At 42.4% G+C, this 144,179-nt stretch overlaps 4 protein-coding genes across 15 annotated transcripts; 2 read left to right on the plus strand and 2 right to left on the minus strand.

Moving 5' to 3' along the window:
• The first annotated feature begins 22,877 nt into the window (after positions 1-22,877).
• Positions 22,878-41,875, plus strand: nt5e (5'-nucleotidase, ecto (CD73)). Its single transcript, XM_055884568.1, has 9 exons — positions 22,878-23,458; positions 31,130-31,352; positions 31,857-32,045; positions 33,040-33,237; positions 36,760-36,914; positions 37,007-37,115; positions 37,249-37,398; positions 37,583-37,783; positions 38,192-41,875. Exons 1-9 carry the CDS (start codon positions 23,126-23,128, stop codon positions 38,356-38,358), a joined length of 1,725 nt encoding a protein of 574 aa, XP_055740543.1. The 5' UTR covers positions 22,878-23,125; the 3' UTR covers positions 38,359-41,875.
• On the minus strand, positions 39,669-67,665 carry LOC129824961 (sorting nexin-14-like). 8 transcript variants are annotated; one of them, XM_055884555.1, is made up of 29 exons: positions 67,585-67,665; positions 63,998-64,147; positions 63,643-63,763; positions 63,397-63,473; positions 61,776-61,854; positions 61,647-61,690; positions 61,458-61,545; positions 61,176-61,260; positions 60,885-61,041; positions 60,560-60,635; positions 60,364-60,408; positions 60,195-60,275; positions 59,102-59,216; positions 53,204-53,359; positions 52,905-53,029; positions 52,673-52,731; positions 52,236-52,262; positions 51,175-51,304; positions 50,699-50,873; positions 46,765-46,860; positions 46,503-46,603; positions 46,170-46,281; positions 45,843-45,883; positions 45,516-45,635; positions 43,965-44,088; positions 41,378-41,542; positions 41,006-41,101; positions 39,964-40,211; positions 39,669-39,820 (listed from the first exon to the last, which is right to left on the minus strand). In XM_055884555.1, the coding sequence occupies exons 2-29, from the start codon at positions 64,132-64,134 to the stop codon at positions 39,779-39,781; spliced, it is 2,922 nt and encodes a 973-aa protein (XP_055740530.1). In that variant the 5' UTR covers positions 64,135-64,147; positions 67,585-67,665; the 3' UTR covers positions 39,669-39,778. The 8 variants fall into 8 exon arrangements, with proteins under 8 accessions (XP_055740530.1, XP_055740529.1, XP_055740536.1 ...); XM_055884554.1 differs by lacking the exon at positions 67,585-67,665 and adding an exon at positions 64,343-64,510; XM_055884561.1 differs by lacking the exon at positions 67,585-67,665 and having other exon boundaries at positions 39,964-40,020; positions 40,120-40,211; positions 46,765-46,848; positions 63,998-64,510.
• LOC129824962 (heterogeneous nuclear ribonucleoprotein Q-like) lies at positions 66,959-77,826 on the minus strand. Of its 5 annotated transcripts, none has more exons than XM_055884567.1 (12): positions 77,262-77,415; positions 74,363-74,540; positions 73,550-73,668; positions 73,359-73,466; positions 72,963-73,076; positions 72,511-72,687; positions 72,231-72,366; positions 71,891-72,096; positions 70,968-71,117; positions 70,741-70,862; positions 69,236-69,584; positions 66,959-67,674 (listed from the first exon to the last, which is right to left on the minus strand). In XM_055884567.1, the coding sequence occupies exons 1-12, from the start codon at positions 77,376-77,378 to the stop codon at positions 67,636-67,638; spliced, it is 1,815 nt and encodes a 604-aa protein (XP_055740542.1). In that variant the 5' UTR covers positions 77,379-77,415; the 3' UTR covers positions 66,959-67,635. The 5 variants fall into 5 exon arrangements, with proteins under 5 accessions (XP_055740542.1, XP_055740541.1, XP_055740539.1 ...); XM_055884566.1 differs by having other exon boundaries at positions 66,959-67,677; XM_055884564.1 differs by lacking the exon at positions 77,262-77,415 and adding an exon at positions 77,519-77,826 and having other exon boundaries at positions 66,959-69,584.
• A 10,644-nt stretch (positions 77,827-88,470) lies between these two features.
• bub1 (BUB1 mitotic checkpoint serine/threonine kinase) lies at positions 88,471-99,483 on the plus strand. Its single transcript, XM_055884553.1, has 23 exons — positions 88,471-88,729; positions 89,047-89,106; positions 89,316-89,654; positions 89,755-89,798; positions 89,879-89,958; positions 90,073-90,119; positions 90,231-90,415; positions 90,646-90,779; positions 90,887-91,455; positions 91,653-91,699; positions 91,799-91,918; positions 95,020-95,130; positions 95,346-95,430; positions 95,538-95,613; positions 95,746-95,914; positions 96,147-96,216; positions 96,384-97,255; positions 97,350-97,450; positions 97,561-97,722; positions 98,016-98,173; positions 98,318-98,495; positions 98,598-98,704; positions 98,899-99,483. Exons 1-23 carry the CDS (start codon positions 88,707-88,709, stop codon positions 99,092-99,094), a joined length of 3,933 nt encoding a protein of 1,310 aa, XP_055740528.1. The 5' UTR covers positions 88,471-88,706; the 3' UTR covers positions 99,095-99,483.
• Positions 99,484-144,179: the final 44,696 nt, after the last annotated feature.

Here is a 144,179-nt window from a genome sequence, read left to right on the forward strand (position 1 = left end):
ACCAACACTATCATCATAGGTATCATCATATTAAGCCTGGTGTATGAGAAGGTTGGCCAATGGCCACCAGACATGAAGTAGAAGAGAGTTGCTTCTAATGGAAGGCCTCCCTCTCCACATGTAGTGCCTCCACTCTCTCTCTTTCAGCCTAACATGAAACTCACTCATGCAGGTCTACGATATGTTGCGGACGTTTGTCATTTTGTGTTGAACGTGAAGTGGAAAGGTGAGAGAGATTGTCAGTGTGCTTTCCCCAGTTCAAGCCCACATAAAACACAGAGATCCTCATTCATTTTGTGAGCAGCTGTCATTTAGAAACAGAGGACTTCTCTTGAGAAGCTCTCAGACGTTCTGCGAAAGGTTTCCTCTATTTCATTTTTCATTCAACCTCAGGCCTGGCTTTTATTTCAAATAATCAGTGAAGTAGTAGTTCCTATTATTTCAACTGTTACCATGTCTTGTGGTTGGAGAGGTGCTGATGATACAACAGACGTATTACTAGAACTGACTATTATATTACTACAAAATACTGCCACATGCAGCTTGCCTACCTCCTCTCTAGGTATGGCTACATATCGTCATTATTTAATGTATACTGCCACCTTGTGCATCTAAGGTGTCCCTGCAGCATGTCTAACTAATGAGAACTTATCACTCCGATTTTTTTAAGCATTGAAACATACCAAATAAAGGCTTAGTAAATGTGTTATGAACAACCAAAGAAGAGGTGTAAATACATGTATCACTGCTCAGAGTTCATGGGAATTCAGTGGACTTTGTGGAAGGATAAAAAATAATATTTAAACACAGGATTGTTATGGGAGCAATAATGTGAATTGACAGTTAATTAATGGGAAATTCTCCTTCATATTGCATGGTTATGAGTACAATGTTTAATTTGTTCAGCATTTCATAACCACACACTTTGATGGACCCTAGGGGCCGGATCCTCGGACAGAGATTAAGCTTAGTCCTAGTCTAATAAGAATGTCCAATGGAGAATCTCCATTGAAATTGTCAAGGAAACTGGCCATAAATGTCTACCACATCGGGCCCTGAGGACAAATCTTCCTTGAAAAAAAGAGCTTTTCCACGGAAACTACTAAATGTCTTGCTGTTCTCAGTTGTTCTGGAAAACTTGTACGGTACATAGAAAAGAATGGATGACAACACCCACTACATAGAGCTTTTAATGTGAAGCTAGAAATACTCAGGGTCCTGTATGTCCCAAATGGTCACAGACATATACTGGGCAAGTATTCTGTAGACAGCTATGCTGTTATCGCCTCTAGCCCATTAGCCAGCAGACATGAGAGTGAAATTATGTTTGTGAGGCATAACTGTAGTCTTTATCTCTATATATAAATATAAATATACAGTGCATTCGGAAAGTATTCAGACCCCTTCCCTTTTTCCACATTTTGTTACGTTACAGCCTTGTTCTATAATTGTCACGCCCTGACCTTAGAGATCCTTTTTATGTCTCTATTTTGGTTTGGTCAGGGGGTGAGTTGGGGTGGGCATTCTATGTCTTGGTTCTATGTGGTTTATTTCTATGTGTTTGGCCGGGTGTGGTTCTCAATCAGAGGCAGGTGTCTATCGTTGTCTCTGATTGAGAACCATACTTAGGCTGCCCTATTTCCCTCTTTCTGTGTGGGATCTTGTTCTTTGTTTGTGTGCCGCTAGGTTGCATGACGTAGCTGTTCGGTCGTCGTATTCTTTATTGTTTTGTTGTGTCGTAGTTTCACTTCGTGATTAAAATTATGTGGAACTCAAAGAACGCTGTGCCTTGGTCTCATTCTTCCCAGGACGATTGTTACAATAATTGATTAAATTCACCTTTTCCTCATCAATCTACACATAATACCCCATAATTAAGAAGCGAAAAAACAGTTTTTTAAAACATTTTTGCAAATGTATTAAAAATGAAAAACAGGAACACCACACCTTATTTACATAAGTATACAGACCCTTTGCTATGAGACTCGAAATTGAGCTCAGGTGCATCCTGTTTCCATTGATCATCCTTGAAATGTTTCTACAACTTGATTGGAGTGCACCTGTGGTAAATTCAATTGATTGGACATGATTTGGAAAGGTGCACACACCTGGCTTTATAAGGTCCCACAGTTGACAGTGCATGTCGGAGCAAAAACCAAGCTATGAGGTCGAAGGGATTGTCTGTAGAGCTCCGACACAGGATTGTGTCGAGGCACAGATCTGGGGAAGGGCACCAAAAATATTCTGCAGCATTGAAGGTCCCCAAGAACACAGTGGCCTTCATCATTCTTAAATGCAAAAAGTTTGGAACCACAAAGAGCTGGCCAAAATGAGCAAGCAGGGGAGAAGGGCCTTGTCCACGATGGTCATTCTGACAGAGCTCCAGAGTTCCTCTGTGGAGATTGGAGAACCTTCCAGAAGGACAACATCTCTGTAGCACTCCACCAATCTGGCCTTTATGGTATAGTGGCCAGATGGATGCCACTCCTCAATAAAAGGCACACAACAGCCCGCTTGGAGTTTGCCAAAAAGGCAGCTAGAGGAATCTCAGACCATGAGAAACAAGATTCTCTGGTCTGATGAAAGCAATATTTAACTCTTTGTCCTGAATGCCAAGCGTCACATCTGGAGGAAACGTTCTGTGGGGATGTTTTTCAGTGGCAGGGACTGGGAGACTAGTTAGGATCGAGGGAAAGATGAACAAGCTTGAGAGAATGAAAGAGCTTGAAAGGTTCTGCAGAGAAGAATGAGAGAAACTCCCCAAATACAGGTGTGCCAAGCTTGTAGCGTAATACGCAAGAAGACCCAGGGCTGTAATCGCTGCCAAAGGTGCTTCAGAGTAAATGCTCAGAATACTTACGTAAATTGAGATACTTCAGTTGTGCAAAAAAAACTTTAAAAAATGTTTTTGCTTTGTCATTATGGAGAGTTGTATGTAGATTGGGGAGGGGGGGTTAAACGATTTAATACATTTTAGAATAAGGCTGTAATGTAACAAAATGTGGAAAAAGTCAAAATGGTCTGAATACTTTTCCAATGCACTGTGAGCAGTGATTATAGCCTCCTCCCTTTGTGGTGATGACTTGGCAGACTTTGTAGTTTTCTTCCCACTTAGTGTAAGTCAGGGGGAAAACCTCCCCTTTCCTTCAAATTATTGTCAAACTATCTTTTGGTTCAAAACGGATGTCAAAATTGTCAGACAATTTTAACACAGCAGACATGGCACAGCGTATCTGGTATTTTGTGTTTGTGTGAAACATAAATATTTATGGGAGATGTAAATAAATAAATAAAACAAAGTGAAAAGCTCTCTTATTCTACCTGTACAGCGTGTTCCAAACGGTCATTTATCATTCAAAATGAGGATACCAGTAGCAGCCCACACAGATACAGATGGGTTAGGGGAGGGAGAGAGTGGATTGACAAATTCCCCTCGGTGTACTTTGCTATAATCCAGTGGGTGGTGACAGCAATAGGGAGAAATGTTCTAGATCTTTATGAAGTATAATCATCTCTCTCTGTCTCTCTCTCAGCTAGCACATTATATGTTTCTTAGAGCTTGGTGGGAGCGTGGTTGTCCTGTGGTTATTTTGCAGACAACTTTCTAAAAATGGTGCAGGATAGTTGCTTGGCTTTGGAACATTCTCTGCACATTTAAGGAACTTGACAACAACAAAAAACATTTTCTTTGTATTTCATTACTTTAACAAAACATTTCCTAGAAGTTCAAACAATTTTGGTAACGTTCTTGAACGTTCTCCAACTGGTTTGACATTGGGAATGTTCTAAAATAGTTCAGAGAATATTAAGACACATCTTTCGTCTGTGGGAATTTCAGTACTTCAGCATAACATTTCCTACAGGTTTCCTCATGGTTCCATTTAAAATAATGTTCTGAAATTGTTCCTAGAATGTAAAGAAAACTTCACATAAAAAACACAACAAAACGCACAAGAAAACATAAAAAAAACACAAGAAATCTAAGAATGTTATTTAAAAACATATACATTCCGTTCTCAGCATCAACAAAAAACTCTATCCTCTATCTTAAGTGCGTTGGCCGTGTTCTCTAATTGGCCACACCTGATCTTAATGAGTGCTTGTTTCCTTTGAAATGGGGTCTGTTTGAATAGACTAAAATGAACGACGTCAAAAAACATGCCATGCTAGCTCGCTCCTGGTGTCGCAAAGGACTAATTCCATGGATAGAAAGCAAAAGATCATACATTTGAATCTCACTAATGCTGTGTCATAATAAAAAAATAAAGGTGTTTGCGTGATTAAAGAGTAAAACATTTTTGTTTTCTTTTTATGAAAACCAGATGTTTTAAGCTTAGTTATAGTGAAACAAGTCAATTCTGGTCTTCATTTTGACAGTTCGTTGCAAAAGTGATATATTTTGGTATTTTATTAGTAAATTTAGCTCTTTTTGCCCGTAGCGGTTCAACTCTACCATTTGAAATTGTGATGCAGCCTCTACGCCATTTCAAGGGAGGAGTTCGGTATGAAATACACTCCCTTCTAGATGTGCTGTGTGGTAACACCTCAAGGCTTACTATAAAAGCAGGTGACAGTGCACCTTATTTGGCAATGGTCTTGGTAAGTGGTGTGCGCCAATATATTTTGCATGATGCTTCCTTGACTAGACTACACAAAATTCAAAAGGCAGTAAGGCACATTTCCGCATATGACCAAATTCAACGTTTTTGCTTATCGTTTCATACACATCTATGTGCTTTTACGAATCATTTTGTTTTCCACACATGGGGATTTCTTTTTAGCTGGGTGTGGAATTTGTTTGGCTTTCGATAAACACATTTCATGCATTCTACGTCATTTATGTTGTTTTAATTATAAGGATGATTAGTTTGATCCTCATCATTATTGGATATCATTGTTATTATTGTAGGCCTATTTATTAATCAAGGGGTCTGCATATTTTCCCGAATGCACTGTAAATATATTTGACCGATCATGCTTATCAGTCTATGGGTTCATTTGCATAATTTTGTGGAATTAAATTGGTGTGTGTGTATATTTGCTATGCATCTTATCACACACGCACAGCATACAGATAAAGTACAAACCTTTTGAGCTGAAAATCTGCCAGACAGCTCTTTTATAAGTCCAATCAGTGTTCAACAATTCCAAATGCAATAGGCCACAATTAATTTTGAGTCTCAGAGCAAAGGGTTTGAATACTTATGTAAAGGTATTTCTTTTTTTTTTGTTATACATTTGCAAAATCTTTTTTTTATTTTTTTCGCTTTGTCATTATGGGGTATTGTGTGTAGATTGATGAGTAAAAGTGTGTATTTAATACATTTTAGAATACGGCTGCAACGTAACAAAATGTGGAAAAAGTGAAGGGGTCTGAATACTTGCATTGCGCCTAGTTTATTAGGTACACCACCCCGTTCACAAAAATGGATCTCTCCTAAAGACAGTGAGTCACGTGGCTTACTACAAAAAGAAGGCAGACAGGCATGGAAACCTTCAGTTTCTGTTCGATTGAATGTTAGAATGAGCAAAACGAGTGACTTAAGTCAATTTTAGCATTGTATGATCATCAGTGCCAGGTGTGCCTGATCCAGTATCTCAGAAACGGCTGCCCTCCTGGGTTTTTCACGCTCGGCAGTGTCTATGGTTTACCGAGAATGGTGCAACACAAAAAACATCCAGTCAGCAGCAGTCCTGGGCGAAAACAGCTTGTTGATGAGAGAGGTCAAAGGAGAATGGCAAGAATCGTGCAAGCTAACAGGCGGGGAACAAACAGACAAATAACCGTGCAGTACAACAGTGGTGTGCAGAAAGGCACGTCAGAACGCACAACTCGTCAGTCCTTGTCACGGATGGGCTATTACACCACTCCTATCAGCTAAAAACAAGAAGAAGTGGCTTCAGTGGGCACACGATCACCAACCCTGTACAATTGAGGAGTGGAAAAACATCCAACAAATCTCGGTTCCTGTTTCGTCATGTGGATTGCAGAGTCAGGATTTGGCGTAAGAAGCATGAGACCATAGGCCCATCCTGCCTAGTACAGGCTGGTGGCGATGGTGTACTGGTGTGGGGAATGTTTTCCTGGCACACGTTATGTCCCTTAGTACCAATTGAGCAATAAACGTTTCCGACACCTTGTAGAATAGCTGCCCCTAATAATTCAGGCTGTTCTGGAGGCAAAAGGGGGCCAACCAGGTACTATACAGGTGTACCTAAAAAACTGGCTGTTGAGTGTATATGATGCCAGACGAGGGTTTCCGTTGTGAAAATGTGGCACTGGACATTTGACAACAGCATTTCAATTTACAAGACATTTAAGAAATGTGACATTTACATAAGTATTCAGACCCTATACTCAGTACTTTGTTGAAGCAACTTAGGCAGTGTTTACAGCCTCGAGTCTTCTTGGGTTTGATGCTACAAGCTTGGCACACCTGTATTTGGGGAGTTTCTCCCATTCTTTTCTGCAGATCCTCTCAAGCTCTGTCAGGTTGGATGGGGAGCTTCGTTGCACAGATATTTTCATTTCTCTCTAGAGATGTTCGATCGGGTTCAAGTCCAGGATCTGGCTGGGCCACTCAAGGACATTCAGAGACTTGTCCGGAAGCCACTACTGTGTTGTTTTGGCTGTGTGCTTAGGGTCGTTGTACTGATGGAAGGTAAACCTTCACCCCAGTCTGAGGTCCTGAGTGCTCTGGAGAAGGTTTTCATCAAGGATCACTCTATACTTTGCTCCATTCATCTTTCCCTCTATCCTGACTAGTCTCCCAGTCCCTGCTGCTGAAAAACATCCCTGCCACCACCATGCTTCACCGTGGGGATGGTTTCCAACAGACGTGGCGCTTGGCATTCAGGTCAAACAGTTCGATCTTGGTTTCATCAGACCAGACACCAGTTTCTCATGGTCTGAGAGTCCTTCAGGTGCCTTTTGGCAAACTCCAAGCGGGCTGTCGTGCCTTTTACTGAGGAGTGGCTTCCGTATGGCCACTCTACCATAAAGGCCTGATTGGTGGAGTGCTGCAGAGATGGATGTCCTTCTGGTTCTCCCATCTCCACAGAGGAACTCTGGAGCTCTGTCAGAGTGACCATTGTGTTCTTGGTCACCTCCCGGACCAGGGCCCTTCTTCCCCGATTGCTCAGTTTGGCCGGGTGGCCAGCTCTAGGAAGAGTCTTCGTGGTTCCAAACATCATCCATTTAACAAAAATGGAGGCCACTGTGTTCTTAGGGAACATTGATGCTGCAGAATTTCTTTGGTACCCTTCTCCAGATCTGTGCCTCGACACAATCGTGTCTCGGAGCTCTACGGGCAATACCTTCAACCTCATGGCTTGGGTTTTGCTCTGACATGCACTGTCAACTGTGGGTCCTTATATAGACAGGTGTGCACCTTTCCAAATCATGTTCAAATCGATTGAATTTACAAGTTGTAGAAACATCTCAAGGACGATCAATGTAAACAGGATGCACCCGAGCTCAATTTCGAGTCTCATAGCAAAAGGTCTGAGTCATCCCGAGTGGCACAGCGGTCTAAGGGAATGCATTGCAGTGCTTGAGGCATCACTACAGACCCGGGTTTGATCCCAGATTGTGTTGCAACCGGCTGCGACTGGGAGACCCATGAGGCGGTGGACAATTGGCCCAGCGTCGTCCGGGTTAAGGGAGGATTTGGCCAGCCAAGATGTCCCATCGCGCTCTAGCGACTCCTTGTGGTGGGCCGGGCGCATGCACGCTGACTTCGGTCGCCAGATGTACGGTGTTGTGCGGACCACACTACCCTCGAGAGCCTTGCGGTTGAGGGTGGTGCAGTTGCCGTACCAGGCTGTGATACAGCCCGACAGGATGCTCTCGATTGTGCATCTGTAAAAGTTTGTCATGGTTTTGGGTGACAAGCCGAATTTCTTCAGCCTCCTGAGGTTGAAGAGGCGCTGTTCTGCCTTCTTCACCACACTGTCTGTGTGGGTGGACCATTTCAGTTTGTCTATGATGTGTACGCCCAGGAACTTAAAACTTTCCACCTTCTCCACTGATGTCCCTTCGATGTGGATAAGGGGGTGCTCTCTCTGCTGTTTTCTGAAGTCCACGATCATCTCCTTTGTTTAGTTGACATTGAGTGAAAGGTTGTTTTCCAGACACCACACTCCGAGTGCCCTCATCTCCTCCCTGTAGGCTGTCTCGTCGTTGTTGGTGATCAGGACCACTACTGTTGTGTCGTCTGCAAACTTCATGATTGAGTTGGAGGCGTGCATGGCCATGCAGTCGTGGGTGAACAGGGAGTACAGGAGAGGGCTGAGCACAAACCCTTGTGGGGCCCCAGTGTTGAGAATCAGCGAAGTGGAGATCTTGTTTCCTACCTTCACCACCTGGGAACGTCCAGGACCCAATTGCACAGGGCGGGGTTGAGACCCAGGGCCTCCAGCTTGATGATGAGCTTGGAAGGTACTATGGTGTTGAATGCTGAGCTGTAGTCAATGAACAGCATTCTTACATAGGTATTATTTTTGTCCAGATGGGATAGGGCAGTGTGCAGTGTGATGGCGATTGCATCATCTGTGGACCTGTTGGGGCGGTATGCAAACTGAAGTGGGTCTAGGGTGTCCGGTAAGGTGGTGGTGATATGATCCTTGACTAGCCTCTCAAATTCACTTCATGATGACAGAAGTAAGTACTACGGGGCAGTAGTCATTTCAGTTCAGTTATCTTTACCTTCTTGGGTACAGGAACAATGGTAGCCATCTTGAAGCATGTGGGGACAACAGACTGGGATAGGGAGTGATTAAAAATGTCCGTAAACACACCAGCTTCCGATTGGTCCGACCAGCGTTGAATGTTTCTCGTCACTGGTAAATCCTGTTTGAGTTTCTGCCTATAAGACGGAATGAGCAAGATGGCGTCGTGGTCGGATTTGCCGAAGGGAGCGCGGGGGAGGGCTTTGTATGCATCACGGAAGTTAGAGTAGCAGTAATTAGTAGAGAGTATTAGCCCTGCGAGTCGTGCAATCAATACGCTGATAGAATTTAGGTAGCCTTGTTCTCAAATGTGCTTTGTTAAAATCCCCAGCTACAATAAATGCAGCCTCCGGGTTATATGGTTTCCAGTTTACATAGAGTCCAGTGAAGTTCCTTGAGGGCCATCTTGGTGTTCGCTTGAGGGGGAATGTACACAGCTGTGACTATAACTGACGAGAATTCTCCTGGTAGGTAAAATGGCCGGCATTTGATTGTAAGGAATTCTAAGTCAGGTGAGCAGAAGGACTTTAGTTCCTGTGTATTGTTACACCATGAGTCGTTAATCATAAAGCATTCACCCCTGCCCTTCCTCTTCCCAGAGAGGTGTTTAGATCTGTTGGAGCGATGCATGGAGAAGCCCAGTGGCTGGAGTGATGCATGGAGAAGCCCAGTGGCTGAACCGATTCCGACAATATAACCCAAGAGAGCCATGTTTCCGTGAAATAGAGAAAGTTTCAACCTCTGACGCCTCTCTGGAAGGCAACCCTTGCTCGAATTTTGTCTACCTTGTTGTCAAGAGACTGGACATTGGCGAGTAGTATACTCGGGAGCGGGGAGCGATGTGCACGTCTACGGAGCCTGACCAGAAGGCCGCTCCGTCTACCCCTTCTGCGGCGCCGTTGATTTGTTTCGCCTACTGGGATCAGATCCATTGTCCTGGGTAGTGGTCCGAACAGAGGACCCCCTTCGGGAAAGTCATATTCCTGGTCGTAATGTTGGTAAGTTGCCGTGGCTCTTATATCCAATAGTTCTTCCCGGCTGTATGTAATAAGACTTAAGATTTCCCGCGGTAACAATGTAAGAAATAATACTTTTTTTTTTTTAATACTGCATAGCTTCCTAAGAACGTGAAACGAGGCAACCATCTCTGAAGCATTGCTTGATGTGAACTATGCCTCGAACTAAAAAGATCTCAAAAGACCTAACATTCCAACTGTAAACTATAGTGGAGGGAGTATCATGGTGTGGGGCTGCTTTGCTGCCTCAGGGCCTGGACAGCTCACTATCATCGACTGAAAACTGAATTCCCAGGTTTATCAAGACATTTTGCAAGAGAATGTAAGGCTATCTTTCCACCAATTAAAGCTCAACAGAAGTTAGGTGATGCAACAAGACAACAACCCAAAACACAGAAGGAAACCAACAACAGAATGGCTTGAAAATAAGAAAAAACGCCTTCTGGAGTGGCCCATTCAGTCCTGACCGCAACCCGATTGAGATGCTGTGGCATGACCTCAAGCGAGCGGTTCACACCAGACATCCCGTGAATATTGTGGAACTGAAACAGTTTTGTAAAGAGGAATGGTCCAAAATTCCTCCTGACCGTTGTGCAGGTCTGATCCACAACTACAGAAAACGTTTGGATGAGGTTATTGCTGCCAAAGGAGGGTCAACCAGTTATTAAAGTTCACATACTTTTCCCACCCTGCACTGTGAATGTTTACAGGGTGTGTTCAATAAAGACATGAAAAATGATAATTGTTTGTGTGTTATTAGTTTAAGCAGACTGTGTTTGTCTATTGTTGTGACTTAGATGAAGATCAGATAAAATTTTATGACCAATTTATGCATAAAGCCAGGTAATTCTAAAGGGTTCATTTACGTTTTCTTCCCACTGTATCTACAACTTGATTGGAGTCCACCTGAGGTAAATTCAATTGATTGGACATGATTTGGAAAGGCAGTCACCTGTCTATACTGTATGTGGATTGTTTAGAGAGAGGAGTTTACATGAGGTGCAGGCATAAGAGATTTCTGGGAAGGTTTTGCTCTCACACACACGCACGTGCGTGCTAGCTAGCACATTTCGATTAAGTTGTGGGAACGTATGTTTTTCATTTCATATTGGTTGTGGGAGCGAAGCCATAGTATCCTGACCTGTAAAATATATGTTTTTTTTTAAATGATTTGAGAATAGATATGAAAAATGTGCCTGTTCTGGGAACGTTTCTTTTTAGGTTGCAGGGAGGTTTTGAAAATGTTTTACTTTGGTTCCTTGAAAGTTTTTCTCTGAGGTTTTATTAATGTTTTCAGAAAATAAATTATAAGTTATTTGGAGGTTTTTGAATAACTTCCTTAACTTTCACTGAATGTTTCAATGAGACTTTTAATAACACTACTAGCTTATTTGAGTAAATAAGGCATTTAAGGGTCTCTCTCAACCCCAATTTCAGCCTTTGCCCAACCCCTTCAAATAAGAAAATTCAAATGCATTCAGGTGAGAAATTGTGGGTGGGGGAATTGCTCATAAATATTCATTTTGGGGGTGGGTAAACGTACTGTAGTTGTACCTGATCGCAACACTTTCTCACTAAAGCATACTTACCAGAAGTCCACTGGCACGCTCTGATAATAAAATTACGTGCATGGCTCCAGATAGTTAGCTCACAGTAGTAAGTCCCTGAGTTCCTGACATCTATTGCCCGTTGCAGTGCGGGCAAAATTTGAATCCTGCATAGGGCACCAAAAAATATTTGAAATGTGGACTCACGGGGCCTCCCGGGTGGCGCAGTGGTCTAGGGCACTGCATCGCAGTGCTAACTGCGCCACCAGAGTCTCTGGGTTCGCCCCCAGGCTCTGTCGCAGCCGGCCGCGACCGGGAGGTCCGTGGGGCGACGCACAATTGGGCTAGCGTCGTCCGAGATAGGGAGGGTTTGGCCGGTAGGGATTTCCTTGTCTCATCGCGCTCCAGCGACTCCTGTGGCGGGCTGGGCGCAGTGCGCGCTAGCCAAGGGGGCCAGGTGCACGGTGTTTCCTCCGACACATTGGTGTGGCTGGCTTCCGGGTTGGAGGCGCGCTGTGTTAAAGAAGCAGTGCGGCTTGGTTGGGTTGTGTCTCGGAGGACGCAGGGCTTTCGACCTTCGTCTCTCCCGAGCCCGTACGGGAGTTGTAGCGATGAGACAAGATAGTAATTACTAGCGATTGGATACCACGAAAAGGGGATAAAATTTATTTTAAAAAAAAATAAAAAATAAAAGAAAGAAATGTGGACTCACATTTATTGTAGTATTGTGTTGGGAAGAAAACTGTAATCATCACCTTGAAAATGAATATTAGGGGATCAATTCAGTATTTACGCAGTAGCCACTGGATGAAAAGGCACATTTACGGGTCGAAACACTCCAGTGCACAAGTCTGAAAACGTACAGTTTCTAGGAAATTTGCAGGCACGTGTCCAGCAGGGTTCGGCCCTGTGCACGGATGTGTATATGTCCAGAAACATTTCAGTTAATCCCCAGAAACGACCACACGCGTACACCCACTAACCAGGACACATCTTGAAATTCCAGTGCACTCCTTTTACGTCTGCCCACGTCTCTCCAATAAATGTCAGTAAATGGCCGTGCATTTGCTCAATGTTGCGCATGCTTATTCGCACCACTGAATGCTAATGCTAGTCATTGCTAGCTTGCCTTAGTGGCTGTAACTAGTATATTAAAATCACAATTAATTATTAAATGAATGAATACATTTGAGTAAATTAGAAAGGAATTAATAAATAACTTTTAATTATTATCACACATCAGGGTTCCTACACTTTTTCAGAAATAAAACTCAAGCAGCAGTATCAAGGTTTTTCCAGCACCCCATGACATCGCTATACTAAAACAACTCTCAGAGCCTCCTGAGTGGCGCAGTGGTCTAAGGTACTGTTGCGGCTTCACTACAGCCTGGGGTTCGATCCCAGGCTGTGTCACAACCAACCGTGACCGGGAGTCCCATAGGGCGGCGCACAATTGGCCCAGCGTCGTCCGGATTAGAGGAGGGTTTGGCCGGGGGGGCTTTACTTGGCTGATCGCGCTCTAGAAACTCCTTGTGGTGGACCGGGCGCCTGCAGGCTGACTTCGGTAGTCAGTTGAACAGTGTTTCCTCCGACTCATTGGTGCAGCTGGCTTCCAGGTTAAGCAAGTGGGTGTTAAGAAGCATGGCTTGGCAGGTCATGTTTCGGAGGATGCGTGACTTGACCTTTGCCTCTCCCGAACCCGTTGGGGAGTTGCAGTGATGAGACAAGATCGTAATCACGAAATTGGGGAGAAAAAGGGGGTAAAACACAGATAGAGTGCCTTCGACTTCGACCCCTTGACTTTTTCTACATTTTGTTACGTTAGAGCCTTATTCGAAAATAGACTAAATAAAAACAAATCCTCAGCAATCTACACACAATAACCCAGACATTTTTGAAAATGTATTTAAAATAAAAAACAGAAATACCTTATTTACATAAGTATTCAGCCCCTTTGCTATGAAATTCGAAATTGAGCTCAGGTGCATCCTGTTTCCATTGATCATCCTTGAGATGGTTCTACAACTTAATTGGAGTTGACCTGTTGTAAATGCATTTGATTGGACATGATTTGGAAGGCACATCTGTCTATATAAATGTCCCACAGTTGACAGTGTATGTCAGAGCAAAAACCAAGCCATGAGGTTGAAGGAATTGTCCGTAGAGCTCCGAGACAGGAACCTTCTGCAGCACTCCACCAATCAGGCCTTTATCGTAGAGTGGCCAGAAGCCACTCCTCAATGAAAGGCACATGACAGCCCACTTTGATAAAACAGTTCGCCAAAAGGCACATAAAGACTCTGAGAAACAAGATGAGAAACAAGATTCTCTGGTCTGATGAAACCAAGATTGAACTCTTTAGCCGGAATGCCAAGCTTCACATCTGTGCCAAGCTTGTAGCATCATACCCAAGAAGAATCGATACTGTAATCGCTGCCAAAGATGCTTCAACAAAGTAGTGAGTAAATGGCCTGAATCCTAATGTAAATGTGATATTTCCATTTTTTTTTAGCAAACATTTCTAAAAACCTGTTTTTAATTTGTCATTATGGGATATTGTGTGTAGATTGATGAGGGGGAAAAAATATTTAATATATTTTAGAATAAGGCTGTAATGTAACAAAATGTGAAGAAGAAAAAAGTCAAGAGGTCTGAATACTTTCCGAAGGCACTGTACACCTCCTGAAGGATGGCAATTAATTTAAGTAGAGCAGGAGAAAGCGGGTAATAACATCTGCATTTAGGCTAAGCAGGGCCTGAAACTAAAGTAACCCCATGGAGGCTAGCTCTGGGCCAAGCTGGATGATTCCTGACAGTATTTTGTGCAAGTCTTTTGAACACTCATTAATCTTTGAATTTCGAATATGGTGCTTACCTGCCTACATGGATTAAAGGGGCTGAGGGGTATAACTCACATGGAGGAATATGAACTAGCCTATTCAAAGATCAACAAAAGTGTTTTCAAAAGAATCAAGCACAGTACTGACAGAAGTCATTCAGCTTGGGACAGGGCGAACCTCCATTTGGGGTGCGATAGTGTTGAGAGATGAGGGGTCCGTGGGATATAGGTTGCCTTGATAAACTCACCATGTGTAGTTCTTGACTAAGGGCAGAGAGCACATCATTCCGGAAGTAAGGAGGCTTAACGAACCATACTGGTTTGCCGTTTTGCAGTCCATCCTCTTCATAGGTCATCAGGTCCACATGAACTCCTCTCCAAAGGTCTCACTCATTCTCCGCACATTTAAAACCAATAGAACACAGTAAACAAATGCATCAGTCTCAAATCATGCATATTAATATAATTCATATAAAATCTCAACTTCACAACACCAACCCCACCAACCCCAGACTGAGCGATAGTGAAGGGGAATTACAACCTTTATCACTTAACTTTATTGTAGTTGCCCCAAAGTTTTTAATTTCTTCTGAAATTACTGAGATGATTAGTATTATTGGACTATTGTGAAAACCATAGTTAAATTCCATCCACCTGATTGAAAGGGGCTCAACATGGCTTTGGCTACATGCACTCAATGTACCACCCACAAACACCTACCCAAAGGTCATTATAATCAAGCAGTGATGGGAAAAAGTACTCAATTGTCATACTTGAGTAAAAGTATAGATACCTTAATAGAAAGTTACTCAAGTAAAAGTGAAAGTCAGCCAGTAAAATACTACTTGAGTAAAAGTCTGAAAGTATTTGGTTTTAAATGTACTTAAGTATCAAAAGTAAATGTAATTGCTAAAATATACTTTAGTATCAAAAGTAAATTCCTTGTATTAAGCAAAGCAGACAGCACCATTTGTTATTTATTTTTTATGTATGGATAGCCAGGGTCACACTCCAACACTCAGACATTATTTACAAAAGATGCATTTGTGTTTAGTGAGTCCACCAGGCCAGAGTCAGTAAGGATAACCACGTGTTCTCTTGATAAGTGCTTGAATTTGACAATTTTCCTGTCCTGCTAAGCATTCAAAATGTAACGAGTACTTTTGGTTGTCAAGGAAAATGTATGGAATAAAAAGTACAATGTTTTCTTTAGGAATGTAGTGAAGTAAAAGTTGTCAAAAATATAAATAGTAACGTACAGATATCCCAAAAAACAACTTACGTTGTACTTTAAAGTATTTTACTTAAGTAATTTACACCACTGCAAGCAAACTTCAAGTTTTGCATTTGATACTATCAGTGCACAGAGCTACAGGCATGTGAATTCAAGTAGGAAACGGAATTTTGGATAAAACCTGTATCAAACTCATGAATAGTGTTATTTTCAGTTAAACTGCCAATGCAGTTCTGATGAGGCCATTAGTATTACAACAAATTACTGGAGGCTATTGTAACGGCTTGCGTTTGTAGAAGGAAGAGTGGACCAAGGCGCAGCGTGGTAGGCGTACATCATCTGTTTGACACAGTGCGCATCACCGCATAACACGGTGCCTGACCGGTCACTCACTCCCCAAGGTAAACTGGCTCAGGTCTAAACCCTGACTCCGCCAATCTCCCCGTGTGCCCCCCCCCCCCAAAATAAATAAATTGGGGGGCTGCCTCTTGTGCTTGCTTCTAGGTCGCGAACCCCGGTGTCGGCGTTGTTCCTCCCTCGCTGCCTCCGTCTGCTCCCATGGAAGGCGATCCATTCCGACCTGGATTCAATGTCTGTTTTCATTTTCTAACTTGAAACATGTAATATATAACTTGGAACATGTAATGCATGCACTTTGTATTCCAAGGACAGGGAGTAATAAAGGAGTAATAATCCTAATGTTACACAGAAACTACTTTTACCTGTTCTCTACTCTGGCGATCCTTCTTTGCATGGTTCTCCAAGATTGTGACCCGTGTTCTCTTGTATACCTGTTAGATACGCTCGCCTCACATTCTCACAATAGGTGGCACAAGAACCTGCATACTAGCATAAGGTTCATTTTATAGTGTTTTGGTGGCCAGGCCACCGGTGCAGAGCCTTGCTATCATATGTAAAAAAGAGCATTAAGCATACCTTGAGAGAATCACTCTTTTCCTAGTGTTTGAATGAGAAAATTAAGTACAACATTAACATCCAACATTAACATCCGGTGACGTGTTCGTGCTCTTTGATAATGCACAGACACATTGTGCTGGCATGTAAATCGTTGTCAGAGGGAATGCAAAAGTGTTACATTTGTGTAAATGCTATAACTCAATTCAACAATCTCTAGAAGAAACTACTTGTCGAGATAATTGCCTTTACATAATGTATGTCTTACTAGGTGTGTATATATGACACAATAGGGTTTGAACCGGTGTTGATGCCAGATCTGACTGCTAACATCTGACTGACAGTCGCACCAATCTGCGTCTCAAAAAAACTTTGAGATGTTGATTTGCTGCTTCTCTCCCACTGTCACGCCCTGGCCTTTATATCTTTGTTTTCATTATTATTTTAGTTAGGTCAGGGTGTGACATGGGGAAGTTTGTGTGTTTTTTGTATTGTCTAGGGTGTTGTATGGTTTAGAGGGTTAAGGTGTATAGATGGTTTAATGTTGTGTGTAGTTGTCTAGGAAAGTCTATGGTTGCCTGAATGGGTTCCCAATTAGAGACAGCTGGTTTCTGTTGTCTCTGATTGGGAGCCATATTTAAGGTAGCCATAGGCTTTAGCTGTTTGTGGGTAATTGTCTATGTTATACGTTTGTAGCCTGTGTGTGCACTACGTTCATAGCTTCACGGTCGTTTGTTTGTTTTGTTAGTTTTTTGTAAGAGTGTTTCTTTTCGTGTTACGTCTTCATCTATATTAAAAGGAAGATGTATTTCTCACACGCTGCGCCTTGGTCATCTCTCTCTCCTATTGACGATCGTGACAGAATTACCCACCAATCTACGACCAAGCGGCGTGTAAAGCGGAAACAGGATCCACCTTCACAGGATTCATGGACATGGGAGGAAATACTGGATGGTAAGGGGCCTTGGGCACAACCGGGAGAATATCGCCTCCCTCGTGAAGAGCTGGAGGCAGCTAAAGCCGAGAGGAGGCGATATGAGGAGGCAGCACGGAAGCAAGGCTGGAAGCCAGTGAGTACAACCCAAAAATTTCTTGGGGGGGGCCTTAAAGGGAGTGTGGCGAAGTCAGGTAGGAGACCTGCGCCTACTCCCTGTACTTACCGTGGAGAGCGAGAGTACGGGCAGACACCTTGTTACGCAGTAGAGCGCATGGTGTCTCCTGTACGCGTGCATAGCCCGGTTAGGTACATTCCAGCTCCACGTATCGGCCGGGCTAGATTGAGCGTTGAGCCGGATGTCATGATGCCGGCCCATCGCATCTGGTCACCAGTGCGTCTCCTCGGGCCGGCTTACATGGCACCAGCCTTACGCATGGTGTCCCCGGTTCGCCTACATAGGCCGGTGCGGGTTATTCCACCTCCCCGCACTGGTCGGGCGACGGGGAGCATACAACCAGGTAAGGTTGGGCAGGCTCAGTGCTCAAGGGAGCCAGTACGCCTGCACGGTCCGGTATTTCCGGCGCCACCTTCCCGCCCCAACCCAGTACCACCAGTGCCTCCTCCACGCACTAGCCCTATGGTGCGTGTCTCCAGCCCTTTACCACCAGTGCCTAAACCACGCACCAAGCCTCCTGTGTGTTCCCAGAGTCCTGTGCGTCCTGTTGCTGCTCCCCGCACTAGCCCTGAGATGCGTGTCCCCAGCCCGGTACCACCAGTTCCGGCACCACGCACTAGGCCTAATGTGCGTCCCCAGGGTCCAGTATGCCCTGTTCCTTCTCCCCGCACTAGCCCTGAGATGCGTGTCCCCAGCATGGTAACACCAGTTCCGGCACCACGCACCAGGCCTACAGTGCGCCTCAGCTGGCCAGAGTCTGCCGTCTGCACAGCGATGCCTGAACTGCCCGTCTGCCAAGCGCCATCTGAGCCATCCGTCTACCCAGCGCCATCTGAGCCATCCGTCTACCCAGCGCCATCTGAGCCATCCGTCTACCCAGCGCCATCTGAGCCATCCGTCTACCCAGCGCCATCTGAGCCATCCGTCTACCCAGCGCCATCTGAGCCATCCGTCTACCCAGCGCCATCTGAGCCATCCGTCTACCCAGCGCCATCTGAGCCATCCATCTGCCCCGAGCCATTAGAGCCGCCCGTCTGTCCCGAGCCGTCAGAGCCGTTCGTCAGTCAGGAGCCGCTAGAGCCATTCGTCAGACAGGATCTGCCAGAGCCGCCAACCAGACAGGATCTGCCAGAGCCGCCAACCAGACAGGATCTGCCAGAGCCGCCAACCAGACTGGATCTTCCAGAGCCGCCAACCAGACTGGATCTGCCAGATCCGCCAGCCAGCCATGTGCAGCCAGATCCGCCAGCCAGCCATGTGCAGCCAGATCCGTCAGCCAGCCATGAGCAGCCAGATACGTCAGCCAGCCATGAGCAGCCAGATCCGTCAGCCAGCCATGAGCAGCCAGATCCGTCAGCCAGCCATGAGCAGCCAGATCCGTCAGCCAGCCATGAGCAGCCAGATCCGTCAGCCAGCCATGAGCAGCCAGATCCGTCAGCCAGCCATGAGCAGCCAGATCCGTCAGCCAGCCATGAGCAGCCAGATCCGTCAGCCAGCCCTGAGCAGCCAGATCCGTCAGCCAGCCATGAGCAGCCAGATCCGTCAGCCAGCCATGAGCAGCCAGACCCGTCAGCCAGCCATGAGCAGCCAGATCCGTCAGCCAGCCATGAGCAGCCAGATCCGTCAGCCAGCCATGAGCCGTCCAGCCAGGTTCCGCCAGAGCCGTCATCCAGCCAGGATCCGTTCCTCAGTCCGGAGCTGTCGTCCCTCAGTCCGGAGCTGCCCTTTATCCTGGTGCTACCCCTTATCCTGGTGCTACCCCTTAGTCCGGAGCTGCCCCTTAGTCCGGAGCTGCCCCTTAGTCCGGAGCTGCCCCTTAGTCCGGAGCTGCCCCTTAGTCCGGAGCTGCCCCTTAGTCCGGAGCTGCCCCTTAGTCCGGAGCTGCCCCTTAGTCCGGAGCTGCCCCTTAGTCCGGAGCTGCCCCTTAATCCAGTGGGGTTAATGTGGAGGGTAGCCATTTGGAGGAAGCTACGGAGGGGGGTAGTGACTGTGGTGGGGTGGGGACCACGACCAGTGCCGGAGCCGCCACCATGGACGGAAGCCCACCCAGACCCTCCCCTAGACTGTGTGCTGGTGCGCCCGGAGTTCGCACCTTAAGGGGGGGGTTATGTCACGCCCTGGCCTTTATATCTTTGTTTTCATTATTATTTTAGTTAGGTCAGGGTGTGACATGGGGAAGTTTGTGTGTTTTTTGTATTGTCTAGGGTGTTGTATGGTTTAGAGGGTTAAGGTGTATAGATGGTTTAATGTTGTGTGTAGTTGTCTAGGAAAGTCTATGGTTGCCTGAATGGGTTCCCAATTAGAGACAGCTGGTTTCTGTTGTCTCTGATTGGGAGCCATATTTAAGGTAGCCATAGGCTTTAGCTGTTTGTGGGTAATTGTCTATGTTATACGTTTGTAGCCTGTGTGTGCACTACGTTCATAGCTTCACGGTCGTTTGTTTGTTTTGTTAGTTTTTTGTAAGAGTGTTTCTTTTCGTGTTACGTCTTCATCTATATTAAAAGGAAGATGTATTTCTCACACGCTGCGCCTTGGTCATCTCTCTCTCCTATTGACGATCGTGACACCCACATAGTTACTGTTGTTAAAACTAGCAGACGTGTGCGAGCAGTTCTCTGTAAAAGGGGAGACAGATCGGGCAAGCAAGGTGCTGAAACAAAAGCTAGCAACATGACGGCTAATATGTAGCTAGCTAGCCATCTTAGATAGCTGGCTATGGTAAGAGGCAACAGTTCATTCTTGTTATAGTGTGGTTGAGTGGGCTGTGTTTGTACTGTTTGTTCATGGCTGTACACCTTTTATTTATTCTGTTGAAAGTAAAGGAAAGTAATCAAAAAGATAGGAGGACCAAGGTACTCTTCATATAATTAATTAAAATGCCTTTATTAGTACGGCATGTTCAATAGAAACAAAAACCGACGTGTTTCGGCTGCATGGGCTTCGTCAGGGAGTACAAAAAAAAAGGAATACAATGTCCTCTTTTGAACAGCTTTTCCAATTAGCCCTAATTGGGAGAGGGAGTGGTTACAAAATTGATTGGACACACCCAGTAAGCAATACTATAGACATTAAAAGGTGAAATACTGTAGCTATGTTATCATAAAAATACAACTCCAAGCTAGAAGTATCAGAACACTTAAAGGTAGTTCTAACCTTAAATATGACTGGGAGAAGTGTCAAGAATAAGAAAGCAATGTATTCCATAGTACACTAGAACACAGCAAAACATGAACAACAGTCTAAACATAGCTGAGGGCAATTGAGCAAAATGTCCACTAGATGACAGCAAATGGACCCATCACGACCCTACAGGAAGGGTGAGAAATCCATATCTTCATTTAAACCAGGGTACTTAGTGGCCTGTAGTTTGTAAATCCATATCTTCATTTAAACCAGGGTACTTAGTGGCCTGTAGTTTGTAAATCCATATCTTCATTTAAACCAGGGTATTTAGTGGCCTGTAGTTTGTAAATCCATATCTTCATTTAAACCAGGGTATTTAGTGGCCTGTAGTTTGTAAATCCATACCTTCATTTAAACCAGGGTATTTAGTGGCCTGTAGTTTGTAAATCCAAAAACTTTCCCTTTGGTTTAACTGTTTAAGACGGTCCCCTTTTCTAATAGAGGCCGGAATATGATCAATACCCATAGTTTGTAGGGAGGCAGGGTTGCCATGGTGTAGGGACTTGTAGTGCCTTGCAATGGGGTAGTCTTCATTGCCTACCCGTATGGCGTACTTGTGTTCCGCTAAGCGGTCTTGAAGGCGTCTCTTTGTCCGTCCAATGTAGAACATCTTGCACTGTGGACATTCCAATCTATAGATGATATGAGTGGTTTTGCAGTTAATGAAATGCTTGACGTAATATTCCGTTTTGGAAGCTGTGTCAACAAAATACTTCTTCTGTGCAATATTTCTGCAATGGTTGCAATGGTTGCAAGAGCCCTTGGGTTTGTGGTCAAACCAAACCAAGATAACTGTGGACTAATTTGTCATTTAGGGTAGGACATCTCTTAAAGCTTATGACTGGTGGCTCAGGAAAGACTTGGCGTAGTAGCGTATCACTTTGGATGATTCCCCAATTATTTTTAATGATTCTTTTAATGTTCTCTGCTTCAGTGCTGTATTTTGTAACAAAATACACTCTCTCTGATGTATCACGAGGCACTCCCCTTCGCAACAAGTTCTCTCTGTCAAGTAATCCAGCCCTTATACCTGCATCTTTCAGGACCTGAACGCTGTAGCCCTGATTCAAGAAGCAATTCTCCAATTCAGCAGATTTGACACTGTAGTCTGTTTCCTGATCGCAAATTCTGCGGACTCTTTGGAATTGGCCATATGGAATATTCTCTTTTAGCCTTTTGGGGTGAAAGCTGTCTGCCCTCAGAATGGTATTCCCATCTGTAGGCTTCCTAAAGATTGATGTGTGCAAACAACCTTTGTCATTTTTACTAATGTCGAGGTCCAAAAAATGTATGTTATCCTTGCTGTACTCCATAGTTAGTTTGATGTTAGGGTTAATGCTGTTAAGGTATTGGTGGAAGGAAATAACTTCATCTTCTGAGCCAGACCAAAACAGGCAAACATATAGCGTCCTCATCAATATAGCGTCCCCACCATATAATCCGGTCAAAGAAATGGTTATTAGAAGGATCCCAAATGTTGGATTCTGAGGGCAGACAGCTTTCACCCCAAAAGGCTAAAAGAGAATATTCCACATGGCCAATTCTAAAGAGTCAAGTACCATTCTGGGTCAGTGGCCCAGTCTCCTTTGTGGTCAAACTAAATGATGGTCGATTCATGCACAGACACCAGGACCACATTCGCCTGCGTTATGACAAAGAAAATGGCCTGTTTTCAGACGGAACAGCTGCGGGTGGTAGTATACAAGTGAAAACCCCACAGGAAACAGTTCATGAGGAACAGGGGCATTCAGTGATTCTTGCAGAGGCTGATGGACTTCCTCTAGCAAACACCCAACAAGCTCCTGTGCCCTCAGAGCCAGCTCCACTGGGACCCGACTTACCTGTGTCTTGTGGCACACCAGGAGTAGTGAGCAGATCACAGCGTAGTCACGAGCGTCCTGAAAGACTAACTCTGTAGTTGAGACGACGAGGCTTGTGGTGTTAGTGTTTGTTTGGAACAGCAGACTGGGTTGAAAATAAATAAGGACTGTCAATTTTTGTTTATTTCCATTTACAGTAACACTAGCAGAAGTTCTAAAATGTTGAAAAGAAAACACTGATGTGGTTCACTTGTTAATCATATGTTCTTTTCTCACAGGGGGATTGAAATTAAGAGGGGAGAAGTGTTATAGTGTGGACATTATATAAATAATTACATTGAATATGTTATTGTACTTACCTGCAATATAGTATGATTACTATTCATGTGTTCATGGTTATTATTGGCATTGGCCTTGACCTTTCCCATTTGATGATGTCATCACCCAGAGTTGTACCTGTTCAATGCGATGGTTGAGTGGGCTGTATCACTTTGCTGTGTTTGTGCATGGCTGTACGCCTTTTATTTATTAGGTTGAACGTAATATTGAATTGCGTGTGGGCATTCCTTGTCAAGTTACTGGACACTGTAAACACATAAACCAACCCAAGCCATGTAATTTATATCCTACGATTGGAGAAGAACACCCCTTCTTGTGTCCACGCCTTCTGGTGCAGTCAATGTACGGGTGAACTTCTGTGTTCTAATACAGTGCGCTGTCAACGACAGGATGGGAGTGTGTGAGTCTATGAAGGGTCTTCTATTCTACCTCTGCATCTGTAGTCATGTTTCTACTGTGGAAGCGTGGGAACTCACCCTGCTTCATACCAACGACGTCCACGCAAGGGTTGAGGAAACGAGCAACAGTTACGGCAAATGCACCAAGCCTCCGTGTTTTGCTGGTGTGGCAAGGAGGTTTACGAAAATACAGGAGATCCGGAGCCGGGAGAAGAACGTGATGCTGCTGGATGCAGGCGACCAATTTCAGGGAACCGTTTGGTTTAATGTATATAAGGGAGCCGAGGCTGCTTATTTTATGAATAAACTTGGCTACGATGCGATGGTAAGCAGTTTACATCATTCCAGTAGAATATTAATGTGGGCGACTGTATCATTTCATAACGGAGGGTGCTCTCTGGGTGACCACATTTAAAATACCCAAATGCGTGACAACAGGATGATTTGGCATGACATTCTCCGGACACTATCACTATTTCAAAATAGGCCATCATCACTGTCAATCGTGAATGATAATTCTAAACGTTTTACACTCATGGGAATATCTGAATTTAGAATTTGTGAGCAAATTAGAGCAGATGGTTTTAAACGTCCAGTATTTTGTTTAAATAAAAGCACATTCTGCTTAGTGACGCGCGCTGTTATGGTTTGGCCATATATATTATTATATAAATATATTTTTTACTATTCAGCTATCTAGCTAACCATCCTAAAATCTCATAACAAATGAGGTGGTGTTTTTGGTGTAACAGTAACGTTATACTACGCTGTGATGTTTGTATCCGATATGTAGAATACCAATGAATCATTATGATCTTACAAGACATTGATTCAGCTTTGATCAAACTTTACTAAAGGACCTCTGTTGTGAGAGGTGGCGGTGCGACGCTACCCCTGCTCGTATTGAACGAGCTAATTGAAGCGCACCAAGAACTTAAATACGTCGGGCAAAATTTGGCGACGCAGAATCTTGACCACATGTGTAGCTGGTTTATGAAAATCTGGAAATATGTATCCAAGGAAACATTTTCTGGTTGGTGTAAGGGAATGTAAAACAGTTAGGAAATTATCCTTTTTAAAACGGGATTGAGTGAAGTAGCGGAGAATATGCTACCCTCACAAGTTTGAAGAAATTACCTTATACACTATCTTTCAGTTACTTACTTGGTAGCTCTTCGTCACAAGCACGCGTTTTGTAAGTATTATTGTTAGGCCTAACTGTCCTCTCCAAGCGTTGCCTGAATTTAGCCGAAAGGATTTGAGAAATGTGATATGATAGACCAATGATATTGTCTGGCCTACTTCTCCTCTTGCACTATGCAGAATATCCGATCTCAACAACGATTGGAAAAATCTCCAACACAGCCTTTCTTAAAAGTATGGGTCGCGACGTGTCAGAGTAAATGTATAATTATTTAGTGAATTGATTTGGCCAAGTGCAACTGCGGTCTCTGTTCAGTGCGCTCACTGCTTAGCAGCGGTCTCTGCTCAGTTTGGCAGCTGCCGGTGTGCTTCGCGGTTTACCAGATCTTTTTCTTGAGTTTTCTTGGCGCTCACTCGGTGACACAAGCCGCATCGCTGTCGTTTAACAGCAGGTGATGCGCTGTCAGCCACTGACTTGTCATTCCCACTCGCCAAATGGACTCATGCTAGCAACAAGTTCTGACTGAGCTCAATCGTCACGAAAAGCCAATAAACCGATGAGTTCCTCTCTTTCATACAAACTTTGACAATTAACGAGGAGCTCCCTCAATGTGATTTGTGCGGGGAAGTCTTTAGTAACTTAATTTTATAAAAGGTGATGATAAGCATAAATAAGGGAGTACTATCTCAGTGGTACTTGTGAGTTTCTCTTTCAAACAATCCCCTGGCCTTGTACACAGCTAATAGCTAACGTTATGGAAAGCAAGTTAGCTAGCTACTGATAGTTTAACCCTAAGTAACAGTACAGATATAAAATGATCAGGCCTACTGTACATCTTACTGTAGAAATTATTGTTGGAAACAAGTCTAGGTTGGAACCGTTGCTGTCAAAATACAAGTCATTTTTATTCTGAACTGGAATAAACTGATTGAAGCAAGATACTTTTTGAGGCAAACACACAGTTCTGGGTTGTTCATCTACAGCAGGAAGCTGTCTCCTGCCTAACGTTAGATGTTCTGGTCCTGTTTGGCTCCATATACCTATGTCAGTCAAGGTTCTCAACATTACCAGTACCACATCCTTATGATATAATTAAGCAATATATGGCCAATATGTGGTATATGGCCCATATACAATATGTAGTATATGGCCAATTTGCTATGGCTAAGTGTAACGGATGTGAAATGGCTAGCTAGTAGCGGTGGTGCGCGCTAATAGCGTTTCAATCGGTTAGGTCACTTGCTTTGAGACCTTGAAGTAGTGGTTCCCCTTGCTCTGCAAGGGCCGCAGACTTTGTGGAGCGATGGGTAACGATGCTTCGTGGGTGACTGTTGTTGATATGTGCAGAGGGTCCCTGGTTCGCGCCCGGGTCGGGGCGAGGGGACGGACTAAAGTTAAACTGTTACATAAGGGCTGTTCTCAAACACGACAGTGTCTGGATACAGCCCGTAGTCATTTATTGGCCATATACCACAAACCCCGGAGGTGCCGTATTGCTATTATAAACTGGTTACCAACGTAATTAGAGCAGTAAAAGTACATGTTTTGTCATACCCGTGGTATATGGTCTGATATACCACAGCTGTTAGCCAATCAGCATTCGAACCACCCAGTATATAAATATTTTTATAAGCACAATGTGACTGCAAGAGACAGGTTGGAATGTTGAATGAAATACGTGACAAATTGACCTCTTTATTGTTTTTTCTTGCTGAACAAACTTGCATTAGTAGTAATTTAAGGAAACACTTGTTTTAAAAAACTGAGTTGATTTTATCATTCTTTTTGTGAGGGTACATTTCTCAGTAGCTAATTATACAGCCCTCTGTATTTATCTGCTGTTGGCCTACTCGGTCCAAGTTTCATGTTTGTACTGAGGAAAATACAATTTGACAGGACTGTGTTAAATGACGGCTGCCATTTTGGTCTCAGAACGTTGATAAATTGTTCAGGAATCGCTTGGGAAATGATTTACGATTCACATGCTGTAATATGTTTTTATATTTTGTATTCATTATTTTTTGTGGAATTCAATTTGTTGATAAAATGTTTGATTGTGGGATGCGGGACAAAGGGCCAAAATGAGGGAATGTCTTACACAAGTCGAGAGAAGTGGTCACCCGTGGTACTGGTCTTTGAGCTTTACACGCTTTTTATAATATTAGACCTTTAAAATATTGTAAACATATTTTCACCATACAATATTGCATGATGGTTAGGCTAGGATATATTTCATGTTTTTTTCCAATCATACTGTATCTAAGACAGTTAACTAGTGGAGATCAATTAGCACTTTTAACCAACTAAACTCTTAGACCCAGTGCAGTCAACTGCGATGTGTTTTATACATATTTCCACACTATGAGGTTGGAATAATATTGTGAAAATGATGGTAATTCCCTTTCAGTGTAAGAGCTGTTTGAAAAGGCTGCCTGAAATTTCTGGCAGTTTTGGTGGGATGGAGTTTTGGCCATCCATGGTGACATCACCATGCGGTAAATCAGTTAATAGACCAATAAAAAAGAGTTATAAACCCCTACCAATAAAAGCTCATTTTCAGTTTTTCCCTCCCCACTCAGACCACCGCCAGACAGTCCGAGCAAAATTCTTTGCCCTTTGCTAAGAAGCTATTTTTGTATATTTTAGACAATTTTAAGTGAAAACAATCACTGTAAGGTACTTCATTTTTACCCAGAAATGATTTAATAATGACATAAAAACAGCTGCATTGGACCTTTTTGTCATGATTTTAAATTTGAGCATCATTATTTCTAAACTCAGCAAATAAAGAAACGTCACTTTTTCAGGACCGTGTCTTAAAGATAATTCTTAAAAATCCAAATAACTTCACAGATCTTCATTGTAAAGGGATTAAACACTGTTTCCCATGCTTGTTCAACGAACCATAAACAATTAATGAACATGCACCTGTGGAACGGTCATTAAGACATTAACAGCTTACAGACGGTAAGCAATTAAGGTCACAGTTATGAAAACTTAGGACACTAAAGAGGCCTTTCTACTAACTCTGAAAAACACCAAAAGAAAGATGCCCAGGTTCCCTGCTCATCTGCGTGAACGTGCCTTAGGCATGCTGCAAGGAGGCATGAGGACTGCAGATGTGGCCAGGGCAATAAATTTCAATGTCCGTACTGTGAGACGCCTAAGACAGCGCTACAGGGAGACAGGACGGACATCGTCCTCGCAGTGGCAGACCACGTGTAACAACACCTGCACAGGATTGGTACATCCAAATGTCACACCTGCGGGATAGGTACAGAATGGCAACAACAACTGCCCGAGTTACACCAGGAACGCACAATCCCTCCATCAGTTATCAGACTTTCCGCAATATGCTGAGAGAGGCTGGACTCAGGGATTGATAATGTGTCCCCCTGTTCAGGGACACATTATTCCATTTCTGTTAGTCACATGTCTGTGGAACTTGTTCAGTTTATGTCTCAGTTGTTGAATCTTGTTATGTTCATACAAATATTTACACATGTTAAGTTTGCTGAAAATAAACACAGTTGACAGTGAGAGGACGTTTCTTTTTTTGCTGAGTTTATATAGTCAGGGATTTCCAACCCAGAGCTTCCTTCCTGTAGGTTTTTTGCTCCAACCCCAGTTTATCAACCAGCTAATTATTAGAATCAGGTGTGCTTAATTAGGGTTGGAGTAAAAACCTAGGTTGCGTTCCAAACATTTAAAAGACACCCCCTATCCCCTCAGCCCTCAAATTAAGTGGACACTTACTTCTGATGACGTTTCATGACGTTTGACGAGTATACACCGCTCGCAAGGGGTGTGGGAGGAAGGAAGGAATTATTTTTAAATGGAACACTCTTGGCTGGAAATTCGTCACTCATTCATCCCTCTGATTGTGTTTTCAGCCACTGGTAACTTTATTTTTTATTGCCTTTATTTAACTAGGTAGGCAAGTGGAGAACAAGTTCTCATTTACAATTGCAACCTGGCCAAGATAAATCAAAGCAGTTCGACACATACAACAGTTACACATGGAGTAAAACAAACATACAGTCAATAATACAGTAGAAAAATAAGTCTATATACAATGTGAGCAAATGAGGTGAGATAAGGGAGGTAAAGGCAAAAAAAGACCATGGTGGCTCAGTAAATACAATATAGCAAGTAAAACACTGGAATGGTAGATTTGCAGTGGAAGAATGTGCAAAGTAGAAATAATGGGGTGCAAAGGAGCTACATAAATAAATACAGTAGGGGAAGAGGTAGTTGTTTGGGCTAAATTATAGATGTGCTATGTACAGGTGCAGTAATCTGTGAGCTGCTCTGACAGCTGGTACTTAAAGCTGGTGAGGGAGATAAGTGTTTCCAGTTTCAGAGATTTTTGTAGTTCGTTCCAGTCATTGGCAGCAGAGAACTGGAAGGAGAGCCAAAGGAGGAATTGGCTTTGGTGGTGACCAGAGAGATATTCCTGCTGGAGCGCGTTCTGCACGTGGGTGCTGCTATGGTGACCAGCGAGCTGAGATAAGGGGGGACTCTACCTAGCAGGGTCTTGTAGATGACCTGGAGCCAGTGGGTTTGGCGACGAGTATGAAGCGAGGGCCAGCCAACGAGAGCAAAGAGGTCGCAGTGGTGGGTAGTATATGTGGCTTTGGTGACAAAACGGATGGCACTGTGATAGACTGCATCCAATTTGTTGAGTAGGGTGTTGGAGGCTATTTTGTAAATGACATCGCCGAAGTCGAGGGTCGGTAGGATGGTCAGTTTTACGAGGGTATGTTTGGCAGCATGAGTGAAGGTTTGTTGCGAAATAGGAAGACAATTCTAGATTGAATTTTGGATTGGAGATGTTTGATGTGAGTCTGGAAGGAGAGTTTACAGTCTAACCAGACACCTAGGTATTTGTAGTTGTCCACATATTCTAAGTCAGAACCGTCCAGAGTAGTGATGCTGGACGGGCGGGCAGGTGCAGGCAGCGATCGGTTGAAGAGCATGCATTTAGTTTTACTTGTATTTAAGAGCAGTTGGAGGCCACGGAAGGAGAGTTGTATAGCATTGAAGCTCGTCTGGAGGGTTGTTAACAGTGTCCAAAGAAGGGCCAGAAGTATACAGAATGGTGTCGTCTGCGTAGAGGTAGATCAGAGACTCACCAGCAGCAAGAGCGACATCATTGATGTATACAGAGAAGAGAGTCAGACCAAGAATTGAACCCTGTGGCACCCCCATAGAGACTGCCAGAGGCCCGGACAACAGGCCCTCCAATTTGACACACTGAACTCTATCAGAGAAGTAGTTGGTGAACCAGGCAAGGCAATCATTTGAGAAACCAAGGCTGTTGAGTCTGCCGACGAGGATGTGGTGATTGACAGAGTCGAAAGCCTTGGCCAGGTCAATGAATACGGCTGCACAGTATTGTTTCTTATCGATGGCGGTTAAGATATCGTTTAGGACCTTGAGCATGGCTGAGGTGCACCCATGACCAGCACTGAAACCAGATTGCATAGCGGAGAAGGTGCGGTGGGATTGGAAATGGTCGGTGATCTGTTTGTTGACTTAGCTTTCGAAGACCTTAGAAAGGCAGGGTAGGATAGATATTGGTCTGTAGACAGCTGCACCATCGAGAGCATCCTGACCGGTTGCATCACCGCCTGGAATGACAACTGCTCGGCATCTGACCGTAAGGCGCTACAGAGGGTAGTGCGTACGGCCCAGTACATCACTAGGGCCAAGCTTCCTGCCACCCAAGACCTATATAATAGGTGGTGTCAGAGGAAAGCCCATAAAATGATCAGAAACTCCAGTCACCCACGTCATAGACTGTTTTCTCTGATACTGCACGTCAAGTGGTACCGGAGCGCCAAGTCTAGGACCAAAAGGCTCATTAACAGCTTCTAACCCCAAGCCATAAGACTGCTGAACAATTAATCAAATGGCCACCAGACTATGTACATTGACACCCCCCCCCCCCCCCAATTTGTTTTGTACACTGCTGCTACTCAAATTTTATTATCTATGCAGTCATTTCACCCCTATGTACAAATTACCTCAACTAACCTGTACCCCAGCACACTGACTTGGTTACAGTACCCCCTATATAGCCTTGTTATTTTATTGTTACATTTATTATTTTTTACTTTAGTTTATTTGGTAAATATTTTCTTAACTCTTCTTGAACTGCACTGTTGATTAAGGGCTTGTAAGTAAGCATTTCACGGTAAGGTCTACACTTGTTGTATTCGGCACATGTGACACAGTTTGATTTGATTTAATTATCAGGTAGAACAGAAAACCAGCAGGCTCTGGACCTCCATAGGGTAAGAGTTGAGTACCCTGCCCTATAGAGTGCACTACGTTTGACCAGGGCTCTTTTTGTTAAAAGTAGTACACTGTAAAGAGAATAAGAACAGGGTGCCATTTGGGATGCACCTTGGTGTATAGAGACATATTTTCCGTAGGGTCTTTAGGGATAGGGTACTCCGCGGTGTATTAATCTGTGACGTACAAGGGACAAGTAGCCTGGAGCAAGGTGTCAATGTAGTGGACAAGACTAGTCCAGACAAAGGTCTTCAATTCTCAGTGTGACACTGGCTGGGAATAATTGAAGCCATATTCATAATATGGTCAGGAAGCCTTCCCCAGGAGGATGCTAATTAGTCATGTATAAAACAAATAACAGATTTTTTTTTCTTTCCATCAGTTGTTGGTGGACATGCACTAACGTAGCAATTAGATGAAGAAAAACATTAGATAAACTCATCTAAAATGGACTTGGCAGCACAACAACACCAGAACAGTATGGTTGGTTGAACATTGTTGTTAATCGGGAAATGTTGTGGTTGACCTTTGCCTTTGTTTGTAACTTTATAGGCTCTGGGGAATCATGAGTTTGACAATAACGTGGAGGGACTTATCAAGCCATTTCTCCAGGAGGTGAAGTGCACAGTCCTCAGTGCTAACATCAAAGCAGATGACACACTTTCGCCACACATCAGCGGTCTTTATTTCCCATATAAGATATTTGATGTCGGCTCTCAGAAAGTGGGCGTGGTTGGATACACTTCAAAGGAAACACCTGCCCTTTCACAAACGGGTACAATTATGTTTTGACTTGATTAAGGTTTTGCTTGAAGTTTTAGCTTCTCTACATCCTCCCCCCCCCCCCCCTCTCTTAATGTATCTTCCTTTTATTCTCCCTCTATTCAGCTTCATATTCATGCATTCGCTCCTCTCCTCCTACTCTCGTCACAATAATCCATATTGATCGCTCTGTCCCGGTTGCTTCGTGTTTGCTCCCAATATTTACACTATGATTTTAATAATGCCTTCCTCTAGATCAGGGTTTCTCAAACTCGGTCGTCGGGACCGCAAGTGGTGCACGTTTAGTTTTTTTGCCCTAGCACTACACAGCTGATTCAAATAATGAACTAATCGCCAAGCTTTGATCATTTGAATCAGCTGTGTAGTGTTAGGGCAAAAAAAACAAAAAACGTGCACCACTTGGGGTCCTGAGGACCGAGTTTGGGAAACGCTGCCCCAGATACATTTGAATAATTTCCCTGATATAAAAATGTATTTTTGTTCCATTCTGCTGCAGGACCTAACTTAGTGTTTGAGGATGAGATTGATGCCCTTCAGCCCCAGGTCGACAAACTCATCACCCTGGGGGTCAACAAGATCATCGCCCTCGGTCACTCTGGCTTCGTTACGGACAAAGAAATAGCCAGAAGGGTGAAGGGTGTGGATGTGGTCATTGGAGGACACAGCAACACATTTCTGTACACAGGTACGGTATGCATTGTTTACCACAGACTACTTTTGTTTAATATTTACAATCATAGTAATTTCATCTGCCAGCCAGGGCTCTCTCTGGGCTTGGGGACAAGGTTACAATCATAGGAGAGATTGTATTTCATCCGAACGAACACCATCTTTTTAACTGTCATAGGTTTTTGTGGAACCTACAGTTGAATCCCGAACTGAACATGTATGTGTCCAACCAAAGCACATAAATTCTGCCTTCAGTCCTGAAGGAAAAAGGCTTACTAATAGCTCAACCAACAACCACACCATGCTGTTTTTGCCACACAGGCAGTATATTACTTTATGCCTCAGCAGCTCTTGGTCTGTGATTTGAGGCCATTCACATCCTTAATTAGTGCAATATCAAAAAGCTGGAACAATGAGTATCTGCCACCTGTCTTACCTGATGCCGATCCTGGCCTTTTGTTTTGTGTGAGTCCCAAATGGCACTCCCTACAAAGAGATTAGGGTGCATTTTGGGATGTAGCCCCAGTTAGCTTGTGCTGAGCTTTTTCCACAACAGCAGCCATGATTCATATTGGTTAGAATCAGTGTACTGGCTGGTTCCCATGCTTGCAAGTTCAGTACCTATGCTATGCTGTTTTTATTTTATTTTAAAGAGAGGACTCTGTGATGGCTATAAGGATTCCCTTTGATGTGAGGCCTACACTTTAGAACAGTTCACTAAAGCACAAACAGTAAGCCCTGTGTTCAGTAATTCCGGCTGTAAATAAGTGTAGTTCAGGCTGATGTGGTGGGAAAGTAAGAACATAAGAATCAAAGAAGTCTATGGCCTGGAGTCATTCCATTATACAGCAGCTGATTGAAACCCAGTCTATATCTTAATGCATTCGTACAGTTATTTAGGCGTTGTTTAATTGCTAGGCTGTTTTCTTAAGCATGATTACAATGCAACTGATGATTGATATATAGAAAACATTCATTAATTCCATTGTTTACATTCACTGTTTCGATAGGAGAGAAACCTTCCTCTGAGGTTCCGGCAGGTCCTTACCCCGTCATGGTGAAATCAGAGGATGGGCGGGACGTCCCTGTGGTGCAGGCCTTTGCTTTTGGGAAATATCTGGGTTACCTCAAGGTGACATTTGATGAGGCTGGCAATGTGGTCCAGTCCACAGGCAACCCCATCCTGCTGGACAGCTCTGTACCAGAGGGTGAGTACAGTACTACTGAGTAACATGAGGTGAAGTTGCCAGTAAGTGTGTCTAAAATGGCACCCTATTCTCTACAGTCCACTACTTTTGAACAGGGCCCTTATCAAAAGTAGTATAGGAAATAGGGTTGCCATTTCAGACCTACACAATGAAATGGACTTCCGATTGCATCAACAGTGCTGCTGTTATTTATATCACTTGTGACGTAAGTGTGAAAATAACAAGTTTGGTTTTCTTGACTCTGTATAGCATGGTGATACTGTCCTATGTTTTGTTTGTAATCATTTGAATGTCTGGTGGAGAACACTACTGAACATTACTGTACACATACCATCGTTGACCTTCTACTTCAGGCTTATATTTACTAATTCAATGAGAATGCGTTTCACTGTGTCTTAAGCAGTGAAACCACTCCTATCTGTCATATCTTTAATCTGAGCCTAGTGGAAAGTCTTTGTCATCAAGCCTGGAGGGAATTCAAAGTAATTCTGCAAACCCAAGAGTGGTAAAACGGCCTTGACTGGTTCTAACAGCAGACCAATAAGCTTGCTGCCAGCTCTTAGAAAACTGTTGGAAAAAATGATGTTTGACCAAATACAATGCTATTTCTCTGTAAACAAATTAACAGACTTTCAGCATGCTTATAGAGAAGAGCACTCCACATGTACTGCACTGACACAAATTACTGATTGAAAGAAATTGTATGAAGATTGGGAGCTGTACTGTTAGATTTCAGTGCAGCCTTTGATATTATTGACCATAATCTGTTGTTGAGAACTCAAGTGCTTTGGCTTTTCAACCTCCGCTCTGAATCCACGATATGGCAATCTTTCTAATAGAACTCAAAGGGTTCTCTTTAATGGAAGCGTCTCTAATGTCAAGCATGTAAAGTGTGGTGTACCGCAGGGCAGCTCTCTAGGCCCTCTACGCTTTTCTATTTTTACCAATGACCTGGCATTAAACAAAGCATGTGTGTCCGTGTATGCTGATGATTCAACCATATACACTGCTCAAAAAAATAAAGGGAACACTTAAACAACACAATGTAACTCCAAGTCAATCACACTTCTGTGAAATCAAACTGTCCACTTTAAGTGTTCCCTTAATTTTTTTGAGCAGTGTATGCATCAGCAACCACAGCTAATGAAGTCACTGAAACCCTTAGGAGTTGCAATCTGTTTTGGAATGGGTGGCCAGGAATAAACTGGTCCTGAACATCTCTAAAACTAAGAGCATTGTATTTGGTACAAATCATTCCTTAAATGATAGACCTCAGCTGAATCTGGTAATGAATGGTGTGGCTGTTGAGAAAGTTGAGGAGACTACAATCCAAGGTAACGCCAAGTAATTTAAACTGTCATGGTCAAAACATATAGATTCAAAGGTTGCATAGATAGGGAGAGGTCTAGCCGTAATAAAAATATGCTCTGCTTTTTTGACACAACACTCCAAAAAGCAAGTTCTGCAGGCTCCAGTTTTGTCTAATCTTGATTGTCCAGTGCTGCAAGGAAAGACATAGTTAAGATGCAGCTGGCCCAGAACCGAGCGGCATGTGTTGCTCTTAATTGTAATCAGAGGGCTAATATTAATAATACGCATGCCAGTCTCTCTCTTGGCTAAGAGTTGAGGAGAGACTGACTGCATCTCTTCTTATAACATGTTGAAAATCCCAAATTGTTTGCATAGTCAATTTACACATAGCTCTGACACACACTTATCCCACCAGACATGCCACAAGGGGTCTTTTCATAGTCCCCAAATCCAGAACAAATTCAAGAAAACGTACAGTATTATATAGAGCCCTTATGCATGGAACTTCCTTCCATCTCATATTGCTCAAATAAACAAACCTGGTTTAAAAAAGAAAAGATAAAGCAACACCTCACGGCCCAATGCCTCTCCCTTATTTGACCTAGATAGTTTGTGTGTATGCATCGATATGTAGGCTACATGTGCCTTTTTTAAATGTAGCTCTGTCCATGAGCTGTTCTTGTCTAATCTGTATTATGTTTTCTGTGGACCCCAGGAAGAGTAGCTGCTGCTTTTGCAACAGCGAATGGGGATCCTAATAAAATACCTTTGACATTAAAGTAGAAATTGTGCACCAATAATGAATTTTAAAAGCCTGTTCTGTTAAATGAAGTGCACTTTAATATAGACACATGGAGAATTCAATAAATATTTTTAATATGAATAAAGGCTTGCTAAAGTGCCAAAATTCAGCATCTGTCAAACCTGTCACTTCTAGGAAGATTTTAATCCACTGTCTCCAAGTTTCACCATCATCGTAAAGCCCTAGTTATTTATTTTCTTCGACAGTCACTTCTGAAGATCATTATTTATTTAATGTGATTAGTGATTCATTTACATCTGTCCCTTATTTTAAGGTGAACTGAACTCTCATTTTAAAAAGGTGAAACTATTCCATTGAACATCGAATAGTCAAATCAGAGTAAAAGCAGGTGAGCAAGTTCTACTCTTTTTAGCCATTTTCTGGTGGAAAACTGAGCGGGTCAAGCATAACACGTCAACCTAGTTACCCAGCTAGCACAGTGGATCTGGGCCGATTCCGGGTGAGAGTCAGACTCGGCCGACGTCATCTGGGCTGCCTTCGGCAGTATTACTTTGTGCAAGGCAATTGATAAGCATTAATTTTGTGGCTGGAGCCTCCCGAGTGGGGGAGCGGTCTAAGACACTGCATCGCAGTGCAAACTGCGTTGCCACAGATGCTAGTTCGATACCCGTGCCAGCCACGACCGGGAGACCCATGAGGCAACGCACAATTGGCCCAGAGTCGTCCGAGTTAGGGGAGGGTTTGGCCGGCCGGGATGTCCTTGTCCCATCGTGCTGTAGCGACTCCTGTGGCGGGTCAGGCGCACGCACGCTGACACGGTCACCAGGTGTACAGTGTTTCTTCCGACATACTTTTTCTTTTGGGTAGACGGGTATAATTTGTATGCATAAAATGTATAATAGTAATTTAGTATACAGTCATTTAAATTTGCATCGGGCCTCTCGGGGGGAATTCTGGTAAGATGCCGGCAAAGTTGACTGAATTCCAGTAGATGGAAATGGCCCGATGTACTTGGGCCGATTCTGGGCAGTCATTCATTTTGATTCCGGGCCAAGTGCAACACCCGATTCTGGGATGACTCAATCAGTGCCAGCCCCCCAGAAGAGGTCTAGTTTTGGGCTGAATTTTTACATTGTAGTTTTTTTCCCATTGCTAGCTGGGTACCCGTAGGCTAGAAATGTTTTAAATCTGTCTGTTTTGTGAAGCTTGCATTCAATTGCCACTCCCTGTTGCACACAAGCTTCCATTCCCCGTGTCACAAGTTTCTTTATCATCAACACTTTATTTGGCACTTACAATAGTCATTTTATTTAACCTCTTGAGATGGGGAAAACATGTCATTTTAAAATGTTCATCATGACCGAATGTTAAATTGAGGTGAAATCAAGTTACACTTCTCAAAAGGCACTGAATCAACCCAGTAACTGCATATGATTTCCTCTTGTCAGACCCCAGTATTCTTGCTGACGTAAACGAGTGGAAAAAGGCCCTGGCAAATTACTCCTCCCAGTATGTGGGGGAGACCCTGGTGTATCTCAATGGAACGTTTGAAGAGTGCAGGTTCCGAGAGTGCAACCTGGGAAACCTAATCTGCGACGCTATGGTGAGTTAATAGTACCCAGGACAGCTACCCAAACCTGGTACCTTTTCGGTCAGTCTGTAGCCTACTGATGAAATCCTGTTATTTTGCTGTAGGTACACCACAACATTAAATATGCAGATGAGCTTCAGTGGAACCATGTCAGCTCCTGCATCGTCCAAGGGGGATCAATACGGTCATCCATAGATGAACGCAGCCGAAATGGTGAGTGTATGCCTTTATGGGGCTGTTTCCCGGACACAGATTAAGCTTAGTCCTGGACAATAACAGAAAATTCAATGGAGACTTCTGGGGTTTTTCCCTCAATGTGGAAACTGAGTGAAATCTATTTTGTTAGGTTCCATCACGATGGAAGACCTGATTGCTGTGTTGCCGTTTGGAGGCACCTATGATCTGGTGCAGCTGAAGGGCTCCACTCTGAGGAAAGCTTTTGAGCACTCTGTCAGGAGATATGGAGGGAGCACAGGGGAATTCCTTCAAGTATCAGGTATCAGTCTGTTTCATTTTCATTGGTAAAGAGGGTCATAATGTGACCTAAACCAGTTGACATCCGGTACTTGTCTCCAGCTATCTAGCCCCAAGAACCTGTGCACCTACATTGAATGTACTATTGTTTTGCTTTGAGGACAAGTGTTTTGGACTGACTTTATTCACTCCTATAATCTCAATAGGATTCCATGTAGAGTATGATATGTCAAGGCCCCCAGGGGAACGTGCCAGGAGTATCAGTGTGATCTGTACGAACTGCCGGGTGCCCGTCTATGAGCCACTGAACGACAGCAGACTATACAAGGTGGTCCTGCCCTCCTACCTGGTGGAAGGAGGAGACGGATTCTCCATGATCAAAGAGGAGAAGCTAAAACACGACAGTGGTGAGCTCACAGAATTGAATAGATTAGAACACTAAGGGTGCCATTGGAGACAACCAATTCCCTGTATAGTGCACCAGGATTGGGGTCAATTCCGAAAGAAAACCAAATTCTACATTTTCCTCAAAGCATTAAGAGAGAATTGAAGTTGGAATTTCAGCGTACTTCCTGAATTGTCTGCAATCTGAAATGTAATTGACCCCAACCCTGTAGTCTACTAAATAAGGAATAGGCCAGGGTGCCTTTTGGGACGCAGATAATGTATCTCTAGGGATGAGCGCCTTTCTGCAAACTCATATGAACAGGAACGCCTTGAGCATTTTCTGTTGCACTGTGGTTGCACAACTATTACTTAACCAACAACTTATCTGGTAACTGGTTCATGGGGGTTGAAAATAGTTTCTCTTACAGGTGACATGGACATTTCGGTGGTGGCCAGCTACATTACTGAGAGGAAGAAGGTGCATCCAGCTGTAGAAGGACGTATCAAGATTTCCAACTCAAATTCAGGAGGATCTGGACACACAACTCTGTTAATCCTGATAGGGCTGGTGATGGCTCTGTCTAGGAGCCTATGAGATCCCTGCCTGCAACGCTAGCTCGCCATTGGATGTGTTCTTCTCAGCATCCAAGGGAAGAGCTCAACTCTAGTTAGACTAACTAGAGTACAAATTTGAAGGACATTGGTGAAATATCCATTAACAAGCCGCTTAGATATTTCTATGGAAATTACACACTGGACTCCTCTAGGCAGGTTTTGCTTTGTCAAGTCTCATGTACAGTAACTGCTGTCACGCTCTTGCTCAGAAATTCTGTTAATATAATAGTACCACATACAGTGTAAACTTCAGCAGAGATGGAAACAGATGACCACTGCCTGTTTTAATGTGTGCACTGGGCAGAGTATGCTTGCTTAACCAGCATTAGTTTATGAGAGAAGATATACAAACAACGAGCTCTGTTTTAAAGCTCTTTGGGACCAGAGAGGTATCTCAAAAGGAGATAAATGAGTTGGTGATCAACCATGTGTAAATATTTATGGTATTCTTTACAGGGCAAATTAGCGACTTTTTTATGGTCATGAACGCTATAAAATCTGATTAGGACTTTACTAAAGTTGGTTAGCTTGTTTCAAATCCCCCTCTGTTAATTCTAGAGAAATACATTGAGAACCAAAGAGGTCATGTAAATAGCCTGTGTGAAATGTAATGTTTTATATTTGGCTTTGTTGTGATATTGAAATAAGCTTGATAGCAGTACATTTAGACAGATATCTCTGATCTTGAACTGGCTCATGAGAAAAAAAAAGTACAATGCCTCATTCCATCTAATGTAGCGTTTCAAAAAGGAAACAATATGAAGTGACTCAATTGTGTGAGGGGTGTGGCTTTGCTGCTCTCACCATTGATCAGAACTGTTTCAAGGCAGAGTAGTATTCTGAGGAAAAGGAACACTCGCTCCCACAGGCTTTATTCTTTACAGGTGCCAGCCATTCATCTCCACCCACCGCTGGCACCAGTGGACTGGGAATGCACGTGGTATTACCATGGAAAGTATTTCCTTTCCACAGTGGGAGAAACAAGATTCCAAGGAAGGGCAGATGGAAATGTATTAGGACACAATCTCAATTTAGAAAACTGAGAAGCTGACTTGGATGTGAGAAACTAAACATGACCCTAACCACAGGTCTAAGCTCAGCTTACTGCTCCAGCCTCCATCTCTGCTGTAAAAATACACAAATTAAACCATAGTTACCATACAAAACACATACAGTCTGGATAACCATCATCTCACGAAGGGAAAACCTCTTACATTGACACATCAAGATGGACCTAGGTGCAGCAGTCAGCAAGGAATTATTTAAGCCAGATAAAATATGACCACCCTGTAAAATCAATAAATATACTTTATTATTGTACATTGGAATGTTGATAAGATCCCAGAGACATTGGAATTTGCACTGCACTTTCATTCCAGGGAAGGGAAGCGTGCTGTTATCTACATCCACTGGTTACTATCGGCCGATGGCTCTCTCTGTCCCTGCAGAATAGACAACATTGTCACGGTATCCGCAGGAAGGTACACAAACTACATCCTGGTACTTTCCTACTTTATAAATAAGCGTGTCTAAATAGTTTGGAAAAGACATGGTTGGCTTGTGTATCCGATTCTTAGGAATTTACCTTGCCGAGCTCTGGAAACAGTTCTTCGACAGCAATATCCATCAGAACGTAAGTCATCTGAGGGGCAGAGGACAGAAACAACAGAGAAAACAGATAATGCACCATGAGACCTTGGCTGCAGAGAAAATGGTCTCCTTGTTTGGCTTTCAGCTTTACCTGCTTGTTAAGAAGTGGCTGCTGAAAACCGTCAAAGAGAAGCCTGATGCCCTCGTATTTGGCCTCCTGTCCGATGCACTTTTCCACAAAGTCTATGAGGTGAAAAGACAAAGATATCAATACAGTACAACTGAGGCCCACTTTATCCATAAAAACTCAACTATACCTTTGGCAGGTGATTCCATCAAATTATTACTATTTCCATGGATGATGCCATTGCACTTGTTCAACATGCAGCGTTTCTGCCAGGACATGCTTTCAAAAGTAGGACCAGGCTTCCAGAGATTAGAATGAAACCGATAAATCAGGGAGTGTTCACCAGACACAGGTTCTGTCCCAAAATGGCATCCAATTCCCTTTATAGTGTACTACTTTTGACCAGGGCCCATAGGGGCATATGCACAGGCAATGGGACTTATTGATATGATGAAATGGAAAATATCTGGGCTTGGAGAAAACTATTCTCTGTGTCTGGATGTCATTTGTCAATACAATGTAATAAAACGGAACTTGCTCGGTGGCTAATGAACTGTGCTTAAGACATGAATCCATCATGCTGAGAGCTAGATATCTTGTGTAGAGAGTGCATACTGGATCTGTGCAACAGTTGGAAGCAGATGGATACAGCAAAATAATACTAGAGAACATATCAGTTGTCAGCCAATGCTTGGTAGCCTGAGTTCCAGTCTGTTTGTATTATAATATATAATAATAACAATTTGGTGGGTGCTTATATTTTCTTATTTCACGCATGTGTGAATTGGAAATGTTTTTTGCATATCCCAACTCCCCCTGAGACACCGTCGGCGAGTGCCAGTCTGTTTCTGCTATCATACCAACTCCTTGTCATATCATGCCATGACCAGGCTAAAAGCTTGGATCGAACCTGGCAAATAATTCATCATCTCTTCGAATGCCTTCTTGGCTCTTCTCTGCTTGTCTCCTGTAGCGAGTTCCTCACTGGTCTCACAGAACACAGCATCTAAGATTGGGCAGAAAACATCATCATGAGTCTGGGAGAAGTGGATCAAGGCAAGGCAATTCCAGAACATAATGGACAGGAATTCACAACAACAACATAGTGAGATTGGCTAAGCACTGAAGTGGAACAGCAACATCTACAGTGATTGTGTGTATTGCCCTAAAACCCTTTGGTGGAGCTTTAGGAAGGAAATAGGAGGGGTCGGGGAAGAAAAACAGTCAAAAGGTTTATAAAGGGGGAAACATTACTGAAGCAAAACGCACACATTCACCATACCTCTGAGCATGGTGACGAGAGAGACGACATGGTGTTCCTGCAGAATTATGTCCCGTTTGTGCTGGATGTAGTTATCCATGTAGGCCTCCAGCGTGTTCTTGAACAAGATCCGTCCCCCTGACAGGATGTGGTGCAACCAGTCTGGCATGTGGAACACCACTCGACCTGTCAGTCAAACAATCATTTCGTTACATGAGCAGTTGTCACAAATACAGCACCAAACACAATGAGAAGAATCATGGCTGGGCAATAGGTGGCTACGACTAGCGCTGTGACGGTCACAATTCTGTTTGTACACTTGCTTGCATGAATATGGTTCTTAATAAAAGCTATTTTAAAAAGCCATTACACTTTTATTATCATCATCATTCCATTTCATTATTATTATTAAGGTTACTTATAAATATGAATCACCAAATTAAGAAATGCCAGGTTGGAGAGTGTCGCATTTTCGTATTGACAACGTTAATGGAGACAAAATAAATGTATGCCTACGTTGTCCTTGTGTTGGCTTTTCTGCATACCATTTATTTTTATATACAGATCCTATTTTGACGCACAAAACGATTCAAATAAAGCCGATGGGTTTCCTCACGCTTTTCCGGAAAAATTCGCATTACGTCACAAACCCTGCTGCTGTCATTAGATGGCATTGGCATATGTTCTTCAGAGAGAGGATGCCGTAATGAGAACAATGAGGTAGCCTAAGCTACAGAAAGTCATATCAATCAAAGCAAATAGGCCTTTTACAAGATTAAATCATGACAGGAGTATTTGATTTTTATTAAAAGAGAGAGTTCAGATGGGCTACTTGAGGAAACTTTCTGAATGGGCATATAGGCCTATAGAGAGAATCAACGAACTCGCACGCACACCCCTGTTAAAGCACCTGCCACCTGTCTTTATATCTTTTAAAAAACAAAAACAATTGCAATAATAAATACACGCAACATAGCCTATTTATCATTGGGGGGAAAAGTACTGGAAAGGTGAAGGTAAAAAAAACATTACTAAGAAGCCCAGCTGGGCACTTCCCTACATTTGACATTTACAAGAAGCAGGCTAGGTACTTCTATGCGTGCTCAGGCGCCCACGCTCCGTCAACATTAATAGGACAGAGAAACCAGACAAATGCTCATTGCTCACATGGTGCACGTAAACGATGGCATGAAATCAACCAAAACTTTATTCAGTAGCAGGTTGTGAACTCTGCAAACAACGTTTCCACTCCGAGAATGAAATTACTGTAATTAATACATGTATTAACAGAAATTAATGTAACCAAATGACAGGGATTAATAGTAAATTGCCGGTTTTACAAACGGTTGGCTACCACATGGGCATTCATAAAAGTGCATTGCGGGCAAAACTGTATAGCTTAGGCTACTATTCTACTCTGCAGGGATAGGATGGCAGCATTTTTTTGTCGTCTCGCTTAGGTTGGCATATCAGCCAGGACCGGGCCTGATCAGCGTTGATTAGTCTATAAATTAAATAAAGATTGTTATTATATCATACCAGGTTGGAGAGGATTGGCGCATTGTCCATTTTTTTGCACAACATTAGCGCATTCTAGGCCTCAGAGCCAGATTAATCTTGGCAACTGCTGTTGAATAACTAATGAATAGTCAAACACAAACCTTTTTTAAAAGACACGATTTATTTACTAGCAAACAACAAATACGTGCAATGTATAACAAGAAACTCCAGAAATCAAGCAATTTTTTTACTGAAGTGCCATAGCCTATAATGCTGTACACTCCTGCTCATCTAGTGATTAGCTGCTGTAGCATCAAAGGACAGATGGAAATAGGAGATGTAAAACGTTTAATAGACATACTAAGTTACAGAAACAATTCCTTATAATCAATAGTAAACAATCCCGCTATTAGGTCAAGTGTATCTACATCTCCTTTGCACCCCAGTATCTCTACTTGCACATTCATCTCCTGCACATCTACCATTCCAGTGTTTAATTAATATATTGTAATTACTTCACCACCATGGCCTATTTATTGCCTTACCTCTTTTATCCTACCTCATTTGCACTCACTGTATACAGACTTTCTGTTTTCTTTTTTTCTACTGTATTATTGACTGTATGTTTTGTTTATTCCATGTGTAACTGTGTTGTTGTATGTGTCAAATTGCTATGCTTTATCTTGGCCAGGTCGCAGTTGCAAATGAGAACTTGTTCTCAACTAGCCTACCTGGTTAAATAAAGGTGAAATAAAAAATAAACATGAAAATAAAGTTAATTAAAAGATTTTAAAAATCCTAAAATGAATGTAGGCCTAAATAAAATGTTTAGACTGTTATTTTACTGTCATGTTGGACTTCATTCATTACCGTCAGTTACACGGTTATTCAATTACAGTCACAAGCCTACCTACAACCTTCATATCATTACATGTACTGTAGTGGCCATCACTGGCAATACTAAAACCCTCCATATTCTTTCACTAGATTCACTTCTAATGACAGCCGTATTATGTTCAAGATGTTTGTGTTATTTGTGTGATTACCATATTTCAAATCATGGTTCAGTCACAAGGGACTACTTCTTCCCTGGTGCCTGGTCACTTACCCATGAACATCATGTAGTCATACATCCCTTCCACTGAGATCACCTCCATAAAGCAGTTCCGGTTGTGTTTCTTCTCCAGGCCCTCGGGCAGGTTAGCGTTGTTTTTGTACAGGTCAGTGAATAGCTAGGGAGATAGGAATCTTTTATATTCACGAGAAATTAAAGACTACAAAACACACAACTCAGTCTTTCAAGGAAGTGAGTCAAACCAGTCAGTTAAAGCAGTTTCTAACTAACAGTCTGACACTTACTTGATCATTTAAATCTGAGATTTTACATGCAACATTTCCATGGAATATGTTCTTTCAAAAGTGCTAAACCCTGGAATGACCGGAACATTCTCTCATTTTGGTTAGTGGAAGGAACATGCAAATATTCATCATTGTGACTGAAATGAGCACATCCTGTCAAAGGGCAGGGCTAAGTATTTGACACTGACAAAAATGTTGTTTTTTAAATTTTTTAAACGGAAGACACTAAAATATTTGGTTCCAGCATTCATCGTGGGGTCATTTGTAAAAACGCCTGAGAGTTAAGAGAAATGGTTTTAATTTATTAGTTGGGGTCAAGGCCAATGCTCCTTCAAATGTTTTTCGTCACTGAGCAAATTTCAGGTCTGCTGAGCGCAAGCTTGTATGTTGTGAAAATGCAGTGCAACTTCCAGTGTTCGTTTACTGTGAACACTGAGGCTGTACCCACTTTAAGTTAGTTTCAGACAGAGGTCAAGTAGGCTACTGTGGCTATTTGATCATAATGTAGGCCTATCAGAAGGGCCTACCATCAAAAACAATGGAGTAAATTCATCCCATAACATTTTAACACAGAAATAGCTGTTCTATCATTCAGCCTACAGTAGCAGGCAATGTTTGGTGTTCAATGTAGGCCCACATTCCAGGACACTTTTGAAAAAAACATGTAGGGCTTGACATTAACCTGTTTATGCAGTTGTCCTTTAGACAAGGAAGGTGACTGAAAATTGAACCACTTTACAAAATAAAATGTATTCTTGTTCCCATACCATTATTATAGAGAATCAAAAATATTATGCTACACTTTGCCTATTGGCTACTTAGCTTATTCAAGCCTGTCTCAAAATACAACACTGCCCCTTTAAGACAAGAAAAAGCTTTTTACCTGACTCACTTTTCAAAGATGCTCTTGTAGGAAGCCATCCCCCCCCCATTGCTGACTACAAATTATCTATAACTAGGCTAATAACTCCCTAACTAGCAAAGGATATGAACAAATGTGCACATGTGGCTACATGCAGCTCTCGCTTTGATCTCAAAACAAGCCTTAGAGGGAACATTGGTCAAGGTTGTCCACTGAAGCAGGACACATCCCTAGATATATCTGAGATTGATGGGATGGATGTATACAATCAGTGTTCACTGTGAAGTGTGTACGTGGTCCCAGGGCAAATGGGGAGTTTTGCACCATTGGCACGCACAGTAATTGTAAAGGTAAAACTTGGGAATTTGGGGAAAATGTGACCCTACTTTAGGAAAAATGTTTTGGTTACTTTGGGGAATTGTGCAACCCTAGCCTCACCTTCTTGTTCTTCTCAGCAGTAGGGCTGAGCATGGTCATCTCTGGTTTGCTAGGTTTGGCTTTGGGAGATTCACAGGAGTTGAAGAAGGACTGGATGAAGGGCTCCAGGTTCTGTCCTTTCTGGCAGGCAGAGATGCAGAGGAAAACAAAGACAGAACATTGTGATTAATATCAGTCGACTGAGCCGGAATATTGTCTGATCATATCTACTTCCTTTTCCAGTTAAATTTAGTCTCAGAGATTAACTATAACATTGATATATTGGTATTGGCCGGAACCCCAAGAGATATTCTACTATTAAAAGCACATTGGAAAAATGCCTCTTACCTCTTTTATAATTTTTCCAGGGACAGACCTGAATATTTTACCTGAGAAGGAATAAAATCAATACAGATCCACGTGGAGCTACATAGCTAATCAATGATGAATTTCTCATGTATTTCACCATGGCATTTTCAGCCCTATAAATTCTGTATGAATGCATGGTCAAAAGTAGTGCACTATATAGAGGATAGGGTGGCATTTGGGACCCAGAACATGTACTTCTCCAGGGCATCTCCAGCCCTCCTCGTGTCATAATGTATGAATGTGTTAGAAAATGCTCCATAGATGTTAATGATGTACTGTGTGAATGTGTTAGAAAATGCTCCATACCGAGGTTGACATCAGGCAACATCTTGTCCATGAACTGAGACTCCATGCTGTGAGGCGATAGGAAGTCTGCCAACAACTGACTGTTAGTTAGCTCTGGGTGCTGCATCAGTTTCTGTTCCCAACACACACACAGATAAAGGCATGGATGCAGGCATGGATGCACGCATAGATGCACACACCACACACAATACAAATACGCATATGCACACACGCACAGGACTCACCAAAAGCGAGAGAGATGAAGATATATTAGAGTCATTTTATTGTTTTTTAAAGCCTTGAATGCACTACTTACTGCACACTATGCAAAGCAACAGGCCTATGAATCATTACCTGCAAATATTCCTCAAATTCTTCCCTTTTGGATGACAAGAACTCATAGTTCTTTGGTCCAATAATTCTTTTGGAGGGAAGCTGTGCATCTGCAAATGAGCCTGTGCAAAAGTGAACAAGGTCAATTTACTAGTGACATTTATAGTGTCAAAAAAGGAAACAAAAGTTCTGTCAGCATCCACCAGCCACAGGACTGAAATAAAGCCAAAAAAGGTACACTTCCTCTGTTGAAATGTGTGAGAAAGTATAAGTGACATCTTACCATGGAACTCTGTGAGTTTATTTTCTAGAACGTAGAATTCCATGTATCTTCTGAAGATGGACCAGTTCTCCGTTTCATGCCCCACTGAGAAAACCACTCAAGAATCAACAGAATTGAAAACCAACATCAATATTGCAGTTTTATATTTCCCATTCCCAACTGTCAATAATCATCAAATGTATGGCTGCTTCCCAAATGGCACTTTATTTCCTGCATAGTAGGTAGGCCGATATCTAGAATTTATTCGATTGATTTGAATTTATGTTTTAGCGCGATGTTCCAAATGCTTGTATCGCAAGAATCAAAAGTACATTTTTTCCCTGTTTTTATGAGCGTTTATGTATTTTTGGTCTCATCTCCTTCGCTCCTTCTGCGCACCTTCTCACTCGCACACAGACATTAAGCCCCCCCCCCCCCCCCCCCATGCCACGCACAACAACGACAAACGATAACTTCTTGCTCTCTGACAACAAGCAGTTAAAACTTGCTATTTGCATTTGAGGTTTGGGCCAACAGAATCGGTCATATGGACACCGAAATACTTAAGACATTATTTTTCTGTAATAGAGGAGAACGATACTCTTTTTATATGTCTCAACTCCCAACATTCATAACAGAGCAGACCCTACTAAAACATGAGTATCAATAAACATGACCATGGAAAATTCATGCTCAGTTTCTGACGCGCTACTGCTAGCAGCATTTTAGCCACAGACTTATATACTAGCTGTCTTGTCTGTTTTTTTTTTATATAAATGTGCAATGTGCATAATATTTAAGGAATTGGCAACTCATTGTCATTCTGAGAAATAAGCACCTTCTTATCCAGGTAAGCCACTTGATTTCAACAACTGAACAAAGTGAACAGGCTATGCTGTTCAAACAGTTGAGACGGACAGGAGGGTGTATTCATAATAGTTAAACTGTTCTACCTTATTAGCAAGCAAATAGAAAGCTTATGGTAGAAGGCTTATATTTTAGCCTAGGTATAATTTTATACGGCCTGAATTCATTCGATTATTACTGACTGTTTGAAATGCAGTGTATTTGACCTTTAATTGTGCAAAAAGCTTATTTAAACGTAAAAAAAAAATAATCAAGATATTTATCGTAGAGGTGGACGATATGAAAAAACAATAATATCACGATATTTTCCACTGTCCGGACGATAACGATATACTGTAAACAAAAAACATTTCATGAGCCCTTCAAAGTTAATAAATTACAAAATATTGCTTTGAACCTTATAAAAACAGAAAGGGGGCATTACACATTTTTGTATATATATTTTTTTACTTCTGTGGTAAACCTGTGCAAACATGAAACATAAAAGGTATACGAGTTAAATAAATATGCAGTAAAATTAAATAAAAATATTTAATGCACTCAGGATTTAAAGAATTTTTGTTTTTTTTTGTTTACTTTTTCCTGCCAAATATAAGAAGTGCAGTGTTTTTTCCGCATTAACACCGGTCATCGCCATCATTTGATTTCAGAACCTCCATCTTGAACAAATGGAGGACCGGCTTCAGATACGACACACTCACGTATGTCTCTCCTGACAGGACATTTGCTCCTGAGTGGCGCAGCGGTCTAAGGCACTGCATCTCAGGGCTAGAGGCGTCACTACAGACCTTGGTTCGATCCCGTGCAGTATCGGGAGTCCAATGGCGGCACACAATTTGCCCAGCGTTGTCCGGGGTAGGGGAGGGTTTGGCCGGGGTTGGCCGTCATTGTAAAATAAGAATTTGTTCTTAACTGACTAAAATCCTGTGAAATCCTGGAGGTGCTGCCGTGATGGATTCAAAGACCTCACTGTCTTGCCAGGAGGGTGCAGGGTGCCGTGTTTTTTTGTCTGTTGCCAGGACTTGTGTGACGGCCTTTTCTTACACCAGGACTCTTTCCATCATCTGCAGTCGAGATACAGATGGGGATTCCGTGATGAGCTTGTGGAGGGGCAGGCTCCGTTTATCCTGTGTACTTGTCAGGGCCTTCTGCTTCTTCCAACTGTAGGAAAAAATGCTGACCACTTTCTTGCACACTCCTGTGTCCTGGCAAACCCAAGGTTCGTTTTGGACTCTCCTCTCTGAAAAATAAAAAGGTGAAAAAGATTTACATATGAGTCACAATTATTCAATAGAAATAACATTGCATCTGCTGTAATTACAACAATTTACAGCATGGACACTGGACATAATTACACATTTAATCCATCTATAGATTTACATACAACTGTTGTGATTGAGAGCTATGTTGCTTTAGAAAATGGGATCATTTATTGAGTAGGCTATTTATTATTGAAAGAGAGAAGAAAAATGTATATATTGAAACCATAGCCTAATGTATCAATATTAAATAAAAGCAATGAAATCCATGAAATGTTTGGATATTGCACACATTTACAAATATTCTAGATTTGCATATTCGGCTTAACATATAATAAGGAACAGGCAGTCTAGTCTAGAATAACTTCAAACAAATAAGGAATACAATAGTTATTTTAAATTGTTGTTTATAAGTTACGTTATTTGTCTACCTAGCATTGTGTGTTTTGGATGTTGAAACTTACCAATAGCAATGTGTAGCCTCTGTCCGAAACACCCTAGTCTTGTCCATTTGTTCAGCTCCAATGCCTTGACCATGTTCGATCCGCTGTCGGTAGTCATTCATTCTTGAAGCGACTCTTTCAAGCCCCAGGTTGAAAGTGCCTCCCCTCAGCCCAGCTGTAATTATTTCTCTGGTGTGGTCGTCTGGGAAATAAGAGGTCTGAAGGCATTTGCTTTGCAGCTTCCAGTTGTTGTCAATGTATGGCTCTTTGGTCGAGCTTGACCATAAATCGGCTGTGGTAGAGAAGAATGCAGCGTCACGGATTTCGTTGTCAACTCTGCCCAGACATTCTGTGTAGAGTTCTGGTAGACGTGTTTTGCTGAATTATTTACGGCTCGGGATCTCGTATCTTGGGCCTAGAGTTCGAATCAACTTTCTGAAACCGTCTTTCTCCACAGTTTGATTTGGTTCCATGTCTTTCGCTGTGTGATACGTAATTGCATTCGTTATTTCATTCCACTTCTTGTCATAGGGATTACCACTAATGATTGATGCGTTGAGTGATAGCTGAGTGCGGGTCTGGCTTGAAGACGTCTTGAGACTTGCTCTGCTGCTCCGGGGGTTTGTTGCACGTATTCTGGTAGATTCTTCATATTCGCGCACATGCAGGGTTTTCAGATGGTGAAAAAGATTGCTGGTGTTTCCACCTTTGGCTAGCACAATGCGTCTACACAACTTACACAATACTGTTTGTTGGTTGAGGTCCGATATCTTAAAGCCAAACCAGTTCCAAACGACAGAGGCCCCCTTTTTTCGAACCAATTCTTCGTCGTTCTGCAAATCAACCTCAATAGCATTATTTTCCTCTTCTTCAGTCATCCTCAATGCTTGCTTACACTTTTGCGCTTGAGTTTCAAACACTTTTGCTAACGAAAGGAGTTTACTTCACTAAATGTTTGCTTGCATGTTTGTTTGTTGACTTTGATTGGCAGGCAGATCGCGTGTAACGTCCATGCTCCTACTTTGCTAAAAAGAAGAAGCTATGTAAAAGATATAACTATTTGAACTAGCCCACTAGGCTGTATCACTGGACTTGAAATTTTTAACAAAACAAAAACGCCTTATTTCATACATTTATTAATTTACCATGATATGGCAAAATCCACATCATGGCACAACGTCATACCGGTATTCACTTTCATACCAGTATACCACACAACCCCTATATATCTTGAATCACCCAAAACTATCTTTAGGCCATATCCCCCAGCCCTACTACATAGTGCCCTACTTTTGACCAGGACTCTCTGATCAAAAGTAGTGCATTATGTAGGTAATAGGGTGCCATTTGGGACTAACTCATAAACATCTTCGGTTGTGCCCTCACCTTCCTTCCTGTCGTTGCGCTCCACTTCGATACAGAACACAGGGACCCTCTCCCTATTGACCTCATCAACGTAGGGGATGGTGATGCTCCAGGCTGACAGGTTCCTCAGGACTCCTGGAGTACTGCAAGCCTCCACTGGGGTGTTATCCTCCACCACCATAGTGGCCTCCTCAATCTGCAACACATGGGAGGTGTGGGACGACAGTTGAACTAAGCTCATGAGGCACTTAGAAGTTATATTCTTCTAGAATCATGTAATTTACATAAGTCAAAAAAGGTATGTACCAATAGCAGAGCGCCCCTTTAATTGTACTTAGCTAAAAAATAAACCCTTTGGTGATAATAAACATGAAAACCACCTATTCATATACAGATAGTGGAGGATGAGGAAGTGATATTGGTTTCTCTTTGGGTGTCAGTTTTAAAGTATTGCACTATATCAGGAATAAAGTGCCATTTGGAGGGGAAGCGCTCACCACTTCATCTTCAGCGTTGACCATGGCGTACGGCAGCATAGTCCCCTCCATGGTAGTGCTTTTGAAGACACCTTTGATCTTGCTGCCGATCCTGCTTATCCCGAAGGACTCCCCCCGTTTTGAGATGTTCCTTCACAGGCACACACAAAAACATATGCGTGAACAACACAAGTGAACACCCCAACTAGGAATTGAGAGTCGGAAAGGGAGCTGTGTGCAACTGCATGTGTTCCTGTCAACAGTTGTTGAGGCCACTTATGCAAATGTCTGATGTTAATGCAGCCTTGCCTCATGTCAAAATGCCATGCTGATTTCCAAATCCGAACAACACACAACGAGAGCACACATTATGAAGCGCTGCACATTCAACTAACAAACCGACGAAAACAGATGAGGTACTTTGAAGTTGTGTATTACAGGAGTCCATGCTTACAGACTGAGGCTCATAGCTAGCCATATGTCAATAGAAGTTAGAAATGTTGGATGGGAAAGTAAGTACAGACCAAATATTGGGGACAACCAATGAGGGTTGAAGAGAGATGGCGTGAAATTGAGGCCCTTCAACACTGCCCCAAAAAGGGGGACTTGGTCGGGCAGCTGTTATGCACAAGAAAACTATGGACACGCACACAAGAAATGGATAGATAGACCAAGAGAAAAACGGCATGAGAAGAGATCAGTAATGGGGCTATGGGCAACGCCATCGTTCTCCTCCTCCATTCAAACACTTACGACTTTGTATATTCAAAGGTGCAACTAAAATAAAGACCAATGCATCTATCCAAAATGGTACATAGGCCTATAACCCCAAATCTTGTTCAGTTTTAGCAATTCAACACGGTAAAGAGTAAGTCAATACAAAAACACATACAAACACTAGATTGCAAAAGCCTACTGAAGACAAGTGCTTATTGCCCCACAATGCTTTTGTTCTCAGGCAAATTTTGGTTCCTTCACATCATTCTGGGCATATTAAGTCGCATTTCTTGCATGCAGCTAAATCAACGGCAGACAGCCGAGGGACATTAGCTTGGCCTGCATCATTCAAAACACATACTCACCTCATATCATCCAAACTCAGACTATCCCTGGAATAATAGGCACAATGAATTACAGGATGCCAGGATAAACAGGACCAGACCACAAATAGTACAAATTAGCCTCAGTGCCCTTTGTGGGGATGTGGTGGGCGTCAACAGGTCTGTTACTGGGGCCAAAAATAATACACCACCCTAATGTAGTGTTGATGTGAACTTGATATAGACTTGGAGGCATTCTGTGTGTTACATGAACAACATAATGAAACTAGTCTTAACACTTCTGTTTGGAAGAATATTAAAGCTCTCCAATTAAGTCTCTATTTAGATGTAAAGGGAACATTTGTGGACTACATTATATGACAACAAAAAAAAATATAAAACTAACTACACTAAACACTTCAGCTTAGAGTAGCATTAGACATCTTTCCAATGTAGTCATTGCCATCAGGAGCACAAACCTGTTCATTCTGGAGTCCATTTTTGGAGACTCCACCCCCCTCAGAAGGTGTCTGAAATACTGCAGAGAGAAAGAGAGCTATAAATGTGGGAAAATATTATCCATTTGTCAACTTGCTTTTGTATACCGAAACTTGCTTTTGTATATCGTTTGACTCTGTCATTGTATGTTTGCCCTATGTGCAATTTAGAACACAGACGATAGTACAGTGTAAGTGCTGTACTTGGGCTCACCTCATCGCTGTGGCAGAACATGGGGGTAAAGACGCTCTCCAGCAGGGACAGCACATGCTCATAGGCCTCAAACAGGCAGTGCATGGTCTGCAGCTTCACCACTCCCTCGTACGGCCCCTGTGCAACTAGCGCCAATTAAGACAGAGTGCATTAAAATAAATAAAAAATTAAAAAGCAAGTCATATATATTTTCAAGGTTTGTGGACTTTGAGAAAATAGCACATATCTGATTGAAAAAGGCGGCGCACGTCACACTATGTTGAACGATGATTGTGTACTGAGAATCTAGCAGCGCTTACTGTTTCGTATTTCCTCGATGATGACGGGGTCAAAGCTGATCTTGTCGATGCTTTCTTCCAGGCAGTAGGTCTCATAGAGGTGCTGCACCTCTCCATGCAGGCGCTGCAGCTCAGAGTCACTCAGCTCCGGACACAGGATCTTATCATTGAACTCTTCTGGAATGACATGAAGGAAAAGTAGATGAATACTGTTAAAGTGTTACTTGATTGATTCATGTTTTATAAAACTTCCAAATTCACAGTAGCGGTGCGTGGGTAAAATCACTGGGGAAGCCAAGCCAGGGGGGAAAAGCCATATTACGACCTGTGTTGTGATACTTGCGTTGTTTGTTCTATAACCTGTTAGTTCATATGCCTTGCGACCCTGATATATAGGCTTAAAGGCCGAGACAATAAGGCACAGAGGCAGAATAAATTCAACCACACCTTTGTTTCAACACAAAACCAGAGAGCAACATCTGTCCGGTGAAGTCCACAAAACATATTGCATGTAACAAACAGTTACATGACCTACAGCATGGTTAAGTAAGTTAATGTTTCCGACATTTTCAGAACACTAAACAACTATTGATTTAGAGCACCGTAGGGTTAACACAAGTCGCAAAGAAAACAGGGAGCTGCCTCCACTATTCCAGCACCATTTCAACATCATCAAATCACCTATGCTTAGTCTAATAAAGTGCCAACTAAAAGATTTCAAAAACAATTTAGTCTAATCAACATAAGCTAGATATGTGGCTGTCCATGGTACTGATGTGTGTGTGCGCGTGTGTAAGTAAGTAAAAAAAAAACATGTTGACTCACGGCATCCCCTTTGTAGAAAAACGCCAATGTCATCCTCCTCTCATGTTGCCAAAACGGTCTATGATTGTCAAACAGTACACACTAAGTTTTTGTTGTCAAAGGCTACCTGGCTAAAATGCTTGCTGGCTAGTCTGACTTCATGGGCAACGATTAGCCAGCTAATTAACATTAGCCTACTACATATTGAACTTCAATCCTCTCAGGCACAATGTTTGAATTTATGGTTAGATCAGAATCACCGTTATAATCACTGGCCAGTACAGAGAAGTAAGTAAAGCCACAAGTCGAAATTCCTACCTCCGTCCATGGCTAATTTAGGAAAGGGACAATTTCAGCTAGCTAGCTAGCCACCGGAGGACAACACAACGAGATGCAACAATTCAAGTTTTTTTCTGCCAATTAAGTTTGGCTTGATGTGATTGGTGTGAAGCCAAATCCAAACTGGCTTCCCTTGATAGGTCTATTCACAGCTGAGCTCACTCAGTTTAGCTCAAAGCTGATTGCCTATTATTGTATAATTGTTTATCAAGGGAGAACAAATGCTAGCTGGCATTCCTTGCATTCAATGCTACGGGCGGCAACAGAGCTGTGGCGGTCACGAAATTCAGTCAGCCTGTGATTGTCAAGCAAATAACTGTCGGGCTCACAGTAATTGACCGTATATTAACATACACATTTAGCATCTCCTGGCTTCCACACATAGCCTTATAAAGTCTAATAAATCCATGTAATATAGGTCTAAAGAAGCATTATATGAAGAACATCTAGTCTATTTCAGAAGAACAGAATAGCATACTCTTGAGTTGTTCTTATGTTAGGTCCTGAACTGGCTATGCCAAATGGCTGTGGGCTACACTAGTTCATTTAGTAAACAAGACTTGCTTATAATTAATTCCATGGCATTATTTTATAGTATGAAGAATACAATTGAACAAAGCTAAACAAAATATAAATATTTTTCCCAAATGATTTGAGGGCGTGCGCACATGCAGCTATTCTGTGTTGAGCGCTTAATATAAATGAGGTACTCCTATATGCTTCATTTAGAGTTATTAATGTAACTTTAGTTGTTCTACAAATGTTGGGCTATATGTTTAGATTTTTAATACATTGTAAGGCTGCATGATGCAACTAATGATTTGAAAAAAGTCGCTTGAAAAGGCATGAGATCTGCTTTGTTTTTTTGCGCAAGCTGTACACACTTCCTTAGTCTCTCATTCACAATTAGACAAGCACTTGATAATGCCTCGAATTTCACGCCGGCATCCCCTTTGTGTCCGTAATGCACCGTAAAAAAGATATGCCTTTTGCGGCCAGTGGCCATTGTGCCCTTGGCCCGGAGTGCTACGTTGTACCCTTCTCCCTGACTGCTGTACGCTCCTAAGCACCGCTCACTCACATGGGTCTCCATCACATGATTGGGTCTTTCTCACAGGCTACAAGTGAAGACCGAAACATCTGCGCACGTCCTTATCCAATTTCGAGGTGCATATTGAAAGAACTGTCCACATTTACTTTTCGTCAGCCAACAAGACGAGTAGGCCTAACGAACAGTAAAAGCACTAGCCTATGTCAATCTACTATCCCCCATAGTACAAAAGTCGACATTCAATTCTGTGCGAGAAATAAATATTCCAAACATAGTCTGGGACAGTTGTGGGATGCAATAGATCACAAATTAATACAACCACTAGCAATGTGGCTGACGCAACAGATCAGAACATTTAGAAATATCCGGCTATTTCTTCACATTATAAGCGCAGCAATGCGCACATGACAGTAGGCTATAAGCGCTTATGTTCCATTAGCGGGAAAACACCATTATCAAAAGTGACGCAAATGTGATTATGTATGTAATGCTTTTATTATAAAGGTGCATTTTTATGGTGAAAATGATCTTCCCCAAACTTGAAACTAACGCGCTACTTATGTATGCTCTAAACCCCTTGTAAAGCAGATTAATGTGCTTCATTTTTAGAAGTTATTTGCCCACTTTAGTTGTGATACAAACCTAATCAAACATATAGGCCTATGGGCTAGGCTACAGGATGTGTGCGACTATGATTAGAAAAGGTCGGAGGGGAAGGCAGTTTCATATGCTGGGCATCATTCAGAAGTGATAATATATAGGCTAATATTGCCACCCATCAGACTATTCTTGACTTAATCTTGTCTTTACATGTACTAAATAATATATGTGTAAAATGTGTTTTGATTTAGAATGGCCCAATATCATGCACCTGTCTCGAAACAGAGGCAGCGGTAAAAAATACATGTCATCTATGCACTTAAGTAGCGAATGGAGGCCGCTTTTCCCATGGTTCATTTTAAAATGCCAGCCAGGTAGGCTATACTCCTGTTGTAAAGATAAACAATGTGCTTAATATTAGGAAAGTTGAGAAATAAATATAGTAGGCCTAGCCTATAGAAAGATGGGATGCTCCTCTTTTTAAAATAGAGGACATCACTGTTTTCTCGTGCAATTGCATAGCCTGTAGAAATGTTGTGCAACAGGAGCTCATGGGCTCTCATGAAATGTTTGATTAGATTTTCAAACACATTTGCGTTGATGTCAGAGTGATTAGAGGGACAATAGAGTGCTGAGTACCAGGCAGTTAGCAAGTTTGATAGGCTACTAATGACCATCAGCATCATTCGAACTTGGAGAAGCCTAATTACCGTGACTAAACGGTCACGTGGAATTTGACTGCCTTTTGACTCGTGACCGCCGATGTGGCGGAAATACAGTCATCGCAACAGCCCCAGCGACAACAATATCACTCTTTTTGACCAGACATCATCAGATAAATGGGCTACACATACAGAGGGGCACATTTTGAATCTCATTCAAACCCATGATTATGTATACACATTTTAAATGGTTATAGTTCAAAAAGTATATAGAGTATCAACAGGTTTTTGACAAGCAATCTAAGTAGGGTCAGTCTGAACATATCAATGTTGGTTTGGAGATTATAGCTTAAACAGTAAAAGGGTTGATAGGTCTAGATTATTATACACTGCTCAAAAAAATAAAGGGAACACTTAAACAACACAATGTAACTCCAAGTCAATCACACTTCTGTGAAATCAAACTGTCCACTTAGGAAGCAACACTGATTGACAATAAATTTCACATGCTGTTGTGCAAATGGAATAGACAAAAGGTGGAAATTATAGGCAATTAGTAAGACACCCCCAAAAAAGGAATGGCTCTGCAGGTGGTGACCACACACCACTTCTCAGTTCCTATGCTTCCTGGCTGATGTTTTGGTCACTTTTGAATGCTGGCGGTGCTTTCACTCTAGTGGTAGCATGAGACGGAGTCTACAACCCACACAAGTGGCTCAGGTAGTGCAGTTCATCCAGGATGGCACATCAATGCGAGCTGTGGCAAAAAGGTTGTTGTGTCTGTCAGCGTAGTGTCCAGAGCATGGAGGCGCTACCAGGAGATAGGCCAGTACATCAGGAGACGTGGAGGAGGCCGTAGGAGGGCAACAACCCAGCAGCAGGACCGCTACCTCCGCCTTTGTGCAAGGAGGTGCACTGCCAGAGCCCTGCAAAATGACCTCCAGCAGGCCACAAATGTGCATGTGTCTGCTCAAACGGTCAGAAACAGACTCCATGAGGGTGGCATGAGGGCCCGACGTCCACAGGTGGGGGTTGTGCTTACAGCCCAACACCGTGCAGGACGTTTGGCATTTGCCAGAGAACACCAAGATTGGCAAATTCGCCACTGGCGCCCTGTGCTCTTCACAGATGAAAGCAGGTTCACACTGAGCACATGAGCACATGTGACAGACGTGACAGAGTCTGGAGACGCCGTGGAGAACGTTCTGCTGCCTGCAACGTCCTCCAGCATGACCGGTTTGGCGGTGGGTCAGTCATGGTGTGGGGTGTCATTTCTTTGTGGGGCCGCACAGCCCTCCATGTGCTCGCCAGAGGTAGCCTGACTGCCATTAGGTACCGAGATGAGATCCTCAGACCCCTTGTGAGACCATATGCTGACACATGCACATTTGTGGCCTGCTGGAGGTCATTTTGCAGGGCTCTGGCAGTGCACCTCCTTGCACAAAGGCGGAGGTAGCGGTCCTGCTGCTGGGTTGTTGCCCTCCTACGGCCTCCTCCACGTCTCCTGATATACTGGCCTGTCTCCTGGTAGCACCTCCATGCTCTGGACACTACGCTGACAGACACAAGAAACCTTTTTGCCACAGCTCGCATTGATGTGCCATCCTGGATGAACTGCACTACCTGAGCCACTTGTGTGGGTTGTAGACTCCGTCTCATGCTACCACTAGAGTGAAAGCACCGCCAGCATTCAAAAGTGACCAAAACATCAGCCAGGAAGCATAGGAACTGAGAAGTGGTGTGTGGTCACCACCTGCAGAGCCATTCCTTTTTTGGGGGTGTCTTACTAATTGCTTATAATTTCCACCTTTTGTCTATTCCAATTGCACAACAGCATGTGAAATTTATTGTCAATCAGTGTTGCTTCCTAAGTGGACAGTTTGATTTCACAGAAGTGTGATTGACTTGGAGTTACATTGTGTTGTTTAAGTGTTCCCTTTATTTTTTTGAGCAGTGTATATATTTTTAAACCATTTTAGTCTATGGGCCGTTTATTTGCGATTGAAATTAATTGGGAGCTCATTCAAATGTTTCAGTAGTAAAAAAAGTATAAATGCTATCAAAAATATTTTCTCAAACAATCTAAACTGGGGCAATCTGGTTTCGTGTTAATAGCTTACATCTTTTAAGCTCTAGAGTGGGCCTGAAGAAGTCGAATAAGAAATATAGTGTCTTGCCTTCAGCAAGCACACTAATAAAGAAAGAGAAGTGGGGTTGAGTGTTGTTACTGTCTAGACATCACTGGCTATGGTTATTCTGTGTCATCATGGACTTATGGTCTTCAATATACATGCCTCTCAATATGGGAGTAGCATGCAGGAAATATGGCAGTACAAATGTATTTTTTTCATGACAAACAACTCAATTCAAAAAATATTTTAAGGGGTGAGAACGTGGTAGGAGGCAAACAAAATGCCTTTTATAGCCTTGTATGAGGATCTCTGAAAGTAGTGCTGTCCTTACCCACAGTGAGGCAGAACTGAAGAACCTGCACGGCCCCCTCCTGCTTCAGGAAGTTCATAAAGCGGAAGAGCAGGTCCTGTTGCTCCCGGATCTCCTTCAGCTCCAGCTTCAGCACCTGGGAATCCACAGGCCGGAGGACACCCACAGAGTTCAGAAACTGTGCTTGTCCATGCAAAACTCTAAACCAATACTTTAACTATTGCCTTCATTTTTATTAATTTTGTCATGTCTTCTGTTTTAGTTCACTGACTACCTTTCTAATTGTGCTTGTTAGAACTAGGAGGGTACAGTAGTACAGGTATTAATTGTCAGTGGAATGGATACATAACTAACAAGGGCTTTCTGTTCCAAATGCCGAAGGTACTAAGTACCGTAATTTCCGAACTATAAGCCGCTACTTTTTCCCACGCTTTGAACCTCGCGGCTTATACAATGACGCGGCTCATTTATGGATTTTTCCCGCTTTCACAAGATTCATACCGCCAAAAAACTGAGCACCGTCACATAATGTGACGTAAATCGAGCGCGCTCAAACTTCCCATCATTCTGATTACGGTAGTCATTTTGTCAACCTCATCATGGCAAAGACACGGAGAAACGCATATTTGCAGCTTTCAAGTTGAAGGCGATCGATCTGGCTGTTGGAAAAGGAACTAGAGCTGCTGCACGGGAGCTTGGCCTTAATGAGTCGATGATAAGACGTTGGAAACAGCAGCGTGAGGAACTGACTCAGTGCAAAAAGACAACAAAAGCTTTCAGAGGGAAAAAAAAACAGATGGCCCGAACTAGAAAATGAGCTTGAAGCCTGGGTCAACACACAACGAGCAGACTTTCTTGGTAGGCTACTGTTTACTGCTATTTTTTTTGTTTTTGTTACAAGGCGTGTTTCGTTTAAAAGCCTATTTATTTTTGTTACAAGCCGTGTTTCGTTTAAAGGCTGTGTAAAGTTCAATTGTTTCAATGTACCGGTAGGCACCTGCGGCTTATAGACATGTGCAGCTTATTTATGTACAAAATACATATATTTTTTTTAATTCAGTGGGTGCGGCTTATATTCAAGTGTGCTTCATAGTCCAGAAATTACGGTACTTACAGATGTCTTCTTGGTACGAGGGTCAGCGTATTTCTGCAGGAATGGAACCAGGGCAGATGGTGGATCCATGGCCAGCTCAGGCTGGGGAAACAATTTGAGGAATAAATCACAAATGCATTACAGCATGATGCTTCCACATGAGGTTTGGTAAAATGCCCAATTTACTTACTGGAGAGTCATCAACAAATATTAGAACCATGTGGTTCACAGTATCCTGAAAAGCAACAGGAGGAATGCATCAATAAGATGGAATATGTCAACCACCGCTCAGTTAAATTGCTACCATTCCAGAAGTATATGTTCTGCTCATTTATATCCGTTCGTATTCATATCCTACATCACTAAGCACACAACATTCTACTTACAGGATCAGCCATGAAGTCCAAGGTGGGGAGGAACACAGACCCTACCATGACCTCTCGCATCAGCAGAGCTAAAGATCTGACAATCAGGAAGACATAGGATTCAGATAAAGTGCCTTATGTCAAATGTATTTAACAGTAGAGTTCTCCGTTTTTCCTTGAGGAAGTTCTGACAGAAAAAATGTTCACTCAGTATATTTAGTGGTTAAGATCAATAATAAATAGTTAAATGTCTATCATTTTGATAACAAGATAGTGATAAGAATGATAAAATATATACGATTTTAAATGACAGAGGTGCATGGACTGCCTGGTTGGGTGGGCCTACCTGCAGTCAGTAGCTTTGGGTGGCATGAGATAGGCAAAGAGCATCTCCGTCACCTTCCTGAGATAAAGCAGCTCCTCTCTGCGACTGCGCAGAGCAACATGCAGGTCAGGGCCATACTCATCCAGAGCAGCCTGCTGCAAACCTTCAGTGTTCTTCACTAGAACACACACACAGAGTATTAAACCTTGCACAGCCAGTACACATTTTGTTTTCTTTATTGACCAACATCTTGCAGTGCAAAATACTACTGTGAGAATGAAAACATGCAAATCTACAAAACAAATTGTAAACCTTTTTGTTTGGCCTTTGCAATGATTTCAACGTGCTTCATGGCAGCTTTCATCATTTTGCCAGAAATAAGTGAGGGGACATCAACCTGTGTGAAACAATTACACAGTTAGCATAGAGTCTGAAAAATAGCCACAGCACATTAACACGGTATTACCCATTAGCAATATGTGGATTCAAATGACATACAACAACTCTAATATATGCTAAGGTTTCTTGACAAAGGTTACTACTCGGAGAACAGAATGTGCGTGAAAGAGATGAATAGACAGAACTATATATCACCTTCTGAGCGCGTCGAACTAACACAGATGCAAAGAAACGAAAAGTCATTCTCAGTTCATCTACGCATGCCTCATCATCGGTGATGTCCCTATAAAGTAAAGTAATAAAAAGCATAATGAAATACGCATTTTAAAAAAAAGACAGAAAACCCAAGTCAAATCGTTCAAAACTGTGGTAGAAACTACTCACCTGTACCAGGGATATACAAAATTCTCCAGAACCAACTCGAGCAACTAAGGGCCAAATATCAATAATTATTCATTGCATTTGTGATTTTCAAAATTAAAATTATATCTTTGAAATGACCCATTACTCTACCTCTGACATAGAAGCATCCACTTTTGAGTAGACTTTCAAGTCCAACCATGGCTGATAGTTTTCTAGGAGTAATGTTGGTCTGTGAAGGACACCATATTTCAAGATTTTAAAATTGTATTTTTACATTTCAAATCACAATTCAGTCATATATTTATCACACAATAATTTGCAAGCAATTAATGGCATAGTGATGTGTGAATGTGTCAGTCGGTCCTGTGCAGCACATAAGTTTACATGCAAAGTAATAATTCAATAATAAACTGATTATGGCAGTAGGCAGATTACGCAAGTCAAGTAAACGCCTTACTCTGCTCTTCTTAAATCGGCGTACGGTCAAAATCAAAGTAAGCATACAACAATTAAATCACCTGGTTTTCTGAGAAATCTTTCAAATTATTAGGACATGTAAAAGCCTTAAAATCGGCGTTCCAGCGGTGTATTTGATCTGCGCATGCGCTAACACCAGCTGAGCGAGCCTCCTCAAGCGTGAGTGAAGTGAGTTCGGAACAACTGAATGTATGCATCTTAGAAAGTAGTTCTCACAAACAAACTTTATATGTCCGAACTCAATGTGAAATGCTTCCCAAAAATAACATGGTCGCGGTGGTGGACCTTTTATTTGATTGCTGATTAATATAGCGTAATAGTTTGAATATAACCTTTACATGCTTTGCAAGAAGAACGATTTCCCTAATAATCCTGTTTACATGGACACATCTGAAATCAGGTAAATAGTAATAGTAAAAATAAAGAAAAACTCTTGAATGAGTAGGTGTGTCCAACATTTTGACTGGTACTGTATATATGCACATGATCACGCAGCATCCAGCCAGAGTTGTTCAACTTTGCTAGGTGGGTTTGCAGTTGTTCTGAAGTTTACACAGTGTTGTGTATGTATGTGCAAGAGTTGCTCAACTTTGGAGAATAAACTGTTAAAAGAGAACAGCACTGTGTCCTTTGTCGATGTGCCGCATGAGAGCCGTTACACGCATTTATTCTCTCCAGAGTCAAAATGTACATTTGGTGTATAATTTCACGGTTAATATTATATTAGGCTATGTGAGAGGTATATAGACCTACAGTCAATGTCCATATTTCAGTTGGTATTATATTTAACCCATCTGAACAGTACAGTTCCTTTCATGTGCCATATTTGATGACCCTGTCTTGTGACTGTCCAAAACATTAGGCTATTGTTCTGACCCACCCTTCTCTTTATTTTCAATTCTCCATTTCGCAGCTTTCATTATTGAATTAAACTGTGACAAAGTCCTCTTTGCATCAGTGGATCAATGTTATGCTTTTGGGAACTTGGAGCAGAAAAGTTTTGGCAATTGAAGTGTATTTGGCGCACATACAGTTATAAGCCTAAGTGCGTATAAACCTAAGCTTTAGGGCCTAACACCAAAAATAAAAATAAATTAAGAAAAACCTCAATGTAGCCTTTAGAGATGAATTGTACAATAATTATACATTATGAATTTTTTATGCATTGTTTTCTCTTTATAAAACCTGGCCGCGACCCGCCCTTTACTTACACAATATTTAATGACCCTTAACACGCAGGCGCAGGGACTGCGGGTTATGAGTCAACCCTAAAATCACTGGTGTGCTGACATACCTGTGACGTTTGCACTTTACTTTCCCACACACTGCACAGCTGTGTCCCAATGGAAACAGCTCCTGTTGCTCCTGCTGCTGTAGAAATAGAGGGAGATCCTAAAGCTACAAAACTTACTTTTGGATATCCCACTGACAAATGGGAACTGACCGTTAGAAAAGTTAAGCAACTGAGTCACTTCACCACTGGAGTGACACTGCATTGCCCTCCAACTACTGGTATTAGTGTTTTTAACATTCAACTTACTTTGTTCTTGGGCTTCATGGTGAAGAGGATGTTGGGCAGAAGGGATTCTGTGCCGAGGGAGCAATAGAATGTAATCACTCCAGCCAGGAAGGACCAAAACACCATCAGAATGTGGAGATACCTGGAAGAAAAACCTGGTCAGACACATATAGCTAGATGTCTGGTTAATACCGGAACTAAAAAAAGAAACATTCTGAAATTATGAGTTTAGACAGGATGCTGAACTAACTTTTCCTGACACTCCAGAATGAGCAAGAGAACTTTAACTACAGGTACTTCAAGTGACATTATGACTGAGTCAAAACATTCGATATCCCACATGAACAAATATCCACTGTATGTCAACAAAACCTACCTATTAAGAAGTATAGTTGATGAAAACATGAAAACCAGAAGAAAGCAAAAGACAGGGTATTGACGTCCAACTTCCCTCAGGACATCAATTTGGAGTCCTTGCTTCAGATTCTCCAGATAAACTCGAATACGTTCCATTTTACAATGGGGTCTGTTGAAGTAAACATTAAAAAGCTAGATGGACACCCTAAACAAGTAACCCATAACACCAGCTAAAATGTACTCGCTAGGTCTAACGTTATATAACGTTTGATGCGTATGCTAAAGTTAACAAGGAAGGCTCGCGACTTTAGCTATTTACTAATACACAATATAATCCCATCAACTAGTACTTAAAACAGCGAACCATGTCATAACTTTGTGCAGGTTTCACATTGTTATCTAATTTCTTCAACGATAGGTCTTCCTTTAATTATGGTTAGCACTTTTGTTATTTCCCATTTCAGAAAGTATTGTGTGATTTCCTTGACAGATCGAGTTCCCTTAATCCGATGGTCGTCACTTCCGGTTCTAATCCTCACCACAGGAAGTGCCAACAGACCAGAGAGGGAGGGATAGGCGAAGCTACTGGAAAATCTTTAGTACTGTAGTCTCAGCTGGTAATTGCTTGGTATTCATAATCATAAACTATTTAATTTCCTAAACGAAATAGTATGTTTGAAAGTAACACGAACTTCAGTGAAGAAATTAATTCCATTGCCGTAAATTCCATACCAAGGTGTGGTGCACAAAGCAGCATGTTGAATTGTTTGCGTTTTTCCATAAAATCTACATTTAAATGTATACAACTATGTTGGACGAATAGTCATAAGTTGATCAAATACAATATAAAAATATAAGACAGGGATGAAAATCAAGACCTTTATTTTTAAAATAAGTTTCACGCGCCTCACTTAACAGTATAAAACAATTTATTTGCAAGAATGCAAAAACAATTTTTAGCCACCAACAACTGTTTAAAACGGTAACAGCTTTTCAGAGTCAATTGTGTACAAAACCTGATTAAGTTGTTGTCTCCTTTATGCGATCCAGGAAATACATTTTTTTTTTTTTTACGCTGCAGTATCCCATTTGAACTGGATAAACCAAGTCATATCCAGCTAACTCAGATACTAATTACATGCTCAACATGATGCAGATTCAAAACACTTGTCACATACTTAAAATGTGACAAAAAAGCAGCTCATAGATGTCTGATCGATATTCATGTTGTACATCATGATTAGGCAAATTTCTGTACACAAAGTAGACTGATGGCTCTCAAACTTAAATGTGAATGCAACCTTCCAAATGGGTTGCCTGAAAACCCAATGTTGAATTGCATATAATGCTACATTGGGTTTCCAGGCAACCAAAAGGAATGGATCATATACAAAATACTTACTATCCTATCCCAGAAAGAAAAAGGGACAATGCAATGCTTCTGAAAAAAGCATGTCTTTCCTTCAAGCTTTTACAAGAATGTTGAATTCTTATGTTGAACTATTATACAACCTGTAAATACATTATATGAATAAGCACATAGCCAATGCAGTTCAAACCATATGAAAGCAGGGTTTGTTCCTTCATTCACTCATTACATGAGATTATTTAACATGCCCAGCTTGACTGTTGGCAGTGTTAGAATAACAGCATGCAGCACCTATAATAAACAAACTACATGTGATCTGCTGTTGCCCTTGTGCTTGTTAGTAGGTGGAACAAGCCCTGCTTTCATCAATTACGTTTCCATACTTACAGTAGACAGGGCAGTTGTATCCTCTATACTGAGGTAGTTAACCAACCCTTTAAAGACAAGTTCTGAAAATAACCACTTTCCTGGAATGCCTAACCATTTATGCCAGGTGGTTAAACCTAAAAACCTGCTAAACATTATATTAAAGCCAATCAAAATCAAAACAGAATTAAATATGTCTATTCCATCGTAAAGCTGCATTATGCATCAAAATATACATTGGCGTCAAGCTCCTCTGAGCCACTTCAAACTTAGACAAAGTGCAAAAGGCATAACTACATTTCGGGATGAACAGTCCACTGGGAACTCAACATCTTCAATAGTCATTTTAAAAATGGCATATTATTTGGAGACATGGGGGAGGTGGCAAGTTTATAATAACAAAGGCGTGGCTGTGGTTTAGGATTTTCTGGAACACTTGCCGTGGATAATGAGCTTTCTGCACATGTGCAGTATCTTTTTTTTTTTACGTAACTGCTGCCCACAGTAGTGTCTGCTCAGTGCTCCACTGCTGCTTCCACTTAATGTTGTAGCCTACACTATATACAGAGATATGTTTTTTTAGTCTATGCTTAAGACATGGTCAACATGTTCACCTTATGCTTTCCATGCCTCAAGTGTGACTTATGTAATTATTTTCACGAGGGGTGTTACATGTAGCCATCATGTTCGTACAAACTTTGTCGGTTGTAACAGTTGTCTGTTCAAACATAAGCAGTCTAGCGAGTCCATGTTCTTTTTAGTTGCCGAGTTAAACATGCAGCTACTTAGGCAAGAATATCAAACACGAGCAAGACACACAGGCAGTCAAAATAGTGATTTAATGTTTATTTTATCATCGCAAACATTGGCTAGTTATTTTTTCCAGCAATCATCGCTACGATATGGCAGCATACTATGAAGATTATGACAAATAGTAGGCAGTCTAAGCAGTAGTTGACAAAACGACGCAAGCAATAATAAACGCGCCGGGCGATGCAAAACACTCGCCCATTGTCAGACACTGGTTACGGGTCAAAATACATGCTCAACTGTCCAGAGTTGGAACAGCTAGGCCGCTTACTCGTGCGGTACTTGCATGATAATTGAAACGCAAATTAGTAGTTAGTAGGGTCTGGGTGTGGTTGAAACGCAGATCATTTTTTGCCCCAAAGCAAAACTCAAGTGGGTAGTTCCATGCAGCTATTTAGGCAGCATATGAAACACAAGCAAGACACAGAGACACAGTCTAGTTAGCGATTTAATGTTATTTTCTCATCATTACAAGCATTGGCTAAGCAGGAGGCAGACAGGCAGACAAAGTAGTAGTGTTCTTTTTCCCCCGGGAACTCTGGCTAGTGGCTACGATATGACTATAAAGCATTAGCCTACTTCACACAAAAACCTGACTGTTTTTTCTCCAATGGAATGAATGTGTAAGGACTGTGTCCTGCTTGTGCAACTGCAATATCCGTTACAACGGACAATGGTTGTACAGCCTTCATAATATATTTTGGGGAACGTTAGATCAAATCACTTTGGGGTTATTTCAGCTGTTCAGAAATATGAGAACGACATAGGCTACATCAGCATGGCCCAAAAGAGGGTGAGTAAAAAGAGAAACGTGAGGGGAGTGTGAGCAGCAGCTACAAAGTGTGCGTAAAAGAACATGCACGTGTAAAATAATATGTGCAGAATATGATCCCGATCCTTAGCTTTGAGAGGTTTTCAGAGGTGTGAAAACCCTATTTGCAGCAACGGCCTAAAAAGTCCAAGCAACAAGTGTCTTGAGTTTGCCCTTTTGATTATCTTCTAATCTGGCAGATATGCTCCTGTAAAGTTGGAATATCATTGGACCATTGAGTTGACCTTACCATCACTTCAATTGGCAGCTTCCAGTATAACCCCACATAGCAGGTCAGTCTTCATAGTAACAGGTCAGGACCGGCCTCGACCACTTTTCCCTGCTAGTCAGGTAACAAAAGGACGCAATTAGAAGATAGATCACAACAGATGACCACATAACATCCAGCTAGCTACCCACAAGTAACTACAGAACACAGTCCAATGCACATTAAAGACAAACAAATTAACTTGAGTAAGGAAAAAGCAAAGGGTTCTAGTCATTCACCAAGACGTCTACACCCTTCAGCTTCACATGCAACAAGGCTATGCCGTCAGGAAAAGGTAGAGCAGAACAGTGGCCTTGCTGTGTTATTTTAAAGGTGACCAGTCAAGCGGTTGGGATATGGAAAGATTGGGGGTTATGTCCAAACTACAAGCACTATGTACAGACAGTTCATGCATGACAATTATTCCCATCGTTGCTCAATTTGAGATAGAGCCTTCGGGTACAACAACATCTTCACAGACTATTTTTTTAATAGCCAAAGGGATATATTTGAACTGGCCATCAGAGAAAGACTCCACTTTATGACATTTCTTTAAAACGGGAATCCATTTAATTTGGGCTACGAAATTGTGAAATCTAAATCGAGAATTTTTGAGATACGGTCTCGAATCAAAAAACTTAACTCAAATGGAGAACGTCTCTACACATACGTAACACTTAAATTGTGGAATAAGCCGACTACTGAAATAAGTAATACATTTTTTTTATGGAATGCAAAAGTGAAGTTGCTGCACGTGGCAAACATAGGCAAACCTTTAGTTATTTTCTTCCACAAGGAGCCTTAAATTTGAAGGTAATTTGAAGAGAATTTTCCAAAACATGAATTTGAAACACAATTTGAGGTTTTGTACACTTCTGCGTGTATGTTTATTAAAGCAGACAAATAGCAAAAAAATACAAGCCAAAATGTAAAGCCCGATAAATAGGACTAGTCTTTTTTTTCTTCTTTTTTTTTTTTTTTACAAGACACGCCATTTCCTAGCATTATCTTCTGTAACATACAAATTGTGGTTTCATTTGTTTTAAATAGGTACATGTTTAGGAGACATTAGTTTAGTTGCTGTTAGCTACTTAAAACATGGAATCACTAAAAACATACATAAAACTACAGCCAAATAAAAACAGCTGGATCACATGATTGCACATTTTAAAATGTTTAAACCTGATTATGGAAATCGCATTAATCAACTTTGAAAGAATAAAAAACAGTTAGCCAAAAACAATTGGAAGTGTGACTACTGTTCAAATCCAAGCGGATTATTAAAATATATACAAAATAAATCTTGCCAGATGTCACCAAATTGGGAAAAAAGTGAGGCAAATATATGGATTTAGGGCCAATCAGATCAAGTCTCTAAAAAAGGATTTGGAATTAAAGCCCTAATGTTCTACTTCCACTGTTGCCCAAAATAATCCTGATAAAACTCCTGGTCGTCAGATTTGTAACCATAGTTACCAGAACGATCACCACCTTGGAGCGGTTGCTGAGCAATGGGTTGAGAGCCCCAGTTCTGATTATTGGTTTGGCGCCGCTTGGAATCTGGCTGGTTGTACCCATCAGCTTTGCGCTTTCCTCCTACATTTCCACCGCGGTCACCCCTCGCACCACGTACCCCGCCGCGGCCTCTCTGTTGCACACCTCCTCTGCTTGATCCTGGACCACCACGCGGGGAAAAGCCACCTCTGCCCCTGGGAGCGCCTGGCCTTCCTCTGGCTGGGGATGCCCCCCGTGCACCTCTGCCCCCTCTTCCTCTAGCGGGAGCCTGAAAGTCATCATAGCCGTAGTAGTCGTAGTCGTATCCCTCGCGGTAGTTGGGGTAATCATATCCATAATAATCGTAGTAATCATCGTAGCCATAATAGTCGGGTGGGTAAGAATAACCTCCCCTACCTCGGCCGCCTCTTGTGGGAGGGGGCAACTGAGGGGGGCCGTAGTTGTAATAATAATCATCATCATCATACCTATGGGAGAAACAAGCAGAACCTGACAAAAATGTTCAAGGCACTGAACAAACATGGACTCATTGTTCTGATTTGATGACTAAAGCCTTGTTCACACTGGCAGTTTAAAGTGACTCAAATCCAATTTTCATACATATCACATTAGAATCTGTTACTTTTCCTGCAGGCTGAACAGCCAAAAATCACATGGAATCAGATAATTCAACACACATTTCAAACCTTCATATATACATTCATGTACATACTACCCCAATTGGCCCGACCAACCAGAGCACCCGCACATTGGCTAACCGGGCTATCTGCATTGTGTCCCGCCACCCACCACCCGCCAACCCCTCTTTTACGCTACTGCTACTCTCTCTTTATCATATATGCATAGTCACTTTAACCATATCTACATGTACATACTACCTCAAACAGCCGACTAACCGGTGCCTGTATGTAGCCTCGCTACTGTTATAGCCTCACTTCTGTGTATAGCCTCGCTACTGTTATTTTACACTGTCTTTTTACTGTTGTTTTTATTTCTTTACTTAACTATTGCTCACCTAATACCTTTTTTGCATTGTTGGTTAGAGCCTGTAAGTAAGCATTTCACTGTAAGGTCTACACCCGTTGTATTCGGGACATGTGACAAATAAACTTTGATTTTAAACCACCTTCGTAGGTGGTTTGAAATCAGATACAAATCTGATTCCTGGCCATGCGACTTTTCTGAATGGTAAAATATGATTTATTTGCCACCAAATGTTTTTTTTAGACTGTTATTAGGCACATCTTGTTGCTTGTTAGCTGCTCTGTTGACAGTTTGACAATAACAAACTGTAGGTAACTAGCTTGTTAACTGTTTACAAACAAATGATTGATAGGAAGCACAAGCACCGCCAAAACAGCCTACACCACTGCACACACACCCGTCATTACTATGACAACTAGCATAGCCATGTCAGCAAATAACTTCCATCTGAACACCCACAAATCTGATTTGGTCACTTGTACCTTGCCATTTTGACAGTCAGTACTTCAAAACGGATTTGAAAAACAAAACAGATGTGAACATTAGGGCCTGCAGTGTAAACAAGGCTTTAGAATCAATCAGTCATGCACCAATTTCAAATTGGGCGCAAAAAATATATTTTATAAAGACATGTCTTACATGTTTGTTTTGGCTGCTTGTCTCTGAGCTTTGCGTTCCTTCCTCTTCTGATCGGGGGGCTTTGCAAAGACTATGTCAATGTGCTCTCCTTCCAGAACTTTGCCATTCATTTGAGCCAAAGCCTGTGGAGATGATGGCAAACTACAGTCATCATACAATTACACACCCTCAATGTCATTTACTTACCACAGTGTATTCTCATTATATTATCACTCAATATAAAGTACCTTGACTGCAGCGTCCCTCTCATCAAAGTGAACGAAGGCGTAATCTTTCAGCTTTTTCACTCGCTCCAGTTTCCCAAACTGGCCGAAGGATTTTTCAAGTATTTCTTCCGTAACACTGTTCGCAAGGTTTCGGACAAACAAAACTTTGACCTGTGGGTTGAAATGCACAATGGGAAACGTGTTAAGAACTTCAACTACATGGGTTACACACAGGCATCAGTGTGATCTGCACCCACTTAAAGACTAGTGGTTGTATTTTGTTAAATGAAAGACATCCAAGGTTGATCAAGCATCAACTGCAAGCCTATAAAGCGAGACTTCAGGTTGGAAATATATCAAATGAAAATCTCCAGTGTTGCTTACAGTTACAGTTTTGACTTAAAACCAGCTTGAAAATCTATGGCAAGACTTGAAAATGGCTGTCCAGCAATGATCAACAACCAACTTGACAGAGTTGGAAGAATATTAAAAATAATAATGTGCAAATATTGTACAATCCAGGTGTGCACAGCTCTTAGAGACTTACCCAGAAAGACTCACAGCTGCAAATCTGTGCCAAAGGTGGTTCTAACGTGATTATAACATGGGAGTGACTACATATGTAAATGTGATAACGGCTGTCATTTTCAATAAATTTGCAAACATTTCTAAAAACGTGTTTTCACTTTGTCATTATGGGGTATTGTGTGCAGATGGGTGAGACATCTATTTAAGCCATTTTGAATTCTGGCTGTAAGAAAACGTGGAATAAGTCGAGGGGTATGAATACGTTCTGAAGGCACTGTATACAGTGCACTACTTTTGAGCAGGTCCAATGGGCCCTGGTCAAAAGCAGTACACTATATAGGGAATTAAGTGCCCTTTGGGACATAACACCTTGTTTCTCCAGTGTTTCATCACTTTGTAGTCAGCAGATCACTTACCTTGGCCATAACCTCTGGATCTGGGTCCTCGATGGGGTCTGCCCATTCCACAGTAACCATGTTCCCCCACACTTTCACCTTGCCACTCATTAGCCTGCGTCTGGCCTGAGCAGCAGTTTTATGGTCCTCGTATTCCAAAAAGCAAAAACCTCTGTTCTTCTTTTTGTCATCTGGCTGATGGTACAGTATGACATCATTAAGACCCTCTGTTAGAAATAGAAAAAGTTAAGTGAGGTTTGAGCAAAATGTGATCATGTATTTAGTTACAACTACAAGACCTGTTGTTGACTTAATCAAATGAAAAGTGCCCATCTCACCCATAAACAAAAATCTTTCTTACCTGTGACTTTAGCAAACTCCTCCACAATCTGTTCTTTCGTTTTACTCTTGGGGATGGAGCCGACGAACAGCCGGTTATTGGCAACAGATATACACACTCCAATGTGTTTGCCGGGGCGTATTTCATGATTATTACACTGGGGAAAGAGGAACTCATCAACCAGTGTGACAAGGATAAATATGAAACAGCCATGGCACAGACTATGCCAAAGTTCATACTTCCAAACTGACTGATAGGCTGAAGAGACAGACCATAACTGGAAGCATGGGGATACACTGACCAGGTTTACAGTCTCCGAGGCAGCCTCTTTAGTGCAGAAGGTAACAAAAGCGTAGCCCCTGTTCAAGCCACTCAGGGGGTCCATCATTAGACGTAGATCCCAGATAGGTCCCGCCTTCTCAAAGAGGGGAACCAGCTCATCCTCAAACAAGTCTCGAGGAATTTTCCCAACAAATATCTTCAAAGGTAAGTCATGAAACAAGTAATGAAAAAACATTTGTGAGCAGCTAAGAAAGTGGTCAGTTCTGCAAATTTCAAATATTTATGGGAATCAAGGAGACGAGCGTTATTTTTTTATTTTTTTTATTTGGCCCAGTCAGATCTTAGCAGTAAGCTCTCAGTGTAACAAGAGTCACTCCAGAATTACAAACGTCTTCATGAGGCCAAACAGAGATTTGTCGACATTTGATGGTCTTATTCAAAAGTGTTTGTTCACTGAAAGATACACCGTACCTCTGTTCCAATAGTGGGTTGAGCACCTGAATACACAGACTCAGGGGGGGGGCCTCCATACTTCCGCTGACCCGTTGTCACATCAAGTGTATAGATGGTTCTATCAAGCAGAGCCTGTCATTATCAAAATAAAAATATTTCATGTTGCTGTAACCACACACAGACACCGCTTGATTTTTCACACAACCACAATAAATCAGCTATGCAAAAAATGTGACCGCGTAGCCTAAACTGACAGACTTTTGTAACATTGGTATAATACTCTGACGAGCTAAGTCAAGATCAAGTCTGCCAACAAATGAGCAAGACTTTTACAATCTGCTATGCCAAGATATTGGAAAAGAGGCATGCCTTCATCTCTACAAAGAGTAAACTTCCTTCCTGGTGTTGACATACTTTTATTTTCGCCTCATCTGGTCCTTTCGTGGGATCTGAAACTTTGGTCCCATGCTTCTCCCTCTGTCTATAAGTCTTCATTACTCCACAGAGGAAGGCACTTTTGTTCTGAAAAGGAAAGTTTACGCTTTTAGTACTCCCTGCGTTTCATTAAATAATCCTCAACTAAGTGTAACGCAGCGGCCACTTACTTGCACGTGCGACAGATCACTTTCCTTAAAATCAAGCAGGACTTGTAGAGCACCTTCTTCGTTAAATTCTTTCAATGCTTCAATAGCCCTTTCATCTAGGTCACTGTGCGCTACCAGGCCTGTAGAAGGGTGACATTTCAAATATAACCACTGTTTGCCAATGGAATCACAAAGAACTCATGGGATTATGTCCAATCAGATCTTAGCGGTAAACCATCACAGCAATAATGAGTTGCTCCAGTATTTGAGTATAGAGATCACCATGTGGACAACTAAAAAAAAAAAAAAAATGTCACCATTGCTAGAAATAGCAACCAGCCAGGCTAGTTGTACATTATAAAATTTGAAGAATAATGATTTATGCTTACAGAAACCAAGGAAATACACACTAACAAGCTCATCAAAGGAGGGAAAAAGTATCTCGCTAACTGCACCCACAACCAAAGCATTAATCCTACTGCATGAACCAGGCCAGCTGTACATGCACAAGTCAATTCAGACATCTGAACACCCCCCCCCCCCAAAACATATTTTAAAGCTCCCGCTTTGGGCTGGATGTGTCAATGTGTAGTTTATACATGCATAACCTATTAGCAGAATTAGTGTTAGCCATAGCAAAGCTCATCAACTCCACCCAGAAACAATGGATTCAAATTCACAGTTCTTTGTTATGGTGGGGATAGCTTAGTTTGTAAATATATCACACAAAGTTGCAAAGGTAAATAAATACAAGTTTCCAATAGAAATACAAACTAAAAAGGAAGAACACAACAACAATAAAAAACAGTTAGGTTATGCATAACATGCACTTACCTGATGTGTAAATTGCATCTAGTTTTTCTGCAACTTTCTGTGGTAAACCAGCATCTAATAAAGTCTGGAAATTGTCTGAATGGATAACTTCAGCTGTAGTTGTGTCCACTTCAGTTATGTCTATTGGTTCCTCTGTACCATTCCCATTTACATGATCGGTCATCTGATCGGTCGCCATCTGTTTAATGCAATGATGAGTAAAATTATTTGAATGACTGTTCCAATAACTTAAGCACCTACTGCACTTAGCCAATTCAAATAAGCAAAACACAACATTCAGGCATACCATCATTGCTTGCCTGGAAATCCGAAGTTGAATTGCATTTAATACTATGTCAGGTAGAAATGAGTGTTTGAGTCAGGAAAGTTTCCTCCCTCTACAAGCCAATGTTTAATAAAATTATATTTTAACGTACTTTAACGTTTTCTGTGCAGTGGGTCCTTTTGTCAGCAGCAATTATGAGACAATATATTCACAGGAATGTACAATTACATCAAATCTGTAAAGTGCTGGTAGTGTTCAGATCTCTGAAGCATGCACAGAACCATGTAAACGAGCTCAACAAGCATGCATGCATCTCCTGCATATCTTTTTTATATTGTGCGCATGCTTCAGGTGAATGATTTCTTAATTTCAGGCGAAGGGTACTGCTATGGGATCCCCCATGGCTCCTAACTATGCTAATGTGGGTTAAATTGAGAAACATTCTATTTCCAATTCTTTCAAAAATGTTTTCTTGCCTAACATAAGTATTTGGAAACGGTATATTGATCGTAAGTTTGTTGAGGGCTGATAGTTGTCACCCACTTCCCTTGAAAAACAGTTTGCCCTACAGCCAATTCTGTCGAATCAAAAGAATTTGTAAAAAACAATCAGATTTCAACAGAAATATGGCTGAGACGCAAAGAAAATTCAAGGGGAGGGGGTACAAAAATGGTCAGATTAATACTGCCATTGAGAAAATTCAATTCAAAACAAAACGAGACGTGACCTGTTTCAAGGTCAGTCTTGCAAAAATAAGCATTCTTGCGTTCTAACTACCCGCTATTCAAAGTGCTGGCACATTGGCACGTTCTAAGATCCGATGATAGTATCGGTAATGTGTTTTCTGCCCCGGAATTCTCGCGGGGCAGAAACCTCAGAGATCAACTGGTAAACTCTGATTTACCACACCAAGATATCAATGCACAACGTGTATTTGCTTCCCAACTGGATGGAAACTACAAGTGTAATGGCTGTGCTCAATGTAATGGCACTTATAAATGTAGATCCTTCAAACACCCCCAAACAGGGAAACAGATCCCAATTAAAGTTGTTATCACGTGCTCCACTGAGGCAGTTATTTATCTTATAACTTGTCCTTGTGGTAAAAAATGATGTGGGTAAAACAAAGCGCGAATTAAAAGTACGCATCTTGGAGCATCGTTGCACCATTAGGCGCAAAAACTCAACGTACCAGTTGCGGCCCACTTTTTGGAAGAAAACCACTCGATTTCGTCTCTACGTTATATTGGCATCGACCATGTCACCCTCCCTAGGAAAGGGGGTGCCCTCGACAATTTATTGTTAAAACGAGAGGCTGCTTGGATCTTTAATTTAAAGACCCTTCAGACTTTGATCTGAAGCCATTCTTGTGATTATGATATTGTAAATGTTTGTAGACTTATGTAGCCAAATTGTATCTATGATCGTACGCTATCCATTTGTGTTTTTTTGTATGCTATTTTAATATGAGAATTAACCAATGATATCAGGCCACACCCGGCCATGATTACAGACACCTGTGTGTCTTTTGACACTATATAAATGAGTCATCCCGCAATGTTTGTCACAATACCCTGATGAAGACAGCTTGTGTGTCGAAACGTTAGCCATAAATATTTTTGCATCTGAGCTCCTAGGTTGTGCGGCTCTCCTTTGTTTTTTCAAGTGTTCCACTCCCCTAGCCAGCACCTCGCCTAAAAAGGTGTGCGTTTCTTTAGCCTCTAGAATATGAATGGACTACCAGCGCTCTGAAAAGTTGATGTAATTTTACATTCCTAATGCCAAAAAGACCAACCGGTAAAGTATGTTAAAATATAATTTTATTCAACATTCGGGACTGGTTCAAAAGCTAATTTATGTCCAACTTTTAGAATTAAATGTAATTAAACGTCGGGTTTCCACGCAACATTGCATACAGAGAAGCATTTAATTAATTGTCCTGGCAAGTTTAGTGCACAGGTGACAAATCAACCCACCTATGCTCATGCTAATCATTAAACTACTACAATGAAGACAAATAATTAACATGATAAAAGCCATCAGTTATTTTACGTCGATGGTCTTGTTTTAGCTAGCTACTATAGTGCCTGAACAATTTGTCAGGACACCAGGCATTATACTGAACATATTGCTACTTAACTGAATTGTGAGTCATTGGTTTACCATTAACTACACTCAGTTAGCTAGCTAACATTTGGTTTGAGTTGTGTGACTACCAATTCGAGCAGAACCAACTAGTTACTTACTGTAGTTAACGTTACATGTGCTTTTGTGCACAACGATATTTTTTTCTGGCTAAATTCTTACGGTCTGCTACTTAATTAGCTTCCAATGCATTGCTAAACAAGCCAGCGAGTGCAGATTAACTACGTTACACGTTACTGTAACATACTTGGAAACAATTAACGTTAGTTAAATAGTTAGCCAAGAAATGCTTGAATGTCAGTTAAATGTAAATGACTTAGCTAACGTAGCGTCCCGCTATCCCAGAGAGGTTAAGACTTCCGTGTTTGCAATCCCGTTTGCAGCCCATACACGAGACATCCACGCCGCGTAGCCAATGCTAGCCATAGTTCTACGTAACCGGTTGCTAACTAAAGCGAATAACAAACTAGCTAGCAAATGTTAATTAACCTTTGTCATGCATTTCTCGTCTGAAATGTCACACCGCTTCCGCAACGTTGGTGAACTACTCCATTGGCGCCGGCCTGGTCTCCAGGCGCAAAATGTATAGCAAACTCTGGAATTCATTTTCAAAATGTCGAGTAGGACTCTTAGGAGGAACGTTAACGTTACTTAGCTAACCACTTTCCACATTGTTTTAAAAACACAGCCAGAACAAAAGTAAACTATCCGCGTGAATGAACCAGTTAACACATGTAAATACTTACCATTCGATAGTTCACCAAGGTGCACGTTGCCGATTTAGTCTGATTTCAGGGTGTTTAAAAAAAATAAAAACTACGATTCCCGGCATAAGGTTAGGTCAGGCTCCTGTCCGGATAATGCGAAATGGCGGCTAGTTGACTGACGCTGCGAGTGTCACTAGTTACCTCAGCCACAAAGTCAAAACTGACTATAAATAATGAAAACATACGTTTTGATCTCAATTTAGTTTAGGCATGTGGTTAGATTTAAAGTCAAATTTGAAAAATAGATTTGGTAGAAAGGCGGGGTTTATGACTTTGTAGCTGTGGTAACTAATGACGTGCGCTCCGAGTGCTTCTACATGTATGGGGTTTCAGCAACTGCTAACCACGGGCTGTTGTATTTTCGCGGGACTGGGAGCATGCACATTTTGGCACAGAACAGAAGCAATGGCATAGTAACTTTATTTGTCCAGAACAAACGGAGACAAAGGTGTTAAATATTTAAGGCATCATAGCTATCTTCACCACTCTTCATGTCCCATGAATTAGTTATTCTCACGAAAAGGTATCGGGGCATATGGTCCAAATGAAAGTGTACAGTGCATTTAGAAATTATTCATGCCCCTTGACTTTTTCCACGTTTTGTTTTACAGCCTGAATTTTGAATTGATTAAATCTAGATTTTTTTATGTCACTGACCTATACACAATACCCCCAAAAGTTAGTGGAATTAGTTTTTTTGACATATTGCGTAAATGAAAAGTTGGAATGTCTGAAATCAACATTCAACCCCTTTTGTTATGGCAAGCCTAAATAAATTTAGGTTTAACCCCCCCCCCACAGGCAAAATCCTAAAGGTTAACCTAGTACAGTCTGCTTTCCACCAGACACTGGGAGATGGATTCACCTTTCAAAAGGACAATAACCTAAAACAGAAGGCCAAATCTAAACTGGAGTTGCTTACCAAGTTAGTTTTGACTTAATTCTGCTTAAATCTAGGAAAGACCTGAACATGTTTGTCTAGCAATGATCAACAACCAATTTGACTGAGCTTGATTAAAGAATAATGGCCAAATGTTGTACACTCCAGGTTTGGAATGCTCTTACACGGAACCCAAACAGGCTGCGCACTATCGTGCATACATTTATTTTGTCCCCCTACACCAAACGCGATCACGACACGCAGGTTAAAATATCAAAACAAACTCTGAACCAATTACATTAATGTGGGGACAGGTCGAAAAGCATTAAACATGTATGGCAATTTAGCTAGACAATTTGTCCTATTTAGCTAGCTTGCTGTTGCTAGCTAATTTGTCCTTAGATATAAATATTGAGTTATTTTACCTGAAATGCACAAGGTCTTCTACTCTGACAATTAATCCACATACAATTAATCCACATACAATGGCCAACCGACTCGTTTCTAGTCATCTCTGCTCCTTCCAGGCTTTTTCATCTTTGAATTTATATGGTGAATGGAATCTGCACTTTTACTATGGCAAACCATTTCTTCAATCATCCACGTGGGTATGAGGAGATGGCACTGGGTACCTGCTTCTATAAACCAATGAGGAGATGGGAGAGGCAAGACATGCAGCGTGATCTGCATAGAAATGAGTTCTATTTGGTCCCTTGGCATCGCAGACGCTTGTTGGCGCGCAATAATTGAATAACATGGATTTCTAAATTTATTTTGCGGTGCACGCGACGTGTCCGGTCTGGTCAGCATGTTAAAGGCACATAGCTGTAATCACTGCCAAAGGTGATACTAGCATGTATTGACAGGGGGCTGAATACTTATCTAATAAATTCCAATTTTATACAGTATATTGTTCTTCCATTTTGACAGAGTATTTTGTGTAGATCGTTAACAAAAATGACAATTAAATCCATGTTAATCCCACTTTGTAACAACAAAATGTGAGAAGTCAAGGGGTGTGAATACTTGCTGAGGGCACTGTAGGTGGACCCAAGTTATGTAATCTTCAGAACAGCCAGACAAATAAGCATTTCAAAGGCATTATTTTTTAAGGCTTCACATAATTTCATAAAGAAATGTAAATTATTCTGGACAAGACAACCATAATTTCATATTACATTATGCAGTGCTAGTACTGATCCTTAGAGCTAATTTCATCTCATTCAGGTTTATGCCTCTATCTCAGGGTCAGATGAATTGGATTCAGATTAAGTCAGACAAAGAGTCATGAGTCAGACATTTCAGATGAGTCAGATGTAGAGTCAGACGAGGCCAACAATGCATCCAATTTAATATTTGAATCGCTTTCGGACTCTGTCTAAGAAAGAGATCCTGATCCTTGATGGGGACTGTCTTCTGCTTGACTGGTTGGCTTATGGTGCTCGAGGCTTCTGACTCAGCCAGCGCAGTTCTGGAATCACGTTCAGGTGCATGCTCCTCTACAATTTGGTCTGAACTGTTCAGCTCATTAACTGGTACCTGCCTTTCAAGAGAAATACTTGGCTAAATTATCTTTATTAAAAGAAAAGTTAATACAGTTAATACACAAAACCCTACAGTCAATATGAAAAAACTCAGCGCTAATTTAGTACTTTGTCATTTAGCTTTGTAGATTAAAATAAGGCAAAACTGTAGTCTCCGCATTGCCAGTGATGGTCAGCCCTGATACAGATCACAATGAGTATGGTTACATGCACACAATAATACGATTATTGTGGATAGTCAGATTAATATAATAGTTAAAACATTTACATGCTTTGCAAGAAGATCAATTTCCCTAATAATCCTGTTTACATGGACACATCTGAAATCAGTCTACCTGATGCCATGGAACTTAAGTAAATGCAGAAAATCGGCAACCAAAATAAACATTCTATAACAGCGACCATGTTTTTTTTGTTGCAAAGCCTATTTGATTCTGAGTTCGGACATGGGCTATAAAGTTTGTATGTGAAACCTATTGCAACAATGTACATTGCCATGAAAAGTATTTGCCCCTTTCTGGCTCCCACATTTCGTACACTTTTTTTTCAACCAAAACCTAATATTAGATAAAGGGAAGCTGAGTGAATAACATGATTCGATGTGTTATTTCAAAGTGTTGATGTCTTCACGATTATTCTACAATGTAGAAAATAGCCATAATAAAGAAAAACCCTTGAATGAGTCAGTGTGTCCAAACTTTTGACTGGTACTGTACTTCCCCAGAGTCAGATGAACACGTGGATACTATTTTTATGTCTGCGTCCAGTATGAAAGAAGATGGAAATGCATGTGAAAAGCAGGCGGGAGGAGGCAAGATCATGTGGGAATATTCTAGCAAATGAGAGGGCAGATGCACGTGTGAACAACAGGCACAACTCTGCTATAAAATAGTTTTTCTCAAGGTTGCCAGAATGTCATGGTCGTTACACTGACTATACCAAACATTAGGAACGCCTTCCTCAAATTGAGTTTCACCCCCCCTGCTTTTGCCCTCAGAACATTCTCAATTCTTCAGGGGATGGACTAAACAAGGTGTCAAGCGTTCCACAGGGATGCTGGCCCATGTTGACCATCCTTCCAGCAGTTGTGTCAAGTTGGCTGGATGTCCTTTGGGTGGTGAACAGGTGTTCTTAATGTTTTGTATACTCAGTGTACATCCAGTAAACTCATAACAATCTAAGCGTAAGAGTGCAATAGCATGGCCTCTATTAATCAATCCACGCAGTGAGTCCAGATAAATGTTTAGAATTCTTTGGTTTAATTCCACTCATTCATACGAAGTGTCTCAGTCTCTTCTATTCTTCCTTTAGAATTAAAGAATGTTTCACCCAAACAATGTTCATCCACTAGGAGCAGTGGTATAGAGTCGGGAATCTTGATAGTCAACACACCAAAACAAAAGCAACAGTATGGTGCCTCAATAGTCAATGTATACAATCAAACACTGATATACTGTAGCTTCAGACTGATAACCCTCAATGAAAATAATAAAGAGCAGTGGACTGATTTCTCCAACTACCAGCATGAAACACAAAAAGAAAGTTGTTTCTCAAAACCACGTACTGTATTCAACAAGGCGTAACAAAGTATTTCTCACACTTAGTAGCCCTTAATAACCAATGTTGATCTCTGCACCAGACAGGATGCTCTTGCCAGCATACTTGAGGTCCAATATGTACGCTGCAAGTCTTCAAGCTTTTTTTATGTATTTCAGAACTGCAGTTTCCTCTGATTGGAGCAACAGTGAAGTGAGCAGGGAGGTACAGATTTCTTTTCTTACATCTGCAAGCAGAGTCTGAACATCAGACAGGATGGCATTGTCTCCCTCAATCCGTGCAATGGCTACTGCTATAGGTTTCAGGATGCTTACCACTCTCTCCCAAAATACATCATCCAGGAGAATCCTCTTGATGGGGCTGTCGATATTGGCAGACTGTGATATGGCCATTTCTTGGAGAGACTCCTTGCCCTCCAGGAGACCTTCAAACATGATGACAACACCATCCCAACGGGTGTTGCTGGGAAGTTTCAATGTGGTGCTCTTATTCTTCTCACTTTGCTTGGTGATTGCTGTTATAACTTGTTGACCTTTCACATACCTAACCATTTCCTTAGCTCTCTTGTAGAGTGTATCCATTGTTTTCAGTGCCATGTCCTTGGGGAGCAAATTCAATGCATGAGCAGCACAGCCAATGGGTGTGATGTGAGGGTAGGACTCCAGAAGGGAACCAGTTGCATACACCGCTCGAGCAAGACATTCATCAGCATTTCTCTGACTATGTTCCTCCATTGAGTCAAACACGTCTGATTCCAGGAGGACCATGAGCTGTTGCTATCGATAAGGTGTCTGATTCATAATTTTCACCTCGACTAGAAGTAGAGGGACTTTTGTCAGAGGTTGTGAGCTCTGAGGGAACTTTATATGCACTTGGCCAGATTCTGTGTCTTATGTTCTTCACATATGATTTGGCACAGTATTTGCAAATGTACACAGCTTCTCCTTCTACATTTGCTGCAGTGAAATGTTTCCACACATCAGATAGTGCCTGTGGCATTTTCCTTTAAAGATGAGAAAAAATAGATTTAAAAAAACAAATACAATTCCATGTACAGATAAATAGTTAAGCAGTTAGATTAAACAACTCCTTTGTAAGATACATGTTTCATTTTAAAACATTTATGGAAACTGTGTGGGCTCACTAGCATCTCATTAGGGTGCAAGATCTTGAGAATCAGCTGTACATGTGATGGGAGAGTGCACTGCACATGTGATGGAAGAATGCACTGTGCATGCAGAGGGTTGCAATTCCATTGAATTGGGGATAGTTTAACCAAAATATGCCACAAGACCTAGAAATGCCTTGTTTATCTCACAAAGGTTAACTGTTAGCTAACTTTTTTTGATGAATTTAAGCAAAATTCACAGGCTGAACTTCCCATGGAAATTTTTCGGAAAAATTCCAGAAATTTACCCGAACGTTTCCGACCCTTTGCAACCCTAGTCAGGAACCTGTCGGGCGTTTCTCTCCCAGTGTTCCCTCATCTTCGAGCTGCAGCCCTCGTCCTTCCTCTCGAACCGCTCAAAGATGGCGTGTCTCATAACTCTAATGTCCGGGAGGGCTCTTGCCTGGGCTACAGTGGTGTGGGAACAACAATCTGCCGTGTCTTTCAGCCTGGAGAAGTTCGTGGCTGAGGTGAAAAATGTTTTAGATTCTCTGTTGTCCGGGAGAGAGGCTGCCTGTAAATTACTCCAGCTTTGCCAAGACTCCCACAGTGTGGCGGACTATGTGGTTGATTTCCACACATTGGCTGCCGAGAGTGCCTGGAACCTGGAATCCCTGTTCGACACATTCCTTCATGGTCTCCGACCGGGATCCGCAGTTCTCGTCCCAGTTCTGGAAGGCGTTCTGCACACTCATTGGGTCGTCAGCCAGCCTGTCCTCCGGGTTCCACCCTCGGTCCAACGGCCAGTCGGAGTGAGCCAATCAAGATCTGGAGACGACTCTTTGCTGTCTGGTCTCTGCCAATTCCACCACCTGGAACCAGCAACTCGTGTGGGTTGAATACGCCCGCAACACCCTCCCCTGCTCTGCCACCAGGCTCTCACCTTTTTGATGGTTCCCTGGGCTATCAGCCCCCACTATTTCCGGAGCAAGAGGAAGCGGTCGGCATACCCTCGGCCCAGATGTTTGTCCATCGCCGTACCTGAATGAGAGTCCAGTCGGCTCTCTACCTCCAGGTATCAGCTACAAGTGGACCGCCACTGGACCCTGGCTCCCCTGTATCGTCTCGGGCAGAGGGTATGGCTGTCCACCTGAGATCTGCCCCTCCGGGTGGAGTCCCGCAAACTTTCCCCCCATTTTATCGTCCCTTTCCCCATCTCCAAGATCATTAGCCCCTCTGCTGTTCGTCTTCTGTTGCCCCGTACCCTCTGTATACATCCCACTTTTCATGTGTCTTGACTGGGAGGGAGAGGTGCTGGATCCCTGCTAGGGACATCCTGGACCCAGGCCTCATTGCTGAGTTCCAACGGCAGCACCCCGGTCAACAAGGTAGGACACCAAGTGGCGCCCCTAGAGGGGGGGTACTGTCACACCCTGATCTGTTTCACCTGTCTTTGTGCTTGTCTCCACCCCCCTCAAGGTGTCACTCATCTTCCCCATTATCCCCAGTGTATTTATACCATTTTTCTCTGTTTGTTGCCAGTTCGTTTTGTCAAGCCTACCAATGTTAACCGTGCTCCTGTGTTGCACTAGTTCCTGTTTTCTAGTTTTCCCGGATTTGACCATTCTGCCTGCCCCGAGCCTGCTTGCCATTCTGTACCTTGTGACACTGCCCTGGAACACTGAACTCTGCCTGCTCGCCGTCCTGTACCTTTCGGACTCTGCTCTGGATTACTGACCTCTGCCTGCCTTTGACCTGTCGTTTGCCTGCCCCCTGTTTTTGTAATAAATCTTTGTTACTTCGAACTGTCTGCATCTGGGTCTTTTCTTGAGGTCTGAACTTCTGATTTATGTGTATTGTTAGATATTACTGCACTGTTGGAGCTAGGAACACACAGACAGGTGAAACAGATCAGGGTGTGACAGATAACTACAGTACAAGGTGGCAGAATGATATCATGAATGATATAATTTACATCAATCCAGTGGGTATTTGTTTTGCAGAATACCATCACGTGCGCTACAAAAATGCCACTAAACAGCCTCTTGCTAGGTACCCATTGGAATTAAAGGGTATCCCACTCAAAAATCAAAATTTGTGGGAAATGGAAACCTGGAAAAACTAAACAGAGACAACAGAATTTGGGGAAAAACTCAACTGAATCAGGCAAACATTTTTGCAGATTTTAAAGGGCCATAAATGTTACAACGCTTGTTTACGGAAAACAATACATTAGTAAAACCAAAAGCTTACTTTAAAGTGGAAGATTGCCAGTGTTTTGTTGATAGTCATAACCAGCTAGCTAACGTAGCATCCCTATGTTTGAGCAGGGTGTTTGATTAGGCTAAATAGCTGCATTTGCTAGCTAAGTAAGTGAAACTGAAACTGGGGATAAAAAGACTCTATTTCTTGCTTCTTCATTTTGGAAGAAACTACTTACCACATAATATAACCTGCAGTGCTAGCTAGCTGTAGCTTATGCTTTCAGTACTAGATTCATTCTCTGATACTTTGATTGTGTGGACATGTCACTTCATGCTGCAAGAGCTCTGATAGGTTGGAGGACATCTTCTGGATATTGTCACAATTACTGTCTAAGTCTATGGAAGGGGTGAGAACCACGAGCCTCCTAGATTTTGTATTAAAGTCAATGTACCCATAGGATGTCGGAAACTAGCTGTCCTGCGGCTACACCATTGTGAGGAAGAGGAAGAGAGAGGCCCAACTTGGCAGAAAATCTGTCTCCCTTCAGCAGGTGGCATTTCTTTGTTGGTGATATGGTGTGATTGGGACACCAAGGAACTTGAAACTCTCGACTTGCTCCACTACAGCCCCATCGATTTTAATGGGGGCCTGTTTGGCCCTCCTTTTCCTGTTCTCCACGATCAGCTCCTTTGACTTGCTCACATTGAGCGAGAGGTTGTTGTCCTGGCAACACACTGCCAGGTCTCTGACGTCCTCCCTATAGGCTGTCTCATTGTCGGTGATCAGCTTACCACTGTTGTGACATCAGCAAACTTAATGATGGTGTTGGAGTTGTGCTTGACCACGCAGTCGCGGGGGAAGATGGAGTACAGGAGGGGACTAAGCCCGCACCCCTGTGGGTCCCCAGTGTTGAGGATCAGTGTGGTTGATGTGTTGTTACCTACATTTACCACCTGGGGGCGGCCCATCAGGAAGTCCAGGATCTAGTTGCAGAGGGAGGTGTTTAGTTTCAGGTTACTTAGCTTAGTGATGAGTTTTGTGGGCACTATGGTGTCCGCTTATTTCTACAATTTCTCCTCTTATACAGTGGGGAGAACAAGTATTTGATACACTACCGATTTTGCAGGTTTTCCTACTTAAAAAGCATGTAGAGGTCTGTAATTTTTATCATAGGTACACTTATACTGTGAGAGACGGAATCTAAAACAAAAATCCAGAAAATCAAATTGTATGATTTTTATTTAATTCATTTGCATTTTATTGCATGACATAAGTATTTAATCACCTTCCAACCAGTAAGAATTCCGTCTCTCACAGACCTGATAGTTTTTCTTTAAGAAGCCCTCCTGTTCTCCACTCATTACCTGTATTAACTGCACCTGTTTGAACTTGTTACCTGTATAAAAGACACCTGTCCACACACTCAATCAAACAGACTCCAACCTCTCCACAATGGCCAAGACCAGAGAGCTGTGTAAGGACATCAGGGATAAAATTGTAGACCTGCACAAGGCTGGGATGGGCTACAGGACAATAGGCAAGCAGCTTGGTGAGAAGGCAACAACTGTTGGCGCAATTATTAGAAAATGGAAGAAGTTCAAGATGACGGTCAATTATCCTCGGTCTGGGGCTCCATGCAAGATCTCACCTCGTGGGGCATCAATGATCATGAGGAAGGTGAGGGATCAGCCCAGAACTACACGGCAGGACCTGGTCAATGACCTGAAGAGAGCTGGGACCACAGTCTCAAAGAAAACCATTAGTAACACACTACGCCGTCATGAATTAAAACCCTGCAGCGCACGCAAGGTCCCCCTGCTCAAGCCAGCACATGTCCAGGCCCGTCTGAAGTTTGCCAATGACCATCTGGATGATCCAGAGGAGGAATGGGAGAAGGTCATGTGGTCTGATGAGACAAAAATAGAGCTTTTTGGTCAAACTCCACTCGCCGTGTTTGGAGGAAGAAGATGCACATTTGTGGCCTGCTGGAGGTCATTTTGCAGAGCTCTGGCAGTGCACCTCCTTGCACTAAGGCTGAGGTACCGGTCCTGCTGCTGGGTTGTTGCCCTCCTACGGCCTCCTCCACGTCTCCTGATGTACTGGCCTGTCTCCTGGTAGCGCCTGCATGCTCTGGACACTACGCTGATAGACACAGCAAACCTTTTTGCCACAGTTCGCATTGATGTGCCATCCTGGATGAACTGCACTACCTGAGCCACTTGTGTGGGTTGTAGACTCCGTCTCATGCTACCACTAGAGTGAAAGCACCGCCAGCATTCAAAAGTGACCAAAACATCACCCAGGAAGCATATGAACTGAGAAGTGGTCTGTGGTCACCACCTGCAGAATCACTCCTGTTTTGGGGGGTGTCTTGCTAATTGCCTATAATTTCCACCTTTTGTCTATTCCATTTGCACAACAGCATGTGAAATTTATTGTCAATCAGTGTTGCTTCCTAAGTGGACAGTTTGATTTCACAGAAGTGTGATTGACTTGGAGTTACATTGTGTTGTTTAAGTGTTCCCTTTATTTTTTTGAGCAGTGTATATTTTCAATTACCAGAAATATTGTATTTTTAGCTGTTTGAAGCTGGTGTACAAAACCGAAAGTAAAAGACGCAAAAATGAAACTTAAGAACTGGATGCATAGAAATAGCTGAAATAGAACAGTTCTACTGCTTCTTTGACTTGCTTTCAATGAGACATATCTATAACTCACATTTCTATGTGAATTTGGTCAGTCTCCCAAAAAGTTACATATTACAGCTTTAAAATCTGATTTTAAACATAAACCTAACCCTAACCACACTCAGTGTTGGGGAAGCTACTTCGAAAATATTATGTAGTTAACAAGCTACCAATTACTTCACACTGGAAGAAGTTAAGCTGCACTAAAGCTACCCGTAATAAAAATATAGTTTACTTAACTAAGTTACTTTGAGAAAGTAGTTCACTACATACAAACTACTTTGTGATAATTATCATATTTAAATCTGAAGTGTCAGACAACAAATTGAAAGAATAGATCCCTCTGGAGTCAGATGTTAACAGAATATGTAATGTAGCATATTAAACACATAAATTATGTTTCAAAGGAGAATTAGGCAGTTCTGATGCTGAAAAATAAAGGAAATTCTTCACTACTTCACCCATATTTTATTTTTGCAAAACAAGTAGTGTGTAGTTTCAGGTGCTAGATACACAGCAAAACAGTAATTAACCATTGAAAACACTACCAAGATTTGAATGTAGTTCTACAACCACCATGCTACTGCAAAATGGAGTTCAATTAGTAGTGGAACTACATGTGGTTCACTACTCACCAACACTGACCACAATGCTAACCGTATCCCTGACTTTAAATTAAGACCAAAAAGCATATTTTTGTTGTCATTCCTTTTTAAGATATAGCACTTTTTTATTTGCACATTTTGTAACATATTTATAATCGAATTCATCAAACGATTCAAAATGGCAGATTCAGGCATTAGCGAACGTTTCACGTAGGTGAATATCTATCTTTTCATCCAGCCAATGAAATCGCGTTTTTCTCGCTCCAAAGGCGCTGATTGGATGCATTCATTTATGATGCTGATTTTTGACGTATCAGCTAGGCGCGGAATTTGAAATACCCTACCAGCAAAGTCCGTTCTTATTATAGCTCAATGGCAAAGACAGTTTCACAGTACTCTGTAACACCAGCCATGCTAGCGACACAGATAGAATAAGCCACCAGTGTCTTTGCTAGCGACGCGAATGCAATACTTGGTATTTAGTTACTGAATTAATGTAACTTAGATTTGCGTGTAATTGCTCATATTTGTGTTGTTGGAATTTGGAGTGGGAACCGCCAGTCTGCTGTTCAGTCCACACCATGAATGTTGGTTCACATTTACAGTAAGTTCGGTAACTTAGCTAGCTAACTGCTTTTATTTTTCCACACCCAGCTAACGTTAATCCTGATTCCTTGCTAGCTAACAGTAGCTAGCCAACTAATGTTAAGTAACTATTTCCTATTTTGCTGCTTGGTGAATAATACAAGATTTGATACTAGAGTTTCTTTGCTGATATAATTTACAGTAATACTTTGTTTTGATTGACATAAACGTATTGTCATCCATGCTAGAAGTTAGCTAGCTACAGTAACAGTTAAGCAGAAGAGAAAGGGGTTCAAACTGCGTTTGAGTTTTTAATCAAAGTAATTGGCTTTACAGGAGCTTTGAGGAAAGTTTGAGCAACTATACTGGAGACGACCCCCTAGATCCATGGGACAGGTACTGTAACTTGTGCATGCGTTTTATTCCATTATTATCTTCATAGAGGGGGCCACCAACAAAAGTAAACAATTAAGGTTTATCCATCTGTATTTGATGGGATATTTTTGCATGCAAATCTCACCTGGTTTGTGAGTAACAACTTTTTTTGTGTGTGTGAATATTTATTGGTGTGTAACTATCTTTACCATACTTTTACATTATTTCAGATTTATTGAATATCTAGAGAAGAGATTACCTGCTGAAGACGCCAAGGGGATGTCTCTTGTGCTAGATCGTCTAGTACAAAGATTTCTCCAAGAGGAGCGCTACTCCAATGACATCCGATACGTAAACTACTGCATCAAATGTGCAAGTTATTATGATGAGCCCATCAAACTGTACAGTCACATATACAGTAAGGGTATTGGCACCAGAGCTGCAGTCCTTTATGTGGCGTGGGCTCAACAGTTTGAGCAGCAGGGCCTGCTTCAACAGGCTGACGCCGTCTACCAGAGGGCCATGGAGAACCAAGCTGAGCCAGTTGACACTGTCCTTCAGCAATACAGGTTAGTTTGAATTACATGTCAAAATTAAGGACTCTATTGACTGAAAGTTTTAGCCTTTCCATGTTGTGTTTATTGTTGATACATCTAAATGTATTCACAGGAGGTTCCAAACCAGCACTTCTAGAGGTGGGACAGGGGCATCAGGTGAGACTGTTTTCTTCCTTGTGGACTGGTTCTTTGACTAACGTATCCACAATCTAACCTGAATTTGTTTATGAAAACAGAAGGTGTACGGAATCCTCTTCAGACTTCTCACTTGGTAAATCAGCTGCAATCCCACAGAGAGCCTGGCCCACAGTACAAGGTGAGTTACCACATTTTTTTTGTCTTCAAAATGTTTATAAATGGCTTCAGAATCATTTCTCATGTTTGTTCATAGAAAGTGATCAACAGCGAAATATAAATGTTTCTGCCACAGGACCCCGAAGGTCTGTCCCAACTCCCTGTAGACAGAACAGTTCGCATGTAAGTCTTTATAACGTAATAACAAAACGTTTTAGTGTGCGTGTGTGTATATATTTTTTGTTTGTTGAAAAGTTACATTGTATTCCCTCTAATGAAACGACTCTCCCGCAGAATCTCCCGGTCTGAAAATGTGGTGGTAAATAAACCCAATCAAGGCCCGGCTGTAAACTTGCAAACAGTGTCGATGTACCATACTGAAGACCTCATCTGCGAAGGGTCTGAACTTTGCTTCGAGGAGGTCCGAGCCAGACGATACTTTGTGAGATGCAAGCAAGTGGAGAAGCAGAGAGAGTTTGGTAGGATCATATGACTTTCTAACGCAGCGCTGTTGCATCCCACTCCTCTAACAGTAGAAATGCAAGGCTGTATTTTATCGTGGAGTCAGACATCAATATGAACTGGCCACATGACATCCTTTACAGACACCCGTTATCTAAATCAAATGCACCAACAGCTGAGTGTGTGCCTCACTACCACAGTGCCAACTGTGAGCTTTGACCAATGTTTGTTTGTGTTATATTACCAGAGGAACGTCAGAGGTTGGCTAGAGAGCAGGAGGAGGAAGTGATAAGGATGAACCAACTGCTGGAGGAGCTGGATAGTAACCTCGGTGTGAGCTCTACAGTCCAGGGAAGCTCAGCCATTGCTCCACAAGTGCAGGTAAGAGAATCCACATGGCTCCTTAACTTCAGTTGTTTCTATTGTTGTGGTTCCCATAGAATTTGTATGACCCTTTTTTTAAATGTGGCATGCACTTCTGTTTTCAGGCATCCTGCACACCTGCAACAGGACTGCATCCTGGGTTCCTACAACAGTCCTTTAGGCACCCTCCACTCTCAAACAACCTCGGAATCAAACCTACTCCAGGCTTGAGACCGAACAGTGGACAGGACCCCAGAAAAGGCACAGTGAAGGAACCTGCGGCCCACACTCAGCGCGTCCATCTCAAGGTTTCCATCACAGACACCCTGCTCTCACAGATGTCCTCTCACCCATCTGGACAGGTGGAAGAGGAAAACACCTCCCATAGCTGCTCCTTTCACCTGCCAAAAGCACCAATGGGTCACTTGCGTCAATGTACAGAAGCACCAAAACCATCTGCAGTTGCTCCCCAGGCATATTCTCTACAGGCCTCTCTGGTTCAACCCCAACCAAGACAAAACCCTAAGCCTATTAGATTGACATTTGGATCGGCCCCAAAGAAGCCAGAAGCCTATGAATCTGAGTTGCAGCATGGGGCAGATCCTCTCCAGGATGTTCGCTCCCAGTCCCAACTCGGTGGCTTAGTGAACTACCTCAGCAGCAGCTTCCAGCAGCACAATGGCAGAGATTCCCAGTAAGTGATAATGAGTCATCATTTCTAAAGATTAGTCCTGGTTTCAGATGTCATTATTCACAACCAGAATTTATTATGTGTCTCTAGCCTATTTAGCTCTGGCAGGGCGAGACACCTCAGAGATGTAGATAATGAATTTGTTTTAAATTATTTAGCCTTTTATCGTCTAAGCTAATCATTTCCCTTTGTTTTTCCAGTGAGGTGTCTGTCAGTGAAGGTACTGAGTCGGAGGTGAAATTAGATGGTAAGTAAAATATCATAATCTGGGCTCTTTATTCCCCTAATTAGTTTCCGTATGTGAATTAAAAGGTTTAATTACACCGTCCCTCACTCTCTCTGTCAGTATCACAGGGAGGGACTGGGAACCTGTCCCATATCACTCCTAACACTTCTCTGGGATTGGCGCAAGCCACCCCGTCCAGGGTTCTCCCATCTCCAACAGTCAACACACGGGAGGCACTTGGTGAGTTGGGTACTCAACTATTTTCATTTACTGAAATGAAGGCATTTCTTCATACATGTATTGGTCAATCAATCATAGTGTGTTGTGTTCAGATATTGGTGATTTAAATTCAAAGGCAGAAAAACAATTGGTGCTCAAATCAATCACTTCCGTTGTGCTATCTGCTACAGTCAAACCCTTTTTTGGTGGAGATAATTCAAATGTATTACCATACATGTGTATGGTAAAGGCAGTACAACCAATGGAGATTTAGCATAGAGAGATCCTATTAAGTTACTAGAGGGGCTATGTCATGAACCTGAATAAAAGTTCCAGAATGGGGTGAAAATGGCAGCCATATTGGTCAGGGAGGAATGAATGGCAGTACGGTGATAATCCTGATTTTTCTTATGCAGGAAAATAAAAGTAAGGTATGTGATGCAGTGCATTTAGAAAGTATTTAGACCTCTTCCATTTTTCCACATTTTGTTACTTTACAGCCTTATTCTAAAATGGATGAAATATTTTTTTCCCCTCGTCAATCTACGCACAATACCCCATAATGACAAAGTGAAAACAGGTTTTTAGAAATTTTAGCAAATTTATTACAAATTAAAAACAGAAGTACCTTATTTACATAAGTACTCAGACACTTTGTTATGAGACTTGAAATTGAGCTCAAGTGCATCCTGTTTCCATTGATCATTCTTGAGATGTTTCTACAACTTGGTTGGAGTCCAACTGTGGTAAATTCAATTGATTGGACATGATTTGGAAAGACACACACCTGTCTATGTAAGGTCCCACAGTTGACTGTGCATGTCAGAGCAAAAACCAAGCCATAAGGTTGAAGGAATTGTCGGTAGAGCTCCAAGACAGGATTGTCGAGGCACAGATCTGGGGAAGAGTACCAAAAACATTCTGCAGCATTGAAGGTCCCCAAGAATGCATGGCTCTCGACCTTCGCCTCTCCCGAGTCCGTACAGGAGTTGCAGCGATGAGACAAGACTGTAACTACTACCAATTAGATACCACAAAATTGGGGGGGGAACCACCAATACTCTTCCCAGAGCTGGTCGCCCGGGCCAAACTGAGCAAACGGGAGAGAAGGGCGTTGATCTGTGAGGTGACTAAGAACCTGATGGTCACTCTGAAAGAGCTCCAGAGTTCCTCTGTGGAGATGGCAGAACATTCTAGAAGGACAACCATCACTGCAGCACTCCACCAATCAGGCCTTTATGGTAGAGTGGCCAGACAGAAGCCACTCCTCCATAAAAGGCACACGACAGCCTGCTTGGAGTATACCAAAAGGCACCTAAAGGACTCTGACCATGAGAGACAAGATGTTCTGGTCTGATGAAACTAAGAGTGAACTCTTTTGCCTGAATGCAAAGCATCATGTCTGGGGGAAACCTGGCACCATCCCTATGGTGAAGCATAGTGGTGGCAGCAACATGATGTGGGGATGTTTTTCAGCGGCAGGGACTGGGAGACTACTGAGGATCTAGGGAAAGCTGAACGGAGCAAAGTACAAATAGATTCTTTTCTATTTTTGTGTGTATTTTTCACCCCTTTTTTCGCCCCAATTTTGTGGTATCCAATTGGTAGTAGTTACAGTCTTGTCTCATCGCTGCAACTCCCGTACGGACTCGGGAGAGGCGAAGGTCGAGAGCCATGCCTCCTCCGAAACCCAACCTAGCCGCACTGCTTCTTGACAACCCGGAAGCCAGCCGCACCAATGTGTCGGAGGAAACACCGTACACCTGCTGACCATGTCAGCGTGCACTGCGCCCGACTCGCCACATGAGTCGCTAGTGCGCGATGAGACAAGGATATCCATGACGGCCAAACCCTCCCCTAACCTGGACGATGCTGGGCCAATTATGCGCCGCCCCATGGGCCTCCCAGTCGCGGCCGGCTGCGACAGAGCCTGGACTCGAACCCAGAATCTCTAGTGGCACAGCTAGCACTGCGATGCAGTGCCTTGGACCACTGCGCCACTCGGGAGGCCCCACAAAGAGATTCTTGATGAACACCTCAGCCTGAACGCTCTGGAGCAGGTTAAGGTTCACCTTCCAACAGGACAGCGACCCTAAGCACACAGCCAAGACAACACAGGAGTGGCTTGGAGACAAGTCTCTGAATGTCCTTGAGTGGCCCTGCCAGAGCCCGGACTTGAACCCGATTGAACATGTCTGGAGAGACCTGAAAATAGCTGTGCAGCGATGCTCCCCATCCAACCTGACAGAGCTTGACAGGATCTGCAGAGAAGAATGGGAGAATCTCCCCATATGAAGGTGTGCCAAGCTTGTAGCGTCATACCCAAGAAGACTCGAGGCTGTAATCGCGGCCAACGGTGCTTTTACAAAGTACTGTGTAAAGGGTCTGAATACTTATGCAAATGTAAAATTTCAGTATTTTATTACATTTCTAAAAAACTGTTTTTGCTCTGTCAGTATGGGCTATTGTGTGTAGATTGAGGGGAAATAACTATTTAATCAATTTCAGAATAAGGCTGTAACGTCACAAAATGTGGAAAAAGTCAAGGGGTCTGAATACTTTCCGAATGCACTATATATCAGAAATTGTGTAATGGAATTGTCAACCTAAAATATTGTCATATAATTATACATGTTTTATACACATTTTCTGTATAAATAGCCTCTAAAATATATGGAAATAGACCATAAATATATCAGATTTGCTTTTCTTGGAAAGCTGTGTGCTATTATATGATAGAATATCAGTAGTCGTTGCATTTACAACATGTCCAATCCTATCGTCAACTGATTTCAGCCAGTATATGGATAATGGCTGTGAATTGACTATTTTGTTTGAATGGAATGTTGGCAGTTAATTAGAAAAATATATGGAATTATTCCTGTAAAACTAGCTGGCTAGCTACAGTAGCTAACAAACATGCAGTGCAGATAAATGATTCAAATTCATTATTTTACACGCTCTTATCACAGCACTGGCAAACCATGGTTTACCAATTCCCTGACCAAAATGGCTGACCTTTATCATCCCATCCATTAGAAGGTTCATGTCCATTCTAGAATTCGAATTCCTAATTATATGGTCCTTTTTAGTATCTCACCTCTCTTTACCTTCCCCTCCAGATGCGATCATGGACATGTTCCAGGCTCCAACCCTCATGCAGGAGGAACAGTTCCCCAGCATGTCAATGCATCAGGCTGAGAAGAGCTTTGATGCTGTCTATCACAGAATGGGTAATTCAATTCCCCCTTCGATTGTAACTTCTCAACTTTTTGTTTGTCTGTAGGTCAAATCAGAAGTGTATTTACAATTACAAAACACTTCACAGTAAAATGAGAGGTAAAAGAAAACAACAATCAATAAAAGATGCATAATGGCAGGTCACCCTTTTTGATTTTACATTGTGGTTAAATGTCTTTTTTTCTCTTTTTTAAATTATTATTTAAAGGAAGCACCTCTTTGTTCAGCAAGCGCCCCAATGCAGTGCCTTTCGCAATCTTTCAGGATGAGAACGAAAACAAGGAGAACTGCAGGTGAAGCATGCGGTTCTTCTCCTGCATCTCATTTTCTTTGCTATCTCTTTAATTCTCAAAGTAAATTTATGAACACTGCTTTATGGTGCTTTTCCTGCTCCATTTAGTGCTACTATGGTGGACAAGGCTAAGCCACCAAGGGCCCTAGCAGAAATTGCTGTATCAAAAAGAGAGAAACAAGATGTAAGTCCAAAATTACATGGTGACGTACTCATCTTCATTTAGCAAGGACTCAATGAAAGAATATGGTTGGGTTATGTTAAGATGTGTACACAATGCAAACCTTTATCGTTTCGTGTGTGTGTGTTTGCTCAGGAATCTCCTTTGGAATTGATACCAGATGAAAGCACTATGTGGGGAGCACGCTACAACTCCCTGGCCACCTGCCCCAACAGCACCACAGACTTTTCCCTGTCGGCCCACCTGGTTTCCACGCCCTTCCAAAACAAAGCTCCTTCCTCCTGGAACTTTGAGCAGGACCAAGGTAGCCCTCTATCTGAGCTCATGCATGCATCCCAATTGCCACCATAGGGCTCTGGTCAAAAGAAATGCACTACATAGGGAATAGGGTGCCATTTGGGATGCAACCATGAGCTGTTCAGAAATCAAATGCCCTCACCTGGTAAAAGGTGTCTGTAGTTCAGAACAACGATGTGGTCTAAAGCAAGTACTTGACCTTTTTTGGCTGACTTTTTTAAATTTTCTCCTCCCTCTAGAAAATGATCACCCCAGAAGCTTTAGTGGTCCAGAAGAGGGCCCTTTCCTGCGACAGCCCACTAAACTCAGGTACTTACTGGTAACCTGATATTGTAGACTACCAGTAACTGCAGTGTACTGTACATTTTCACTCGAATGCTCGTTGGTCAATGTTTTTGAAGTGTAGTCAAGCGTTTGGGTCAAATGCATGTAGTTGCCTCCATGGTGGAGATAATGAGTTTGTTTCCCTCCCTCAGCCCTATCATAGAGCAGAGCCCACCCGATGGGATATCTGAGACCGGCACTGAGTGCTCTATGAGGGCGCAGGGCTTTGCTGAGCAGGGTACCATCGTGGGTGAAGGGCTAGCCCTGGCCCAGCGAAGCCTGGCTGCCTGCTCCATGACTGAGGTGCAGCATCATGCCCCGGCCGCACTGTCCTTCAGAGACCAGACTGCCCCCCTGGCTCATACTGAGGGGTCAGGGGCCAAAAGCCCTCCTCCCAAGGCCTCTAAACCAGACTGGGATGTCTATGTGAGCCCAGAGCAGTCTTTAAAGCCAGCCTGTCCTCTCTCACAGCGTGCACCTGTGGAAGAGGCATCCCTTTCAAAGAGTCAGATTGATGCCTTCAAATCCAACTTTGATGTTTCAACTAGTCCAGAGAAAGCCCCAACACCTGCTTTCGATATCCCAATGAGCCCAGAGTGTGCACCCAAGCCAGACTGGTTAGTGGTAAAAAGCCCAGAGGTTGGGGTTGAACTCGACCTGGACTTGGATGCCTTCATGAGTCCCTGTCAGGGTCAGAGAACAGATGGCTTCCCTCTGAAGACCATGGACATCCCTATGAGTCCAGAACCATCAAAGTTTGGCTTGGATGTTACCATGAGTCCAGTCCATCCGTCATCAAAGTTCAGAATGGATATTCCTATGAGTCCAGCTCCAGAGGTGAGGTACGGCATGGATTTTCCTATGAGCCCAGACCAAGGGTCAGAGCTGTTCTCTGACCCCTGGGATGATGAGCTGATCTCCTCCCTGCTCTCCAAACTGCCCACGCCACTCACCTCCCAGCCAAACTTCATCACCTGGCAGTGCAAAGTCCCCAACGTCGCACCCAAGATGACCATCAAGATGGGTAAGAAAGTCTTGGTGTGTTTACTGGCAGTGACTTAAAAAGAATTCACCCTATTTTTTTTACATCTAAAAATCGCTTTGATGGTCATCCACAGGTGAAGGCTCCTTACGGGTTGACTGCGTCCTCGGACAGGGTGCCTTTGCCACGGTCTACCAGGCAACTGACCTGACAACCTCAGAGAAGATGATTTTAAAGGTAGGAATGATAACATGACGGCTTTATAGTGACCGTATCCTCACAATTCATGCACTCCTATTGAATGCTTGATTGTCAGTTCTTGTATGTATCTTGATCTGTACATGTAGGTGCAGAAACCAGCCAATCCATGGGAGTTTTACATCAACACTCAGCTGAATGCCCGTCTGCCGCCCAGCGTGCGCCACCTCTTCAGCAACATCCACTCTGCCCACTTCTTTCAGAATGGCAGCGTGCTATTGGGCGAGATCCACAACTGTGGCACCCTATTGGTGGGTAGTAACCGCGCTTCATCACCCACCATATTTTCTCAAACAATTGAACGTCAGGGCTACGTCTGTGTGCACTTGTTCACTTCCCTTCACTGATTTGAAAGGAAATGACTGGTATTAAAAATATGATGGAAACTCCCTGTAGCCCATGTCTCTACCAATCCAATGCTTTTAGATATGTGGGAAGTAATGAACAAGTTTACACTAAAAGAGAAAGGAGATTGGGATGCACCCAAAGACGCCACACCGGAGCACTAAATGGAGTTAAACATGTTTATTACTCCCCCCCCCAGAACGCTGTGAACCTGTACAAAAACCTGACTGACAAGGTGATGCCCCAGCCTCTGGTGATTTACTTCACTGTCTGCATGCTGCACATGGTGGAACAGCTGCACAGCATCCACGTCGTTCACGCTGACATCAAACCAGACAACTTCCTGCTGGGAGATAGGTAGGGATGGCTCCTTACTGGTGGTTATGTCTCTCGGATGTGTTTTTGTTTTCCCTGTAGTCATTTCTAGTAACGGGTGGATGCGGTACTCTACCAGGGATTACCAGTGGCTCTTCACTGTGCTAATTGTCTGTTGTGTTTTAGGTTCCTGGAGAACAAGTCCTTTGACCCAGATAACCTGGATCATGGCCTTGCCCTGATTGACCTGGGTCAGAGCATTGACATGACTCTGTTCCCAGAGGGCACTTCGTTCACTGCCAAGTGTATGACCTCAGGCTTCCAGTGTACAGAGATGAAGAGTGGGAGACCATGGAACTACCAGGTAAAGTGTGTCTGTCGGTGTCAAGTGCGTGTCCTGTAGTGATATGGGTGGATGTCCGATACGACCTGTTGAGAATATTAACTACGTTTCTTTGTGTTTTAGACCGACTACTTTGGAATAGCTGGAACGGTGTACTGCATGATTTTTGGAACATACATGCAAGTAACACAGGAGGGTGGTGTGTGGAAGACAAATGCAGTATTTAGAAGGTAACCCTTGAGTAGGAGTGCTTATGGCTTTTATGGTTTCACTACTTTTTGTTGCTCCAAGTAATCACTTGAATATTTTTGTTTGTGTTTTGAAAACACACATATTTTGACCCAAAACACACATATTTTGACCCAAAATATTTCTAGCATAGTTCAAATTCACACTACTTTCTCCTCCCCTCTCTCTTCTCCAGAAATCCCCACAGTGATCTGTGGACAGAGTTCTTCCACACTCTGCTGAATGTGCCTGACTGCAACTCCCTGCCATGCCTGCGAAGCCTGCGCAGTAGACTGAGCACCGTGCTCCAACAGAACTACAGCAACAAGCTGCCGTCGCTGAAGACCCGCCTGGTCATCCAGCTGTTAGAAAGCAGGACGGCACGGAGATAGAACTCCCTGAGAACCTTGATACTCCTGGGTGCTGTTCAGTATGTATAGAATGAAAGAAAGTGGTCTGAAACTGAGTGGAACAAGGAGATGCTGTGTGAACTTGTCCACTAAGAAACACTTGTTTTTGTGTTTCGTAACAAAACGTTGTCAACACAAGCCTAATGTACACAACCCTGGATGATGGGTATTACTGCCATGTCTCGTCTCTACTCCATTTGTAAATACAAAAGATTTACCTTGAATTGGGTCTTGAATTGGCTACCTTGAATAATCTTCTTATGCATTTTAATATATTTTTGTCCATTTTGTAAATGACATAAATAGGGAGATTGATGTTGGAGATGTTATGGTGTATTTTCATTTGTAAATAATTAAAAACCTTTTCAGTCTGCCAAGTGTAGTCATGGTCATGGACTCTGGCTTTCAGTTGGGTCCCAACAGAGATCATTGGGGTGCGGTCCGCATTTCTGATGCTTCCGGGTGAGCACGTGCAGTCGGACTACATTGGGATTAAAACATTTGTATTGTCCTGTAGATTATTTGGATATGGTTGTCTTTCTGCTTTATGAGTTGGCCTACCTATTGTATTATATTGAAACAGTGGGCTGCCTATGCCTGGGCAGAGAATGAATTGGCAGTTCTATTTTCAAGGAATGTAACTTTTAAAATGATTACACCACAGGAGGTTGGTGACGCCTTAATTGGGGAGAACAGGCTCGTGGTAATGACTAGAGCAGAATCAGTGGAATGGTATCAAATACCCCAAACACATGTGTTTGATGCCATTCCATTAGCTCAGTTCCAGCCATTATTATGAACCGTCATCCCCACAGCAGCATCCACTGGATTACACTATAGTTTACTACGGAGTCTGTAAAATATATATTGATAATGGAAAAAAGTGGAGGGCGCTCAACCAACGTGACCCAAGTGCAATCAAAAAAACATGATCAACATTGAAAACGCGAGCGCCAGCTACGAGCGAGCATTGCGTCTTAATTAACTTTTGATTAGCCATTTGTCTGCCTGCAAGTCGTCCTCCTAAAAGGTAGGCTATGTCCTATATGCACTTTTTAGCGCAAGAGAAAGTGCATGTGTCCGCTTTCATCATTCTTGCTTCAAATTCCGTAGCCATACGTGTGAGATCAGGTGCGCCTGTGGTCTCAATTACAGAGTAGGCTAGAACGGGACAGTTATATTTTCAAGGAAATGTTCTTCCCAAATATGATTAGGCTGTAGCTTACTACGTTTCCTATAAATACATAATGATCACCTATATTTCTCCGTCTTAAAATCTTCCCACCTCTAAAAGGTAGGCTAATAAAAATAGCTCAAAATGAAGTGAGTGTCTCTCCAACTCTGCTCTCGTCAAACTACATCTAGTATATTGGCTAATATAGCCCGGTAATACCCATGGTCTAATATAATGGGCCACGTGAGAATCTGGTCATTTAAGTTATTGTTGCGCATTTTAATATTGCTTATAGGGCGCACAATTGCTGGGACCATGGCTAGAAAGTGAGCTGCGTCACATACGCTTATAATAACATTGCGGAACAGTGGTTGGCTTTGGGACCCGTTTTTGCGATTGCGGATGTCGTATGAAAAGATGCGGTGTAATGAAGAAATGTGTCCAGCACAGACCTCTAAATCCAATTTTAATGCAGGATGATGTCACTAGGCGTCGCATTTGTTCATAAAGCTAAGCAACGTGCTATAGATTTAGTGTGTAATTTTAAATCCGGTATTTGATATCTAGCTAAATACTAATCCACAGCATATGTGTGTGTGTACAGTAAACCGAGTATTTCACAGGCCATTTACCAGTCATTTTCCTGAGACTACAGTAGAAGGTAAATGAAGGCAAGGCAATTATTAGTGATTGCTTCCATACATGAATCCTATCTGGATCTAGCTGTGTCATTATAGGTGGGTTAATGCACCAGCAGAATAAAGCAATCAGATAATGGTTTTCGTCCTAAACACAGAGCTAGAATGCATTCTAATGAGTAAATTCTATTTCCATGATCTAGACTGAGAGAACATAACAGATCAAAACAAACGAAGCAGGTTAATGAAGCTTGTATTCTGTTGTTTAGGCTATCAAAAGAAACTCCAGGTGAAGATTTTCACTAGATGTTATCCATACTGTATACCAGAATCTGGACATGTATTATAGTGCATTACATAATTGAAGATTAGGAGGAAGTGATATATGAAATGACCAGTTACTAGCCTGCATCCAAACCACATTTTTCAATTGGAGCAATTCAGTTTCGAGTCATAGCAAACATTTAAAAGATGTGACCGATGCCTCTGCTTGGCACTCAGCGTTAAGGAAATGGATTGTGTGATAAGCCCCTTTTGGCAGACTAGCGTCCTGTCCTGGGGTTGTACTGGTGCATCAAACTGCCTCGTGCTACAGAACCAGGAGATAGCCTTCATAGAACAGCCTTTCTTACAATTTAGTTTGGATCCAGGCCACATACTTAGTTACCACAATCTGTGCCCCTACCATACAGTTCCCTCAGAAGTGCCTCTAGCTTTGCCACTGACTCTCCCATTGCCAGCCAGACTGTTTGACTCCCACTTACAGCTCTGGTCTCCCTCTGATGCCCTCTGCTCTCTGCATGATTCATGAGATTCTTTGTTGTGTTTGGTCACAGGGTCTGAGTTCCAAATATCAACCTTAATTTCCCTGTTGGCCCTGGTTAAAAGTAGTGCACCATAGAGTGAACGGGGTGCCATTTTGGGACGTATACAGCATTGTCAATCATGTCACTCTCTGAAGCCTGGGAGATGAAAAGAGAGAGGAGCGCAGCAGTGATGTTCTGCTCTTGGTATTGCTGCTAATTAAATCTCCAGGCAGCTGGAAAGGTGATGCTGCAACAGACCTGCCTTTTAGGGCGGGCGCTAGAGTCAACCTCTCAAGGGGGTTGATGATAGAAAATATCAGCTGTATCAAAACTATTGTCAAATCATCAGTTGTACATTCTGAGTGTCTACTTCCATCCCCTCAGGTGCGAGTGGTGCCAGAGAACATCAGAACAGGTGGTTCTCAATAAACTCCTGAGAAAGCGCACTTTGAAAGTGACCCTCTTTTATAAATATTGGATTTTATGCCGTGGCTCAGTGGAGTGTTTTACATACATTATCATGATCTGCTTTGCATAATATTGTCCATCCAGCGGAACAAAGAGCAGAGGAACAGAAAGGCAAAAGCCATTTGTTTGTTGAATAGATGTACTGTAGGCGCGCAAGGACAAGGGTCGGGTGAGACTGATCATTTGAAATGCATCCAAAAACTTGAGCGAAAATAATTATCCAGTATATTCAAGCCACTGTGCTGACACCTTGAAATGAGAACCTAGCCACCCTAACGAATGGGGGGCATTTACACATAGCAAAAACCTCACAACATTGAATATTCATCAAGGGCAATGACTTTTTAATTTGGTGTATTCCATTGTGTGCGATATTTAATGTCACAAACTGAAAATGTAATTTATAATTGTGTGGTGGCTTTAATAGGCAGCCTTGTGTGAGACTGAAGCCACAGGTAGCAGAAGAGGGATGTGTCATACCTTGCTTCTGCTGGCTGCCCTTAGTGGAATTAGTACTTCCCATTTTAAGGGCATTAAGATGAACTGCAACGGTGTTGATTAATGAGCGGTTTCTGAGGGATTTGGGATTCCGACAAGTTTTCTTCCAATGCACCATAGCATGTGCCTTGGTTCTGAGGGCCAGTTGCCAGCTGAAGTACCTCCCATGGTCTGCTGTGGTCACATCAGAGCAGAGTAGTGAATCATAGTGACACTACTGAGAGGTTTGATGTTAAAGTGTCCTTTGGTTTGATGTTATGTGACTCTACCTTGGCAACAGCCAGTACACTTATGAAAAGAGCCACTGACATGAGAGACGTGGCGGAGCTATGAAAACCTCACCAAGGTAACCAATTATCAAGAAGTCTCCTTGCTTTTGTTCCCCCAAGGTCTCTCTGTTCAATGTCGTTTGCAGGATCACAGAGAATGGTGTCGCTCACAGCACCACAGGGGAATGAAAGCAACTGTATTCGAGACCGTTTCCCCTGTACTGATGATGTGCTCATGATGTTATCATTCTGACCACAGAGCTGTAACCCTGAGTGCAGGGCAGTGGGTATCAATATTACATATCTCATTCACTTCGGAAAAGAGAGGAACATCAGCATCCATCCTGGCAACGTTGAGTCTATCGTTTTGCCACCAGGAGGTTATCTACATAGAATTCTACTCGTAGACCCCATAGACACTCAGAATGTACAACTGATGATTTGACACAATGGTTTTGACACAGCTGATATTTTTGTGATATAACAGTTTTACACAACCATTGTATGTTGCTATTTACTTTTGTGCAGAATAACTTTATTGTATCACAAGTGACTATTGTGCCAACTGTGTGCTACATCAGTTCTGTGTACGGGCCGTAGAGAGAGGTCTCCTTCCTGTACATCAGGCTCAGCATTTTCAAGGGTATCTCTGGGTCCCAGTCCAACAATACATTTCACCCACAGCGACCAACTCTGCTGTTTCCTTCTCAGCCACAGCTGCCTGCTACAAACTGTGTGCAGGGCTGTTTACTAAGCTCATCATTATTGGCTTTCTCATCAAAATCAGATTAGGGGGCACTGCATAATACATTGAAGCATGGTATGTGTCACATCTGTTGACGTGCGTATCTGAGAAGAACGCTCTTCTGGAATACCCTGGCATATAATGAATAAGGCTGCGCCCCCAAATGGCACCCTATTCCCCTATGTAGTGCACTACTTTTGACCAAGAGCCCAGGGCTCTTGTCCATCGTTTTTGCACTATGTAGGGAATAGGGTGCCATTTGGGACACATAAGTTTCCATGCATGGCACAGGTGGCTCAGAATTGCAGGTTGTGCTCCTTTCTCTATTTATTGTGACCTTTTTACCATCGCTGACACCTGGGTTTTGGGATTCTCATTAGCATAAATATATTAATAGCAAGAGAGCACAGTGGGGATATAAATGTTAGCTGTCAAAAGATGATGCAGCACACAGTTAGTGAGACAAACACCCTCTGCCCCCCCCCCCCCTCTCCCCCCTTCCCCCTCCTACTCTCCTCTCATTCCCAGTCTGCTGGAGCGTGTGACAGGACTCCAGAGAGAGAGCCATAGCACTGTTCCTGCATCAGCCTCATCAAGGCACTGTATTCTCAATCTGCTCCATTGTCTTTGTTGGAGGCTGAGTAGCAAGGTCCTACTCCTTGACTCGGGACCCATCCTGAATTGCACCCTATTCCCTACACAGTGCACTACTTTTGACTGGTCAATCCTAGCTGTTTATAGTAACACTCCAGCTAAAGGGGTCAGGCATAATTTAGCATGTACCCTTCTCTTTGTTCTGGTATTGTTCCATGTGCACGAAATATAAATACTTGTATGTGGGGGGTGTGCGACAGGGAGTGGGAGTATAGCTTTGTCTGTCTGCTCTCACTGTCTCCAAGGTAGTGTCGCTTTGTTCTGACATCTGGAGGAATCCGCACGCATAGACTGAAACATAACACAGGGGAATGAACTGGTCTGTTTACATCCATAAAGATAGACCTGCACCTGTCATTCCAATAGGCTAACTGGACAAACGGGTGACCTGGAAAAGAGCTCATTGGGCTAACGGCTCTGAGATGGAAATGGAAAGCGGCAGAGACCTTCAAGAGGCACCACCTCAGACCAAAATAGCTCAACATGTCAGTTTGTTACTGTAAAGTGCATTATAGCATCAATATGCCTGCTATTTCATCTCCAGTCAGCTGTGTTTGCTCGTGTCTATGTGGCCATCTAAGACTCAGTTTTGACTTTGTGTATTTTAAACGATGCATGTTGTATTTAAAACAAACCGAAATGAATAAGCCCAAATGAATATTCATCAGGAACAGACACATACTCTACTCATAGAGTATCCCGAGTGGCGCAGCGGTCTAAGGCAGTACATCTCAGTGCAAGAGGCGTCACTACAGTCCCTGGTTTGAATCCAGGCTCTATCACATCCGGCTGTGATTGGGAGTCCCATAGGGCAGCGCACAATTGGCCCAGCGTCGTCCGGGTTTGGCCCCGGGGTAGGCCGTCATTGTAAATAAGAATTTGTTCTTAACGGACTAGCCTAGTTAAATAAAAAATGTCAGAAATAAAAAGAACAGAGTCAAATCATGTGAAATGCAAAACTCTGTATTTGGTAGAAAGAATACATACTATTCACTTCTGGATACATCTTTAGCTAAAATATGCAGGAAATGAGAGGAGGCCTAATCAAAGGAGGCAGCAGGAGCCCTCTGGACCTCAGTGCTGGATGATGCTGCTGCAGATTCACATGATGCTGCAGCGTCTTCTCACCTTGACTGTGGCTGAGCTAGGCTTCACATTGGACTGCTGTGGAACCTGCAGTGTCTTGCTCTCCCCGGCACCTTGTTCTAAACCATTCACCAGCACCAGCTGTTTAATGATGGCAGGGTAGGGATGTGAGACGGTGGTGTCGATCGAGGTCTCTAGGGCCAGGCTGTGAGAGCTTTGCGAGAGGGCCGAGGCGGTTGTCACTCCCTGGGTGTGGGTCGAAGGGGTTGCAACTCCCTGTCTCTGAAGGTGCTCCATGTGTTTCATGATCAGGTTGTCCGCCAGGTGCCTCAGCTTCCCCTGGTCCATGAATGATACCTTATCTCTCTGTCTGAGTGGGGCGGGGCATTTCGGAACAACAGTGGAGGCTTTTGCCATCTGGGTGGGCTTCCTGGTTGGCTGGCTGGTTGTCCAGGCAAGGGCGGAATGGTGTGACTGGGCGACCATGCCAGGGAAGTGTTTGAGCTTTACCTCCATACACTTACTCCTCACCTTCTTCTCCAGCCATTGTCTCTCCGGGGTCAAGGTTATCACAGGGGAGGGCTGGTTCAGAGTGGCTCTGGTCTGGGGTGGTTTAGTAGCATGAATCTCAGCTGGCTGGAGCATGGTGCTGATGGTGGTAGTCTTCTCCACAGTCCTGGTGGCTGGTGAGATGTCCTTTGGTGCAGCTACAGCTGCAGTAGCCTTCTGCTCCCCCGCTGGCTTGGTAGTCTTGTTCTTCAACCTGAACTCTGTGTTGAGGTGCACTCGTCCAGAGAACACTGCCTGGCGGTCAGTCACGTTGCCCATGATTTTCCAGTTGCCTTTGCTGCAGGAGGTGGGGGGCTGCAGGGGCGTGAGGTCGCCCACATACCTGGTGACCAGCTTGGGGAAGCCCCAGAGGCACTGGCTCTGCTTGCGGCGGACGTGGGACTCCAGCTTCTCCCGGACCTCCTGGGAAATTAAGGGGATCCTGGCACCCTGAGCGTACATCATAAAGAGTTTACCCTCCGACCCTGGAAACTGGCATGGAGCCTGGGAGTGAGATGGATGGTTTACACCCTGCAAGCTGAAGGCTGGAATGCTGACAGTTTTCCTAATGATCTCGGATCCTTTCTTAGCCTGAGAGGTGGTTGAGGTGTTGGAGTGGGTGGTAGTGGTGGACGTTGGGGGGGAGGTTGAGCTGGTGGTGCCTCCTCCCTTCAGCCTCTCGGCAAGCAGCCACCTAACGATGGAGATCATCAGCACGGCAATCCTCCAGCGATTGCGGGCCACCTTAGATTATAGTTAGGATTCGATTCGTTTTATTGTCTTCCGAGTATATGTTACTTTTCACAGACTTGTACATTTAGACGAACACCTAACCAACAACTCATCACCCAGACATTTTAACAGTAGTGGTTGTGTCTCAAATGGCACCCTATTTCCTTTATTTGTACACTATGTAGGAAATAGGGTCCCATTGGGGATGCAGATTAACAGTACATTTCTACAGACCTTCTGCGTCACGTTGAGTTCCAGGCGTCTGCGGTGCCAGCGGTGCAGGAGGGGTGGGTCTGCTTTCCTCGGCACTACCTCAAACAGCTGTCTCACCGTCAGAATCTGTCTCACAGTCGGAGTCTTGGAGCAGTCTGAAGTGGTCTTGGAATGGTCTGGAGTGGTCTTGGACCAGTTTGTATGGTCTGTGAGGTCAGCAGCTCTGTCTTTGCAGTCAGGGAACGGGACAGTAGAAGGAGCCACAGAGTCCACTTTGGTTTCCATCAAAGTCCAGTTTCGCCTCCAACCAGTAGCAGCAGGCTGACGAGGGCTGGGCTGGTATTCAAGGGGCAGAGGGGAGTCAGAAGGAGACACGTACCTAGAGGAGCTGCAGGAGGAGCTACGGGAGGAGAGCGTGGAGCCATGGTAACTGTCCTCATCATCCCCACCTCCTGGTAGCTGGAGGCAGGGAGTGGCCTTTGAGCTAGGACTACCCACTGGGCTAGGATTAACCGGAGGGCAGGGACTATCTTGACTATCTGGACTACAGCCTTTCGGGTATTTAAACCTGTCAGGTGGAGGCTGTTTCTTACAGGTTTGGCATGTGCTGCCGTCACTAGATCTAGAGGATACAGAAGATCTAGAATGTGATCTAGAAGAGGATCTTGAGCAGCATGAGTCAGAGCACGACTCGGATTCAGAGCAGCAGTCCAGGTCCATCTCCGAGGTGAGGTCCTCTATCTGTAACTTCTTCATGTCCAGAAGTTCCTCCAGTTGTTTGAGGTAGCTGTAGTTGAGCTGCACTCCCTCTGTGAACTTATTGACCAGCTCTCTGAAAGAGAAAATATAAGACTGGGTTTAAGTTGAGTTCAGAGCTATTCATTTTCATGATTTTTTTATTTTACCCACATGTAAGATCCCTTTGAATTCACAATGACTTGTGAAGGATGAAACTTACGGGTCTATCTCCCCGAAGACATCATCCTGTGAAGAAAAAAATGCACGGGTGTATAAGATAAGGATTTTGAAATATACATTCTAGTTGTAGTGCATGCATTTATATGGAGAGCTGAGGTCGTGGTCGTATAGTGGTAGTCACTCCGCAGTGCTAAAAGGACAGCGCCACTGCAGCTATAGTTCTCATGTTTGTGGGCATGGAACAGTTTGTGGGAAATTTGTGAGAGCCTGGTTGATAGTCCCGCGTCAAACACCATTACATAAAGAAGTAAAGTCTACTGGCGGCGCGCACTTACATCGTTTTTACGCAGATGGATAGCCCAGAACAGGAGCAAGACCAGAATCAGGAAAAGGTTGAGCCCGATGACACGATATGAGCCGAACTCCTCCTCAAATGTTTGCAGGAGCTGGGGCACACGGAGGCCCAGGTATTCTACTGAAGTTGCAAACATGTTAAGTTCTTCTGTCAGACATCGTCATGATCACTCGGATATGAAAGATACGCGTCCGCTTCGATCCAGTGCTCTTCTGGTGATTGCGCGCTCTTTTACCAATGGAAAATGTGGGGTTGAAGCAACGTTACTGCTCTGTCCGATAGAAACCTACACTGTATCTGACCGTTACAGGTGGTTATGGGCCACATAAGTAGCAGGTGCGCGAAACGCTATTATGACGCAAGCTTGATGTGTAGCATAGAATGAGGAATTAGAATACAATTGAATATACCGAGTTGAATAGGGTCTCTATGATGTGTAGTGCGTTACGCAATCAAAGTAAACACTAGATGGGTATCCCAACGCATCCTGAATCGAGAACTCTATGGCCCAATATGCCTCAAAGAGAAACTCCCGTATACTGTGTCACTTCATACGCCACTCTAATTTACCCTGTGGACAATGTATTTCATAGGCTATTGCCGTTTGCTCTTATGGTAGACCTACCTATTGTGTTGTTTGAGAATTCCACAAATGAAAGCAAAACATCCTCAATTTAGAATATTTTTTTCCCAGCGTGGGGTTTGCTAGTCTACGCAGTCTGATTTGGAATATTTTAATAGTCTATGGGCCAGTGGGGTCTTATGGGCTCACTTGGGTTAACTATGTCTAATTGTGATATTCATGAATGTCTATGTCCCTAGAGTTGGAAAATGTGTGATAGCATTGCAGCAATGGCAGCTTTCTGTGTGTTATCACTCTTTCTTTCATCCCGCCCATCCCATGCACTTTTCCATATGAATTTAACCCCATGACAAAAAATGGGGGCCGGATGCTAGAGGCTGTCTCAGAGCCTGTTGGCTCAATCAGGGGCATCCTGCACTCCAAAAACCGGAGGGGGCACAAAGTATGTGAGGATAGCTGGGGGGTGGTCCAGGGGGGCTAGGACCCCCGATCGTAAATTGGGTAATTTAGCATTTTTCAAACACCTGAAACAGCATTTTCCTGCAATCTAGAGACATAATCATTATTCTTAATTCAAAAATATGTATATTTTTCTGCATATCTAAGCATGCCTCTTCAGCTGTCTGTATCCTCCTGACTGGTGATTATTTTCTTATAGAAACTAAATATGATTATCTCAACAACAAAAAATGCTATAAATACATTTAGGTAAATGATTGAAAGGAATGTGAGTCTTATTCAGTACATTTAGTTATTGCTTGCTTTTCTAAAGGCTACCAACCTTGCCAGCAAGCATGCCAGATAAGATTCAGATGCTGTATCTTAATTTGATCATCCTGTTGTTGCAGGAAAATAAAACTTGTAGAGTATTCAAGGTTTAAAAAGGCTTCTAAAGTTTGTAATTTCCACTTAAAAATATCACACTTGATTTTCACTAACGAAAAATGTATCAACTCTTATTATAATCTACATAATATTCCACATTTCCTGTTGCTGCGGGATTATTTTCCTGCTGTAGCAAACTGGCTCAAATTAAGATTCTACATCTGTAGTTAGACAAGCCACCTACTCTAACTTGATAGCTAATTATGAGGTTGGGAGATTGGGAACCTATCTGGGCTAGCTAAAGCCAACTTCACAAAATTGCTAGGTGTCTAGTAGTATTAGCGAGAACCAAACAAAACCAACAACAACAAAAAAAATGATAAAAACTGTCAAGATTATTATTGCCCTCCCCCTGGAAGGTGGAGTAACAGTTTGGGTGCTCCTCAGACCCGCAGGTTAAGAAGCAGAACAAGTCTGAAGACAGAAATGCTAAGGGGATACAGATGCAAACACATGGTGCACACTAGTTCACAAACAGTATGGAAAACAGGCAGGATGAAAAGTTATTGCTTGACCTTAAGCAACAAAAGAAAAGCAACTTGGCACTATCCCAAATGGCACACATATGGCCCCTGGTCAAAAGTAGTGCACTGTATAGGAAATAGGGTGCCATTTTGGACGCAGACATAATCATAGTAACAACCATCTTATGTCTCCATCTATACTGGTATGTTGCTAGGATACTTTAAAAAACTCTTGAGAGACCTTTCCATTACATTGCCTGTGGTACTGGCCACTTCTCAAAAAAAAGCTACATGTTTCACTCCACATTCCCGTAGCACTTGTGTCTTCAGACTTGTTCTGCTTCGTTACCTGTGGGTCTGAGGAGCACCCAAACTGTCACTCTGTCTTCCAGGGCGAGGGCAATAGTAATAACTTGTATCAGTTTTTCTTCTTGCCTTGGTTCTCTTCCCTGTCCCCAAGCCCAAAACTGAAGACAATTTCAGCCTTACAACCTACTGGGCAAAAACTGGTAGAGTCAACATTGTTTCCATGTGATGACCGTTCAATGTGATGACCGTTCAATGTGATGACTGTTGAACCAATGTGGAAAACTGATTGGATTTGCAAAAAGTCATCAATGTAATGGAATTTAGTCTTTTTTTCCACCCAACTTTTAACCTAAATCCAATGACATTGACATTTTTTGTTGATTTCACGTTGAATTGACATTAATTGACATCTCAACGAAATGTAAATTGAAATCAAATCAAATTGTATTAGTCACATGCGCCAAATACAACAGGTGTAAAATTGTATCATATTACTCCAGTGCTAGCCTCTCTACACTGGCTTCCTGTTAAGGCAAGGGCTGATTTTAAGGTTTTACTGCTAACCTACAAAGATAGCATTACATTGGCTTGCTCCTATCTTTCCAATTTGGTCCTGCCGTGCATACCTACACGCTACGTTCACAAGACGCAGGCCTTATTGTCCCTGGAATTTCTAAGCAAACAGCTGGAGGCAGGGCTTTCTCTTATAGCTCAATTTTTATAGAACGGTCTGCCTATCCATGTCAGAGACACAGACTCGTTCTCAACCTTTAAGTCTTTATTGAAGACTCATCTCTTCAGTAGGTCCTATCATTGAGTGTAGTCTGGCCCAGGGGTGTGAAGGTGAACGGAAAGGTACTGGAGCGACGAACCACCCTTGCTATCTCTGACTGGCCGGTTCCTCTCTCTCCACTGGGATTCTCTGCCTCTAACCCTATTACGGGGGCTGAGTCACTGGCTTACTGATGCTCTTCCATGCCGTCCCTAGGAGGGCTGCGTCACTTGAGTGGGTTGAGTCTCTGACATGATCTTCCTGTCCGGGTTGGTGCCCCCCTCGAGTTTGTGCCGTGGGGGAAATCTTTGTGGGCTATACTCGGCTTGTCTCAGGGTAGTAAGTTGGTGGTTGAAGATATCTCTCTAGTGGTGTGTGGGCTGTGCTTTGGCAAAGTGGGCGGGGTTATATCCTGCCTGGTTGGCCCTGTCTGGGGGTATAGTCGGATGGGGCCACAGTGTCTCCCGACCCCTCCTGTCTCAGCCTCCAGTAATTATGCTACAATAGTTTATGTGTTGGGGGGCTAGGGTCAGTCTGTTTATATCTGGAGTATTTCTCCTGTCTTATCTGGGGTCCTGTGTGAATTTAAGTAGGCTCCCTCTAATTCTCTTTCTTTTTCTTTCTCTTCTCTTGGAGGACCTGAGCCCTAGGACCATGCCTCACGACTACCTGGCTTGATGACTCCTTGCTGTCCCCAGTCCACCTGGTCGTGCTGCTGCTCCAGTTTCAACTGTTCTGCCTGCGGCTATGGAACCCTGACCTGTTCACCGGACGTGCTACCTTGTCTCGGACCTGCTGTTTTCAACTCTCTCTCTCTACCGTACCTGCTCTCTCTAACTCTGAATGATCGGCTATGAAAAGCCAACTGACATTTACTCCTGAGGTGCAGACCTGTTGCGCCCTCTACAACCACTGTGATTATTATTATCTGACCCTGCTGGCTATCTATGAACGTTTGTACATCTTGGCCATGTATTGTTATAATCTCCACCCGGCACAGCCAGAAGAGGACTGGCCAGCCCTCAGAGCCTGGTTTCTCTTTAGGTTTCTTCCTAGCTTCCTGCCTTTCTAGGGAGTTTTTCCTAGCCACCGTGCTTCTACATCTGCCTTGCTTGCTGTTTGGAGTTTTAGGCTGGGATTCTGTATAGCACTTTGTGACATCGTCTGATGTTAAAAGGGCTTTATAAATACTTTTGATTGATTTGATTGAGTGTAGACCTCACAGGGAAATGCTTACTTACAAGCCCCTAACCAACAAAGCAGTTTAATAAAAGTAACAAGTAGTTACAGAGCAGCAGTAAAATAACAATAGGGAGACTATATACAGGGGGTACCGGTACAGAGTCAATGTGCGGGGGCACCGGTTGGTTGAGGTAATATGTACATGTACACTACCGTTCAAAAGTTTGGGGTCACTTAGAAATGTCCTTGTTTGGTCAGAAATACAGTGTAGACATTGTTAATGTTTTAAATGTCTATTGTAGCTGGAGACGACAGATTTGTTATGGAATATCTACATAGGCATACAGAGACCCATTATCAGCAACCATCACTCCTGTGTTCCAATGGCACGTTGTGTTAGCTAATTCTAGTTCATCATTTTAAAAGGCTAGTTGATCATTAGAAAACCCTTTGAAATTATGTTAGCACAGCTGAAAACTGTTGTTCTGTTTAAAAAAGCAATAAAACTGGCCTTCTTTAGACTAGTTGAGTATCTGGAGCATCAGCATTTGTGGGTTCGATTACAGGCTCAAAATGGCCAGAAACAAAGAACTTTCTTCTGAAACTCGTCAGTCTATTATTGTTCTGAGAAATGAAGGCTATTCCAAGCGAGAAATTGCCAAGAAACTGAAGATCTCGTAGAACGCAGTGTACTACTCCCTTCATAAAACAGCGCAAACTGGCTGGACCCAGAATAGAAAGAGGAGTGAGAGGCCCCGGTGCACAACTGAGCAGATGACAAGTACATTAGAGTAGATTTTTTGACACTTTTTAGGTTACTACATGATTCCATATGTGTTCTTTCATAGTTTGATGTCTTCACTGTTATTCTACAATGTAGAAAATAGTACAAATATAGAAAAACCCTTGAATGAGTAGGTGTTTCCAAACCTTTGACTGGTACTGTATATATACAGTTGAAGTCAGAAGTTTACATACACCTTAGCCAAGTACATTTAAACTCAGTTTTTCACAATTCCTGACATTTAATTCTAGTAACTGAGTCAGGTTTGTAGGCCTCCTTGCTCGCACGCATTTTTTTCAGTTCTGCCCACAAATGTTCTATAGGATTGAGGTCAGGGCTTTGTGATGGCCACTCCAATAACTTGACTTTGTTGTCCTTAAGCCATTTTGCCACAACTTTGGAAGTATGCTTGGGGTCATTGTCCATTTGGAAGACCCATTTGCAACCAAGCTTTCACTTCCTGACTGATGTCTTGAGATGTTGCTTCAATATATCCACATAATTTGCCTTCTCATGATGTGATCTATTTTGTGCACCAGTTCCTCCTGCAGCAAAGCACCCCCACAACATGATGCTGCCACCCCCGTGCTTCACGGTTGGGATTGTGTTCTTCGGCTTGCTACCCTTCCCCTTTTTCCTCCAAACATACCGATGGTCTTTATGGCCAAACATTTATATTTTTGTTTCATCAGACAAGAGGATATCGACTCCAAAAAGTACGATCTTTGTCCCCATGTGCAGTTGCAAACCGTAGTCTGGCTTTTTTATGGCGGCCTTTCAGGTTATGTCGATATAGGACTCTTTTTACTGTGGATATAGATACTTTTGTACCTGTTTCCTCCAGAATCTTCACAGGGTTCTTTGCTGTTGTTCTGGGATTGATTTGCACTTTTCACACCAAAGTACATTCATCTCTAGGAGACAGAACGCCTGTCTGTAAACAATCGTTGGAAAAATTACTTACGTCATGCACAAAGTAGATGTCCTAACCGACTTGCCAAAACTATAGTTTGTTAACAAGAAATGTGTGGAGTGGTTGAAAAAACGTGTTTTAATGACTCCAACCTAAGTGTATATAAACTTCCGACTTCAACTGTATATATATATATATATATTTTTTTTTTAGCTAAAGAGGTAGGGCTCAAAACAGGTAGAGCTCTGCCCACCTGCCCTGAATGAAGGGTCACCACTGATCATTGTAAGAAAACCATTTGCAGGTCTTGCTCTAGATTTGAGTCAAAACTGTAATTTGAACACCCAGGAACATTCACTGTCTTCTTGGTAAGCAACTCCAGTGTAGATTTGGCCTTGTGTTTAGGTTATTGTTCCGCTGAAAGGTGAATTCATCTCCCGGTGTCTGGTGGAAAGCAGACTGAACCAGGCTTTTCTGTAGGATTTTGCCTTTGCTTAGCTCCATTCCAAATGTTTTTTATCCTGAAAAACGATTGCAAACATAACCATAACATGATGCAACCACCACTATGCTTGAAAATATGGAGAGTAGTACTCAGTACCCAGTCATGTGTAATATTGGATTTGACTCAAACATAACACTTTGTATTCAGGACAAAAAGTATATTGCTTTGCCACATTTTTTCCAGCATTACTTTATTTTCTTGTTGCTAACAGGATGCATGTTTTGGAATATTTTATTCTCTTCAGGCTTCCTTCTTTTTACTCTGTCAATTAGGTTATTATTGTGGAGTAACTACGATGTTGTTGATCCTGTCACGCCCTGACCTTAGAGAGACGTTTTATTTCTCTATCTGGTTAGGTCAGGGTGTGATGTGGGGTGGGCATTCTATGTTTTGTATTTCTGTGTGTTTGGCCGAGTGTGGTTCCCAATCAGAGGCAGCTGTCTATCGTTGTCTCTGATTGGTAATCATACTTAGACAGCCTGTTTTGCCACCTTAGTTGTTGGTAGTTGTCTTTGTTAGTGGCCTGTATAGCCCTAGTAAGCTTCACGTTCATTTTTGTTGTTTCTTGTTTTGTTGGCAACATTTATAAAGAAGTAAAATTGTACGCTGACCACGCTGCACCTTGGTCCGGTCATTTCCTTGACAACGTTCGTGACAGATCCATCCTCAGTTTTCTCCTATTACAGCCATTAAACGATGTAACTGTTTTATAGTCACCATTGGCCATGGTGAAATCCCTGAGCGGTTTCCTTCCTCTCTGGCAAATGAGATTTTGGGCAAAAAGGCAAAATTGTCTACATCATTCATTGACTCAGATGGCTCATGCTCATTCATCAAAAACCCACTGATATTGCCAACTACTTTAATGATTTCTCATTGGCAAGATGAGCAAACTTAGGCATGACATGCCAGCAACAAACCCTGACACTATACATCCAAGTATATCTGACCAAATTATGCAATTTTGAATTCCATAAAGTGAGTGTGGAAGAGGTGAACAAATTATTGTCTAGCCACTGGGGTCTGACAACTTGGATGGAAAATTACTGAGAAAAATAGTGGACAATATTGCCACTCCTATTTTCCTTATCTTCAATCTAAGTCTACTGTGTGCCTTCAGGCCTGGAGGGAAGCAAAAGTAATTCCTCTACCTAAAAATAGTAAAGCCCCCAATACTGGCTCAAATAGCCGACCAATCAGACTGATACCAACCCTGAGTAAACTTTTGGAAAAAATAGTGTTTGACCAGATACAATGCTATTTTACAGTAAACAAATTGACAACCGACTTTTTGCATGCTGATATTCAACAAGCACAACACTTACACAAATGACTGATAATTGGCTGAGAGAGATTTTGTTAGATTTCAGTGCGGCTTTTGACATTATTGATCATAGTCTGCTGCTGGAAAAACATGTATGTTATGGCTTTACACCCCCTGCTATATTGTGGAAAAAGTGTTACCTGTCTAACAGAACACAGAGGGTGTTCTTTAATGAAAGCCTATCCAGCATAATCCAGGTAGAATCAGGAATTCCCCCATGGAAGCTGTCTAGGCCCCTTACTTTCTTCAATCTTTTCTAATGACATGCCACTGGCTTTGAGTAAAGGGTAACTCAACACTATACACATCAGCTACTACAGTGACTGGAATGACTGCAGCACTTAACAAAAAGCTGCAGTTAGTTTCAGAATGGGTTGCAAGGAATAAGTTAGTCCTAAATATTTTTAAAAAATAAAAAAGCATTATATTTTGAACAAATCATTCACTAAACTCTAAACCTCAACTAAATCTTGTGCCTTGGCAGCAGCTAAAGGGGATCCATAATAAATACAAATACAAACTGAGTTAGGAAGGATGCCTGTATCTTTGTAGTGACTGGGTGTATTGATACACTATCCAAAGTGTATTTAATAATTTCACCATGTTCAAAGAGATATTCAATGTCTGCTTATTTTTTTACCCATCAACCAATAGGAGCCCTTCTTTGCGAGGCATTGAAAAACCTCACTGGTCTTTGGTTGAATCTGTGTTTGAAGTTCACTGCTCGACTGAGGGACCTTACACATAATTGTATGTGTGGGGTACAGAGATGAGGGTAGTCATTAAAAAATCATGTTAAACACTATTATTGCACAGAGTGAGTCCATCAAATAAAATAAAATGTTATTTGTCACATGCACCGAATACAAGAGGTGTAGACCTTACAGTGAAATGCTTACTTACAAGCCCTTAACCAACAATGCAGTTTTAAGAAAATAAGAAATAAAGTAACAAATAATTAAAATAAGAGTAGCAGTAAAATAACAATAGCAAGGATATATACAGTCGGTATCGGTACAGAGTCAATGTGCGGGGGCACCGGTTAGTCAAGGTAATTGAGGTAATATATACATGTGGGTAGAGTTATTAAAGTGACTATGCATAGATAATAACAGAGACTAGCAGCAGCATAAAAGTGGGTGGGCAATGCAAGTAGTCTGGGTAGCCATTTGATTAGATATTCAGTCTTATGGCTTGGGGGTAGAAGCTGTTTTAGAAGCCTCTTGGACCTAGACTTGGCGCTCCGGTACCGCTTGCCATGCGGTAGCAGAAATAACAATCTATGACTAGGGTGGCTGGAGTCTTTGACAATTTTTTGGACCTTCCTCTGACACCGCCTGGTATAGAGGTCCTGGATGGCAGGAAGCTTGGCCCCAGGGATGTACTGGGTCGTACACACTACCCTCTGTAGTGCCTTGCGGTCGGAGGGCGAGCAGTTGCCATACCAGGCAGTGATGCTGATGGTGCAGCTGTTGAATGTTTTGTGGATCTGAGGAACCATGCCAAATCTTTTCAGTCTCCTGAGGGGGAATAGGTTTTGTTGTGCCCTCTTCACGAAAGTTTTGGTGTGTTTGGACCATGTTAGTTTGTTGGAGATTTGGACACCAAGGAACTTGAAGCTCTCAACCTGCTCCACTACAGCCCCGTCGATGAGAATGGGGGCATGCTCGGTCCTCCTTTTCCTGTAGTCCACAATCATCTCCTTTGTCTTGATCACATTGAGGGAGAGGTTGTTGCCCTGGCACCACACAGCCAGATCTCTGACCTCCTCTCTACCTTAGTGTTCTTGGGCACAGGGACTATGGTGGTCTGCTTGAAACATGTTGGTATTACAGACTCAGACAGGGAGAGGTTATAAATGTCAGTGAAGACACTTGCCAGTTGGTCAACGCATGCTCAGAGTACACGTCCTGGTAATCCGTCTGGCCCTGCGGCCTTGTGAATGTTGACCTGTTTAAAGGTCTTACTCACATTGGCTGAGGAGAGCGTGATCACACAGTCATCCGGAACAGCTGGTTCTCTCATGCATGTTTCACTGTTACTTGCCTCAAAGCGAGCATAGAAGTAATTTAGCTCATCTGGTAAGCTTGTGTCACGGGGAAGCTCTTGGCTGTGCTTCCCTTTGTAGTCTGTAATAGTTTGCAAGCCCTGCCACATCCGACGAGCGTCGGAGCCGGTGTGGTATGATTCGATCTTAGTCCCGTATTGACGCTTTGCCTGTTTGATGGTTCGTTGGAGGGCAAAGCAAGATTTCTTATAAACTTCCGGCTTAGAGTCCCGCTCCTTAAAAGCGGCAGCTCTACCCTTTAGCTCAGTGAGGATGTTGCCTGTAATCCATGGCTTCTGGTTGGGATATGTACGTACAGTCACTGTGGGGACGACGTCATTGATGCACTTATTGATGAAGCCAGTGACTGATGTGGTGTGCTCCTCAATGCTATCGGAAGAATCCCGGAACATATTCCAGTCTGTGCTAGCAAAACAGTCCTGTAGCTTAGCATCTGCTTCATCTGACCGTTTTTTTATTGACCGAGTCACGGGTGCTTCCTACTTTAATTTTTGCTTGTAAGCAGAAATTAGGAGGATAGAATTATGGTCAGATTTGCCAAATGGAGGGCAAGGGAGAGCTTTGTACACTTCTCTGTGTGTGGAGTAAAGGTTGTCTAGAGTTTTTTCCCCTCTGGTTGCACGTTTAACATGCTGATAGAAATTGCAACATTTTCTGTGACTTGTTAAGCACATTTCTACTTCTGAACTTATTTAGGCTTGCCATAACAAAGGGGTTGAATACTTATTGACTCAAGACATTTCAGCTTTTCATTTTTAAATCATTTGTAAAAATGTCTAAAAACATAATTCCACTTTGACATTATTGGGTATTGTGTGTAGGCCAGTGCCAAAACATCGGAATGTAATACATTTTAAATTCAGGCTGTAACACAACAAAATATGGAAAAAGTCAAGGGGTGTGAATACTTTCTTAAGGCTTATAGGTCAAATGGGTTTGTTCGCTGCTTCAATCTTTATCTGTATCTTTCAAGATTGGAACTCCGTTTAAGTGTTTACCTCAAAAGGTAGACATTGATATACTGTACTTCTCAGAGGATGTGAGAATAGGTAATTGGTAAAGATGTGTCACTTTTACTGGGACAAATGACTCCAGGTCTTTACCACATATGAATACGCAAGGGCTATTTCAAATGTTCAATCAATAAATATTTCAAACATTCTGTCCCCCAAATGACACTCTATTCCCTATGTCCTGCACTACAAAAGCCGTATGCTCAAAAGTAGTGCACCATAAAGACCAGGGAATAGGGTGCCATTTGGATGCACCCACACAGTGTGATTAATGTGGGGGGTTCACGTGGAACATTCATCTCAATGTAAAAAAATAAATATGGATCTGACCTCTATGGCCTAAGCAGATAAACAGGGCACCTGTGATTGATCTTCAGATTCGTCATAATCAAATTCATCAAATAGTCTTGTTCATCATACACAATAAAAACAAATGGTTCTATCACAGGAGGTTTGTGGCACCTTAATTGGGGAGGACGGAGTAAGTGGAATGGTATCAAACACATCAAACACATGGTTTCCATGCATTTGATGCAATTCCATTCGCTCCATTCAAGCCATTATTATGAGCCTTCCTCCCCTCAGCAGCCTCCACTGAGTTCTATATAATGCCAAATAAGGATTCTTTAACTTTTAACCATTTTTAAAGGTTCTACAGAGAACCATTTTCCCAAGGTCGTAAATGGTTCTATTAAGGACCATTAATAAAAGCTTCTACATAGCACCAAAAAAGGGTTCTGCTATGGTTACATCCCTTTTTGGTGCTATATACTGTAGACCCCTTATTTTATGATTCATTTTAGAACCATTCTCAATATCAAAGGTTCTTTGTAGAACCATTCATGTCTTTTTTTATGCTGGTTTAAAAACCATATTATATATATTTTTTAAATTCCATAGGTTTTATTATTGTGTTTAGTAACAAGTTGAATCAGGTGTGCTAGCTTTGGGATGGCTAAAGGTCCCCGAGGAGAGAATTGAGAACCGTTGATTTAGTCATCCTTCTCAATTAACACAAGGCCATACATGAGTCTTTAATATTTACACTATCACTGTCCATAGTCATATGCACAGTTGTATAACACAACAGAATACATAAACTAGAATGACACTCTCACTCATGGTTGCACAAAAAGACTTAGCAAACCACGCCCCAAAATATTCAAATGAGCCTCCGTCCATACATTTGAATTATTACTAAAAGAGGAAAGAACCATTTTTTGAACTGCAAAGAACCATTGAAGGGCTCAAAGGGTTCTTTGGGTCAGTATGGTTCCACATATAACCATCACCCTTCCTAAAGAACCCTTGAGGAACCCTCATTTTTTAGTGTGTAGGGCAAAGACACAGCATTTCCCATTCCTAGAGGAAAGCTATTATATGCTGATGTTTTCAAGGTGCCCTTAAATTGTGACCTTAAAAACTCTGATTTTAGAATGCACTTGTAGTAAACTGATGGAATTACATATAGAGCAGAATATACTCTAATGAATAAAATAGTCCAAAAGGGACTTTTTGGCTTACTGTTTGGCTTGCTCCTCAATTATGCTTTTCGATGCTTTGTCCCAGCTTGTCAAGATGTAGGCTAGATCCTTGTTTCATCTTACCACTTCGCTCATTTTATGCAATAGATTCATGAATAGTGCCATCCAAGGCAGAATTAGGTTCACAGCTGAGAGAAAGGCTATAAGCTGTGCTTGCCCATGTATGGTGCTCAGAGGTTCAGCAGAGACCTCTCCTACCAGCCAGCCAACAGATATGGGCCTCACAGAGAAAATAAAAATCTCACCAATATCATGCCAAACTCACATTGTGGGGCCCGGACATAAGAGGTGTGAAAGAGACCAGATGTTTGTGGATTTCTCCTTCATTTGTTGGAACATTCATACATTGCCTAAACCTGGTTATTGGTGATCAGACCTGTTGAACTCTGTAACATACTGTAGGCTACCATCTGTTAGTCTGATTTGTCTAACAGTTATTGAACATGTTGTTGAAATGTTAAAAATGGGACTGTGTTTGCAGAGCAGGAAAATCTATTCCATGGGTTGATTATTGGGTTAAGTCCCCCACTGGTCCAGTCAGATGAATCATAATCACTCAGAGAGAATCCATTATGCTTGCCAGAAATAAAGATGGGGAAAGTAGGAATAGTTGTGATGGCATGACATTGACCATTGATTGAACCTGGAGTGGTTGGGTCCAGTCTTTGGAAATGTCCTGTGAACCCTCAAGCAGTTTACTCCCCAAAGGGATTTTTAAATGCAAGAAAGACTTTTAATAGTGAAATATAAGCTGAAATTATATGTCATTGCTCAAGGGTTCAGTCCTTTTCTGAATCTGAATCCTCTTATGGCTCAATTAAAATAACAATCAGAAACATTTTGGGATCACGATTCATGACCAAATGTCCTGTGAACCCTTAGCAGTTCACTCTCTAAAGGGATTTGATTTAATGTAAAATTAATTGCAAAAATTATTGGATCATGAACTCTTGAAGGAGTGGTTTTGAAACAAATCTCTATTTTTGCGTCCAGACACTTTTTTTCACTTGGTTTTGAGAAACACCACATCAGCAATTACTTTCTTATTGCTCGTTCTGCAGTGGATAAACATGAATAAAGGCACCAAAAACACCCAAATACTGTCACGAACGCCGTCGTGGTGGAAATGACCGGACCAAGGTGCAGCGTGGTGAGCGTACATTTTTCTTTATTATAAATGTCGCCAACAAAACAAGAAACAACAAAAATTAACATGAAGCTTACTAGGGCTATACAGGCCACTAACAAAGACAACTACCCACAAAATCCAAAAGGAAAAAAGGCTGCCTAAGCATGATTCCCAATCAGAGACAACGATAGACAGCTGTCCCTGATTGAGAACCATACCCGGCCAAAACATAGAAACACAGAACATAGAGTTTCCCACCCGAGTCACACCCTGACCAACCAAACATAGAGAATAAAAAGATCTCTACGGTCAGGGCGTGACAAATACGTCCTTTACGGCTATACGGCAAAGCGCTCAGTGTAGTGATGCAGGTCTTTAGATGTTGTACATTTTGTAATTCAGAACTTTATCCTCAACATTATGTTCCAATTTGTTGGACTCAAGCGATAGTTTTCTGTGTGAGAGCATGCGCATGCTTTCCCATTGTGGTGATACGAGAAATCATTTACATGCTCGCATACGGAAATGTATCGCTTGAGTCCAACAAAATGGAACATAACGTTGCGAATGAGGAAGGCAGTTGAACGGTGTGTCCTTCGACACATTGGTGCGGCTGCCTTCGGTTGAAGCGGGCGGGTTGTTAAGAAGCGCGGTTTGGCGGGTCATTTTTCATAGGACGCATGACTCGAACTTCACCTCCCGAGCCTGTTGGGGAGTTGCAGCGATGAGACAAGATCGAAATTGGGGAGAAAAAGGAGGTAAAATACCCCCCAAAATATTTTTATAAGTCAACTACTCCTTTAAGGATCCAACCCTTTTTTTCAATTTTCGCCTAAAATGACAAACCCAAATCTAACTGCCTGTAGCTCAGGACCTGAATCAAGGATATGCATATTCTTGATACCATTTTAAAGGAAACACTTTGAAGTTTGCGGAAATGTGAAATTAATGTAGGAGAATATAACACATTAGATCTGGTAAATGCATCTTTGAAATGCAAAAGAAAGGCCATAATGTATTATTCCAGCCCAGGCACAATTTAGATTTTGGCCACTAGATGGCAGCAGTGTATGAGCAAAGTTTTAGACTGATCTAATGAACCATTGCATATCTGTTCAAAATGTTGTATCAAGACTGCCCAAATGTGCCTAATTGTTTTATTAATACATTTTCTAGTTTTTGTTACTTACAACCTCATGCTAATCACATTAACCTACGTTAGCTCAACCGTCCCGTGGGGGGGACCGATCCCGTAGAGGTTTTAAGAGGGTTTTAAGCTGTCACCACTCGTGCTCATTAGCCACAGCCCAAGGCATAATAACAGTCACCACATTGGACTGGAGCACCAATGGGGAAACCTAACCAATAGCCAGACACTTTTAAGTTGTACACTACAGGGTTCAAACACTAAGCCCCTTTGAGATTTTCAAAACAAATATGACAGTTGGCACCTAATTATAAATAATTAGGAGTTCAATCATGTTCCTGTGCCAGATGAATGATACTCTGGTTTGGTTTGATCCTTTAATAAATCTCTGGGGGTTTTCTAGAGTCCCTCATAACCTCTGGAATGAGCAGCAACATGCTCTAAAACACTCGAACACATTTTTAAGACAGGCAAAATTATTTTGTTGTGCTGGCTGGTATTTTGTTGTTTGTTTTGTTCACTTTACTTGACACTATTGTGTGTGACTTTTTTACATAGGCCTGTCAAATCATTGAATTTCCAAGGGAAAGCAACAAGTGCCATGATCCCACGGGAAAGTTTGGACAAAGTTCTCCGGAACTGAGACTATTAGCATCCTGTATAAACAACACATCTTTTCAGGGGGAAGGGTTTGTTTATTGGTTTGAAGATTCTATGGAAGTTACTTCACTGTCTTTCCTCAAAGATGAAATTGCATTGAATCAAATTAATAATTTCCAATTAAGTTTAGCACACATAAGGGTGAGTTGCTAGGAGTAATTTAGAGCCACAACGTCACATGGTGATGGTCATACTGTTATTGTTCTTTTTTTTTGGAAGAGAACTGGAAGACAACAGATGGAGGTGGGCCACTAAGAGCTTGTTAATGTCATCGATCCATAACAAGAACACTTTTTGCTACTGCCATGGATTATTTAACACAGGCTAATTCCATTTAGGACAAAACCCAATATCTGTATTAGCTGATTATTCAGTGTTGTTAAATCTGTGATTTTGACAATTTGTCTCTGTAAGACAGGCTTTTATAGCATATATCCAAATCCTTTCTGCAATTGGCTCATTTTGTCCTCTCAATAATAATTGTTTGAATAAGCAGAGTAACTGTAAAATCCCGCATTGTGAATTACAGGGTGCCAGCAGGGGGCTAAACCCCCCCTTGAATGAGAGATGAGCCCCCTTAAATGCAACAAAAGTCCAACTTTGGACTAATTTAACCATTCTCCTTTTTGTTAAAAGGGCAATTTGTACTGCTGTAGTGGTAAATATGAAAATAAAAGCTTACTCCAAATTTAACAAACACCCCTACCTCTGTGTCACGTTTTTTTTTCTTTTTTTCCCATGTGTCTGCACTTGTCATCCCGGGAATGTCCCGTATTTAAGCCCCTTTTCAGGTGTGAGAAAAGGTCCTTTTGTCAAGCGAGACACATCAATTAATTGAGGCTACAATAGTGTAGACCCAATGACAATCGCCGAATGTCATTACACTTTTTGGTGTTTTGTAACAGATGTCCCTTTCCATTCATCCAAAGGCTGGTTCACTATTTGGATGCTGGAATCATTTTAGAGTGGATGAACATGTGAAGGTAACCTACTTTTTGAGGTGATTTGTTTGACAATCAGATGAAAACATCATGACTGGTTGTGTTCATGCCAAATTAAAAGGTAATAATAGTTTTTACTGTTAATGACGTCTTTAATATTAGGCCCATAAAAGAATTGTGCACCAGAGGTCCCGTGAAAAAATTGTGGGCGGTGGCAACAAGTGGGCAGTGGAACAGGAGATATTGATTGGTCTGTCACAACACTGTCAGAATCCTTCTGAATACAGCAGTTTTATCTAGTTGTCATTCAGTCCCTTCTTGTTTTAGGGTTCGGCCTGAGAAATAAAACGCAACAATATTTAGTGAGAGTGAGAATGTTCTTTTAAATAAATAGCTGCGTATAAATAGGTTTGAGAGAGAGACTTGAACACTGCACCCTCTGAAACAATTATCTCTAAGTACTTGTTACTCCTATTGTTACAGCCATTACCACTCATTGACACCTCTTCAGTTGGTAAATGAGACAGCATATACATTACCATGCATTATTTACATAAATCAATCCATTTAACTGATAGATTACTGCCAATCAGCGTGTCAATTAACATAATCACACCACTTTTCCTCTTTGCGGGGCTGACTTCCAGAAATATCTATATTTGGCCGGCTGTTGACTCCATCACCAGATCCCCTGAGACACGATGTATAATCCAACCCACTATCACTAATTATTGTGAAATAGACACGAATGACTGATGCAAAATTTGTGACAGACACATGAAAAGTATTTTTTGGGGGGGTCCACAACACGATTCTGTATACAGTGCATTTCAATCACAGATACAGGCAGTAGAAACGATAGGAGGGAGGTTGGCTGTGTTCATAATCAGCCTGATGGAGCCTCCCACTGAGATGCAGCCATGTGCTGTCTATTGGCCCCAGCATCGCATAATACCTACTGTCTGTGTCCCAAATGGAACCCTCTTCCCTGTTTAGAGCTTTTATTAACAGTAACCAACACATGTAAATGCCTGGAGCTTGCTAAATGGCATTGGCATGTGGACTGTAACCAAGTGCTATTGTGATATGAGATGGTAAAGGTCTTTGGCCAAAGAAAGATGCGTATGCTGAAAATAGCCTCATACCCACTGTAAAATATTGTGCCAGATATTTGATATCATGGAGCTGTTTAGTTTCCACTGGTCCTGAGGGGTATCTTATGAAGCAGGTTTGAGGAGTTAGCGAGGTATCTTCAGTCAACTGTGACTTCAACTCGGATAACTGACCATACGAAAGTGGCTCACCTTTAAGCAAGGTACATTTCTATGGCAACAAATCCTCCAGAACTAACCTGCTCCGGGGCAGGCTAACTCCACTTACCCTGAATGAAAGTACTGAGCCACGAGTTGAGGACCAATGAAATCAGGTTCCTTCCCTTTTGCAAAGATTGCGTCATCATCCCCTATATTTGAGGAAGACAACTGATTAAATATTTTATTAATTCAATGTTTATTTGTGTAAAAAAAAAAGTTAAAATATATCACATTACACATTTAGTAATGGCAGAATGCATTTTAAACTTCACACAATGTAACGCTTTTGTATGACTTTTTAAAAAATCTATAGGCGTGGCAAAAAAGGAGCTTGTGCATAGATAAGCACACTAAAGATGACATTAACGATAAGTAAGTTAAGTTCCATGGTGTCCACATCACTAAGGATCTATCCTGGTCCACACACACCAACACAGTCGTGAGGAGGGCACGACCTCGCCTCTTGCCACTCAGGAGGCTGAAAAGATTTGGCATGGGCCCTCAGATCCACAAAAGGTTATACATCTGCACAATTGAGAGCATCTTGACTGGCTACATCACCTCTTGGTATGGCAACTGCTTGGCATCCGACCACAAGGCGCTACAGAGGGTATGGCGTATTGCCCAGTATATCACTGGGGCCGAGCTCACTGCCATCCAGGACCTCTATACCAGGCAGTGTCAGAGGAAGGCCCTAAAAATTGTCAAAGACTCCAGCCACCCTAGTCATAGACTGTTCTCTCTGCTACCGCACAGCAAGCGGTACCGATGCACCAAGTCTGGAACCAACAGGTTTTACTTTCTATTATTTCTCTATTGTCTTTCTCGCTGCCTTTTTGGGAAGCGCCTGTAAGTAAGAATTTAACTGTACAGTCTACACCTGTTGTTAACAAAGCAATTGACGAATCAAATTTGATTACCAATAAACTAAAGATGGCACTTCTGAAAGCCTATTTCACACCATAGCCTGCTGAATTTGCAAGATAACTTTCCTTTCATTTGGATTTCGGCACAAATAATGGTCACTCCTTGCATCCATAGCTATGTCTTTGAATTTGATAGTGGTTACATTTCTCCAGCTCCGTCCCTCAGCTTTTTACTGAAGCAGTGGCGGGATGACACACTTTGTTATTGTTTCACCTGCTGATTGCTGCTTTAAGGTCACAAAGTACCATGACATTTTAGCCAAACACCTGGTTGCCTCTGCTAGGAGGCTGAAACTTGACCACAAGTGGATTTTCCAGCAAGACAATGACCCCAAGCACACATCAAAATCACAAAATCAACCTTTTGCAATGGCCATCTCAGTCTCCGGACTTGAACCCCATTGAAAACCTGTGGTTGAATTGAAGAGGGGAGTCCATAAGTACAGATGAAGGATTTCAAGGATCTGGAAAGATTCTGTATGGAAGAACGGTCTAAGATCCCTACTGTAAAGGCAGTCATTGTTGTTCTCCCCCTTAGACGAGGAGGAGCATGGATAGGACCAAGATGCAGATTGAGGGAAATAAGCCATCTTTTAATGAAAACAGCAAAACAATACACTACAAAACTACAAAACAACAAATGAGACTAACCTTCAACTGTCCTGTGAGGACACAGGAACAAACACCCACAAAACACCAGTGAAACCCTGGCTGCCTTTGTATGACTCTCAATTAGAGACAAACAATACACACCTGTCTCTAATTGAGAATCATACCAGGCCGAACACAAAACCCCACATAGAAATACAAACAGACAAACCCACCCAACTCACGCCCTGACCAACTAAAATGAATACAAAACAAAGGAAAACAGGTCAGGAACGTGACACCTACCAATGTGTTCTCCAATCTTAAACAACATTATATAAAAAGGCTCAGTACCATTAGCATTGCAGCAGGACGATGCACAAAGTATTGAAAAACACCATTTAAACATAAAATACGTAAAAACATAATTTTGAGACCTATCTTTCTGAAAAATAAAAAGTATTACTTGTAAAATAAAATCTCTTTCTCTTAGAATTTGTTTTAGTATAAAATAATCAACATTTCTACATTTTGGAAGCATACAATTTAGCTCAGTATTTGTATTATTTATTTTATACAGTATTTATGAAGGGTGGCAATAATTTTGGAGGTGACTAAATGTCAAATGTGATCCAGGGGTCAACTTGCCCTGCCTCCCGCCTGGCCTTCTGTCAGTGTTCGGTTCTAGTGATGACGGACCCGGGAGCAGACAGAGTCGCAGTCGCAGGACTGCTGCCAGTTTGGAGCATTAGCTACAGTGGAAATTTCCCCAACACCTTTAATAAGCAGGTGTGGCGACTGGTGCTGTCTAAGCCAGTTAGTGTTAGCATGTTAGCACATGCTCACTGTAGCCACGAGTTCTTCTTAATTCACATTAAGAAGAACCCGTGGCTGAAAGTACAATATTGAATAGGATGCCTTTGTAATTGCAGTATGCCTAAGGAAGGCATTTAATGCAAATTAATTTGCCTCTGGAATGTTTTCATATTCAATGCTGTGAAAATATGAAAGGTGTGCGCCTGCCAATGGAGAGCCATATATGCAGGTCTAAATATATGGCACTGTGCCAATGGAATATTTCAGAATGCAAAGTGTGAGGATCTGCTGTCAGAAACCACATTTCTTCCCCCGTTACTTTGCCTCAGACAGTAATGATGAAACATCTTCATTTTCTGTTTTGCTTAGAAATAAATCCCTCACACCACTGGTTTGTTAAATTGCAGTACTATAATAAGCGTTTTTTCATTTTGTATGAGGACAATTCAGTTAGCTAGCCATTCTGCATCATTCTGAATTACTTTTGTATTCATGTGTCGGGCTACAGTGCATCTGGAAGACTTAGGGGATTTAGGACAAGACGTCCAAAACCGTGAAATAATCGCTGCACGCAAGTAATACGTTCTGGGAGAGATGTGGGTATTTGGATATGTATGTGGATATGTATCCAAAATGTAAAAAGAACTTGGGCTCTGGTCAAAAGTAGTTCACTACTGTATATATAGGCAATAGGGTGCGTTTTTTGGAGTCTCGGGATCCTGCACAGTTCAACGGTTCCGGGTTTGGGGACAGCCAGAGCCAGAGAACCCCTGCAGATAAACATGTTCAGAAGCACAGCTGCAGTACTGCAATGCTACTGTTCTTCTGGCATACACAGCTTGCTCAGAATCTGCTAATACGGACAGAGAGGTTGTATTGTAATAATGCTTTCTCTTTGGCTGGCTCTTTCACCATACTACAAATAGAGACCCACTGTGAATTGTATTCTGATTTTCTGAAATGAAGTCTCGAAGATTAAGTTTGGCTGCCAAAAACAATGTTCTCATTCCAATCATCATTTAGAGCACATATTAAACAGGTTCACTAAAGGGCAGAGAAAAAAAATACAATAATCTAATTGTCTATATTTGAGCTGAGCAATCAGAGACTCTGGAGAGTCTTCGAAGTAAATTGTTACACACAACAATCAAGCTGTTCCTCCATTCCACAAACCCCAAACCTGACAGACTCAGAGGTCAAAACCAATCTCGCAAACTGCATCCCAAAAGGCATCCTATTCCCTAGTGCACTACTTTTGATCAGAGCCCATGGGATGCAGACCCACACTAACTGACTACTGCTGAACAGGAACAGGCTGCTCTGAGGTCAAATCCTACAACCAGTGCACTGCGATGTCAGAATCATTTATCTTCATGTACAGGTGATTTATTAATGTCACGTTCCTGACCTATTTCTGTTAGTTTTTTATATGTGTTAGTTGGTCAGGACGTGAGGTTGGGTGGGCATTCTATGTTTTCTGTTTCTATGTTGGTTTATGGGTTGCCTGGTATGGCTCTTAATTAGAGGCAGGTGTTTGGCGTTCCTCTAATTAAGAGTCATATTTAGGTAGGTGTTTTCACAGTGTTCGTTGTGGGTGATTGTCTCCTGTGTCTGTGTCTGTACACTACGCGGGACTGTTTTCGGTTTGTTTGTTCATCGTTCATTTGTGTAGCCTATTTTCTCTATTCGTGCGTTCTTCATGTTTTATGTAAGTTCGTCGTCTAGGTCTGTCTACACCGTTTTGTTGTTTTGTTAGTTTATTAGTCAAGTTCGTGTTTTCGTGTTTTTCTTTAATAAATCATGTCTTCACAATCCGCTGCATATTGGTTCAATCCCTGCTCCTCCTCTTCTGATGAAGAGGAAGAGGAAAGCCATTACAGAATCACCCAACAATCCAGAACCAAGCGGCGTGAGTTCGAGCAGGATTCTACACAGGTATCATGGACTTGGGAGGAGATATTGGACGGGAGAGGTCCATGGGCACAGCCGGGAGAATATCGCCGTCCCAAAGCTGAGCTGGAGGCAGCGAAAGCAGAGAGGCGGTGGTATGAGGAGGCAGCTAGGAGACGTGGCTGGAAGTCCGAGAGGAGACCCCAAAAATTTCTTGGGGGGGGGATAAGAGGTAGTGGACCAAGGGCAGGTAGGAGACCTGCGCCCACTTCCCAGGCTTACCGTGGAGAGCGGGAGTACGGGCAGGCGCCGTGTTACGCAGTAGAGCGCACGGTGTCTCCTGTACGAGTGCATAGCCCAGTGCGGGTTATTCCACCTCCCCGCACTGGTAGGGCTAGATTGGGCATTGAGCCAGGTGTCATGAGGCCGGCTCAACGCGTCTGGTCTCCAGTGCGTCTCCTCGGGCCGGCTTACATGGCACCAGCCTTACGCATGGTGTCCCCGGTTCGCCTACATAGCCCGGTGCGGGTTATTCCACCTCCCCGCACTGGTCGGGCGACGGGGAGCATTCAACCAGGTAAGGTTGGGCAGGCTCGGTGCTCAAGGGAGCCAGTACGCCTTCACGGTCCGGTATTTCCGGCACTACCTCCCCGCCCCAGCCCAGTAACCCCAGTGCCTCCAGTTCCGGCACCGCGCACTAAGCCACATGTGCGTCTCCTAAGTCCTGTGCACACTGTTGTTTCTCCCCGTACTCGTCCTGATGTGCGTGCACTCAGCCCGGTGCCACCAGTGCCGGTACCACGCACCAGGAATATAGTGCGCTTCGAGAGGTCAGTGTGTCCTGTCCCTGCTCCCCGCACTAGGCTTGAAGTGCGTGTCCTCAGTCAGGTGCCTCCAGTTCCGGCCCCACGCACCAAGCCTACAGTGCGTCTCAGCCGGCCAGAGTCTGCCGTCTGCCCAACGGCGCATGAACTGCCTGTCTGCCATGAGCCTGCAAAGCTGCCCGTCTGCCATGAGCCTACAGAGCCTTCCGCCAGACAGGAGCAGCCAGAGCCTTCCGCCAGACAGGTGCAGTCTGAGCCATCCGTCTCCGCAGCGCCATCTGAGCCATCCGTCTCCCCAGCGCCATCTGAGCCATCCGTCTCCCCAGCGCCGTCTGAGCCATCCGTCTCCCCAGCGCCATCTGAGCCATCCGTCTCCCCAGCGCCGTCTGAGCCATCCGTCTCCCCAGCGCCGTCTGAGCCATCCGTCTCCCCAGCGCCGTCTGAGCCGCCCGTCTGTCCCGAGCCGTCAGAGCCGATAGTCAGTCAGGAGCCGCTAGAGCCAGTCATCAGTCAGGATCTGCCAGAGCCGCCAACCAGACAGGATCTGCCAGAGCCGCCAACCAGACAGGATCTGCCAGAGCCGTCAGTGAGCCATGAGTGTCCAGAGCCTTCAGCCAGCCATGAGCGGCCAGAGCCGTCAGCGAGCCATGAGCGGCCAGAGCCGTCAGCGAGCCATGAGCGTCGAGAGCCGTCAGCCAGTCATGAGCTGTCCCTTAGCCCGGAGCGGCTATTTACCCAGAACTGCCCCTCAGTCCAGAGCTGTCTCTCTGTCCGGAGCTGCCTTTCAGTCCGGAGTTGCCCCTCTATCCTGATTTACCTCTCTATCCTGAGCTACCTCTCTATCCTGATCTATCCCTCTGTCTTGAGCTATCCCTCTGTCTTGATCTATCCCTCTGTCCCGGTGCTGCCCCTGTTGTCGATGTTACCAAAAGGATTTTGTGGGGGTAAGATGAGGGTGGACATTCATAGGGGGAGATGGAAGCTGGGATTGACTATGGTGGGGTGGGGACCTCGCCCGGAGCCTGAGCCACCACCGTGGTCAGATGCCCACCCAGACCCTCCCCTAGATTTGTGCTGGTGCGCCCGGAGTTCGCACCTTATGGGGGGGGTTATGTCACGTTCCTGACCTATTTCTGTTAGTTTGTTATATGTGTTAGTTGGTCAGGACGTGAGGTTGGGTGGGCATTCTATGTTTTCTGTTTCTATGTTGGTTTATGGGTTGCCTGGTATGGCTCTTAATTAGAGGCAGGTGTTTGGCGTTCCTCTAATTAAGAGTCATATTTAGGTAGGTGTTTTCACAGTGTTCGTTGTGGGTGATTGTCTCCTGTGTCTGTGTCTGTACACCACGCGGGACTGTTTTCGGTTTGTTTGTTCATCGTTCATTTGTGTAGCCTATTTTCTCTATTCGTGCGTTCTTCATGTTTTATGTAAGTTCGTCATCTAGGTCTGTCTACACCGTTTTGTTGTTTTGTTAGTTTATTAGTCAAGTTCGTGTTTTCGTGTTTTTCTTTAATAAATCATGTCTTCACAATCCGCTGCATATTGGTTCAATCCCTGCTCCTCCTCTTCTGATGAAGAGGAAGAGGAAAGCCATTACAATTAACAACCTTTTCATCTGATTATCCTGAAGGGAAGCATGCTCTGCCCTCAGAGAACAATCCAACATGACAAAACAAGAGTTCTCCGACATCTATACCCACTAAGCATTTACAGGCGCTTGATTTCAACGTCCAAGAAAGTTGATTTTTGATCTGGTCCAGATCAGTCTATAATTAGTTCAGATTTGGTCTGGTCCGGGCTGGACCAAATCTGAACCAATCCTAGTAATTTATTTGGTTTGGTTTGGACAGTACAGTTTGGACAGTACAGTACACCACAATACAGTATAGTAGAGCAGAGTACAGTACATTACAGTACAGTACAGTACACAGTACATTAAAGAAAAGTAAAGCATAGTACATTACAGAACAGTACAGTAGAGCACAGTAGGGTACAGTAAATTGAAGTAAAGTACAGTGTACTCTACTCTGCTGAATTAACCATCCTGCTGTGTTCAGGTCAAATTGGACCAATTTACAAGTTCTCTCTCTGAATCTTTTTTGTTAATTTAATCTGATTGTCATAAGGTTTCATGATTTTGTCCACACAGGGCATCTGAACACACAAAATACATTTAGAAGATTTTCATAAAATTTGGGGTGTTTTATTTAACTTTTGTATACCTGTGGTGTTCCCAGTCAAAAATGACCGGTCATTAGAAATTAATGGGTGAGACTACAATTAGTGTATAACATTGAGTTCAGGCACATGCCCATTCATCAGATGGACAGACTTCCTCTCCCAGACCCCCACATGCATGTATGTTTGAACACACACACGCACGCACGCACGCACGCACACACACACACACACACACACACACACATCTTGGCTTCCATGGCAACCCTCACGGGAATCTTTAACCCTCGCAAATAATCACAATATTGTTTCAATAATATATAGAACTTTTCTCGCAGCTCTGGTATATAAAGCTTTTTTGAGGCCTTGCTCACAATTCATTCAGTGGCAGCACAATGACCAAACCATATACTGTATGTGAGACTCTTGATCATATCTTTGATCATGACACTGGTGAGGAGGAGAGAGTCCTTGTTAAACTTTGACACAAAGTAGTCTGTGATAAATAGCATAATATGTTTAATCTGAGTACTTGTTATTGTCAAAATAATCCATACATTAGGCTTTTTTTAAACTCAAAAACGAGTTGTATGAGCTCAGGTCATGCTGACCATAAATAGCAAATAGAAGTTCAAAACTTGTAATGTTCACAATAACTTAGGTTGATCAAAAATCTAACACAACATTAGGTGATAATATAAGTATTATTATGGATTTATAATCATCTATAATGGGGGCGGTCATTTTGGACCGGAAACACAGAATTAATTAACATGAAACGAACACAACAGGAGGGTTAAACTGTACTGTACACTACTGAATTAAACTATACTGTACTGTACGCCACTCTACTGAATTAAACTATACTGTACTGTACGCCACTCTACTGAATTAAACTATACTGTACTGTACGCCACTCTACTGAATTAAACTATACTATACTGTACTGTTCTCTACTGTACTTTACTCCACTGAATTAAACTATACTGTACTGTACTGTTCTCTACTGTACTTTACTCCACTGAATTAAACTATACTGTACTGTACTGTTCTCTACTGTACTTTACTCCACTGAATTAAACTATACTGTACTGTACTGTTCTCTACTGTACTTTACTCCATTGAATTAAACTATACTGTACTGTACTGTTCTCTACTGTACTTTACTCCACTCTACTGATTTAAACTATACTGTACTGTACTTTACTCTAATGAATTAAACTATACTGTACTGTACTGTTCTCTACTGTACTTTACTCCACTGAATTAAACTATACTGTACTGTACTGTTCTCTACTGTACTTTACTCCACTGAATTAAACTATACTGTACTGTACTGTTCTCTACTGTACTTTACTCCACTCTACTGATTTAAGCTATACTGTACTGTACTTTACTCTAATGAATTAAGCTATACTGTACTGTACTGTTCTCTACTGTACTTTACTCCACTCTAATGAATTAAACTATACTGTACTGTACTGTTCTCTACTGTACTTTACTCCACTCTATTGAATTAAACTATACTGTACTGTACTGTTCTCTACTATACTCTACTGAATTACACTATACTGTACTGTTCTCTACTGTACTTTACTCTACTCTACTGAATTAAACTATACTGTACTGTACTGTTCCTGCTGTAATTTACTCCACTCTACTGAATTAAACTATACTGTACTGTACTGTACTGTCGTCCGGGTTTGGTAGGGGTAGGCCGTCATTGTAGATAAGAATTTGTTCTTAACTGACTTGCCTAGTTAAATAAATGTAAAAAATAGCAATATTAAACCTTTTTACAACAGATTAATCACATCATACCGTATAAGGTCTGGAGTTTTACCTGGTTAGATCAGGAAAAGCTATGGGCCTCAGATTGTTTTTCCCCACACCACTCTGGGACCTGACATCTGTCTGGAACAGACAACTAAAAGATGGCTTTTCAACATAATTTTGCTTACTGGGTACAAGCTATCTGTTTTGCTTGCAATGTCTGGAAAAGACACCTAAAAGACTGGGTACAAGCGATCTCTTTTGCTCCTAACTTCAACCAAGGTCATTAGACAATCATCCAACTCGCCAGCTTCATAAAGGCAGTGGTTGCATCACAAATGACACCCTATTTCCTATATAGAGCACTGCTTTTGGGCCCTCGTTCCATTGGACAGTGCCTCTTGTCCTGACCAGGGCTCTGGCTCACTCTCATCACTGGAGGGCTTCCGGCAGCAGCACAGTCAGTGACTTTAGTGAGGTGAGGTGAGTCAGCCATGTACACCTCAGTTTTCAGCTTTCAAGTCTGAATGAAATATGTCTGCACCGTGGATGATTGGCTCACTGACGGCAATGACTGTCTAAACTTGTCACATCATTAAGGCAATGTTAATGCTGCTCAAGGTCAAGTGTGTCATAGCCACAGAAATATAATAATTTAATCAATGGAATAAAGTGGTCCTTTGTGCACCCAGATTTTGTCCTGCTTTACATATAGAAGCATTTTCAACTTATATGATTTATGTTTTCTATTAATATCTACTATGAACAACTACTAGGAATTGCCCTCTGGTACATTAATATTCACCACTACCTACCCGTGTTTTCTTTAGGGTAAAGCACAGGCTAAAATTGAATTTTTTCATCAACTTATCAATTTTGGGATATTTTGATACCTACAAAAAGTAAACATTTCAAATACTAGTACTTTCAAAAAGTAAAAGTATTTTTTTTTTTTAACTTTATGCAATTCTTCTTCTTTTCTTCTTGTGTTTATCATACTACCATCAACATTTCATGTAATCAACCATACATAATTAAAATTTCCATTTCATAGAGAATGTTACAAACTGAACTATATGTAGTAACTTAGTTTGAAGAGATTGTGATTAGATCTAATTAGCCGTTTAGCGATTGATAGGCAAAATATATTGTACTTCTCTTTAACTGCCATTTCCCGAAAGTCAAACTCTTCCCACACGCCAACACATTTCTCAGCTTCAGAAGCATCTGCCTTCACAAAAAAAATTGTGGTTATGCATAGATATATTTTCCAGTCTTGTATAGAGAGAATTGTTGATATGTTGTCAAATTTTGATTGTAGATAAAATTGTTATTGCAAATACGCAAAAAAATGCAGTCTTGAGTATTTTACAGCTAGAAATATGAAAAAATTATATATCCACAATCTGCTCTAGAAAAGTTCAGTCCTGGAGTGTCTTAAGAAAACTTCATCCAGTGTCCAGAAAAATGTATTTGCGGTATTGTCACGCTCGCTATCCTCAAACTCCCTGTCATAAAACAACCAAGGCGCAGCGAGCATGTCGTTCCACCTCTTTTAATAGGAGTGACAAACTTAACCAACAAAACAACCATGTCAACAGCAAAGAACATGACGCAACCGAAGTGCACACAAACACACACGGAAAATAATAATTACCCACACATTAGGTGGGGGAAAAAAAGGCTGCCTAAGTATGATTCTCAATCAGAGACAACGATAGACAGCTGTCCCTGATTAAGAACCATACCCGGCTAAAACATAGAAATACAGAAACCTAGAAAACCAAACACAGAATGCCCACCCCGCATCACACCCTGACCTAACCAAATAGAGAAATAAAACGGCTCTCTAAGGCCAGGGCGTGACAGGTATATGCAAACATGCACATATTTAATGAGATATTGCCTCATTTGTATATTTTAATACAATATTTCAGAAAAGTTGTAATACAAAAAAAGTATTATAAAATCCTATTAGGTGTGATGCCTCGCCAATCGCCATATAATTAATATAGGTTAACCAGAAAAATTTGGCGAGGATAGAAACAATCTAATCACTCTAATGAGCTCTTTTCAACCTGCCACCCATGATGTTGAGTCATGAGCTCCCTCCCAAATGGCACCCTATTTCCCTACATAGCGCTCTACTTTTGACCAAGGCCCATTGACCACATAATAAGTCATGCATGCACAGACTGTGGGCTGATTGCCGGGACAGAGTTGTAGTGATTTATGGTTCTGTGGAATCCTTGCGATGGTTGACCCATTGAGAACCAATAGGAACCTGCTGTCTATAGGTGACATTTATCCCTGCATGGCCCTCCTTTCCTAAGTTAATTGTGATATGATTAAGGGGAAAAAAATATCTTATTAGGTGTGATGCCTCGCCAATCGCCATATAACTAATATAGCGTGTCAATTGTACACGGTCTAATGAACAATAGCAGCCATATCAACCATTTCCTCTTTAGATAGATTTATCTACAACATTAACGCGTACCCCAACAACAATAGGAGGATTACATTTTGTGCAGCTTGGTAGACATCTCAGGGCGGCATCATATTTCACCCCCACTGTGTTTTGCTGGGCTCAGAGAGCTGTTAATGGAAAAGTATTTGTCTGGCCTTGTCGCAGACATAACTCTCCCAGACTCCATTTCATTTACAGGCTTGGACTGAGTAGGACCTTAGTTTATCTTAAAGCATATTCTTCACAAAGTGCACATCCAGGAAACCATTCTTATGCACACAATGCAGTGGAGATTGGGACTTTTTGACCTACTGCTTCTTTTCTCCACAACGATGTTTTGTGTAGTGTTCCTCTTGGTTCCACTCTTGTATCGAGGTAGCATTTGTCTGATGCAGACTTCCATATACAGACAAGTACTGCTGCCCATTAGATCCTTGTGCTGTACTCATGCCTCTTTTCCTGATTTCCTGACGACAGGTGACTGATCAAAGTAGCAGCGCAGAACTGAGTTCCAAAGCTCCCCTCTATCAAGAATTTGAACCACCATTTCTAGTCTACTCGGCTGTAGGTTCATATTACTTACACACCCTGAGAAGCTGTGGATGTGAATCCATTTGAATAATGCAACAGCAACCACTACACTAACCTACGTATTCGTTTTCTATCTGCATCTGAGGTAGATGTTCTCCTCTCCCACTGATCTATTCACCTGTCTGGTAGTGCAGTGGCTTATGGGTACTGACAGGAAAAGGGGGACTGTAAATCAGACCTGTGGTGGACCTGTAGTCTAATTAAATATTCTCCCTGGTGAGCCACAGGCTTATTAGTGATAAGCTCACCACAAGAGAGAAGAGAAATGAAACACAAAATATATTCATAAATAAATCATATTAAAGGCCCCTACTGTTCAAAACAAAGTTAGAGTTCAAAGGGAGCCATTTGAAATGAATGAATGGTGTGCACTTAGGATCTTTGTAGAGCAGCGCTGGGTGAATTAGCTCTAGACTACTACCTGAGAGATAATGATAGAGATAATGTTTAGTCCCTGAGCGATAATAATATAGAACATCAAGTGTGTGTGTCATAGACAACGGGCTATTTTGTTTACCATGGTTATGTATGGATGCTGTCTGGATGCTGTTACCATTATTGTTGTTTTGTTTCCCCCCCGATAATTCTTAAACAAGCATCATACATTGGACGCTCTTTTCTATGTAATTAGATACTCTTAGATTTGGGTGATACAAGGATACAGGAGGAGGGAGAGTATAGTGAACAAGAGAACAGCAGATCCGATTGTGTTGTTTTATTCTACGATCAATTCTGGAAACGGAGGTTTTTAAAGATTAAATGCCATGTTTCATCATTCCATATGGAATAGAATAATTAAAGTCATAATATGCTGTTTGAACAACTTACATAATGATTGTAGGTAGGGTAAGGGCTTGTCAAGCTCAAAATGGCTAAAGCCAGTAAGAATAAGCTTGATAAGAGACTCTTGCTTTGGTGTGACTCAGTTTGCAGTAGACAGTAAGTATAGGGAAAACCCCAAGTTTATTTACGTCAAATGTTGGTTGCTGTCAGGCAGTATTAGCTACTGTTTCCACTTTGGTGAAGGGTATTTAAATTGAATCTCCATCCCTATGGGCACAGATGTCAATTCAACGTCTATTCCACGTTGGTTGAATGTTATTTCAATGACATGGCATTGGCAGCACTAATGATGACACACCTATGGCCACTGCTCTGCATGTGACTTCCTTTGACTAATCCCCAGCAGAGGAGAGTTCCTAAAGGCATATAATTAGAATAAATAGAACAGGCATTCCCATTCAGGTCAATTATACCATAATAGTCAGTGGTTCCAAGCCTGTTCTACTCATTCTATTTCTATGCTTAAAGTTTGTTCCTCTTCTGTTACGTCACATCAATGTGAAATATGGCCATCATAATGAACGGTTCAGGTTAACCAGAAAAATTTGGCAAGTATAGAAACAATCTAATCACTCTAATGAGCTCTTTTCAGCCTGCCACCCATGATGTTGAGTCTCAAATGGCACCCTATTCCCCTACATAGCGCTCTACTTTTGATCAAGGCCCATTGAGCACAAAATAAGTCATGCAAGTACAGACTGTGGGCTGATTTCCGGGACAGAGTTGTAGTGATTTATGGTTCTGTGGAATCCTTGCGATGGTTGACCCATGGAGAACCAATAGGAACCTGCTGTCTATAGGTGACATTTATCCCTGCATGGCCCTCCTTTCCCGAGTTACCAAATTAGACGCAAGGAAACCTGTTCCTGACCTAATGAACGTGTTCCTGACCTATGAACCTGTTCCTGACCTAATGAACCTGTTCCTGACCTAATGAACCTGTTCCTGACCTAATGAACCTGTTCCTGACCTAATGAACCTGTTCCTGACCTATGAACCTGTTCCTGACCTATGAACCTGTTCCTGACCTAATGAACCTGTTCCTGACCTAATGAACCTGTTCCTGACCTAATGACCACTCAGAAGTAATCAATTAACTTGAGAGGGATGGATGATGGCCTACTCCAGTAGAAATGCTCTTCAGAGTCAGACTCGTTCTTTGTTAAAGCTATCCCCCCCTTTCAAGCCCAAACTCCTCATACTCCCACTAGGCCAGACGGAGCCTTAAAGGGTGATTGCAATGTCTCACCCGTTCCATGTCAACTACGACATGCTATAATTAAGGGAAGACATCAGTCCAGTCCAGTCCAGTCCCAATGTGGACAGCTCCTCGCCCATTCTGCACCTATGTGAACTGTTCCAAGATGGACAAATTCCATATTGTGCCCCAGTTTACATCTCCAAAGTTTTGATAAGGTTATTAATAATATATATATATTGGTGCATATATATATACAAAAGTATGTGGACACCCTTCAGATCAGTTGATTTGGCTATTTCAGCCATACCCGTTGCTGACAGGTGTAAAAAATCGAGAACACAGCCATGCAATCTCTATAGACAAACATTGGCAGTAGAATGGTCTTACTGAAGAGCCGAGTGGTAAAGCCCATAGCGCATAAAAATTGCCTGTAACACTCATTACCGAGTTCCAAACTGCCTCTGGAAGCAATGTCAGCATAAGTAAGGTTTGTAGGGAGCTTCATGAAATGGGTTTCCATGGCCGAGCAGCCGTACACAAGCCTAAAATTACCATGTGCATTGCCAAGCGTCGGCCTGAGTAATGTAAAGCTCACCGCCATTGGACTCTGGAGCAGTGGAAATGCGTTCCCTGGAGTGATGAATCACACTTCACCATCTGGCCGTCCGACGGACGAATCTGGGTTTGGCTTGGCCCCTTAGGCGAGGTCCATACAGAAATGGTTTGTCAAGATCGGTGTGGAAGAACTTGACTGGCCTGCACAGAGCCCTGACCTCAACCCCATCGAAAACATTTGGGATGAATTGGAACTCCGACTGCGAGCCAGGTCTAATGGCCCAACATCAGTAGCCGAACTCAATAATGCTCTTGTGGCCGAATGGAAGCAAGTTCCCGCAGCAATGTTCCAACATCTAGTGGAAAGCCTTCCCAGAAGCGTGGAGGCTGTTATAACAGTAAAGAGGGGACCAAATCCATGTTAATACCCATGATTTTGGAATGAGATGTTCGACAAGCAGGTGTCCATATGCTTTTGGTCATGTAGTTTACATACACATTACTGTTATCAAAGTAAGATGCCGTAAATAGACTTCCTGATATGGCTTTCCATTAAAAGTGTACAGCTCCCATGGGATCTTATCCCCAAACAAATTCAACAATGCACATGCTGGTGGCACACTACACCCATGGCTACATGGGTAATATATGCAAACCCTGACATTTCATCCCTCCAGTATTGTTTTACTTGGAAATAGGAATTCCTGGAGGTCCTCCAAGATGTGCTTCAATAAACGTAATTGTATGGGGCTGAATCAATTATCTAGACCAAGTCAGTTGGATCATGTTGATATTTTTAAGAGTTTTTAAAGATATTCCTTGACTGCTGGATGCAGTAATATGTGAAATATTGGGACCTAATACAGCACTTTTTGTGAGCAAAAGCCATCTTGCTTTAGATAATGACCAAGAAATGGCAATGATAATTTCATATGAGAGATGGACTAAATGGGCTTTCTGTCTGTGTAAAGACTCATCTCTCTCGTCCTCTCTCATTGATTTTCAATATTACGGATGGAAGCTGCGTTTCCTTTTATTCACTTAAAAATATATTTGACTTCCTCATTTGCAATTCTAATCAGATTATCAAAAAGTCGACTGTTTAGTATTTCGACCAAACATTGCTTTCGTCTTTTTGCAGCTAGAATTTTTTCCGCATCCTCTGCCTAGGCATGGGGTGCATTATGACGGTGATCGGTAGAACCATAGAAATATACTTTTTTTTAGTTCTGCAGGAAGAACGCAATACGTTACAGACACACTTTAACTCACTGTCTAAGCTGGTAAAGAAAGAAACATGAGCTTTCCTTAATCACTTCCGCACAATCTGAGGCTATTTCTCACACTGTCATTTTCACACTATTAACATCTACTCATGTAAACACCTATTTTTCTATAATGAGATGCCATGACATTAATGGAGTTCTTGCTTTCCTCCAATATTAGCTCACACCATCTGTTATCCTTGAAGTATCCTTGTCACGGGCTTGTTTCAAACGACTTAAACACCAACTTAAATGCTCCCAGTAATTATCCTTATTGTTGTCAAGCAACCTGGTCTCAGATAAAGATACAATATAATACTATATGTAATAGTAATATATGCCATTTAGCAGACACTTTTATCCAAAGCAACTTACAGTCATGCATGCATACCAATGATGTATATAAACCCTGGATTGCTGATGCTATGTACTGGGCAATGAGAGGCTTTGAAGCCAACGGTCAGCCATGTTGGAACTTTCAAAACATTATACTTTAAGGAAAATGTTTTTATATACTTAAGTTTTTTATGTTTAGCCCACATGATATAATGTAAAAGTATGCACTAAGGTGTCTGTAATATAATGCATGTGGCAAAAACAATACATTAATAAATACATTTATGTAGCTTCCAAAATATTTTTTACAATGGTGCCATGATGGAGGCATGGTGGCTTCAAAACAGCACCACCTATTGGTCATCTAGTGTATATATAAATCATTGGTGCATAAATGTTACGCATGGGTGTCTATTTGTCAATAACAGCTTGTGCGCAATGTCTAATATTAAAGAAGTCTCGAGGTATTGCTCATCTGAGGTAGAGTACCTTATGATAAGCTGTAGACCACACTATCTACCAAGAGAGTTCTCATCTATATTATTTGTAGCCGTCTATTTACCACCACAATCCAAGGCAGGCACTAAGACCGCACTCAACAAGCTTTATAAGGCCATAAGCAAACAAGAAAACTTTAATGCAGGGAAACTTAACCTCTACAGGATCGGTGTCACCCCCACGGGATGGTTGAGCTAACGTGCGCTGATGTGATTAGCATGAGGTTGTAAGTAACAATAACATTTCCCAGGATATAGACATATCTGATATGGGCAGAAAGCTTACCATGCTATTGTTTGAGGAGAGTGCACAGTTATGAACTTTAAAATGTATTAATAAGCCAATTAGGCACATTTGGGCAGACTTGATACAACATTTTGAACAGAAATGCAATGGTTCATTGGAGCAGTCTAAAACCTTGCACATACACTGCTGCCATGTAGTGGCCAAAATCAAAATTGCGCCTAAACTGGAATAATAGATTGTTGCTTTTCTCTTGCATTTCATATATGATGCATAATCTTTTACCAGATCTAATGTGTTATATGCTCCTACATTAATTTCACATTTCCACAAACTTCCAAGTGTTTCCTTTCAAATGGTATCAAGAATATGCATATCCTTGCTTTAGGTCCTGAGCTACAGGGAGTTAGATTATGGTATGTCATTTTGGGCAATATTAAGGAAAAGGGTCCGATCCTTAAGAGGTTTTAAATCCCTTTTCTACCAGCATGTCACATGTAATACCAGAGGGAAAAAACTCTAGACCACCTTTACTCTACAACAAGAGACGCATACAAAGCTCTCCCTCCATTTGGCAAATCTGACCAGAATTCTATCCTCCTGATTCCTGTTAACAAGCAAAAACTAAAGCAGGAAGTATCAGTGACTTGCTCAATACGAAAGGGGTCAGGATGCTATGCTACAGTGGCTTTGAGGAGTATACCACTTCAGTCCTCGACTTCATCAACAAGTGCATCGATGACATCGTCCCCACAGTGACTGTACGTGCATATACCAACCAGAAGCCATGGATTACAGGAAACATCCGCATCGAGCTAAAGGCTATAGCTGCCACTTTCAAGGAGCGGGACACTAATCCGGACGCTTATAAGAAATTCCACTACGCCCTCAAATGAACCATCAAACAGGCAAAGCGTCAATACAGGATTAAGATTGAATCTTACTACACCGGCTCTGACGTTTGTCGGATGTGGCAGGGCTTGAAAACTATTAAGGACTACAAAGGGAAATCCAGATCCGAGCTGCCCAGTGATGCAAACCTATCAGACGAGCTAAATGCCTTTTATGCTCGCTTTGAGGCAAGCAACACTGAAGCATGCATGAGAGTACCAGCTGTTCCGGATGACTGTGTGATAAGAATCTCGGTAGCCGATGTGAGCAAGACCTTCAAACAGGTTAACATTCACAAAGCCGCGGGGCCAGATGGATTACCAGGACGTGTACTCAAAGTATGTGCAGACCAACTGGCAAGTGTCTTCACTGATATTTTCAACCTCTCCCTGACCCGAGTCTGTAATACCTTCAAGCAGACCACCATAGTTCCTGTGCCCAAGGAAGCTAAGGTAACCTGCCTAAATGACTACCGGCCCGTAGCACTTACGTCGGTAGCCATGAAGTGCTTTTAAAGGCTGGTCATGGCTCACATCAA

This window comes from Salvelinus fontinalis, chromosome 27 (genome assembly GCF_029448725.1).
Source record: "Salvelinus fontinalis isolate EN_2023a chromosome 27, ASM2944872v1, whole genome shotgun sequence".
Classification (NCBI taxonomy): domain Eukaryota; kingdom Metazoa; phylum Chordata; class Actinopteri; order Salmoniformes; family Salmonidae; genus Salvelinus; species Salvelinus fontinalis.

Bases quoted from the DNA above. Each gene is read 5' to 3' on its own strand.
- nt5e (XM_055884568.1), top strand. From the start codon at position 23,126: ATGGGAGTGTGTGAGTCTATGAAGGGTCTTCTATTCTACCTCTGCATC. The intron at 33,238-36,759 runs GTGAGTACAGTA...TCCTCTTGTCAG, and splicing joins GGACAGCTCTGTACCAGAGG to ACCCCAGTATTCTTGCTGAC. The intron at 37,784-38,191 runs GTGAGCTCACAG...TTTCTCTTACAG, and splicing joins GAAGCTAAAACACGACAGTG to GTGACATGGACATTTCGGTG.
- LOC129824961 (XM_055884555.1), bottom strand. From the start codon at position 64,134: ATGGAACGTATTCGAGTTTATCTGGAGAATCTGAAGCAAGGACTCCAA. The intron at 60,409-60,559 runs GTAAGTAGAATG...GTTGCTTTTCAG, and splicing joins TGGACTTCATGGCTGATCCT to GATACTGTGAACCACATGGT. The intron at 59,217-60,194 runs GTAAGTACCGTA...GTGGATTCCCAG, and splicing joins CTCGTACCAAGAAGACATCT to GTGCTGAAGCTGGAGCTGAA.
- LOC129824962 (XM_055884563.1), bottom strand. From the start codon at position 77,378: ATGAATTCCAGAGTTTGCTATACATTTTGCGCCTGGAGACCAGGCCGG. The intron at 72,688-72,962 runs GTACGGTGTATC...TTACCTTTGAAG, and splicing joins AACCCACTATTGGAACAGAG to ATATTTGTTGGGAAAATTCC. The intron at 71,118-71,890 runs GTAAGTGATCTG...TTCAACCCACAG, and splicing joins ATCCAGAGGTTATGGCCAAG to GTCAAAGTTTTGTTTGTCCG.
- bub1 (XM_055884553.1), top strand. From the start codon at position 88,707: ATGAATGTTGGTTCACATTTACA. The intron at 89,107-89,315 runs GTACTGTAACTT...ACATTATTTCAG, and splicing joins CCCCTAGATCCATGGGACAG to ATTTATTGAATATCTAGAGA. The intron at 95,131-95,345 runs GTAATTCAATTC...TATTATTTAAAG, and splicing joins TGCTGTCTATCACAGAATGG to GAAGCACCTCTTTGTTCAGC.